Source organism: Macaca fascicularis, chromosome 5 (assembly GCF_037993035.2).
Source record: "Macaca fascicularis isolate 582-1 chromosome 5, T2T-MFA8v1.1".
NCBI classification, from domain to species: Eukaryota; Metazoa; Chordata; class Mammalia; order Primates; family Cercopithecidae; genus Macaca; species Macaca fascicularis.
In genome coordinates, this window is record NC_088379.1 from 79559085 (window position 1) to 79703263 (window position 144179).

Here is a 144179-nt window from a genome sequence, read left to right on the forward strand (position 1 = left end):
TTTCATTTTCTCTAAACCGATCATATGGTCCAGTCAAATGCTAGAGCTGTATCTTAGCTCTACCGTGGGGTAGCAAGGGAAGAATAAAGTAGCCCAGCTTGAACAAGAGTATATGCTGGTTCTTTGCACTTTAAAAATATATCTTCAGCATTTCCTTGTTATTATGTATTTTTCCCAAAGAGTGATTTGTAATGGCTGCATAATGTTCCATTGTATAAAAATACCAGTTTTTTAAATCCCCTACTGGATTTCCTGCCTTCTTTTTTTCTTTTCTATTTTGTAGGTATAACTACAATGGCCATCCTTATCTGGAGTTCAACAACCCTGAACTGGGCTCAAGCAATACATTCACTTCAGCCTTCCGAGTAGCTGGGACTATGGACACATGCCACTGCACCAGGCTAATTTTTATTTTTTGTGGAGACGGTGTTTTCCTACATTTCCCAGGCTGGTCTCAAATGCCTGGCCTCAAGCAGTCCCACCACCCAAGCCTCCCAAAGTTCTGGGATTACATGAATGAGCCACTGCACCTGGCCTCATGCATGATCTTGATTATCTATTTTCCTTGAAGAATTGTGGAATTCTAAGATAAAAAGATTTTTTAGTCTCTTACTACATTTTGGAAAATTGACATTCTGAAATACCAATTTATTCTGCCACTGATATCCCTATTTTATTATAATTTTAGGATTTGGAAGAATTGGACCCATATCAAACCCATATCAGCAAATGGAGGAAGTATATGTGGGCCCTATTGGGCCACTGTTTGCTCAGTGCTTGGTGTACCTGAGAGCCCCCAATAACAGCTTGTTGACATCTCTTGACTTGAACCTGCATTTTTGGTGCAGTAACAATTATGTGGGCTTTGGAACCACTGAGAACTGAAGAAGGAATCCTAACACATACATTTGTGAACTGTGTCACTATGGGCACAGTATTGAACCACTTGCACCTTTGATCTTCTCATCTTTCACATGGGGATGGCCCTACCTACCTACAGGACTATGGTAAGGTTGAGATGAAATCACACGTGTAAAGCACCTGGGATGAAGCTTGTCCTTAACCAGTATTAATATTCCACCCAGCACCCCACCCGAACCCCCTTCTCCATTCCACCAGTTCCTCCATCTCATCCCCGCCCCCACCTCATCAATGACAGCAGTGGCTTCTCTAACATCTTAGGATTCTGAGTTTGAATAAATTACTAATATTTTTATTTGATTTGATGTTCAAAGTCTCTGACCAAAAGTGAACAATTTAATTATTTTGTTTTATTCTATTTTATTTGAGACAATTTCTCCCTCTGTTGCCTGGGCTGAAGCTCAGTGGTGCAATTATGACTCACTGCAGCCTTGAGCAATCCTCAGGCTCAAGCAATCCTCCCACCTCAACCTCCCAATTAGCGGAGACTACAGGCACACACCACCATGCTTGGCTAATTTTTTTAAAAAAATTTTAGAGATGGGGTCTCACTATGTTGCATTATGTTGTCTCACTAGGCTGGTTTTGAACTCCTAGACTCTAACAATCCTCCCACCTCAGCCTTCCGAAGTGCAGGGATTATAGACATGAGCCACCACACTCAGCCTGAAGGTGAACACTTTACAAAGAAAGAAAAGAAATTGTCCTTTCTGTGATGTTGCCAGACTCCCCCTGGCTGGAGGTTACTATATCAGCCCTGTGAGTGATAACCAGGCTATTTGGGCCAAAAGTCTCTCAAATGAAACTTGTCTCTGGTTTGAAAAGAGCCTTTCTGGGAGAAATGCCCACATGAATATGTGGTTTTCTGTACTGAACATCTATCAACAACAGTGAAATTAAGTCAGGAAATTTTTAGCCATTTACAAAGTGATAACTGAAATTTGTGTTACTGTTCCTTTCTATTTGCAGTCATTTAATGCATGATTTCGTGATGAAGTTATGACCAAATACTACTTGAATTCATGATTTGTCTGGACTGCAGGGGGCAGATTTTGCTCAACATTTATTACAGTATTCATTCGGTGAGATTTTATTTAGCACTTGCTGCATGCCAGGTGATGAAACAAGTACTACAGATTAGGGCTGATTAAGGAAGACATGGTTTTAGATTCAGAAGCTTCCAGTCTACAGTAAAGACAAACAAGAAACAAAAGATGATAAACAAAAATGCTACATAGATTACTGTATAGTGTGAAATTATGATAAGAGCCACAAAGGAGGAGAGGAATGCCTTGATTGTATTTGTGTCTGGGGTAACTAACCTAGGGAAATGCATGAAATTTAAACTAGATTCTCAGAAATGACTAGTTTAAAATGGAGTGGCAGATTGTATTTCCAAAACTAGTCACTACCATATGTCTGCCCCACATGCCCTTCTGGAACCTGTCCCTCCTCCATCAAGTGTTAGAGTCCACGTCCTGTCCTTCTGTCCCTGGACAGGTCTTTGTGACTGCTTTAACCAAGAAAGCATATCTGAAATGATGTCATATAACTTTGGAGGTAAGTCATAAAAGGTGATGCAGCTTCCAATCAGCCTCCTCTCTTAGAAGCTCACCCTTGGAACCCAGCCACATGGAGAGGCCTCTGTGGGGATGAACTGAGACCCCAGGCCTCAGCCGTGGCTGAGTTGACAGCAGCAGATTTTCAGCCCATGAGGGAACCACCTTGGGGGGATGCTGCGACCCTTAGTCAAACCACCCTAGGTGATGCTGCATGGAGCAGATGAGCCTTCTCTCCAATGCCTGCAAATTGCAGCTGTGTGAACAAAATAAATGATTACAGTTGTTTTCCAACACTAAGTTTGGGGTGATCATTTACACAGCAATAGATAACCAGAAGACAGAGTATACAATGAGAGTAACAGACTGGAGGCAGGAAGAGCTTCACCTGTCCAAGGACATGAAAAGAAGCCAGTGTGACTGGAGCACAATGAGCAAGGCAGGGTGTGGAGTAAAAGGAGACAGAAGGGGCTGGAGCAGGCAGACCAAGGCATCCTTGGAGGCAGTCTACCAGTCAGCTAATATACAATGGGCTGGATGTATACCATGCAAAAATATCAGTTCCTGTCACTCCCACAACACAGGTCAGCTCCTCCAGCCTTGCGCCACTCTTGTCACACCCATCACCAGCCCCACCATGTCCTTCCTGAGGTGCCAGGACCAGCAGGCAGGAGTCCTTTCTCTGAGTTGCTACTTTCTGGCCCCACCCCTTCCCTTTTAATTGCTTCAGTCCTAGGAATGGTAGCTGCTTCCCGAAGTTATTCATATCTGGGCATCTGTGTGACAAATTTCCTGATTACTCCTGTGTTTGAAATACCTAGGGTGTTTCAACACATTCGGTTTGCTAAACTGAATGCTGACAACAAATAGGATGACACTTCCCCACTCCCTGCTGCTGTGGCCCTTCTCAGAAACCCCCTGGAATCCCTGGGATTAAAGAGGTGACAGCAGCACCACAGGCACCCATCTCCAAATCTTGCTCCAGCGCTGAAATTAACATCAGTTCTAATTTGTTTGTGTTTCTGCTGTATAGAGGAGTAAATATTTTGAATATCATCCCCCTGTAGAATATAGAAATAATTTTAGACTTGATTCTAAATCCAATGAGAGGCCACTAGAAGATTGTAGACAGTGGCCTGACATCATCAAATGTATATTTTATAGGATTACTTTGACTACTGTATGCTGAATATATTGGAAAGAGGGCAAAAATAAATGCTAAGAGGCTAGTTAGGAGGTTATTATACTCGACAAGGTGAAAAATAATAGTGGCCTAGACTAGGCTGATGATGTGGGCATAAGAATACAGGTTCTGTTAATCCAGTTTAGGTCATCAGTAACCTTGCTTTTTTCTCTCTGTCTCTCTCCCCTGCATGAAATATAAGGATTGATCTACAAAGGCTATAAACTGTCAAAGCATAAGAAAAAAATATTTAAACAGAGACATTGGGTGACTATCGCCACACAGGGCAATTAAAATGGAAACAGCTCTCATAGGCTCCCTAGTTTTTGTCGACTAGCTGGCTTCGCACACCAGAAGGCATTCCAAGGAATGTCGAGGTACTTCCTTCCCCGCTCTTCCTCCTAGGAACCTTGTCCAGCATGTCAGTTGCCAGGTCTTGCTCTACAGGGTGACAACCATCGCTGCCCAGGCCAATGTTAGTAATTCTCCATATTTGCAATATCTTCAGAGCCTGATTTTCTCCTTCTTTCATGGAATAACTACTGTCAGAATTGCCTGGATGATTCTCCAGGCTCCATTGTTCACCCACCTCCTGTCCCCTCCTTTTAGAGTTCCTGCACAGCTCTGGCATTTACTTCTAATCCAGAAGCTTCCAGAAACGTCTTTGTGAACTACTAGGACCTTCTTGAGAACCTGGGACCCTGAGTTCTTTATGGAGGGCCTTCAAGGGTAGATATCAAAATGTGCTGAAAAGAACAAGAGGCTTAAAAGAATAGCTATGTGATGCTAGGAGAGTAACAGACCTCTCTGAGCCTCTGTTTTCTCACCTGAAAATAGAGAAAACCATCCATACCTGCTTGGGCTTTTAGGCAGTTCAAATACCTTTACCAAAGGTGTACCTAGCTCACATTAGTTGCCCAGTAAATAAGTCATTGCATTAAAAAAAAAAAAAAAAAAGAATACAGGTTCTGGACAGATTTAGGAGGTAAAGCAGACAGTATCTGGGGACTCACTGAATGTGGGAATGAGAAGGAGGCTGCCATCAAGAAGATCCCTAAGGTTTCCGGTGTGAGAAACTTGGGGCATGAAGTTCATTTGCTGATAGGAAACTCAAAAGAAGCAGGCAGAGGAATGGGTCATAAGTTCCATCTGGGCCATATTTGGGTAAATGACTATGAGTCATCCAAGGGCAAATGTTGAGTAGATGCTTTGATATATAGATTTGAAGTTCGGAAGACAGAGATCTTTGCAAGAAATAAAAATTTCCAAGTTATCAGACTGTAGAGATGGTGTGTAGAGCCTTAGAAATGGGTAAAATAATCTAGGAAGTGATTGTGGAGAAAGATAGGAGAGTCCAGGTCCAGGATTATGCTATGAGGAAGACCCAGGAAAAAGGAAGGAAGGAAGGAAGGAAGGAAGGAAGGAAGGAAGGAAGGAAGGAAGGAAGGAAGGAAGGAAGGAAGGAAGGAAGGAAGGAAGGGACAGGAAGTGTGGTGTGGAAGGAAGGTAGGATTTGTTTTTCCTTTTTTCTTTTTTGTAGAGACAGGGTCTCACTGTTGCCCAGGCTGGTATTGGAACTCCTGACCCCAACTGATCCTTCTGCCTCTGTCTCCCACACTGTCAAGACAACAGGCATGAGCCGCAGCACCTGGAGAGTAGAATTTTCAATTGGAAATTTCAGGCAGGCATTGGGATTGCTGCACTATCCCTGGCCCATATTTTCAGTCTCATTCTTGCCTTAGTCCACAGTATTCTAAAGGTTGAAATGGTAGGGAAAATGGTGACATGGAGAGAACTCTCTGGATCAGACAGCCCTGACCTGGGAACAAGGCTCAGCTGCTCTCCCACTGTGTGACCAAGGTAAGCCTTCTGTTTTCCCACTTTCAGCCTCTATTCTCTTTTCTCTCTCTCTTTAACAAATAAAACGGTTGTAGAGATGGGGGTCTCACCATTTTGCCCAGGCTGGTCTCAAACTCCTGGCTTTAGGTAATCCTCCTGCCTGGGCCTCCCAAAGTGCTGGGATTACAGACATGAGCCACTGTGCCCAGCCCATTTTCTTTTCTGTTTATCAGCGTTAAAAGAGTGTTGTAAAAATAAAACAACTTGATGTGTATAGATATATTGATATACATTCAGATATATATCTGAAATATATATAGCTATATATCTGATATACATAAAACATATATAAATTGCTATCTATCTATAGATATACCTATATCCACAAACATATATATACATCCATATATACATACATATCTATAGATAGATGGCAATTATATACAAGATTTGCATAAAGTTCTCAGCATATGGCAGATACTATACAAATGTTGGCCCATCACACACACACATACGCACACACACTCCTGACCACCCTCCTTCTTTCACACTTAAGAAAATAAGAACCAACTGATTTAAAAGATAATCCTCCACCAACGCTCTCGCCTGAAGAATTAATACTTTCAGAGCCCGGGAAGCCTTCTCAGCCAGCCAGAAGACAGAATCCGCACTGTGAGGCTCCCCAGCACATGGCTTGCATCATGCAGATGCCCACAAACCCTTCATTCAGAGATTGCTGAGGCTGGGGCTGGGCAGCCGCACAGGCAGCAAAGAGCTGGGTCTTGCATGTACTGAGACTCTAGAGAGAATTTCTGTAGGTTTTATTGTTGTTTTGTCCTCTGGGAAGGCTGCTCTTGACTTTCTGGCAATAAATAGAGAAATATAGATAGATAGAAGATGATAGAGAGAGAGAGAGAGAGAGAGAGAGAGAGATAAGCAGATATCAATTGAGAACATATATTGTCCCCAGGTTTCCCCAATGGATATCCAAATTGGCCTCACTGCATCTGTAATTTAGAAATGATGTTACTCCTAAGGCATTGGGCGCAGCAGTTAGGAGGCCAGATACCTCCACTCCAAATACTCTGTCCTGGCAGTCCCCCTATTTCAAATGTCCTGTAAGGCTGTGTATTAGGCTCTGTGTCTTGCCTTGGGGCTTTGAACATATGGTCACCATTTAAAGATACAGGCAAAAGTAAGGCATTCTTTTTTTCCCTCCAACTTAAAAGGAAATCATGTTTTACAAAAACAACATTATAACAAGCAACATGACCAGACATTTTATGGAAAGAAAAATTTAACCCTGAACCCTGACATACCAAGAAATCAAAATGTTTTCTTTTTTGTCATGCCCTTCACCATTCCTAATTTGTGAAATATTTATGATTGTAGCATTAAACACAAACAAAAACAAAACAGGCAGTGCCAAAGCTGTGTGAGCTCCCAGACCTGCACTCTCCCACCGTCTTTTCCGACTCCTCTACCCAGATACATAGAAGCAAACTGTGGGAGGCCTTCTCCTGCTACCCAGCCCACCTGCAGATGGTCCAAATGAAACCCCCCAAACCCTCAATCAATCAAATTTTCCAAACATTACCTACTGCGTGTTCAGCTCTCTTCTAGACACAGAGCAGGGTGGGGAGAAGGGATGCAGGAAAGAAATAGAAGACCTAGTCCTTACTCGCTGGGGCGTTGCCATGGCAACGGGAGGGGGGCTACAGAGGGGGTGGAAAAAGGGCACAATTACCAAGAGAGGCCAGGGCCTAACTGGGGTTCTTGCCCCGTTTCATGTGTGCAGGATGCAGCTGCCTTCTTTGTCCTTTGTGAATGAAGCCACTGATGGTAGCTTCTGAGGCAGTTTCCCAAAAGTGTGTCATGAGAAAGAGGCAAGATGTTAATGTGCTAAGCAGAAAAAAACAATTCCATGGCCAGATGAGTTGGGGATGTGAGGGTTAAAGAAAAACAAACAGGTTTCTTTCTCCAGATCTCAAAGCATTTATTCTACTCACAGGTGGTGTGAATCTCAACGAGGGCGCAGAAGCCTGCTGCATTTCCCAAGCTTGCGTGGGTACAGGGAAAACACCCTGAGGATCCAGCATCTAAGAAACACACTTAGGAAAATGCAGCTCCAGAATATTCTCTTTTTGTGTCTGCTCAAGGACCATATAGGAGGTTCTCCCAGATATTTCTAGGCCAAAGGAAGTCATTCCCTCCCCTTCCTTCTCATGCCTGGAGAGTGGTAGAATTGAAGGGAAACCCATGGTTGGGCTGGAGGGCTCCCTGTACAGAGAGGCAAGGGTGGGGGTGGGGAGCTTGGTGCAGGGAAGGGAGAGAAGGCAAAGGATCCAATGAGAGACACCAATTACAGAGCACTTTTGCTGCTTCCAGCACTGGACTTTTGAGGGAGTTATTGAGTAACAGCTGCTGTTGTAACCAAGATGGAGGTCAGCTCTTAAACAGAAGGCTGCACGATTCAGTTTCGTGGTCACCTTCCTGACATGCAATAGAAATCCCAGGCTTTTCCTGTTTCCTTTTCCTTGTGAATCCCTTCTCCACAGTGTCTATGGGAGTGAGGCGGATGAACTCACAAAGCCTCTGAGGTTCAGCCTTCTAGGATTACTTAGGCTGTTCCAGGCCCCTCCACTTCCTCCCCAAGCTTCCTTCTCTAATTTCCTTAAGCCACTCCATTCTTTCACCCTCTAGTGCAGTGGTTCCCAACCTTGGCTGCACATTAGAATTATCTGGAGGTTTTCTGTGTGTGGTTTTTTAAATCTCCATGGCCAAACCTCATCTCAAATGAATGAAATCAGAAAGTCTAGAAGTGAGACTCAGGCACCAGCATTTTTATGGCTTCCCGGGTTATTCCAATTTGCAACTTTAAAAACCACTGACAGTTCAAGGATAGAATTCTCTCATTTAGCAACATTGATCTCCCAGGAAGCAGGTTCCTTTTAATCTGAAACCCAACTCATTCTTTTTTTAAGCCAAAACTCTTCCCTCCAGAGAACCCAAATTCTAATTTACTGGTATCTCTCAATTATGGTGTCTCTTATTTGCCACCAGATAATTTTCTGGAATCATCATGTTCTGTGCTCTAGGGGATCCAGTCTCACTTCAATTTCTCTGAGTATCTCCACAGTCCAATCGATACATTACTGTGTGTAGTTCAAAGGCAGAACACAGTGCCTACTTCCAACAGGCTAACTGCTAATGAGCATTGGCTCTCAATCATTCTTGCCAATTCCCATGTTCTTCTACTACCCCCAATTTCACCATCTTGGTACCATTAACGCACATTTCTGCTAGGCTAGGAGTAACTCTCCCTGCCCACTCCAGACACTCATCTCCTACCATTTCTCTTCTCAGAGAAGCCTAAGTCCATAACATAACTCTCATGCAAGGTTTCAGTCAGTGCTTAGAAGGCTGCAGAGGGCTTCTCTCTGGAATCTTGGGAGGTAAACAAAAAATGTCACCTCAGCTAAAATTGAGACTAACGGAATCAATATAAAACAGATGAGATAGCCTTTCTGCTCTCTTCTAAATAACCTCCCTTAAAAGATAGGCTTCTAAGGCTGGTACAAATGAAAGTAAACCCAACCAAAAGATCAGATGGTTAAAATATAACTGTGGACCTGAGATGGATTTAATGCAAGAACAACAACAACAACAAAATGCAAAACAGGGATCCTTAAATGGGGAGGACAAGACAATTTGTTTTTTTATTTATTTGTAGAAATATCCATCATTTGTTGACTTTTGGAAAAATATTTAACATATAAATTAATATACAAATAAATTTTAGTGCATGTATATAATTCATAAATAAATATATATGGGATTAGCACTCCCCAAAATGTTTTTGGCTATTACTGTTCTAAATAATTGCATTCTAAAATTTCAGCCTACATAAAAGGCTAGTGTTCAACTTGGAATGAGAAGAAGGAGATGGTGAAAATGGCAAGAGGTGGTCAGTGTTTACCCAGTACTATTGAGAAGCAGTGTCATGACCAGAAGAAAGCTTATCAGGCATATATGGAAGCATGTTCAAATGTTATGGCTTAAATGTCAGTTATTTAAAGTTATCCAGTCCCCTATGCCTGCACTGCGAGGCAACTATCTGATAGTAACCTGACATCTCCTGTACTCTTTCCTACAGGAAGGTCATATGTAAATCAGCCAACTCTGGCCTCCAGGTCTGTTTGGAAATATTGTAAAATCATAAATTAGCGTCCTGGTTTATAAAGTGGTTTGGCTTTAGGTTGGGGTTTCAGCTGAGTTTGATGTGAGTCAGGCCTCCTGAGCCTGATCACCTCTGAGGGAATGTAAGACTCTGAACCACTCAGGTTCTGCCTGGATCACCATCATTACAAACCACTACAAGGTACTCTCTAAGTCTCTCTCTTTGGCATCACCGCAAGTGTCACTCAACACATATATAATTTGATTTGTCTGAATTCCAGAGGGAACAGGGTTTCTTAGTCCACCTACGTTTTCAGAAAAGGGAAGTAGATCGTTGTTAGGAGCTCAGTAGTAAACCCCAGACACTAGGGGACACACAAAATGTAGTATAGGAGGAAACAATCCAAACGTTCATATCTGATAAATGGATAAACAAAATGTGCCATATTTATACAATGGAATATTATTTGTTCATAAAAAGGAATAAAGTTCTGTTGGATGCTACAACATTGAAATATTATGCTAAGTGAAAGAATCCAGTCACAAAAGGGTATACATTGTATGATTCCTAAATATAAATTGTCCAGAACAGAAAAATCTATAGAGACAGAAAGTAGGCCAGGCATAATGGCTCATGCCTATAATCCCAGTGCTTTGAGATGCCAATGTGAAAGGATTGCTTGAGCCAAGGAGCCTGAGGCTAGCCTGGGCAATATAACAAGACCCCATCTCTATAATATTTTTAAAAATTAGCTGGGCATGGACCTGGAGTCCCAGCTGCTCAGGAGACTGAGGCAAGAGAATCACTTGAGTCCAGGAGTTTGAAGCTACAGGGAGCTGTGATTGCACCACTGCACTCCAGCCTGGGCAACAGAGGAAGACCCCATTTCTAAAAAATAAATAAATAAAATAAATAAATAAATAAATAAAATTCAATTTAAATAAATAAAGTAGATTATTAGTTGCCTAGGGTTGGGGGAGGTGGGTCAACGAGGGGAAAAAAATTATAGCTAAAGCATTACAGGGCTCCCTCTGGGTGTTATGAAAACGTTCTGAAGTGATAACTGCACATCTATGAATATACTAAAAAGCATTGAATTGTACCCTTTGGGTGAATTGTATGGTATGTGAATTATATTGCAATAAGACCCTTTTTAAAAATGAAGTATAAGATGAGGCAATGACCAGCAGTTCATATGGGTCTCCCCTTTGGGATTGTCTTCCATTGGTCACTGGTTTTTCTTCCTAGTTACTTTCTCAGCACAAAGAAGGAAACCCAAAGGCTCATGCTGTCAGAGTTCTCACAGAAGTTCACAGAAGTTCACAGAAGTCATCTGCGAAAGCTGACGACCCACCCTCAGCCCACAGTAGAAAAAGGGGTTGTGAGCAGAGGAATACTCATCCCTACCTCACACTTCTCTAAAGTGCTGTAACCATAATCTAACAAACATTTCACAATCAGAAGAAACTCAAAAAAATTTCAGTAAAGCCAGTAATCTGGATTTCCAAAATATGCATCCAATCTGCATAGGAAGATTTATCATCATAGAATTCAGGGCTGAAAGATCACACAAAATTTTAAATGTTAATTTAATTATCTTATTGCATAGGCTCAGGGTGTTTAATGAGCTCCATCCTCATAGAGTTTCAGTCAGGATATGGCATAGACATTTCCTCACTCCTCTCACCCTCAAACCTGCCTAGGGAGTGTCCAATGCTCACCTTCTCCCAGGGTCATTTGCCTTTTCTTGCTCTCTCCTCTCCTCTCCCCACAAGCTCTTCTTTCCACTTCAGAAAGTTTAAAATTGCCTTCCTGTGTGGCAGGAAATTGAATTTGTCATATCCTACATTCTTCTAGCTTTTTGGTTTATAGTAAAAAATTTATGCTTGGTCCTCCAAGCTCTGTTACTAAATATTTAAAGAAAAGCTGTTGAAATTTGAAAAATATGCTATTTTTTCTCTCAAGTATCTGGCTCTTGCAATTCAATGTGTGGCTTTCCCAACTACTATTCCTGAAATGGGCATTGAGAGTGAATTCTGGTTGTCAAAATTTTAACATTAACTTCTTAATTCTCTTTGTATCCCAACTGTAAAAATCCCAGTCCTCCTTGAGGGACTGTACCTCTGGTTGAATATGTGAAAATAATGTACAAATAAAAACATAGTACCATTTACACATCTAAAAACTGACTAACTAAAGCTTTCTAGTTCAAATGTGCTATGATTCTATGACTTTAATCTAACCAGCCTTGGGTCTTTGGTATTCCTACCATGGGAGTAGACCCCTACCACCACCATCTTTTTTCATTCTTCTCATACACCCTGATACTTCTTTCTCCTTTCTCTCTCCCCTATCCATTTTCTACGTGTGGTTAGGTAATGGTCTTCTAATCTCCCAGTGGATTGCCAATGATAGAAGAGAATGGTCACATGGCCCCTGAGTTCTGTGGCACAGGCTAAATCAAGCCTATACATTCTCTGAAAACATTTGTTTTTGTCTTGAAATTTCATACGTGGTTCCATTCACCTCCACAACTGATCACTGTTCCTTTTAAATGTAACAAATAAGCTTTAAATTAGAAATCAAGCCAGGAGTGGTGACTCATACCTGTAATCCCAGCACTTTGGGGGGCAGAGGTGGAGAAACGCATGAGCCCAGGAGTTCGAGACCAGCCTGAGCAACACGGTGAAACTGTTTCTGAAAAAAAAAAAAAAAAAAAAAAAAATTAGTCGGGTGTGGTGGTACACCTGTAATCCCAGCTATTCAAGAGGCTGATGTGAGATGATTGCTTGAGCCTGGGAGGTTGAGGCTGCAGTGAGCCATGATCATGCCACTGTACTGTACTGTACCGTAGCCTGGGCAACAGAGCAAGATCCCATCTCAAAAAAATAATAAAATGAATTACAAATCAAAAGTACTTAACTTTTTCTAACAATCTTCAAATAAAATTGACCCTCCGGTTTAAAGTGTTGCTTTGATTCTGTTGCTTCTAACTGGCCTTAACACATAGCCTAGTGGCCCCTGGTAATGGACACACATTTCACAAATATGAGTAGATGATTTGCCAATACTAAGTCTGTGTTGACAACCAGTAACAGAAAGTCGAGACAATATTTGTGAAGTAAATTAATTTGGAATAGACAATATTAGTGAAATAAATAAATTTGGAATAGTAGGTTTGAACACCTACTCAGAAAATGTCAAGGAGTAAAATTTGTTTTGCTACTTGTTCAGACCACCAGCTTGCAGCATTTGCTGTTATCATAAATAACATTTGCATCTTCATAACGTGTAAGGGGGATAGTATCTGGGGAATGGTAAACCACCATATTAATCCTCAGTTGTCTTCAATTCCAAGTCATGCTAGCGTACTCAGAGCACAGTCATTTTACACCTGGAGGTCTCAAATCATGTACATCCTTGGAATTGTTGAGAAAAGACTCTTCCCACATGGCAGTAAGACGACAGGTCTGGCTGTACTAAGGAAGGAAAAGTCTGCCTGTCCGATTGGAAGGATTGTAGGGAAGGAGAAGAGAGAAAGGAGTTGGGGAGAAAGAAAGATGTAAAGGTGCTTCTTCTTCCCATCTACCCAAAGGAGGGGCAATGTGTTTGTTTTCTATACCATGTAACAAATTATCATAAACTTAGTGGCTTAACACAACACACGTTTATTATCTCACAGTTTCCACGGGTCAGGAGACTGCATGTTCCAGTTGGACCCTCAGCCAAGGGAAGAAGGCAGAAGATGGTGTCAACAGGCTGTATTTCCATCTGGTGGACCAAGCTGAGAAAGGTTCACTTTCAAGTACATTCCAGTTGTTAGCAGAATTCTGGAATTCCTTTCCTGGCCATTGTGGGACCGATGTCTTGCTGGCTTTTGTGCAGGGATGGCTCTCGACTGCTAGAGGATGCCCTCAGCTCCTTGCCATGTGGCCCCTCCCTCTGGCTGTTTCACACTTCCAATCTCTCTGACTTATCTGTTCCTAACCTCTGAACATGTATTTAAAGGGCACATGTGACTGGGTCTGTGCCACCTGGGTAATCTCCTTCTTTTAGGATCAACTGATTTGGGATTTTAATCACATCCACAAAAGCCCTTCACCACACACAGCACCTACATGAGTGTTTGAATACTGGGAGAAGGGGTGTGCACCAAGGGCCTGGAATCCTGGGGGTCATCTTCAAGTTCTGCCCAGCACAAGCCATCACTTGTACCCAGTGATGTGTGGGGAAAGCTGGAGACATGTTTGTAGTGCTCATGGCCCCAGGCATTCTGGGGAGGCCGCAAGCCTTCGGGAAAAGCCTTTGTCTGCCACAGCAGCTTGTAATGGGACAGAGCAGTTATGGGCATTGTTGTGGAGGTGGATAATCAAATGAGCCACAGGCAGCACTTCCAGCTGCCCAAGGCCTCCCCATGGTGAGCAGATGATTCAGAAGTGCACAGGTGGAGGGAGCGGCCCTGGTGGGCATGAGGGCTGCTGGCCTGGCCAGAGGGCAGAGTTAAGGGGATGGAGTTGGTGGAGACTGAGATCAAAGAGCAAAAGCCACAGACTCTAGCAGTGGGTCCCAGCATGGGAGCTCATGAAGTCTGCAAAGCCAGTCCTGCCACCCTCAAGAGAGGCAGAAAGGGTTCAGCGTATTGCACAAGGACCCAAAGTCTGGGCTCTTCTTTCCTGCTGAGAGTCCGGGAGCCACGCCTTTCCGCCATTACACCTAGTCTTTTTAGAGAAGAAATGAACATGGGGAGGGGATCAGAGAGCCTAAGGAGACTTGAGTTGAGTCTTGGTTTGCCTGGGACTGAGGGAGGTTCCAGGGCCCAGGACTTTGGGTATTAAAACTGGAAAAGTCCTGGAAAACAGGAAGGTTGGCACCATAGCCTTAAAAGGCTATTTCAATTATTAAGTTGAGCCAAGATTTAAACTAAGTTATGCCAGGCTGAATCTCACATGTACACACACACATGCACCCCACCTCAGGAAGGTCATGACCGTTTACAGTAATAGTCAGCTGCATTTTTTTTTTTTTTTTTTTTTTTGCTTGCCTGAGTTGTAGGTCTTGTACATTTGCAATACCTCATCACCAGTTTCATATTCTCTTGCTTCATCCTCACAGCAGCACTGTGATAAAGACAGAAAAGTGAATGCTACCATGTGACAGATGAGGCCAAAAGATGACCTGAAAAGTGCACGACCAGTGACTGCATCACAGGGCCCATGTTGGAACCAGACTGTTCAATTCCCAGTTTTCAGCATATGATGAATCTTCAGATCTAAGAATTTTGCCACTTACACTTATCTTTTCCAGTGCTCTGCTTAATTTCATTAATAATTTAAATCCTGAATATTCATCACATGTCGATTACTATTCATCGAGTGTTCATTGGTTTCATGGCTGTATTCAAGACACCAGGTGGGCATGGTCTCAGCTGAACCACAGCCGTCTGCAGTGGCCCCTCCTCACCTGCCTTCCTGGCCCAGATAACAATAGGAAAGTCAGAGCAAACAGCAGATCGGTCAGAACACTCTCTCTGTGTGATGCTTCCCCCTTGTGGCCAACTTGCCGCTTTGGACAGGAAGTAAAGAATTCTCCAGAAGGTCTTCCCCTTTCAGGGATTACCATCTAGGCAGGTAAGATGCCTGGGCTGGGGCTTGAGCCTGGGTGGGCTCTCCCACGCCCCAGGCTCAGAGATTTCACCTGAAGAAATCTAGCTTCTTCATCCACTCTCTACTCCTTCATGGGCAAGGCAGGTGGAGGACAGATTGGCCCACAAGAAATCTGGGTGTTTGAAGATTAGGGCCCCCAAAATAGTCTCTGATCTCCAAATTCCAGCCAGGAAACTTAACATTGTTCACCGGCTGATGCTCTAAGACACATCAGTGCTTGACTGTCAATATATGTTCAGTGCATCTTGAGGGTGTTAATAGACTGAAAGCAATGGCCAATTGTCCAGGATGACTGGACAATATGAGTGGTTAACCATCCTATAATCTTCATCAAAGCTGCCCTCAGGCCTTCCTTGGTGTTCCTATTCTTTCCTTTCGTATGTATAAATACAATTTATGAATTTCATATGTATATTTCAGTATATATATATATACACACTAGAATATATAAATATGTATTTTAGTGTATATATACTGGAATATATAAATACATATTTTATATATATAATATATATACTGAATAGAAATATACTTTTACATTCTAAAACTATATTGACCCAATTTGGGAGTCTGAGCGATGATGAAGCAGGGTAGATTTAGCTTGGCACATGGAGTCCTGTTCTACACTGACTCCAAGATGAACAGAGCCAGCCTATGATGGACACAGTGTCTGAGAGTAGGAAAATGATCAGAAAAATGGTGGTGGGCAAGGTAGAAGAATTAGTGGCAGAACCTTCCTAGATTATTTTTCTGAAGTCAGAAGCTCCAAGGAGGCAGCACTAATGGCAATTAATTGGTTAAAAAAATATTTCAACTAAACTTGTCTCACACTGGGTTTATGTAACTTGGTCTAGTGTAAGGTTCGGGGTGAAAATGGAGATGAAAATTAGAGTTGAGATGGCAGAAAATCTACCCATTCATGTTCTTGATAGAAAATCCACCTTCCACCCTCCTTGCACCTCCTGTGTCCTGTTTACATCTTTCATAATGCCTTCTCTTTCTGCTTGCAGTCCTGATTTTGACTCTAATAAAGAAACTATTTTGGTAATTATTTTACCAAGTCTTTCTCCAGTACCAAACCAGAAATGCGGACAGAGATGACAATAAATGTCTTTGAGTGAATGAGTGATTGAATGAAGGGCTGTATTACTGAATGAATAGGTGTTCAGTGGCTGTATTGGGCACAGGGGATCCAGAGAGGAATAGACAGAGGATGCCTGGCCTCAAGGATCTTACAGTGGGGCAAGTAATTAGAAGGCTGAGGAATGCTTCAAGGCACAAGGGCAGTGACCTATGAGAGTCTCTAGCAACCTGGCATGGTTTTGGGGGTTCATGGACTTAATGCCTCAAAAAATGCTTTGTTTAATGCACTGAACAAAGAGATGGAGATCTGAGGAAAATGAGTGCCAGGCAGACAGAACTGTGTATGCCAAGGCCCGAGGCAGGGAAGGGATTAGCTCATTAGCAAGAGAGAAAGAAAATCACTGTGGCTGGGCCAGAGAAAAGGGGAGAAGGGCATGGAGTGAGGGGGCAGGGGCCAGATCACACAGGGCCTTCAGTCCTTACTGAGCTGGGCTTTTCTCTAAGGGTAGTAAGAAGCCATTGATGCGTAGTAAGCCATGCAGTGACATAATCAAGTTTGTTCTTTTTTAAAAAAATATTAATTTCTCTGACTGCTGTGTGGAGAATGGATTGGCGAGAGGGAAAAATAAAGAAGGCGCGACCGTCAAGAGGCTGTGGTGGCAGTCCAGGTGAAAGGTGATGCAAGCTTGATTTTGGTGGCAGTCCTAGAAATGAGGAGGACAGGGAGGATCCGGGAGTAATTTAGGAAGAACTTGTAAAGTATATGAGTCAGAAGAAGGAGTCAGGGATAACACCCAGGTTTGTGGTTTGGGCAGCTGATGCATGGGCGCTAAGAGAATGAGCCAGTTCCTTGCTCATTTGGGAGCATCTTGAATTTAGTGTCCTGTGAGGTGCCATATGGTCAGTAATTGCTATGTGAGTCTGGAGACTGAAAGAGGGTAGTGCTGGAAATAGAGAGAGCGTGAATGGTAAATGAACAGGACGGGTCCAGGTAAGAGGATCTTGAGGGAGTCCACCGACCGGCCAGTGGCTAGGCCGCCATGACTGTCTAGGGCAATGCAGCAACTCTGTGTGGCAACTCCTCCTGCATTTTGTTTTCTAGTCTGCATTTTCCTGGGCATCAGATAATTAAATTCTCATATGTGGTAGAGGCTATGGTTGCTTACCCCATACCTATTCTCTCCTCTGCCTTAGCAACAGACTCCTCTATTGTCAAAGGTCTCAATGTGCCCAGCTAGAAAACTAGGCCTCCTGGCATCCTTTGCAGATAGGAATGGCTAGTGGGGTATAATGGAAATTGTTGAATGAGACTTTTAAAAAATGTCCTAAGGGGGCTGACTCAGCAAGGAGGCATATAACCTTTGGCTCTTCTATTTTTTTATTTTCTCCCTGGAACTTGGACCTGACAGCTGGGGCTCCACTGGCCGTCTTGGACCATGAAGTAAACTTGAGGATGGAAGCTACACACTAAGGGTGGAAGAATGAGCAGAAAAATAGTTTCTGGGTCTCTGATGACTGTGAAGTTACCTTACCAGTCTGGGTGACTTCCAGGTTTCTGTGACATGAAATTAAAAATAAGTTTCTGCATTGTATAAGCCACTGATATTTGGATTGTGTGATTTATGCAGTCAAACTTAATCTAACTGATAGGTACAATAATCAAACATGACATGAATTCAAGAGACTGTATAGGAATACACAAGAAAAGATAACACAGATTGGGTTGCTGCATGAAAGAAGAAAATGTTCTGTCTTATATCATCAGGGAAATTTTCCACATTTCTTTCAATGTCTTGAACTGGGAGTGCAACAACCAAAGCAGAACGTCCCAAGTACCTCCCCTTGGGAGTCTATTAGTAACTGCATCTTTGAAATCACAAGGGCATGTCAATTCCATATACTGAAAGCAAATACAAAAATTGTGCTCAATGTGATTAAGACCTAACAACTATAATTGAATAATTGCAAAGTTTGTTTCAGACAATTTAGAAAGTGCAGGTATCTCAACTGCTTGGGATGCATACCCATTCTGTACAAAGTTTGCTTGCAATATTTCCAGAAAATTATGTATATATATATATAAATATGTGTGTGTGTATATATATATTTTGTGTATATATGTGTGTATATATATGTGATTCTCAGTTCCTGTTAGTCCACTAATTCTTCTAGAAGTTGGTCTCCAGGTTACCTGACAAAAGAAGTAAGTGAAGGCCAAAATCCAACTGGGTCTTTCTGCCGGAAGACTACCTAGGGGTAGGGCCAGTTTGGCCTGGAGGCAGCAGTACTTTTTACAATTTGTCCCCCTTAAGAGGCATCCTTTGGCAATTGACACTGAGATGCTAATACGCTAGTAAGTCCCCTGGTAGATACATGCACTCATCTTGCTCCTCTAAATGGCATTCAAGGAGCTGAGACATGGGAAGGCATATCCATTCGAGCTGAGGCATGGGAAGGCTTATCAAGAGTCCCTCCAAACAGCCAAGAAGGCAGATGAGCACTTTGAGGGATTGGTATACAGAAATTTATTACAAGTAGACAGGTATGGGTAACCTGTGACAGAGATGTAGCCACTAATATAACTCCAAAAAGAGGAAAGCAATTTACTTCCTACCAAGACTAAGGAAATGAGGATGTGACCAAAAGGGGAAATTTTAAAGAAATTTCTCTGGCGCTTCTGTTGCTCTCTAGCAGCCCCTTGTGGTACTTGAAACAATCTGCAGCCTAGTGCCTCTTCCACGGCCCGCTCTTAGCTGCAAGAGGTTTGAACGCTAAGAAACTGATACCTCAGATGCATTAGAATCCCTCTTCTAGGCACAAGAATCTCATAGAGCTTTCAAGAAAAAGTTCACAGTAGCCAAAAAGAAACTAGCAATGCATCCATTTTCTGCACAGCAGTGAAGCTCATTCTGTAAGAGAACCAACTGAGTTAAGAATCTCTGTCTCCCCGGTTCTCCAAACGTTTCATAAAATCTGTGCTCAGGTAAATCAATGGACACAATACCACAGTTTTGTAAGATAGACAGTCAGGAATTAGGCAAAGGTCAGCTCATGAAGGGCTCTTTGTGTTCTGCTGAGAAATTTCAAGGCAATAGGGAGGTATGTAAGATGTAAGGAAGGAGGTGACACGATCAAACCCATCATTTACAAAAGATCTTCCTGGAAACAGGGTGCAGCTTGGTTGCGCTGGAGGAGAAGGATGGATTAGGACACTGTGATGTCAAGACAGTCTGACCCAAGGCAAGGAGGGAGGCATAAAAAAAGAAAAAGAGAGCTTGAAGAGACAAGTGTGACGAGAACTGAAGGGCTTAGCAAATGGCCAGATTTCCAACTAAAGCAACTCAGTGGCCTTAGTTGGAATTGGATGAGTTTAGATGGTTTCTTGGAAAGAGCTTTGCCTCTGGAGTAAGGCTCCTGCCCTGATGCCATTTTGTTCTGTTTTCTATTTGGCATCCATTAATCAGAGGGCCAAACTAATGACCAAAGTTGTTAACATCTCCCCAGAAATCCAGTTTTCACAGGTGCATGAAAATCATTTACAAACCTTCCAACCAGTCCTCAGTTCCTACCCCAAATCACTTCCCCTATCAAACTCACATACCCAAGGGCCAAGCACCAGATGACTAGGGACGGTCCCAATGCCCCAAAGCCTGCTAGAAGGTTGCAGACTAGCCAGTCCTACACTGTTTACCCTGCCCTGCCTTGCCTTTCCTGCAGAAATCCCAGTCCAGGCTGTGGCCTATGCTTTCCCCTTCTACCTCTTGACCTCTAATACTTCCCCATGTGACCCTGTGTGACATGACATGCCTTCTCCTCTTGGGAAATGTAATAAAAATCTTTCAATGGCATTAACTTCTGTGTGACACCACTCAATTCCTTTTGTTTATCTTGTTTTTATAGACAAGGTCTCAGTCTGTCACCTATGCTGAAATGCAGTCGTGCTATCACAGCTCACTGCAGCCTCAACCTCCCAGACTCAAGCGCTCCTCTTGCCTCAACCTCCTAAGTAGCTGGGACTATAGGTATGCACCAACAACACCAAAACTAGTTAATTTTTTTTTTTTTGTAAAGACGGGGGTCTCACCAGCTCAGGCTGGTCTGGAACGCCTGACCTCAAGCAATCCTCCTGCCTCAGCCTACCAAGTCATTGGGATTACAGGCTTGAGCCACCATGCTTGGCCTCAATTTGCTTTAAAAAGTAAGACCTGAGCACAAATCACACCTTTTCCTTTGTAATTCTAGATGTGTTACTACCTTCGTTGAATTTTCTTTTGCTCACCTAAAATATATGAGTAATAAAAAGAATTTATTTGATTGTCATGAGGCTTATTTAAAATATACAATACAGGACGGTTGTAGTGGCTCATGCCTGTAATCTCAGCACTTTGGAAGGCCAAAATGAAAGGATCACTTAAGACCAGGAGTTTGAGACCAGCCTGGTCAACATAAAGAGACACCCATCTCTTTTTTTTTTTTTTTTTTTTTTTTTGAGACGGAGTCTCGCTCTGTCGCCGGGGCTGGAGCGCAGTGCAAGCTCCGCCTCCCGGGTTTACGCCATTCTCCTGCCTCAGCCTCCTGTGTAGCTGGGACTACAGGCGCCCGCCACCTCGCCCGGCTAGTATTTTGTATTTTTTTAGTAGAGACGGGGTTTCACCGTGTTCGCCAGGATGGTCTCGATCTCCTGACCTCGTGATCCGCCCGTCTCGGCCTCCCAAAGTGCTGGGATTACAGGCTTGAGCCACCACGCCCGGCCCATCTCTTTTTTTTTTTTCCTTTTCTTTTTTTTTTTTTTTTTCTTTTGAGACAGAGTCTTGCTCTGTCACCTAGGCTGGAGTGCAGTAGCATGATCTTGGCTCACTGCAACCTCTGCCTCCCAAGTTCAAGCAATTCTTCTGCCTCAGCCTCCTGAGTAGCTGGGACTACAGGCACGCACCACCATGCCCGACTAACTTTGGTATTTTTAGTAGAGATGGGGTTTCACCACATTGGCCAGGCTGGTCTCAAACTTCTGACCTTGTGATCCACCCACCTTGGCTTCCCAAAGTGCTGGGATTACAGGTGTGAACCATCACACCCAGCCCCCATCTCTTAAAAAAAAAAAAGTGATAACAGTCTTTGCACATTAATCATGAACATAATCATGTTCATTATTATCACTAACTCTCAAGAATGTGATCTGCTAGTGCCTTTTTCCCAGCAAACTCAGCCTCTTACACGCACCATATAGTCAATGAATCCATGTTCATGAAACTTCACCCCTGTCCAGGTGCAGGGTATCCTATAACCCAGGTAAATTCACTGTGATCTGACCAAGCAACAGATATAGAGCTATGAGAAACTGGATTGCATACAAAACTAATGCATACAAAACTAATGCATACAAAACTCTTCACTTAAAAAAGAAAAATTACTAAAAAGGACTCCCCTAGTATACTTTTTAAAAAGGCTATCTTTATGATCATTCTAGCTAGAACTTTTCAGGAGTCCAACTCTTCAGAACTTGACTATTAAGCCTTTGTTTAAACCCAGTTGTTAGTTTATAAAAACTTCCCGCTAGACTCTCAATTATTGTTGTTCTAAACACAATGATTTGAGAACAAAAATGAAACAAAAGATGTTTTACAAAGAAAAGAAAGGCAATACATGAAAAAAAAAGTAAACAGAAGGAAAATGGCCTTTTCCAGCAGCAAAATACTGTTATTGTTATTCCAAAACATAACAGTAATTCCACAGAGAGCCTCCCACAGTTTCAAGTTGCTAACAAAGAAAGGCTTGTCCAAGACCAGTCAGAGAGTATCAGAACCAAGATGGTGACTCTCTTTAAAGGAACTCAGCATGAGAAAATTTCTAGATTTCCCATAGCATTTAATGCTAACTCCATGTGGTTCAGAGTGAGAACAGATTACAGCAGGATCACAACCAGGATGAGGCATGTGAGATGCCCGAGGTGCAAAATGTAAGGAGGCACACGGACTCCCAACTCTGTTGAGTGTCCCTGGTCCCCACCCTGTGTTACAGCTACAAGGATAAAGAATTTCCATTCTAACGCCATTAACATAGAGGAGCTCTATCAAGTGGCTAGCCCTCAGCTGTAGCATAATCTAAATACGGACTATTGTGTGCTGTACTCCACGCTGAAGCAGGCCTCTATGGATGGACTGGGTCCTTTGCCAAGCAGCTTTCATAGAAATCTAACGAGAGTCTTGGATTTGAAGAGGAACTGAAACTAAACAACGTTTGCTTATTCAGACCAGAAGTAGAACAAATTCTCAACCTTAGCAAGTCAGTGTTTCTGAGAAATTCACAAGTTCTACAAAAACACATTTTATGAAAGTAGCCACCACCCAGGATCACACATGTATTTAATTCCAGTAGTGCTTGGAATCAAAAAATTTCCCTATATCTAGTTCTTCTTCCTTTAGCCTCACTCACTCCAGGCTCCGACAGGTTGCCAGTAAAACTCTGGGTTTTGTTTAAAATCTGCAATACAATTATTCCCATAAGTCTGATGGCAAATGAGTGCATTCTATGGAGTGTTTGGTTTTTCTAGATTTAAGAGAAGCTCTAATTAACTGCAAAGGATGCTTTTCAGCTGTGTCCCTACTAAAAGCTTCCCATACAGTCACTCTCATGACTGTTGTTCTTTTTTCACTAGAGAAGGCCACAGTCATTGTGCTGTAAGCATTCTGAGTTGATGCGCATGGGAAGGAACTTTGGGGTCAACATTCAATTTGGCTTCAGGAGTTGCCAGATTTGAGTGTTGGTTTCTCAATTAGTCTGCTGCCCTGAAGCTCCCCCATAAATCCTTCTGTGAATGGGTAATTTATTCAATCCTGCAACAAATATTTACTGAGCACTTACTCTGAACCAGTACTGTTCCAAGCACCAGGGATGTATCAGTGAACAAAACATGCAAATTCTGTCATCACATAGCTTACATTCTAGAAGGGGAGACAGTAAATAACCAAGAGCACATCAATAAACTATACAGTAAGTTAGAAGATTATATGTCATAGGGGAAGAAAGAGAAAGTTGAGCAGGGTAGGTGGGATGGGATGTGCTGGGGACAGGGGGCAGCATAGAGGTGGACATGGTGGGATGGTGCTGATGGCAGGTTAAATAGGACAGTCAAAGTCAGCCTCTTGGAAAAAATAAAATTAAGGAGACACTTTAAGGAAGTGAGAGAATTATCCAAAGACATCTAGGGAAAGAGCATTCCATACAAAGGGAACAGCCAGTTCAAAGGCCATAACAGGGGCGTGTTCTTGTTGTGCTCTAGAAACTGCAATGAGACCAGTGAGGTTGAAAGGAAGTAAACAAAGAGAACAGAAGAGAACTTTGAAGAGGTGATGAAGGCCAGATCGTGACAGACCTTGACAAGTAATTTAAAGACTTTGATCTTACCCTGGGTAAGATGGAAAGACATTGCAAGGTTTTGAGCAGAAGAGTGATCATGACTTCGCTTTAAAAGGATTCCTCTAGCCGCTGCTTTGAAAGTAGTCTGTTATGGGAGGGAAAAGAGCAAAGTGGGGAGACTTTTGAGGAGCCTACTGCAGTCAAACAGGTGAAAGGTGATGGTGGCGTGGCCCAGGATGGTAGCACTAGAGAGAGTGAGAGTGGTCAGATTCTGAATGCATTTCAGGTATGCTTTTAAGGTAGAACCAGAATCTTGGCAGATTAGACGCCGAACATGAGAAAGAGAATTGCCAAGGATGACTCCAAGATTTGGGGCATGAGCAACTGGAAAATTAGAGTCACCATCAACTGAGATGATGGACACTGATAGTGGATCAAGCTTGAGAGAAGGAAGAAGTTAAGTTTCTTGTTTTTTGGGATTTTGTTTTGTTTTGTTTTGTTTTTTGAGATGGGATCTTGTTCTGTCGCCCAGGCTGGAGTGCATGGCACAATCTCAGCTCATTGTAACATCCGCCTCCTGGATTCAAGTGATTCTCCTGCCTCGTCCTCCCGAGTAGCTGGGATTACAGGTGCGCACCATCATGTCCAGCTAATTTTTGTATTTAGTAGAGATGAGGTTTCACCATGTTAATCAGGCTGGTCTCAAACTCCTGACCTCGTGATCAGCCTGCCTCAGCCTCCCAAAGTGCTGGGATTACAGGCGTGAGTCACCACATTTGGCTCGGAAGTTAATTTTTTCGTTTGTTTCATTTTGAGACAGGGTCTCACTCTAATCACCCAGGCTGGAGCACAGTGGCGTGATCACAGCTCACTGCAGCCTTGACTTCCTGGGCTCAGGTGATTCTCCCACCTCAGTCTCCTGAGTAGCTGGAACTGCAGGCATAGACCACTATGCCTGGCTAATTTTTTGCATTTTTAGTAGAGACAGGGTTCTGCCACATTGCCCAGGCTGGTCTCAAACTCCTGGGCTCAAGTGATGGAAATTGTTTTGAAGATAAGTGGTCAACTACTTTATATCCTGGCATACCTGCAGTCCCAGCTACTGGGAAGCTGAAGTAGAATGATCTCTTGAGCACAGGATCTCTTTGAGTCCAGCCTGGGCAATGTAGTGAGACCCCATCTCTAAAACAGATACATAGATGATAGATAGATAGATGATAGATAGATAGATAGATAGATAGATAGATAGATAGATAGATCGATCAACTTTTTGACATCCAAATGAAGACATTGAGTAGGCAATTGGACACACAACTCGAGACACACAGAGAGAGAGAGAGAGGCCTGGGTTACAAATATACATCTAGGATCTGCCAGCATATAGATAGTATTTGAAGCCCTGAAGTTAGATGAGACCAGAAAAACAAACAGACAAAAAGAGTCTCAAAGACTCTTAGAGAGTCTGCGGCACCTAACCTAGCGACCTGGGGCACTCTAACATGAATAGAGGCCAGGAAAAAAAAAGGATCAGCAAAGCAACTGAGTAAAAAGCAACCTGTAATGCAGAAGAAATAACAAGAGTTTGATGTCTTGGAAGCCCAATGAAGAAAGCTTGCATTAAAGATTAAAATGGCAGACATCCCTATACAACTTTTTAGTTTGTTGCAAAAAAGTTGTATCCCTTATGCTTATAAATGTTATTTGTTACAAAGGATGGATAACTGAAAAGAGCCACCTAAAGAAGTATTTTTCTCATGCAAAAAAGAATCTGGAGGTATATAGGTCAGGGCTAATACAACTATGCAAGAATGTCATTTAAAAGCCTGTCTTCTGTCTCCTGGACTGCCACTTTTAGTATGTAATTTTTAACTTCATGGTCAAAAGATGATTGCTGCAACTCCAGGCAGTGATTCTAAGTTCCAGGCAGAAAGAAATGGGAAGAGCAAAATGAGAAAGACAGAACCTTTTCCTCAAGCTTTTACTTTTTCAATGCACTGAGGAAGTCCTCCCAAGAAATTGCACCTACATCTTACTGGCCAGAATAAAATTCCATCTGCAAGGGAATTTGAGTATGTTGCTTTCCAACACTTGTATTAGAAAAAAGTAACAATGGCAATGTTTAGAACATATGTTTAGTGAGCCAATCTACTCGGTCATGTATACAGCATCTGCAGCAAAGGGTAAGAAATGATACAACAAGGATCTTATGGCTGTAGAAATAAATAGAAAGCTGGAGTGTCCAAGGTAATATCTCTCTGATAAATAAATGTATCTAAAAGACTTTGTACCTGTATCTGAGACTTATAACCAGACCACTACCCTATTGCTTCCATTTGAACCTCATTTTGTTTTTATTCTGATCAACATCCAAGAATTTCACATGTGAGAACTTTTGTTTTAACTCTATATTGGACCAATACCATTCTCATTTAAAATGAGATCAGTTCAAGAGGATGACTTCAAGAGTCAAACACCTTGCAGCTCCATCATCACTTTTGGTTTATGGGAATGACTGGCTCTGTCCCTGCCTTTCAAAGAGATGTTCTGTCTGTAGATTATAGTTATTAAATATTCATGAGCCCACTTTATAATAGAAATATCAATTAATGAATTATGGCTTATTGTTCTTTTGGCTTAGAATACTCTTACCTTCTTCTCTGACTAGAAAAAAAAATCCTTCAAAACTCAACTCAGCCAGGCACGGTGGCTCACGCCTGTAATCCCAGCACTTTGGGAGGCCAAGGCGGGCAGATCACGAGGTCAGGAGATCGAGACCATCCTGGCTAACACGGTGAAACCCCATCTCTACTAAAAATACAAAGTATTAGCCAGGCATGGTGGCAGGTGCCTGTAGTCCCAGCTACTTGGGAGGCTGAGGCGGGAGAATGGTGTGAACCCGGGAGGTGGAGCTTGCAATGAGCCCAGATGGCACCATTGCACTCCAGCCTGGGCGACAGAGCGAGACTCTGTCTCAAAAAAAAAAGAAAACAAACAAAAAAACCTCAACTCAAATGCTTCTCTTCAACTTCTAGCCTGACTAAAAGCTCTTTCCTTTGTAGTCTGATTATACTTTGAATTACTTACCATACTTCATTTAATCAAAATTTGTAGAAGGCAACTAAAATAATGCTTAGACGGGAACATAGCATTAAATCCTTATATTAGAAAGAATGGGCCAGGTACGGTGGCTCACACCTCTAATCCCAGTACTTTGGGAGGCTGAGGCGAGTAGATTACATGAGGTCAAGAGTTTGAGACCTGCCTGGCTAACGTGGTGAAATCCCATCTCTATTAAAAATACAAAATTTAGCCAGGCGTGGTAGCACACATCTGTAATCCCAGCTACTTGAGAGGCTCAGGCAGGAGATCTGCTTGAACTTGGCTGGAAGTTGCAGTGAGCCGAGATCGCTCACCACCCTCCAGCCTGGATGACAGAGTGAGACTGTCTCAAAAAAAGAGAAAAAAAGAAAAATTATGATTTCATATAAATCATATAAGCTTCTACCATAGGAAAGTAAAGGAAAAATAACAAATTAAACCTAAGTAGGCAGAAGGAAAGAGGTAATAATGAGTAGAAATCAATGATATAAAATGGGAGGAATAATAGGGAGTAGACAAACAATGAAACCAAAAGCTGATTTGTTGAAATTATTGCTAAAGTTAATAAACCTCTAGGCAAAATCGTCAAAAGGAAAAGAAAGACCACACAAATTATCAGTATCATGAATGAATGAAGGGACACTGCAGATTCTACAATATTAATGAGTAATAATGTTATCAACAACTTCATGCTAGTAAATTCAATAACATATGAAATCAACAAATTCCTTGAAAAACATAAACTATCCCATCTTACTCATGAATAAGTAAATATCCTGGCCGGACATGATGGCTCATGCCTGTAATTCCAGCACTTTGGGAGGCCAAGGTGGGAGGATTGCTTGAGGCCAGGAGTTTCAGACCAGCCCTGGCAACAGAACGAGACCCTGTTTCTCCAAAAAATTAAAAATTAGCTGACCATGGTGGCACATGCCTGTAGTCCCAGCTACTGACGAGAGGCTGAGGCAGGAGGATTGCTTGAACCCAGGAGGTGGAGGCTGTAGGGAGCTATGATTGTGCCACTGCACTCCAGTCTGAGTGAGAGAGGGACAGCTCATCACTAAAAAGTAATTAATTAATTAATTATCCTGAATAGCCTTATGTCTATTAAGGAAATTGGATTAGTAATTTATAAACTTTCAACAAAAAATTACCAGGTCCAGGTGGATCCAATGGTAAATTACATCAAACATTTAAGGAAGAAATACCAATTCTACACAAACCCATTCTGTGATGCCATTATTACTCTGTTATCAAATGAAGGCAAAAACGTGATGAGAATAGAAAACTACTGGTCAATATCAGTCATAAACATAGAGTTAAAACACCTTACCAAAACATTAGCAAGTTGAATCTAGCAATATGTAAACATATCATAATTAAGATGGTATAAACTGGAGAATGCAAAATTGCTTTAGCATTTGGAAACCAGTCAATATAATTTACCATACAGTCATCCCTCAGTATCTGTGAAGGATTGGTTCTGCGACCCCTCTGCAGATATCAAAATCTGAGGATGTTCGAGTCCCTTATATAAAATGGTGTGGTGTTGCATAAAACCTATGCACATCCTCCTATATACTTTAAAAATCTCTACATTATTTATATCACCTAATACAACGTAAATGCCATGCAAATAATTGTTATCCTAGATTTTTTTATTTGTATTATTTGTATTGCTGCATTATTATTTTTCATAGGTTTTTAAAAAATATTTTTCATCCACAGTTTGTTGAATCCAGAGATGTGAAACCTGCAGATTGAAAGGCTGACTGTATTAAGAAATGAAAAAAAGAAAACTATGTGATAATCTCAATAGATGCAGAAAACGCTTCCCACAGATCCCAACATCCATTCTAGTTAAAAACCTCTCACCAAACTAGGAACAGAAAGAAACGTATTTAAACTGATGAGCAATGTCCATGAAAACTCTATAACTAACATCATATTTAATGGTGAAAGACTGACTACTTTCCCCTTAACATCAGGAATCAAGCAAGGATGTGGCTTTTGCCATTTCCATTCCACTTTGTGCTGGAGTTCCTAGCCAGTGCAATACGGTAAGCAGAAGAAATAAAATACATCCACGTTGGGAAGAAAGAAGCAAAATTGTCTTTACTTGCAGTTAACATCATTGTCTACATCTAAAATTCTAAGGAATATACAAGGTTGCAGAAGATAAGGTCAATTGCATTTCTATAAACTGGATAGAAATAGAAATTTTAAAAATACCATTTACAATAGCATCAGCTAAAAACATGAAATACTTATAAATAAGTTAACTCTCTCTCTATATATATGTGTGTGTGTGTGTGTGTGTGTGTGTGTATATATATATATATATATGCACTAAAAACTGCAACATTTAGGAAACCCCAATCTTTTATAATGAGCTGCAAGCAAACCTGACAAACGTTAGTCCCAGAGGGAGACATCGTCTTTATTATATTGCACACCAAGCAAATCTGCCCTCTGCTCTAGAGAGGGACTCTCTCTTTCTTCCATGATAGAGAGGAATCTTGTCTGTTGTATGAATTACCAAACCTCAGGACCTAAAACAGTGCCGAGCTCAATAACATGGAAGAATAGTTGGGGAGGATGGATGTGAAGGTGGCCATGAAAGTGTCTGGAATTAAAGCAAAGACAGAGACTGCAGAAGTAAAGCTACCAGGTCTGGTTACACCAGCCTTACTTAGTTCCCTGTTCTCAAATTCTGCAACCATACTTTGTGTTCTCTGGTTGCAGGAATGCTTCAGTTTTATCAGAAGGCTCCAGTAAGCTTTATTCTTTATCCTACTGCATTGGCTTTCTTGTTTTTCACTCTAAGGAAGGACTGTGGCCTCCACCTACCACAATTTTCTTCTCTATGGTGTAGTGTTTCCCTCAGGTAATTAGCTGGTTGAAATCAACTGTACCAGCTGTCACATTTAGGTATTTCAGAGATCAACTAAACGAAGAGGAGGCTGTTCTCTAATAAATATTTGTTGAAGGAATTAATTAAAAGTGACTTTCTGTGGCTGGATTATGACAGCACGTTCTCATGCATTTTCTCCTTTTAGGAAACCAAATCCTAGTCTTTCTAGGAAGAAAGAAAGGATGTCTAATAATCTCAGGCTAATGAAAGATGCATCTACTCTGGAATTGCCTTCATATACATCTGATATTATATGCAACCCTGTGGAATAGCAAGCTGAACAAAATGAGAAGTCTGATGGAACTCTCAGGAAAGTGACCAAAAATGATTTCTTTATTTCAAAGAGTTACTTAATTCTTAATCAAGTCTAAAACTTTGACCAATCACACAATCTACAGCTCAAACACCACACAGAAAATACTGGATCCGATTCTATTCGAAGCAGTCAGCATGAAATGTAATGAAATTCAAAATAGACAGGATACACATGCTCCAGAGGGAAGTCATTAATACCCATGAATAATGATAAAGCAAAATACCATCTGCCAGCATAATGTGGCAAATCTTTTTAAAATTCCAATTAGCCTATAAACCAGAAACAGGGAGCAAATATGCTCCCTCTGCCATGTGAGACCATGTGTCCTTGATGTCTCCATCACTTATATGTAAACGAAAGTGTGGGTGATGGAAACCTTACTCACAGACGAATAGATTTTGGAGAATATATTCATTATTCTTTAGGACACAGGTGCTATGTATCTAACTGCGTGGAACAGAATGTTATAATCTGTTAATTAAAGCCACATATGTATTTTCACATATATCTTAATGGGAGGGAGTGAAAAATTGTGTCTGTTCTAAATGCAGTATATTAATTTTGCTATAACAATGTAGTTGGATTTAATCCTTACATGTATTTAGAATGAGAGATAATGAAGCATTTCTATCACTGTTATCCCAGGGAAAATTGCCTAGTTTATGATGGATTCAGATATTCTCAGCCATTTTCCTGAACTGCATTTTGTGAAGCACATAGCTATTAAAATCATAATATCCATTATTAGAACTGGTGTATTTCAGAAAAGAAATTGTTCTGATTATAAACATGTAGAATAGTTCCACAGGCTGACTAGCTCATCACTTGTCTTTTGAAATATCTCAAGAAGCAAGCAACCTACTTCTGAGGGCAGATATTTTTCTGTACCTCTTCCTTTTCCCATGGTTTGTTGTAGTGTAAATGACACAGGCATTGGTATATTTGCAGTTTCTAATCCTAGTGCTGTCAGTATTCAGTTATATGATTTTTAAAAAGTCATTTGTCTTGTGCTATCTTGGTTTCCTCGTCTATAAAATGTCTTCCCTTCTTTTGTAAGAATAAAAAAAAAAGCTATTAAGCCATTTTAAGAATCAAAAGAAGTAAATGTGAAAGAATCTTTGAACAAGTTTTAAATATTCTAAGAGTAAAAGTCATTTCTATTTTATTATGACTAAAGTATAAAGTAGATGGAGTTGTCTGCATTGTATTAAGAAGTAGAATTGTACATTTTAAAAGGACAAAACTATCCAAGCAAGTTTGGAGTAACCTGTGTTGCTACCATATTAAGCAGCTATTGTTTAATCAGCATGGTTCTTGCTCCCAATGATCTGTCTTCTTCCTGGAGCTGGAACTGAGATATAGCCAATATCCTACCTACAGCCAGTTCCTTGGAGGTTTTTATTTTATTTTTTATTTTTCTGTAAGTTATTGGGGTACCAGTGGTATTTGATTACATGATTAAGTTCTTTAGTAGTGATTTGTGAGATTTTGGTGTATCCATCACCCGAGAAGTATACACTGCACCGTATTTATAGTCTTTTATCCCTCGGCCCCTCCCACACCTCCCCCAAAGTCCCCAAAGTTCTTACGCCTTTGCATTCTCATAGCTTAGCTCCCACATATCAGTGAGAACACATGATGTTTGGTTTTCCATTCTTGAGTTACATCACTTAGAATGATAGTCTCCAATCTCATCCAGGTCACTGCAGATGCTGTTAATTCATTCCTTTTTATGGCTGTGTAGTATTCCTTCATATATATATACATATATCAGTTTCTTTATCCACTCATTGATTGGTGGGCATTTGGGTTGGTTCCACAATTCTGCAACTGTAAATTTTGCTGCTATAAACATGTATATGCAAGTATCTTTTTTGAATAATGACTTCTTTTCCCCTGAATAGACACCCACTAGTGGGATTGTGGGATCAAATGGTAGTTCTGCTTTTAGTTCTTTAGGGAATCTCAGCTGGGTACAGTGGCTCACACTTGTAATGACAACACTTTGGGAGGCCAAGGTGGGTGGAACACCTGAGGTCAGGAAGTTTGAGACCAGTCTGGCCAACATGATGAAACTCATCTCTACTAAAAATACAAAAATTACTTGGGCATGGCAGCAGGCGCCTGTGGTCCCAGCTACTCAGGAGGCTGAGGCAGGGGAATCACTTGAATCCAGGAGGCAGAGGTTGCAGTGAGCCATGATCACACCACTGCACTCCAGCCTGGGTGACAGAGTGAGACTCTGTCTCAAAAAAAAAAAAAAAATCTCCACACTGTTTTCCATGGTGGCTGTACTAGTTTATATTCCTGCCAGCAGTGTTGAAGTGTTCCCTGTTCATGGGATTCACGCCAACATCTACTATTTTCTGATTTTTTTATTATAGCCATTCTTTCAGCAGTAAAATGGTATCGCATTGTGGTTTTGATTTGCATTTCCCTGATCATTAGTGATTCTGAGCATTTTTTCATATGTTTGTTGGCCATTTGTGTATCTTCTTTCGAGAATTGTCTCTTCATGCCCTCAGCCCACTTTTTGATTTTTTTCTTACTGATTTCTTTGAGTTGGTTGTAGATTCTGGATATTAGTCCTTTGCCAGATGTATAGCTTGTGAAGATTTTCTCCCAGTCTGCGGGTTGTCTGTTTATTCTGCTGACTGTTCTTTTTGCCATGCAAAAGCTCTTTAGTTTAATTAGGTCCCAGCTATTTATCTTTGTTTTTATTGCATTTGCTTTTCGGTTCTTGGCCATGAAATCCTTGCCTAAGCCAATGTCTGGAGGGATTTTCCAATGTTATCTTCTAGAATTTTTATAGTTTCAGCTCTTAGGTTTAAGTCCTTAATCCATCTTGAGTTGATTTTTGTATAAGGTGAGAGATGAGGATCCAGTTTTATTCTTCTACATGTGACTAGCCAATTATCACAGCACCATTTGTTGAAAAGGGTGTCCTTTCCCCACTTTATATTTTTGTTTGCTTTGTCAAAGATCAATTGGCTGTAAGTATTTGGGTTTATTTCTGGGTTCTCTATTCTGTTCCATTGGTCTATGTGCCTATTTTTATAACAGTACCACACCGTTTTGGTGACTATGGCCTTATAGGGTAGTTGGAAATCAAATAGTGTTATGCCTCCAGATTTGTTTTTTGCTTGGTCTTGCTTTGGCTATGTGGGCTCTTTTTTGTTCCATATGATTTTTAGAATTGTTTTTTCTAATTCTGTGAAGAATGATGGTGGTATTATGATGGGGGTTGCTTTGAATTTGTAGATTGCTTTTGGCAGTATGGTCATTTTCACAATATTGATTCTGCCCATCCATGAGCATGGGATGTGTTTCCATTTGTTTGTGTCATCTATGATTTCTTTCCCAGCAGTGTTTTGTAGTTTTCCTTGTGAAGCCTTTTGGCTACTTATTAGGTATATTCCTGAGTACTTTTTTTCAGCTATTATAAAAGGGATTGAGTTCTTGATGTGATTCTCCACTTGGTCACTGTTGGTGTATGGAAGAGTTACTGATTTGTGTACATTAATCTTGTATCCAGAAACTTTGCTGAATTCTTTTATCAGTTCTAGGAGCTTTTTGGAGGAGTCCTTACTTAGGGTTTTCCAGGTAAATGATCATATCATCAGCAAAGAGTAACAGTTTGACTTCCTCTTTACCTGTTTGGATGCCCTTTATTTTTTTCTCTTATCTTACTGCTCTGGCTAGGACTTCTAGAAATATGTTGAAAAGGAGTGGTGAGAGTGGGCATCCTTGTCTTTTTCCAGTACTCAGAGGGAATGCTTTCAACTTTTCCTCATTCAGTATTATGTTGGATATGGGTTTGTCATAGATGGCTTTTATTACATTAAGGTGTGTCCCCTGTATGCCAATTTTGCTGAGAGTTCATCATAAAGCAATACTGGATTTTCTCAAATGCTTTTTCTGCATGTATTGACAGGATGATGTGATTTTTGTTTTTAATTCTGTTTATGTGGTGTATCACATTTATTGACTTGCATATGTTAAACCATCCCTGCATCCCTGGTGTGAAACCCACTTGATCATGGTGGATTATCTTTTTTATGTTGTTGGATTCAGTTAGCTAGTATTTTGTTAAGGATTTTAGCATCTGTGTTCATCAAGGATATCAGTCTGTAGTTCTTTTTTTTTTTTTTTTTTTTTTTTGGTGGTGGTGTTGTTGTTGCGTCCTCCCTGGTTTTGGTATTAGGGTGATGTTGACTTCATAAAATGAATTAGGGAAGGTTCCAGTTCCTTCTTTCTCTATCTTGTGGAATAATGTCAAAAGGATTGATACCAATTCTTCTTTGAATGTCTGGTAGAATTCTGCTGTGAATCCGTCTGGTCCTGGACTTTTTTTGGTTTATAATTTCTTAATTACCATTTCAATCTCGCTACTTGTTATTGGTCTGTTCAGGGTATCTAATTCTTCCTCATTTAAGCCAGAAGGGTTGTATTTTTCCAGGAATTTATCCATCTCTTCTAGGTTTTCTAGTTTACGTGCATAAAGGTGCTCATAGTAGCCTCAAATGATCTTTTGTATTTCAGTGGTGTCAGTTATAATATCTCCTGTTTTGTTTCTTAGTGAGGTTATTTGGATTTTCTCTCTTCTGTTCTTGGTTAATCTTGCTAATGGTGTATTTCATTTATCTTCTCAAAGGATCAGCTTTTTGTTTCATTTATCCTTTTTTGTTATAATTTCATTTAGTTCTGCTCTGATCTTGGTTATTTCCTTCTTATACTGAGTTTAGGTTTGGTTTGTTCCTGCTTCTCTGGTTCCTTGAGGTGTGGCTTTAGATTGTCTATTTGTGCTCTTTCAAACTTTTTGATATAGGCATTTATAGCTATGAACTTTCCTCTTAGCACCACCTTTGCTGTATCCTAGAGGTTTTGATAGGTTGTGTCATTATTGGCGTTCAGTTCAAATAATTTTTAAAATTTCCATCTTGATTTTATTTTTGACCCAATGCTCGTTCAGGAACAGGTTATTTAATTTCCATGTATTTGAATGGTTTTGAAGGTTCCTTTTAGAGTTGATTTCCAGTTTTATTCCACTGTGGTCTGAGAGAGTACTTGATATAATTTCAATTTTCTTAAATATATTGAGGCTTTTTTTATGGCCTATCATATGGTCTATCTTGGAGAAAGTTTCATGCACTGTTGAATAAAATGTGTATTCTGTGGCTGTTGGATGAAATGTTTTCTACATATCTCTTAGATCCATTTGTTCCAAAGTATAGTTTAAATCCATTGTTTCTTTGTTGATTTTCTGTCTTAATGACCTGTCGAGTGCTGTCAGTGGAGTATTGAAGTCCCCCACTATTATTGTGTTGCTGTCTCTCTCATTTCTTAGGTCTGTTAGTAATTGTTTTGTAAGTTTGGGATCTCCAGTGTTAGGTGCATATGTTTAGAATTGTGATATTTTCCTGTTGGACAAGGCCTTTTACCATTATATAACGTCCCTCTTTGTCTCTTTTAACTGCTGTTGCTTTAAAGTGTGTTGTTTATTTTTTTTTTTTTTCTGATATAAGAATAGCTACCCCTCCTTGCTTTTGGTGTCCATTTGCACAAAATGCCTCTTTCCATCCTTTTACTTTAATTCTGCGTAAGTCCTTATGTGTCAGGGGAGTCTTTTGAAGGCAGTAGATAGTTAGTTGGTGAGTTCTTATCCACTCTGTGGTTCTGTATCTTTTAAGTAGAGCATTTAGGCCATTTACATTCAATGTTAGTATTGAAATGTGAGGTACTGTTGCTTTCATCATGCTCTTTGTTGCCTGTGTGCTTTGGTTTTTTGTTTGTTGTTTTTGCTTTTTAAATTGTATTTTTGTTTTACAGGTCCTATGTGATTTATTATTTAAAGACGTTCTGTTTTGATGTGTTTCCAGGATTTGTTTCAAAATTTAGGGCTCCTTTTAGCAGTTCTTGTAGTAGTAGTTTGATAATGGTGAATTCTCTCAGCATTTGTTTGTCTGAAAACAACTGTATCTTCCCTTCATATGTGATGCTTGGTTTTGCTGGATCCAAAATTCTTGGCTGATAAAATGTTTTGTTTGAGGAGGCTGAAGATATGGCCCCAATCCCTTCTAGCTTGTAGGGCTTCTGCTGAGAAATCTGCTGTTAATCTGATGGGTTTTCCTCTGTGCTTCTGTCTCACTGCTATTAAGATTCTTTCCTTGGTCTTAATTTTGGATAACCTGATGATAATGTGCCTAGGTGAAGATCTTTTTGCAGTGAATTTCCCAGGTGTTCTTTGTGCTTCTTGTATATGGCTGTCTAGTATCTCACAAGGCCAGGGATGTTTTCCTCCATTATTCCCCCAAATATGTTTTCTAAGCTTTTAGAATTGTCTTCTTCCTCAGGAACACCAATTATTCTTAGATTTGGTTGTTTAACACAATCCCAGATTTTTTGGAGGCTTTGTTCATATTTTCTTATTCTTTTTTCTTTTTTTTATTATTACACTTTAAGTTCTAGGATACATGTGCACAACATGCAGGTTTGTTACATAGGTATACATGTACCATGTTGGTTTGCTGCACCCATCAACTCATCATTTACATTAGGTGTTTCTCCTAATGCTATCCCTTCCCTGGCCCCTAACACCCTGACAGGCCCCAGTGTGTGATGTTCCCCGCCCTGTGTCCATGTGCTCTTGTTATTCAACTCCCATCTGTGAGTGAGAACATGTAGTGTTTAGTTTTCTGTCCTCATGATATTTGCTTAAAATGATGGTTTCCGGCTTCATCCATGACCCTGCAAAGGACATGAACTCATCCTTTTTTACGGTTGCATCTTATTCTTTTTTCTTTGTGTTTGTTGGATTGGGTTAATCCGAAGACCTTGTCTTTGAGCCCTAAAATTCTTTCTTCTAGTTGTTCAATTCTATTGCTGAGACTTTCCAGAGCATTTCACATTTCTAAAAGTGTGTCCAAAGTTTCCTGAATTTTTTTATTGTTTTTTCCTTAAGCTATCTATTTCCATGAGTATTTCTCTCTTCACTTCTTATATAATTGTTTAGATTTCTTTGCATTGGGCTTCACCTTCTTCTGGTCCCTCCCTGATAAGCTTAATAACTAACTTCTTGAATTCTTTTTCAAGTAAATCAGGGATTTCTTCTTGGTTTGGATCCATTGCTGGTGAACTAGTGTGATTTTCGGAGGGTGTTGAAGAGCCTTGTGTTGTCATATTACCAGGGTTGGTTTTCTGATTTCTTCTCATTTGGGTAGGCTCTGTCAGCAGGAAGGTATAGGGCTGAAGGCTGTTGTTCAGATTCTTTTGTCCCACAGGGTATTCCTTCGATGTAGTACTCTCCCACTTTTCCTATGGATGTGGCTTCCTATGAGCTAAACTGCAGTGATTGTGTGATTGTTTTCTTTCTTCTGGGTCTAGCCACCCAGTTAGTCTACCCAGCTCCGGACTGGTACTGGGGGTTGTCTGCACAGAGTCCTGTGATGTGAACTGTCTGTAGGTCTCTCAGCCATGGATACCAGTTCTTGTTTTGGTGGAGGTCGTGGACAGTGCAATGGACTCATGAGGGTCCTTAGTTTTGGTGGTTCAATGCTTTATCTTTGTGCTGCTTGACCTCCTGCCAGAAGGCAGTACTTTCCAGGAAGCATCAGCTATAGTAGTGTGGAGAGGAACCAGCGGAGGGCGGAGCCCTAGAACTCCCAAGATTATACGCCCTTTGTCTTATGCTACCAGGGTGGATAGGGAAGGACCATCAGATGGGGGCGGGGCTAGGCATGTCTGAGCTCACACTCTCCTTGGGCAGGTCTTGCTGAGGCTGCTGTTGGGGGATGGGGGTAAGATTCCCAGGTCACTGGAGTTGTATACCTAGGAGGATTATGGCTGTTTCCGCTGAGTCATGCAGGTTGTCACAGAAGTGGGGGAAAGCCGGCAGCCACAAGCCTCACCCAGCTCCCCAGCAAACCGAAGGGCTTGTCTCACTCCCACCATGCCCCTCCCCCCACAGCCCTGAGTCTGTTTCCAGGCAGAGGGCAAGATGGGCTTGAAAACTTGCCTGAGGCTATCCTCCACCCAGCTGGGAGAGAAAAGGGCTTTAGCTATTCCCCTGCCTGTGAAGTCTGCACACACCGATTTGCACCCTCCCCTGAATTCCGGCCAGGAGCCTTCTTGCCCCGTTCAAATTGTTGCAAAGTTCAGTTAGAGATTTCCTTCTCCCTGTAGAGTTTTACCCCCTGCTCCTCTGTCCACCCTCCCTATGGATCCCTGTGGTGCCGGGCAGGAATGGGCTGCTTGGGGACCCAGCAAGCTCCCAGGGCCTTTCTGCTGCTTCCTCTACCCCTGTATTTTGCTCGGCTCTCTAACTTGACTCAGCTCCAGGTAAAGTAGGAAACTTCTGCAAGCAAACCTTCAGCTTCTCCAGTGGGACTGTGCATTTGGTAAAGGAGGGTCTCCCTATCCCAGTTCCGCAGTTGGGGCACTCACAGTATTTGGGGTGTCTCCCCGGTCCTGCAGGAGAAGTCCACTTCCATCAGAGGGTCTATGGGTCCTCTCAGGATTGCTGGTTTGTCCTTGCAATCAATCTGGAGCTAAAATTCACAATGTAAGCCTCTGCATGCTGCTCTGTCCTGAGCTGCAATCTAGTCCTGCGTCTCATACGCTATGATCTTCTGAATCCCTCCTTGGAGGTTTAACTCCAAAGAAGTATGCTTCCAGCTGCAGGCTATTTGAATTTGGATAAGGAGTTATGTTGGAATAGGGTGCTATATTCTGATTATTAACAACATAATCAATTTTCGTTGTCCGTGAGCTCAAAATAAGGTGAGTTGTACCATTTTTAAAATTCCTAAAGTCACTTGCTTCAGTATGCTTCAGAACTCAAAACCCACATTCTCTCATAGTTACCACATTGTGTTTCTTCCAATCCTGTTTTGAAGACCATAAGACCATGATTCCTGGGCAGAGGAATGTGGGGCAGAGGAGACTAGAAAACTGCATGTAATGTTCAAAGCCAGTGATTCATGTGCAGACGCTCAAGAACTTACGTAGCAATCCTGTCTGAAGACTTGAGCTCAACATCAATTTATTTCTGCACACCCTTTGGCCTAGCAATTTCATTTGTAGAAATCCATTCTACAAAACACATACTGTGTGCAAATATGTATGTTGCAAAGATGTTCATGAAATCATTTTAATAGCAAAGAACTGGAAACTATAAATCCATTTTATAGGAACATGATTGCATAAATTATGGTACATTTACATAATGGGATCCTATGAAGCTAATAAAAATGAGGGCAGTCTGCCTCTATATACTTTTCACAGAGATCCCTAAAACAGCATTAAAAAAAAAACAGAACTGTGGACTGTGCTATGGGTGATGATGTGGCAATGTAGGTTCATCAGCTGTAGCAAATGTGGAGAATGTTAGTGATGGGGAGGCTTTGTGGGTGTGGGGGCAGGGGACACATGGGAAATCTCTGTACCTTCTACTCAATTTTGCTGCACATATAAAACTGCTTTGATAAATAGTTTTAAAAAGAAAAGGAAAAAAGAACATTACAAAGGATTACATGAAGTGAGATCCCATTTAGGTAGATATGAAGCAAACGTAGAGATGTGTGTATTGGAGGAATATATATACACAGATGCATAGAAAGGGAACTAGAAGGTTAAAAGACACACCAAGTGGTACAGCACTGCCTCTTGGAAACAGGACAGGGAGACGGAAGAAGACACGGTGAAAAAATTAACATTTTACCTCCTACGCGTTTACGAAAGTTGAATGTTGTACAGAGTAAATGCAGTCCTGTATTCCTCATGCAGGGGAAGAAAACACCACAGGATAAAGACAAACAATCAAAAAAATGATGAGACCAAAGATGAGTCAAGTTACAATCATCTTTAAGTCAAATACTGTGTTGTAGAACAATCTAGCTCATATAATGTCTTAAACCTTAGATGTTCTATTGGTTCATCAAAAGCCTAACATAGGCCAGGCATGGTGGTTCACGGCTGTAATCCCAGCACTTTGGGAGGCCGAGGCAGGCAGATCACCTAAGGTCAGGAGTTTGAGACCAGCCTGGCCAACATGATGAAACCTCGTCCCTACTAAAAATACAAAAATAAGCCGGTCATGGTGGCAGGCACCTATAATACCAGCTACTGGGGAGGCTGAGGCAGGAGAACTGCTTAAACTCAGGAGGCAGAAGTTGCAGTGACCTGAGATTGCACCACTGCACTCCAGCCTAGATGAAAAGAGCAAAACTCCATCTCAGAAAAAAAAAAAAAAAAAAAAAGGCCTAATATAGAGTCCTACAAATGTTGCTAAGAAAGTAAATTGAACAGGATTGCTTTAATTCTTATGATTAAACTAAAAACAAAAATGCTGGAACCTTAGCATAACTTTAAATTATATATCATTTATTGAAATATAAAGATCTTCATTTACACGTTTTAAAACAAAAACATGAACAGGGGCATTCATAATACATTTTGTATTGGTAGGCCCTATCAAGTTAGTTCTTCTCACACATTCACCACACTGTTGTTTTGGGAACATGTAAGTATCTTTCTCTTTATTTCTAAAATATAAATTTTGGACATTCAAAAGTGCAACAGTTAATGTGCCTGTGGGGATTATCACAGTTAAAAAAATATAAACAAAGGCAGTGATACAGCTTGTCATAAATGTTTTGGCAGTATTCTCCAAGTCTATATAGAAATACATATATACATATTGATGTATAACATCATTTTATCTTACGTCCCTCTTCACAAAAATAGGACCATTTTGTACAGATTGGCAGACCACATTTTAAGGACATCACTGATCATTTAAAAAGTCACAAATTGTGTTTCTCAGGCCAGCTTTGATTGTCATCATAAAAATAGAAAGTAGGAAAGATTGGCAAATTTTCTTCTGGAGACTTTGCAGGAGGCCAAAAAGGAAACAAATCTGGAATTTGTTGAAAACACACACACACAAAAATGCAGTCATATACAAATTCAGGTGGGAGCATTTGTTAGGACTGGAAACTGCTGGACTGAGAAGTTTCATCCGGTCTCATGATGTCATGCAAGGCTCACGGCAATATCAAAATGCAAAGCACCAACAAAATAAGGCTGTACAAGGGAGAGTGAGCGATAAACAGAATGCTTGAGCTGTGATTCTAGAAACACAAATGTATTTCAAGTCTAATTGGCTCTACAGAACCTAGTCAGGTTTTCGTTTTTAATTGGCCAATCTGGCTCAGTCTTGGCACTTACTATGAAATAGGTGGATAAGAAAGTTGGGACTTGCATTGAGATTACACCAGTAGGTAGTCAAGTACTTTGTTATTGCTTCTACATCTTCCAAAACATCACCTGCCAATAGCACATACAGTGATTGCAGTAATCACAGCCCATGTTTCATTCATATGGTATCAGCAATTAAGCAGTATTGCAAAGAATGCCAATGAACTCACACCAACCTGTTTGACAGTGTGGATAGATGTGACAATTGATCCTCCCATCTAACCTCAAATTATCAGTAAAACTTAAAATGTTTTTTCCACCAAAACACTGAGCTGGTTACACAGAGACTTGGAACACTGAATTGCATAATTGTTGTACATGCCTTTCCTTGGCGGGGAATGGAGTGGGAGGCAGAAGATGGGAGACGGGGCAAGTTCATCTCCCCCATACGGTAGGAAGTAGCGTCTTTACTTTTGGAAAACCTGTCAAAACCAAACTTTAGCTTTCTCAGCCTCAGCTAAGACTGGAAAGTTAAATTAAGATCGCAATTGCTAGCTAGATGGCATTAAATGTCACTAACCTGAAGCCAAGGATTTAAATAGTAGGCTTCCTGCATGGTTGAATTCCAACCCTGTTCCAAAGTTCAAATTATTTGTTTCCCATGGCAACTTCCTGAAACCTAAGTCAGTGTTTCTGAAAACTGGCAGATCAGAACAGCCAGGGAGTTTAGAAAAATACAGATTCTGGTTTCCCTCAGACTTCATACTTCAGAATCTCAGGGATGGAAACCCAGGATCCAGTCATCCCGGCTGCCATGCACATTTGAGAACTGAGGATCCAGGCTAATGCACATCCAGCCTCCACTAAAGAATACCTTTATGGTCTCAAGTTTCAAACTCTTTCTCTTTAGGGTAAGGGGTGAAAGAAGCAGGCTGATGTCTGGGCATCCTTCTGACCCTTTTCAGGTTCATAGATTCAAAAAATGCATATATTGGGGTCATCAAAGCTTTCACCAGGCATGAAGAAAAAACAAAAAACGTCTGCAAATCCAGTCTTTTTGCTGATCATTATATTTTCCATTGGGTAATATACATGAGAAGTTATGTTCAGCACAGGTTTATGCCTCTACATTGAGAACTTTTAAGACTTAAGAGTCTTGTTTCCTGTAATCCCAGCACTTTGGGAGGCCGACATGGGTGGATCACGAGGTCAGGAGATCAAGACCATCCTGGCTAACATGGTGAAACCCCGTCTCTACCAAAAATAGAAAAAAATTAGCCGGGCGTGGTGGCGGACGCCTGTAGTCCCAGCTACTTGGGAGGTTGAGGCAGGAGAATGGCGTGAATCCCGGGAGGCGGAGCTTGCAGTGAGCCAAGATCGCGACACCGCACTCCAGCCTGGGTGACTGAGCAAGACTCTGTCTCAAAAAAAAAAAAAAAAAAAAAAAAAGAGTTTTGTTTGCTTCTAATCCCATTATTTCAGAGGGCAGTTAATTGTTTTTAATACAATGGATTGGGGAACCTATTCAGTACAGTTAAAAATTCTGACTTCCTGGACAATACTACTTTTACTTTGTTCTCTATGCTCAACTAAATTTAATTCACTACAGCTATTACCATACTTTATAGAGAAACATGTTATTTAATATAAATGTCAAAAACTGTCAAACTTGTCACCTACTTAGTAAGGATTGTTTTAAATTGTGCTTTCTCTGGAGGGAAATCATGTTACATATTACACATTTAGCATTACTGATAACAGTAGTATTATTATAAATGTAGATTACAATATGAAAATGAGTTGCCAGGCTTCTAAATGCCCCAAATCTATTAAACATAGTTGGTTAATTGTTATTCTTTATCTCTTTAACACTAAAAAAAATAGCAAAATGTTATAGTACCAGTACCCTTTAAGGTTCAAAAGTGGTTTTTCATGCACTTCTTTAAAAAGTTCAACAGCAGCTGATATCAGGTTTCAAGAGGGAAGTACATGGATGGATTGAGTGGTCTCTTCAGAAGTCCAAAGAAGATAGTTAATACAATCTAAACATAGCCTTGGTTAGAGTTATTTACATAATTACAATGCTGAAGTTTTGTCGCAGTATAAATTGTGTCCATTGGACTCTCACCAATGTTCTTGAAGCACAAAGTTCACCTTCCGTGGCCTATTATTCCCCTGTCCATCTATCTCCAAACTTCACACACCGCTGAGATGCTACTGAAAAAGTTCATTTCAAAATATCCCATTCATTCATATTTAGAAAGCCCCCTGAGGCCCTTGGCTGGGAACTTCTCTTTAGACATCAACCAAGTCCTCCTCTCAACCTCCGCATTGCAATAAAGTGGTTTTCTGAACGGGATCCAGAGGTGGCCCCAGAAGTGGAAGGAACCCCTCGAATCTGCCAGTTACAGGAAGCTGTCTTCTACCAGGTCTGAAGAGTCTATGCCGATGTCGTCCATCATGTCGATGTCTTCAATGGTCTCGTCCTCTCTCTTGATGAAGGTGGAACTGCTGGAACCCGTCTCAATGGCACTCTCTTCAGAGGTCTGCGAGCTGGAGGAGGGAGAGAAGAGCAAAGATTACAACTCCTGCAAAGAACTAGAACTAGACTGTGGCCCCCTAGAGACAAAGGAAAGCCTTTGGCATTCAAATCTGGGCTGTACGGTATGGCAAGATTCTGCCCCCAGGCCTGACATGCTGTGGTAGGCCACATAGAAAACCAAGGTCCACCCATCATTTTTACACTTCAGCTTTCCTGCTTTTCTGCCAGGTCTTTCATCAAAGTTGCTGACAAGCTGCAACAATTTCTACTTGCCCTACTCAATCCTAATGGAAGAGAAAATAAGCAATGCCTGATCCAAAGGCCCGGGAAGGTAGAGCAAGGGGTGAAGTCAGCTGCAAGCTGCAGCCAGGACCATCAGGTGCTCTCCCGGAAGCCTCCTGGGCATCCAAACTGTGTTCTCAGGATCTCATGCCACTTGCCTGGAATGCCCTCTTCCCCTCTCTCTTGACATCCAATGCCCGCAGCCCCCATCCCATCTTGAAGGCCCAGGTGATGGCTCCTTACGTACTGGAGCAGTGGCCGAAAGGGGAGTTCTGGAGTCAGAAAGCCTTAGGTCTGGAATGGTCCCCCCACTTACTAGCTGTGTGATGCTACACAAGTTACTTAACTTGAACTTGAACTTCAACTGGGAAAGTTCAATTCCTGGTGTGTCAAAATCTGCAGCTCAGCCTGGTGTAGCCCTAGAAAATTTCTGGGCACCTTTCTCATGTTATTTATTTCAATGTGACTTTCTAACTTTATATAAAAGCAGAACCCTTTTACAACTCAAATATTATTCGGAGCCCACAAATACAAAGTAACCAAATTGAGAAAAGATCTGAGACAGAGAGCCCTAGATTCCCTGCTCAGCCTTCCCCGACCCCTGTGAAGTTCCACCACGGACCCCTAAAACTTGGAGGAACACCGTTTGCTCAAGGGATATAAACACATTATAAAAACTGGCCTGAGCAAAGCATAATAAAAAACCAAAGACTGATAGGCCACTTTGTCCCATCTTCAAATCACATAACATATTCTAAAACAAAATAGAAAAGCCATACTTTTAAAATTACCCAGTTCATACAAATAAACAAGGGCTGTCTACATATTATACCTAAATTGGTTAACAAAGGTCATAGTCATAAGCCTTCAAAATAATGCTCTTATGGGAAAGAAGAGGGAAAAACACACACACACACAAGCAACTTGGACCTTGAACGAGGGGCCACTATCATCACCTTCTCCTACCTCTGTCCAAGGGCCATGCAAAGAGAGCAGAGAACTGGGGCATAGTCTCCTCCATCCAACCACGTGAACTAGTGATTCTCAGTCCTGCCTGGGCATTAGCTCCACCTTGGTGCTGAGTTAAAGAATCTAGGCCAGGCGAGGTGGTTCATGCCTATAATGCTAGCACTTTGGGAGGCCGAGGCCAATGGATCTCTTGAGGTCAGGAGTTCACAACTAGCCTGGCCAACATGGTGAAACCCCATCTCTACTAAAAATACAAAAAGTAGCTGGGCATGGTGGCATGTGCCTGTAATCCCAGCTACTTAGGAGGCGGAGGTACAAGAATGGCTTGAACCCAGGAGGCAGAAGTTGCAGTCAGCCGAGATTGCACCACTGTACTCCAGCCTGGGTGACAGAGCGAGATTCTCAAAAAAAAAAAAAAAAAGAAAAAGAAAGAAAGAAAATCTAGGTAATGATCATCCAATGACTGCTAATGTTACAAAAGGCAGACAACTGGACAGTGCAAACCTCCTGACAGAAGCACACAGAACCATCTTTGAAGCATGTTTGCCAAAGATCTATCCTGAGTCAGGTTAAGTTCCTAGACTAACTACCAGTTTGCAACACATAGAGAGGACAGAAGCACCTGAGAAGGACATTACAAGGATGTAATCAGGATAATGACCTCCGGCTCCGTACATGTTGCTGCAAAGGACATGATCTTGTTCTTTTTTTTATTTCATTTTTGTATTTTCCACTTCTTAAGTTCAAGAGTACATGTGCAGTTTGTGCAGGTTTGTTACATAGGTAAACATGTGTCATGGTGGTTTGCTGCACAGATCATCCCATCACCCATCCTTTAGCTATTCTTCCTGATGCTCCACCTAACCCCCAACCCCTGAAAGGCCCCAGTGTGTGTTGTTTCCCTCCATGTGTCCATGTGTCCTCATTGTTCAGCTCCCACAGATAAGCGAGAACATGCGGTGTTTGGTTTTCTGTTCCTGTATTAGTTTGCTGAGGATAATGGCTTCCAGCTCCATCTGCAAAGGACATGATCTCATTCCTTTTTATGACTGCATAGTGTTCCATGGTGTATATGTACCATATTTTCTTTACCCAGTCTATCATTGATGGGCATTAGGTTGATTCCACGATTTTGCTATTGTGAACAGTGCAGCAGTGAACATATACGTGCACGTGTCCTTGTAATAGAATGATTTATATACCTCTGTCACCTCTGGGTATATACCCAGTAACGGGATTGATGGGTCAAATAGTATTTCTGCCTCTAGGTCTTTGGGGGAATTGCCACACTGTGTTCCACAGTGGTTGAACTAATTTACACTCCAACTAACATTGTAAAGTGTTTCTTTTTCTCCACAACCTCACCACCATTGGTTGATTTTTGACTTTTAAATAATAGTCATTCTGACTGGTGGGAGATGGTATCTCAGATCTTGTTCTTTTTCATCGATGCACAGTATCCCATGGTGTATATGTGCCAGATGTTCTTTATCTAATCTACTGTCAATGGGCATTTAGGATAATTACATGTCTTTGCTATTGTGAACAGTGTTGCACTGAACATACGTATGCATGTCTTTATGGTAGAATGATTTATATTCCTTTGGTTATACACCCAATAATGGGATTGCTGCGTCGAAAGGTAATTCTGCTAAAAGTTCTTTAAGGCCGGACGCAGTAGCTCAAGCCTGTAATCCCAGCACTTTGGGAGGCCAAGGCGGGTGGATCACAAGGTCAGGAGATCCAGACCATCCTGGCCAACACGGTGAAACCCCGTCTCTACTAAAAATACAAAAAATTAGCCAGGCGTGGTAGCAGGCACCTGTAGTTCCAGCTACTCGGGAGGCTGAGGCAGGAGAATGGTGTGAACCCGGGAGGTGGAGCTTGCAGTGAGCGGAGATCTCACCAATCCACTCCAGCCTGGGTGACAAAGCAAGACTCCATCTCAAAAAAAAAAAAAAAAAAAAAAAAGTTCTTTGACTCTATCTCAAAAAAAAAACAAAAAAAAAAGTTCTTTGAGAAATCTGCACTCCAGAGAGCAGTGTATAAGCATCCCCTTTTCTCCACAACTTCACCAGCATCTGTTATTTTTTGACTTTTTAATAATAACCATTCTGACTGGTGTGAGATGGTATCTCATCATGGTTCTGATTTGCATTTCTCTAGTGATCAGTGATGTTGAGCATTTTTTCGCATACTTGTTGGCTGCATGTATGTCTTCTTTTGAAAAGTGTCTGCTCATGTCCTCTGCCCACTTTTTAATGGAGTACGATAATATTTGTGAGATAATTTGAACTTTAACTGGCTGTCTGATGCCTTAACGATTTATTGTCCCTGTTTTGGGTGAGATAATGGCATTGTAGTTATTTTTAATAACTTTTTAATAACTGTTGCTATTCTTTAAAATAGAGCCCTTATCTTTAAGAGACACACACTAGAATATTTATGGGTGAAATGATATGGTGTCTAGGATTTGCTTCCAAACAATCCAGAGGAGGCTGAGGAGAGACAGACATGGCCATGCATGCATCCAGGCTGGCAGAGTGCACAGTCATTGAAACTGGGTGATGAATACTGAACAGCTCACTATACTATGTGAATTGTGCACATGTTAGAAATCTTCCAGAGTATAAAATTTAAAAGAAAGAAGAATCAAATTAGCCAGGGAGCAGTTGGCCACCACCCCCAGGGATTCTAATTTGTTGTTTTGGGTGAGGCTTGTATATCAATAGTTTTTAAATCTCTGCAGGTGATTCCAATTCACAGGTAGGGTATAGCATCAAAGGACCCAGTCCCGCCTCTCTCCACTTTTTCCCTAGTTCAATGACTATTTAAGACAATGGCAGGAGAGGCTTATATGATCTCAATAATCACAGTTCTGTATCAATTTGATCAAATTACCTGAGAACTTAGCTCAAAGATTCTCCACCAGAGAAGCATGACCCTCTCCCCACAACATGCACACCCCTCTCCCAGCCCCAGGGGGAATATATTAGAATCATCTGGGAAGCATTTTCAAAACCACACCGACCTCCTGAGGATTCTGCAACTTGCCCCCAAGTACAGATTTACTACCCAGGAGTGCACCATTATCAGGTCCTCTCCTTCATGGCCTGTGGGGGAGGGGAAAGGTGAGACACTGACGCTGCCCCCACAGCTACCTGTGTCTGTTCCTCTTGCCCAGGTCCTCCTCCTCAGGGACAGGGTCAATGTCAGGCAGAGGAATGATGTAGCCGCTGTCAGCGCTCAGTCTCTGCTCATCCAGACCACCCTCCCAGTCCTTCAGCTTGTCTTCCTCATTTTTGTAGGTGACACCAATGTACGCATTGTCTGAGTCCACACGCATGCGTGCCACAGCAGGATGGTCACTCTTCAGGAAGTCCAGGTGAATTTTTTCATAACTCTATAAACATTCATTGAACATATTTAATCAAGTTTTAATGACCAAACCTCAAAAATGAATAGAGACACTCAGAACTTACTATTATTTAACTGTACATATTTCCAAACTATCTAGAAGATGTGGGACTTAGTTGAAGGAGAGTCATGTCAACTATCCCCAGAGACGTAGAACATGAAGAAGTGGCCACCAACGGTAAAGAGCTTCTGCCAGTAGGTGCTAAGATACCAGTGGCCCCTTCTCCAAGTCAGTAGCTACAACCGAGAACCCTTCTGGTCCTCATCACATTGCCTTTCCAGGGCTTGGATGGGTCCCACAGAGAGGCAGTGAGGACTTCTATTGGGGGGATAATACCCAAAGCCTTCATGATCCTTAAACATTGGAGAGGTCTAACATTGGATGTGAACAGACCCTATTTTCAACAATAGCTTCAATCTCTTCCCACCAACACATTTCCACCAATCAGTCTCTTTGACCAACTGACGGTTAATTTCCTTCTGCCTCCTGCCTCACTGCCTCACTGCCTCACTGCCTCAACTGTGAAAGTTGTAGTGGGCAGTGAGATAATTAACAGACAGAAGTGTTTAATTTGCAGTTTAGCACACAATCTCCTAATGCTGTTCCTCCTTGAGAAAAATGAAGAACAATGATAAGTATAAAAAGTCTACACAGGGACTAATCTGAATCTAAGAAACTGAGGTTATGTCTGAGTTTTCCTCTCAACACCTCAGCAGAAAGTTGTTTTATTCATTTACATATCGTGCTTGGTTCCATGAAATTACATTTGTTCCTCTGAACAATGCTTCCTATTCCACAAAAACCAGCTGGTGCCACAGATAACAGCTGAGGTTCTTCTTTCCAGTTAGCTGGTAAAAGCCAATTTTGCATGGATTTAAGTGCATTCAAATTAGCGATGTAATGGCCATGGATTCCCTGAGTCTTCTAACTGCACACTAACTTCTGATACTCAAACATCTGGAGAAGAGTAGGTGCTGCGCATTTAAGATGAAAGGAAAGGCCCGCGGGAAGGAGAGGGTTTTCATTCATCATTGCTACTAGGGTCGTGTGGAGCACCGCCATGAAGCCCAGCAACTGGATCACACCATCTTTTGCCTCTCTTGAAAATGCTCCTCTAGAAATGCCAAACAGCACAGCTCACTGGTATAACTTTCAGCTTTATCCAGACCTTTCCACCCACAGATCCAAACACACCTTTTTATATTGTCCAGGCAGCAGATTCTCCACAATCTCACTCAGGTGGTAAAAGGAGGGTCTCTTCTCTGGCTCACTGTTCCAGCATTTCACCATGATCTCGTAGCTGAGGGACAGAACTCAAGAGTGGGCACAAGGGGGAAGTCTCAGGGTCCCTCCCTCCCCCTAGACCCACAGAGTGTGAACACAGGCCCCCGGGATGGGGAAGAAGCTCACACTTCACTGGTAGCATGGTCAGGCTTGGCCATCCGGTACCCACTCTTGATCTTATTGTAGAAAGTAGAATCCACCATCATGCCAGGGTAAGGAGTACCACCTACAAGCCAAACAATAAACACCAGGACTAACAAATGCTCAGTGCATTGTTGAAACACTTGGCATGATAGAACACTGTTAGAATACCTTTCAGATCCTATAGCCTTGAAACACTGTTTTTTTTTTCAAGAAAATTCAGTGTCATCATCTCCTTGACTTCAGAGACCAGCTCAAATCTTAAATTTAATTAGGACTCCAGGTTGGTCAAGTCCAAGTACCATCAAAAAAATTCTATATCTTTAGAAACAAGCATTCAAGTGTTTTTCAATGTGTATGACTATTGGATCAACACAGACAAAATGAACTAGAAAAGCAAGGAGAAATTCTGAATCATTAAAACTCAGAGAGTCTTTTTCACCAGGTATGTTCAAATCGCTAAAGCAAAAATCAAAGTGGGGGCCTCTCTGCTTTTAAGGGAGTACGAGACTCCATTAAACCACTGGGGGATGATCCATTGTGATCATCCATGGAGGGAGAACTAGGATGAAAAGGGAGACGGGGCAGGAAGACACACTTTCCTATTACATCCTGATCACAGATAAATCCATGAAACATTTCACATATTCAAAGCCAAGGCCAGGTCAAGTTAAGTTCCCTCTCTGAAGCCTTCCCACACTATTCCAGGACTCCTTTCTCTTTACTCAAGATTTGAATTGCAATTTTAAATCAGTACCACACTGTTTATCCTAAGTGTGTAAGTCTCATCTCCCCAGATGAACCATCCAGATGTCAGGGTTATGGCTGATCCTTCTCTTAGGGACCTCACCGGGCAGCCCAGGGCACCTGGGTTGTTCACCACCTGGGTTGTCAAGACTGGCCAATGACAACCAGGAATGAGAGCCCTGCCCTTCCCTCCACATATCCCTTTTCACTTAATCATCAATCACCACCAGGTGACAGAGGGCCCACTCTCCAAGGGTGTACCCATGTGACCCAAAGCCCAAAATGAAAAAGCAGCTGGGATGCAAATATCATTGGGACCACTTCCAATGGGAGGAAGTCACTCTGGCATAGCCCAAAGGAGAGGAGGGGCAGAGGTCAGGAGTGAGATGCAACCCCCAACAAAGACCCCATTTCCACCTTCATGGGCCTATCTCAGACACAATAAGGCACAACGTGTGGTATGAGGCAGCTGAAGGGTACTGGCCTCACACCAGGTTATCTTAACACTGTATACATGCTGGGGCTTGAAAGAACACATTTTCCTTCCAGTGGTGTTTCAGAACAGCCCAAACAAGCAGCAATGTCAGGCCCATACCAAGGGAAAAGATCTCCCAGAGCAGAATGCCGTAAGACCAGACATCACTCAGTGTGGTGTAGAGGTTGTCAAAGATGCTCTCAGGAGCCATCCACTTCACGGGCAGAAAGGTCTGCAAGGAAGGAGGGAGAGAGTTAAACCCATGTCTACTCACTGATGATCTACAGCAGTGGAAATGGAAAAGGGTTCCCTTTGGGCTCTTAATAACTTGTGCTAATTATCTTGTCCCATTTGAGTGTCTCTTATATGTGTTTTGTTCATTGCTGAACTCTCAGTGCCTAGCACATAGTAGGTGTTCAACAAATACTAGATGAATGATGAATGATCAATATTGCCTTTTATGTCCTCCAAAGGAATAATATCCAAAAACACTAATCCTGAATTTTCACCCAAAAGGTGTAAGCCCTGAAGGGACCTGTTTCCTCTATTTAGATATTCCTGGGAACAAAATTAAGAACAGATCCAGTGATCTATGAGTCGATTACAGCTATCATGGCCACATGAGTACATGAATCACACACAGCATGGATGCAGGCCATGTCTTTCCCTAGGTGGAAGCAGCAGCTGCCATGAGCTGTCTCACGTCCAGTGCACTGAGGTGATTTGGAATTGTACCTACAGGGAGCAGATGTATCCCTACAGGGAGCTGTGTCATCTGCTGAGAAGTGGAAGGAATGGGGAGAGTGGTCCAAGTAGACAACAAAATGAATATCTTTAAGGAAACTGTGCCTCCAAGATATATAAACCCAAATGGTTTCAATATTTTAGGGGTCACAGATGGCTTTTGAAAATCTGATAAAAGCTTAAAATATAGAGACATCATTCTTGGGAATGCATGCTTGTCCATGCACACACGGAATTGACATATTAATAGCTAACACTTGCCTGGTGCAGTGGCTCACACCTGTCATCCCAACACTTTGGGAAGCTGAGGCAGGCAGATCACTTGAGGCCAGGAGTTCGAGACCAGCCTGGCAAACATGGCAAAACCCTGTCTCTACTAAAAATACAAAAATTAGCTGAGCATGATGGTGCATGCCTGTAATCCCAGCTACTCAGGAGGCTGAGGCAGGAGAATCGCTTCAACCTGGGAGGCAGAAGTTTGCAGTGAGCCAAGATTGCGCCACTGTTCTCCAGCCTGGGTGACAGAGTGAGACTCTGTCTCCAAAAAAAAAAAAAAAATAGAAAATAAATAAATAAAATAGCTAACAGTTATTGAATGTTGTTTCTATATGCCAGGCACTGTCCTAAGCACTTTACATGAATTCATTGATTTAATCCCCATAGCAACTCAGCAAATAGGTACTATTATCACCTCCCACTACAGTCAGGGAGATAGAGGGGCAGAACAGTCAAGTATCTAGCCCCGAATCCAAATCAAGTAAGTGGTGGAGCTGGCACTCACACCTGGGCAATCTGCTGTCGAGGCTGTGTACTGACCCCTTGTAGTGTACTGATGTTTTAAAAAACAGGCACCGAATCTCTAGAAGCAACACCTGACTTCAGAGATTAAAGTGAAGGACGGTGAGCATGCCCACTGAGGGAAGTGAGGACGTACACTGCCTTTCGACACATAGTTCGAATCATGCATGATGTCTCTGGCCAGGCCAAAGTCACAGATCTTCACAATTTTTCCTTGTGCCAGGAGGACGTTGCGAGCAGCCAGATCCCGGTGGACACACTGCACGGAAAAGGAAGAAATGACTCAGGGTCAAGCCATCTGTGGCTGAACCAGCATCACCCCTGCAAGACTGGCCAATCCCCGATCCATGGTGGTACTTGGAGCTGCCTGCCTGGATATAAAGGGCTGGCCTTCTCCCAGGTTCTCACTCCACCCACTCCCAACAGAGAGAAAGCTCTAGAGAAGAGTAGATGTCTGATTTCGGACTCCCTGCCCTGTGTAGGGGATGAAGGAGAAAGACAGGTAAGTAAGAGGCCCCTGTTATTAATGGCCTTTCCAAGATCTATCTCCTAGCATCTCCTTCCACACTCCACTCACTCTGAAATCTGTGGCTGGGTCTGAAAAGGTCTCTGTTCCTTGAACTTACATTTTTTGAAGCCAAAAACTCCATTCCTCGGGCAACTTGATAGGTGAAGCTCAACAAATCCAACAAAGTAAGGCCTTCTGAGTTATCATCTGAAAGGAGGTTTTTGACTTCTGAGTCTGCAGAAAAGAAATTAAATGTATTGGTGCTGGCAGGCAGCAGGAAATCATCAGGTTGCAGAGGCATGCCCAAAGAACACATCCAAAAGTATTTTCTTAATTTTCTTGTAGAATGTTTAGATCTCACAGGTGAATATCACTATGCGAAGGTTCTATCTTAGAAAATAGATATATAGGCCAGGCATGGTGGCTCATGCCTATAATCCCAGCAATTTTGGAGGCCGAGGAGGGTGGATTGCCTGAGGTCAGAAGTTCGAGACCAGTCTGGCCTACGTGGTGAAACTCTGTCTCTGCTAATAATACAAAAAAAGTAGCTAGGCATGGTGGCATGTACCTGTAATCCCAGCTACTAGAGAGGCTGAGGCAGGGGAATTGCTTGAACCAGGGAGGAGGAGGTTGCAGTGAGTTGCAGTCAGCCAAGATCACACCACTGCACTCCAGCCTGGGTGACAGAGTGAGACTCTGTCAAGAAAAAAGAAAGAAAAGAAAGAGAAAGAAAGAGAAAGAAAGGAAAGAAAAAGAAAGGAAAGAAAAAGAAAGAAAGAAAGAAAGAAAGAAAGAAAGAAAGAAAGAAAGAAAGAAAGAAAGAAAGAAAGAAAGAAAGAAAGAAAGAAAGAAAGAAAAGAAAGAAAGAAAGAAAGAAAGAAAGAAAGAAAGAAAGAAAGAAAGAAAGAAAGAAAGAAAGAGAGAGAGAGAGAGAGGTAGGGAGGGAGGGAAGGAAGGAAGGAAGGAAGGAAGGAAGGAAGGAAGGAAGGAAGGAAGGAAGGAAGGAAGGAAGGAAGGAAGGAAGGAAAGAAGGAAGGAAGGAAGGAAGGAAGGAAGGAAGGAAGGAAGGAAGGAAAGAAGGAGATATGCAGAAACACATATCTGGTTTAAAAATTATACACACACACACAAAATGATATAGTTTGGATATGTTTCCCCACCCAAATCTCATGTTGAAGTGTAATCCCCAGTATTGGAGGTGAGGCCTGGTGGGAGGTGACTGGATCACAGGGGTGAATTTCTCATGAATGGTTCCCCTTGGTGATATCCTTGCAAAAGTGAGTGACTTTTTGCACGATCTGCCTGTTTAAAACTGTGTGGCACCTCTCTCTCTCTCTCTCTCTCTCTCTCTCTCTCTCTCTCTCTCTCTGTCTCTCTGTCTCTCTCCCCCTCTCTCTCACTCTCTCTCTCTATTTGCTCCTGCTCTGGCCATGTGATATGCCTGCTCCCCCTTTACCTTCCACCATGATTGGAAGCTTTCTGAGGCCTCCCCAGAAGCAAATGCCTGTATAGCCTGCAGAATCATGTGCCAATGAAACCTCTTTTCTTTATAAATTACTCAGTCTCAGGTATCTCTCTATAGCAATGCAAAAACAGCCTAATAGAGAAAATTGGGATCAAGGAATGGGAAATTGCTGTAAAGATAACTGGGTAACAGGCAGAGATTAGAAGAGTTTAGAGGGCTCAGAAAAAGACAGGAAGATGAAGGAAAGTTTGGAACTTCTTAGAGACTGGTTAAATGCTTGTGACCAAAATGCTGAAAATGATATGGACAATTAAATCCAGGCTGCCAAGGTCTCGGATGAAAATGAAGAATTTATCGGGAACTGGAGTAAAGGTCACCCTTGTTAGGCCTCAGCAAAGAACTTGGCCACATTATGTCCATGCCCTAGGAATATGTGGAATTTTGAACTTGAGAGTGATGACCTAGGATATCTGGTGGAAGAAATTTCTAAGCAGCAGTATTCAAGACATGGCCTGCCTGCTTCCAATAGCCTACACTCAGATGCAAAAGCAAAGAAACGACTTGAAGTTGAAACTTACATTTACAAAGAAGCAGAAGCTAGGCGCAGTGGCTCACACCTGTAATCCCAACACTTTGGGAGACTGAGGTGAGAGAATTGCTTGAGTCCAGGAGTTTGAACTAGCCCAGACAACACAGCCAGACCCCATCTCTTAAAAAAATAAAAAATAAAAAAAATAAAAGGGAAGCAGAGCACAAAAGGTTGGAAACTGTAGCTTGGCCATGTGACAGAGAAAGTAAAAGCTTTTTTGGGAGAGAATTAAAGAGGGATGCTGGGCAACCACTTGCTACAGAAATTTGCATAACTAAAAAGGAGGCAAAGGCTGATTGCCAAAACAATGAAAAAAGGGCCTTGAAGGCATTTCAGAGACCTTCATGGCAGCCCCTCGCATCACAGGCCCAGAGGCCTAGGAGAGAAAAATGGTTTCATAGGCCTGGCCCAGGGTCCACTGCCCTGTGCAGCCTTGACACACTGCTCCCTGCATCCCTGTGATGCCAGCTCCAGCCATGGGTCTAAGGAGTCCAAGTGCAGCTTGGGCTGCTGCTTCAGCTTGTGACAGCCATAAACCTTGGCAGCTCCCATGTGGTGTTAGTCTGTGGGTGCACAGAGTGCAAAAGTTGAGGCTTGGGAGCCTCTGCCTAGATTTCAGAGGATATATTAAAAAAACCAGGGTGCCCAGACAGAAGCATGCTGTAGGAGTGGAGCCCTCATAGAGAACTTCTACTAAGTCAGTGCAGAGGGGAAATGTGGGGTTGAAGACCCCACACAGAGTCTCCACCGGGGCACTGCCTAGTGGAGCTATGAAGAGAGCGCCACCATCCTCCATGAATAATATATCCACCAACAACTTGCACTCTGCACCTGGAAAAACCCCAAGCACTTGACACCAGCCCGAGAGCAGCTGCAGGGGCTGAACCCTGTAAAGCCACAGGGAGTTCCACCCCTCCCAAGAGCTCCACCCTTTGCACCAGTGTGCTCTGGATATGGGATACGGAGTCAATGGAGTTTATTTGGAGCTTTCAGCACTGCTGAGTTTTGAACTTCTGTGGGGCTTGTAGCCCTTTTCTTTTGGCCGATTTCTCCCTTTGGGAATGGGAATGTTGACCCAAGGCCTATAACCCCATTGTATCTTAGAAGTAAATAACTTGTTTTTTATTTTACAGGCTCATAGGTGGAAGGGACTTGCCTTGGTCAGATAAGACTTTGGACTTTGAGTTGATGCTGGAATGAGTTAAGGCTTGAGGGGACTATTGAGGAAGGATGTTGTATTTTGAAATGTGAGAAGGACATGAGATTTGGGAGGGTCCAGGGTCAATATGATATAGTTTGAATATGTGTCCCCGCCCAAATCTTATGTTGAATTGTAATCTCCAGTATTGGAGATAGGGACTGGTGGGAAATGAATGGATCATGGGGACAGATTTCTTATGAACGATTTAGCACCATCCTTTTGGTGCTGTCCTTGCAAATAGTAAGTGACTTCTTGTAAGATCTGACTGTTTAAAAGTGTGTGGCGCCTCTCTCTTTCTCTGTCTCGCTTGCTCTTGCTCTGGCCATGTGATGTGCCTGCACCACTTTGCCTTCTGCCATGACTGGAAGCTTCATGAGGCCTCCCCAGAAACCGAGCAGATCTACCAGCATCATGATTCCTGTAAAGGCCGCAGAATCATGAACTAATTAAACTTATTTCCCTTATAAATTACCCAGTCTCTAGGATTTCTTTATAGCAATAAAAGAACAGCCTAAAACACACACAGACATACACACACACACACACAAAACACACACACAGATAGCCACAAAGACAAATCTCACACAATTATTTTGTTTGCCTCCTAAATTTCTTTTTTTCAACCATAGTTAGCAAATCATCTCAGCTACCTTTAAAACACACATACACATAAACACACACTAAAATCTTCCATGATGAAATACAAGGAGCACATATACAAGCTACATGAAAAAGTAGCTTCTGGGAATTGCTTTATTTTCTTTTTAAAGCCACCTTTGTAGTACTTTGCTTATAGTTTGTTAATAAAATCAAACACCAATCACATGTGATAGCATCTCAGAGATCAGTGCCAATGACTTTGCTTTGAGTTTCTTTGTTTGTAACTTGTCCACTTTCCCCAGTTAGTCCCATCTGGAAGGGTCCCAGGGTTTTCGAGGAAGAAGGCAATTTAATCCAGAAGTTCTCAATTCTTTTTGAAAATGTTCAGGCAAGTGAAGAGTAGCTCTAGCCATTCACATTTTTTTCAGATAGCCACGGAAGGCCAGAAAGCAGTGGTCTGCCTGCCAAAAGGGCTTGGGCCTGAGCGTGACTCAGGTTCCTCTGACATTTTGTGCCAACTCCACCAGCCCAGCCTGGGAAGCAATGTAAACTATTTTTAACAATATGGGAGGGGAGAGGAAGTACTGGTTCCGATAACTCTCACTGGCTAATCTTTTAAAAGCGCTTGGAAGTTCACCCATTTGGCAATGAGAAGTGAATGGAACTTGGAACTGCAGAAATGGAAAATATTGTGTACTGAGCTTTGCAAAACAAACAAATTCCTTTTTTAATGGATTGTACCTTTCACTTAAGAACCCTGAAAACATTCAGAGCACATCAATAATTTCCAAAACAGTGTCCATGGCAGCTCAACACTTTTTTGCATTGACTAATGGGAGGGCTCAGACCCAAAAAGACAAGCTCACAGGACAAGCCAATGTCAGACTTCCAACCTCATGTCTCTGACCAGTCCAGGGCTCTGGAGGAACCACCCTGAGCAGATGTGAAGTGGTCCATCTGGTCTGGGCATCAGCTAGACTCCCTGGAGTTTATAAATCAATTTAACCCTGCCATATATTCGTGTGCTTCAAACACAGATAGACCCACCTTCAAAAAACATTCACCAGAAACACTTGTCCAGAAAATGTAACTGCAAGTTATCTAGAGTCCCTATCACAAATTGAATGTTAGGAAAAGTAAAAGCAAGGGTTACTGAACTCACAGACATCAGACACTTCTAAAACTTAAGGAAAAAAAACGGTGTGAGGAACCAACATAAGACTGCCAACTTGTAGGGGTATTACATTACTGCCAAGTAAGGGCATTAAAAACAATATCAGTCACCATATTTTCATTAAAAAAGAAAGACATGCTAGCAACAAAAAAGGAAGTTCATTATATCAGAATAAGTAATTATTTTTTAAAACATATTTACTGCAGGAACATACCAGGAAAATTCTTTAAAACTATTACATTTAAAGTTTAAAAAATTTGTTACATTGTCGGCTTTTATTCTTTTCAGTTTACAGGCCACAAACCTGGAAATATGTCACAGAACTGGCTGTGCAGACCTGAATTTAGAGACCACGTGGGCTGCCAGGTTCACTTACCATCCCTATACACTACCCCCCTAAATACTTTAAGTATCATAATAAACCACTGGACAGTCCCAATACCCAGAGTGAGTATAGACACTTTTACCTAACATAGATTTCTTCTTATATGAGGCTGGACGATCATACAGTGATCTCTGGATGTCGGAATATTTAGAAACCTCTTTCCTTTCTAGCATAGGGACATACTGTGTAGTATCAGCCTGCTTCATGTCCATGTAGTCACCATTGTTTTCAAAAGATAAAATAACATAGCTGTAAAAACAGAAAGAGAAATCTTACCCAGGGTGCCCTTCTGAAGTGGTCATTCCACTTTCAGTAGATGATGATTTTGGGGGACCTACAACGTGCCAGGTACTGAGGTAGGCATGGGAGCTAACCAGGTAAAAGCAAAACCAATCCACACCCTTCACATGAGGTGATCTAGTCAAGGAGATGAGCATTAATCAAATAGTCACAGAAATACATGCACCACAGCAATTCCACTACTGGATGTCTACCAGAGGAAAGGAAGTCATACGAAAAAGATACTTGCACACACATGTTTATAGCAGCACAATTCACAATTGAAAAAATGTGGAACTAACCCCAAATGCCCATCAATCAAGGAGTGGATAAAGAAACTGCAGTGTATCTATACATATGTATGTATAGGTGTGTATATATATATATATACTACTCAGCTATTAAAAGGAATGAATTAATGGCATTCACAGCAACCTGGATGGGACTGGAGACTATTATTCTAAACAGCAACCTGGATGGGACTGGAGACTATTATTCTAAGTGAAGTAACTCAGAAATGGAAAACCAAACATCGTATGTTCTCACTCATAAGTGGGAGCTAAGCTATGAGGACACAAAGGCGTAAGAAGGACACAATGGGCTTGGGGACTCGGGAAAAGAGAGGTGGGTGAGGGATAAAAGACTACATATTGGGTTCAGTGTATACTGCTCCAGTGATGGGTGCACCAAAATCTCACAAATCACCACCAAAGAATTTACTCATGTAACCAAATACCACTTGTTCCCCCAAAACCTATGGAAATAAAAAATTTTTTTAAACAGGGGAAAAAAGAAACATAACAAACAAAATAAATACACAGATCAACTCAAACTCCGATGTGCTGTGAAGGAAGAATGGTTTCAATAGCCTGTAAGGAAAATGACTTGATCTGGGGGATCACGAAAGCACTTTTCAGAAGACGTAGAATGAATCCCACTGACAAAGATGGGAAAGACTGGAGGAATATTTGTCATGGCACCTGGCACATACAAAGGACTCCACAAATGTCAGTTGCCATGATGATTACTGTCCACTTGGTTTCACAGCCAGTTCCCTGCACATCTTTAGCAGGAGCCCGCACATCCTGTAGAGCCTCATCTAAGACAGTGGGGCTGTGCTCCCATGGATCTGTAAGTCCATTACACTTAAAGTTTGAAGAATTCACTACATTAAGTCTGTCATTATTCTTTCTCAGTTTTTCAACTCACAGGCCTTGGAACCGGAGCCATGTGGCCATGTGGCTTGGGCATATAATTCCTTCTACCCAATCAATTTAGTACCCATTTGGTGTCCACTAAGTAGTGATTGATTGTGATATTACAGAACCTCCTATCTACAGAGCTCTTTACAGCCACTTGTAGGTTTCTGCAGTAGGGATCACTATCATTGGCGTCATTCATAGGTCCAGGTTCAGCTAGGACCTCGAGCTTGGAGATCCACAGACGGTTCTCGCAAGGTTCCAGAACTCAAGCATCCCTGGCCAGAGTTGCATTTTATAGGTCTAAATGGATCACATGTAAATAGCAGAAGAGCTCCCAGAATCATTCTAATTCTCACTCTCATTCAAACCTATCAGCAAAGCCTTCCCATGTCCAAAACACCTGTAGACATCATGAATCTCTCTGCATGATCATGGAATAGTCAACTGGGCAGGATGGTTTGACTCTAAGTCTTGCTACCTTGGGCACTGAACCTGCAGACATGGAATCTGTCAGGACATGGGTCTTTCCATTTGTGATGCCTGTAAGATAATGATAGACAGCAACGTCTCTCTTTGCACCCACCTCCGTGTGCTGTCATCAGCAGGGTTCAACCCAAAGATATCCAGCTCTTTCTTTGGCTTCTCTGGGTGGCGGCTCAGGAAGCTATCCCTATTCTTATGCAAATAGTTGACCAAATCTCCGTAGAAGCAGTACTCTGTGATGATGTAAATGGGGCCTATGGAGACAAAAATCGTTAGGAGATGGGTATGAAAATGAAGAACAGAAAAGTCATGAATTATCCTGCAGACCATATGGGGCAGAAAAAAACAAGATACCAAATAAGTGGGGTTTTTTTGTTTTTTTGTTTTAAAAAAAAGAGCCATGAATGGCTATGACTGGACTGGCAACAGATTTCGCTCAAAAAACAATGAGCTTCCATCAATTCAAGGGACAGGTCAGCTCCATTCAAGGGACTTCTATTCCCCGGCATGTGTGGGGATGGAGAGTGGAGGATTTAAGCCTGAATGAACAGTTTTCAGAACCACATGTGTCCAATGAAAACCCTCACTCCAGGTCAGTGAGCCCACCTGACTTGGTGCAGGCTCCCAGCAAGTTTACAATGTTCAAATGTGGCCCCAGGTGAGTCATTATCTTCAGTTCAGACATGAGAGCTTGTTTTTCACTGGATCTGGCCGTGGCTGTTGAAGGAATAAATCACACATCAGTCCAGCTGAGCTACCAACTTCCCGTGCTCAGAAAAAAACCAAGAACATGGCTAATCCTGTGATTGGATATCATTCTATTTACCAAACGTCTAAATGAAGTAGACGGCTACTTGGCCTCAATGCTAATAACTAATTCCTGGTCTTTCTAGCAAAATGAAGTCTGGAAATAACAAGCTCTTAATTTTCCAACATATGGGCAGCAAGAGCAATCTAAATAAACCTAATTGACAAAATTGTCTAAATACACATAAAACCTGGAGTCAAAAGAATCAGGACCTAGTCCTAAATGTCTTATTTACTAGCTGTATGATTTTGAGAAATTCCTTTAATATCCCCGTGCTCAAAAAATCCCCAGGAAGGAGCACTTACGTTTTAGCATCTTCACTGCAACTTTCATGACAGGTTGGGACCGGCTTAATCCATAGGCTGTTCCTTCAACCACCTTCCCAAACGCTCCAGACCCCAAGACCCGACCTGTGGGCAGGCAGAATCATTAATACCCAAAAACTCCAGCCGCCTCCTCAGCTTTCTGCACGTAGCCAGCTCTCTGTGGGTGGACAGCTGGGCGGGTGTCTTTCCTGTTTGGAATAAGCATAATGACTCCTCCAAGTCATCGTGTCAAAAACGGACTTGAGCCCACAGGGAAGGAAATTAGCATAATTGCTTTTGTCGAATAACATTTGCAGGGGAAAGAAAACACAGACGGGAGAAAGGAGGGTGCATGCCCTGGTGTGAGCATGCTGTCTACCAGCTCCATGCTGGGCCAGCCCCTGGGATCCTCTGCCTTTGGAGGCTCTCACCCATAGCCCCTGGTTCTCTCCCCTTCTGTTTTCCATATGCAAACAGGGGCATCTTTTGTCTTAATAAATTATTAGCCACTGGAAATACTTCAGGATTCAAAATATCACTGATTCCAAGGAGTGACTAAGTAAAAACTTCAGGCTGGGCTCACTGCTCCCTATTTATTAGGAAAGCCACTCCACCAAGAGCTAAGCACAGCAATTAGCTTCATGTTGGGAGGAGATTTACGTAAAGACACTGAAGCTGTTGTCCCACCCTGAAAGGGCTCACAGTCTGAGAGAAACATTTCCCAGGGTGTCAGTCTCACCGCGGATAGCCAAGCCCAGGAAAGACTTGGCTCATGAAAGACACTAACAGCCAACACTGACTCTTACTGCATGTCTGTGTTACTGGAAATTGTACCTGGAAGGGTATTGCTTCACCAGCAATGCCTCTCAGTATAATGGGAATTATGCCCCTTTCCCCGTATTTTACTACTTTTTAACTCCCTAAGCTCCTCATCCCTTTTTGGGAAATAGGCAGGAAAATAAAGAAAGCTCAGATATAAATATATGAAATTGGGAGCAGCTCTTATAACCGCCCCATGAGTTCTCCTTGCCCGCTGCCTAGACAGAGCCAATTTATCAAGGCAGGGGAATTGCAATAGAGAAAGGGTTTAATTCACACAGAGGTGGCTGTACAGGAGACCTATTCCACTATTACTGCTATTACTCAAATCAGTGTCTCTGAAACTGGGGAATTTCTACTATTCTACTATTACTCAAATCAGTGTCTCTGAAACTGGGGAATTTCTACTATTCTACTATTCTGCTATTACTCAAATCAGTGTCTCTGAAACTGGGGAATTTCTACTATTCTACTATTACTCAAATCAGTGTCTCTGAAACTGGGGAATTTCTACTATTCTACTATTCTGCTATTACTCAAATCAGTGTCTCTGAAACTGGGGAATTTCTACTATTCTACTATTACTCAAATCAGTGTCTCTGAAACTGGGGGAATGGGGTTTTTAGGATGATTTGGTGGGTATGGGGTGAAATGGGGAGTGCTGATTGGTTGGGTCAAAGATGAAATCATGAGCTGACGCTGTCCTCTTGCGCTGAGTCAGTTCCTAGGTAGGGGCCACAAGATCAGATGAGCCAGTTTATTGTATTGACCTGGGTGGTGTCAGCTGATGCATCAAAATACAGGATCTCCAAAATATCTCAAGCACTGACCTCAGGTTTCACAACAGTGACCCCTAAACCGTGCTTTCTAATCTTGTAGCTAATTTGTTAGTCCCACAAAGGCAGTCTAGTTCCCAGGCAAGAAGAGGGTTTGGCAAAGGGCTATTATTGTCTTTTTTTCAAAGTCAAACTATAAAATAAGTTCCTCTCAAAGTTAGTTTGGCCTATGCCCAGGAAGGAACAAGGACAACTTGGAGGCTAAAGCAAAATGGAGTTGGTTAGATCATATCTCATTCACTGTCATAATTTCCTCAGTTGCAACTTTTGGAAAGGTGATTTCACTCTGCTGCCTTGCTTGATTTCAGTTTAAGTAACTCTCCAAGCAGACTTCTGTATTTTGGAATGAGACAGGTAAGTAATTAAAACCTGCATTTGGCATTCTTTAACATATATACTGTTAGATCATTCATCATAACACAGCCTCTACCTATACTTTCATTTGCCTTTGTCTTGCTTTCATTCATTAGGAGTGTGATTTAAAAAAAGAAATACTGCCTTGGACTAAAGCTTCATATTCTTGGTCTTAGCCCAGGATTGAAATATTTGAAATGCTTGTGGTAAGTTGGCTTGCTTATTTTTACATATTTTGCCTTAAAATGTACCTATATTTTTATATTCCATATTCCAAATATATAAAAAGGAGTATCTAATGCATCTTTAAAACGTACTGAATCAAAACACATTTTGTGGTTGTCCTCATTCATTTCTCATCTGCTCATTTTTAGTCACAGAAATTCATCTCATTTTCAATTCGTGTCATTTCTAAAGCAAAGCAATTTTGGTGGGTATCCTTGCCAGCCCTCTTCATATTCTCTTCTCCCTTTGTAAAATTTTCCTTAACTATAATTTGTTATGGAACGAGATTTTAAAAAATCATTGCAGTGATCCAATTAACTCATTGTCAAGACAGAAATGTATTTCTGAAAGCAAATTTCTATTGCCTAGTTCTTACTAAGCACAAGCTCAGGTCTCTATTCTGCCAAGGCCTATAAATTGTAAAGCTGTGTGCAAGGGAAAAGGGAGTCTTGGGAGGTCACCCCATGGAACTTACCAAGCACTAGTCCATCTCTTGGAAACTCCCATCTCGAGTCATAAGGCAGCTGCATTGGGTCCACATAAATATATTCATGTCCATCTGGGCTGATTGATTCAATGACCCTCCAGCGAATTTCATACCTCGGTTTCTATAAATGACCAGGACAGGTAACTGGTGAATTACCAAAGTCCCAGTGCACCAGAGCTTCAATGAAGCTGCACAGTGACTGGACACAGTAGAGTCCAACAACGTTCACTCCACATATAATTACTAAGCTCCTTCTCTGTGCCAAGCACTGAGCCAGGTTGCTGTTCTTGTTCTCATTGGCTTCAAAGATCTTTAGTTTTATGAGAAAATATCTACCTGTTTCCAAATGACAACCAGGACAATGAGTGAGATGATCACAATCACCAGCAGCACCAGGACTGCGGCAGCCACCGTGAGTTCAGAACGCAGGGCTACGTGACAAGAGAGAGAGGTACAATGAAAAGTTTCCTGGCAGACATGCATGGGGGCAGCAAGGTAGTGTGGCTGTGTCTGAGCCAGGAATCTCTCACTGCTGGTGGGGAAATGTGAGGGCTGTCTGGTTCATTTTAGGGATAGGAAGTACCATCTCTCAAACTATCTACACCCAGGAAACTACATCAACTCTTTCCTTATACAAGAAGGGGACAAAATTCAATCAGGAGAACTCAGTATTTTCTCCAAAGTTGCTCCAACAGTAACCTTGTGGACAGAATTTGAATAGGAAAAATAAAGATGGATAAATGCAATTGACAGCTACTATATGGGCAGACACTTCTACTTCATATGCTTTATTATAAAGCTTATTTTGTAAATTGCATTTTGCTTATATTGCTTTTGGCTTCATCCATCTTTTAAGGAGCAATGAGACAGAAGATCCTTCTTCCCCACACTGCATCCACATACACAGACATTCAAAGTAGAAACTGTAGCTATATTATTAGACAAGCAAAATGTTGAGGAGCCTCTGCAAAATGCTGTTTCGGATCTGAATCTAAAACAAAGTCGTAGGTAGAGGTTGCAGTGAGCCAATATTGTGCCACTGCACTCCAGCCTGGGCAACAGAGCAAGACTCTGTCTCAAAACACAAAACAAAATAAAGCAAAGTCCACATGCCTGCCTTTAAGAGCATTCATAACTGAATTTCTGCCTTGGGACCTTCATTTCTATATGACTCCTATTTGGGATTCAAAGTTCCGCCTGGGGGAAATGGGGCTCAGCTGATGAGTTGTCCTGACTGTTGAGGAACTCACTGGGAGCCACCAGCTTCAGCTCTCGGTTCTCAGCTCCAAGGAGATTCTTAGCCAGGCATCTCACCGCAATGGTCTCTTCCACTTTGGCAAAAGTCACAAGGCCCTCCACGGTACTCCTGTCTCGGGGGTGGATCTCCGTGATGATGTTTGAGACATTGTTGGCCAAAATCATCCAGGAAGTTTCATTATTACATCTAGAGAGAAAAAGGGCCTAAGTATAGGGCCAATTCCTGAGAGTCATGGCAATGAGTGGAGCCAAGGGAACACTCTAAGATGGCAAGGTGTTGGGATCTTGTCTACATTTTGGGGCACTACACACTGATTGATTTTACATGCAGATGAACATTAAAACTTGTCTGCATGTGCTAAAGAGGGCATAATTCACACATGAACTGAAAGTGTTTACATAGCAGGCAGAGATAAACAAGTTTAATAAAATATGACTACCATTCCCCAATCTTGAACCATGAGCAAAGTGAACAGTTCAATTTCAACCATATTTAATGATCTCAATCTCCCACACCTTCAAAAAGGCCTGGAACCCTTCCTTCTCAACACCCACTCTGGGAAGAGCCCCTAAGGTGTCACTAGGGTTGCGATGATCCTCTGATTGAGTTATAAGAGCTAGATTCCTGCTCCACACTGGAATCTACTAGAAACTCCAGTCAACATCCAAGTCCATCCTTAGCCCTAGGAGAAGTTAAGATGAGGAGTCTCTGTCTAGAGGAAGAAACAACTGAGGCTTCTGAACACAACCAGTTACCAGGGATGAAGTGTAAACACACCGCTCACGTGCCCATTTAAGAAGGCTGAGAACTGGGAGGAAGGAGGAGGCACTGGCGAATTAACCCACCAAACAGCAGGTGGGCAGATAAGGGACTAAGCAGTCACATTTATGTTTACATGCAGTCCGACCACCAAACAAAGTTCACCAAATAAGGTATGTGAGCCAGGGTAGTAAAAATCTTCTTAGGACAGTGGTTCTTAAAATTCACTCTTCTTTTTAGATTGGAGACACTTTGAAGGTCTAATGAAAGCCATGGACCTTCTCCTTACAGCTATTTGTGACAAAAGATACACACCCTGAAACTATCACACCCCCAACCCTATCTTATAGTCAATAAGTAAAATGTATTTGACATCATTTGTGTCAAGGGAGAAAGCTTCTGACCACAAAGGAAGAAGATACATCTGTTTTCCATACTTCTTAATATCCTTGCATATCATCCACTCAATATCAGGAAGTGGCATGCCTTCAGCTGTGCACCTCACCGTCTGTCCCCCAGTTGAGCCATGGTGATCATCGACCAAGTCCAGAATGGATGAAGGAACTGCAAGAGGCAGAAAGAAGTCAGAATGGAAGAGTTCGTGTCCCAGAACATATGGGACTACAAAGTGGAATATGAGTTCACAACTCATCCATGTGGCATTCAAACCACTCCAGAGGGGCTGAAACCAGTTGTACAAGTAACACTCCAATTTAGACAGACCCACATGATTAGCAGCATTTTCACAGTTTTGGCGTTTTGAGATTTATCCCTGTGATGTTTTTAACCTGGAGTGAAGAAAGTGAAGAGTCCATGGTTGTGATGTCTTACACATGTAACCCCAGCTACTTGGTAGGCTGAGGTAGAAGAGAGTCACTTGAGCCCAGGAGTTTGAGGCAAGCCTGGGCAACATGGTGAGAAGAAAGATGAGAAGGGAAAGGAAGGGGAGGGGAGGGGAGGGAAAGGGAGAGGAGAAGGAAGGAAGGAAGGAAGGAAGGAAGGAAGGAAGGAAGGAAGGAAGGAAGGAAGGAAGGAAGGAAGGAAGGAAGGAAAAAGAAAGGAAAAGAGAGAACAAGGGAGGGAGGAAAGAAGGAAGGAAGGAGAGAAAGGAAAAGAAAAGAGAGAGTGAGGGAGGAAGGAAGGAAAGAAAGAAGGAAGGAAGGAAGGAAGGAAGGAAGGAAAGAAGGAAGGGAAAAGAAAAGAGAGAGTCAGGGAAGAGGGAAGGAAGGAGAGAAAGGAAAGGAAAAGAGAGAACAAGGGAGGGAGGGAAGAAGGAAGGAAGGAAGGAAGGGAAAAGAAAAGAGAGAGTCAGGGAAGAGGGAAGGAAGGAGAGAAAGGAAAGGAAAAGAGAGAACAAGGGAGGGAGGGAAGAAGGAAGGAAGGAAGGAAGGAAGGAAGGAAGGAAGGAAGGAAGGAAGGAAGGAAGGGAGGGAGGGAGGGAGGGAGGGAGAAAGTCCCTTGGTTATTTGGCTTGAAAGGCAAGGAAGTTCTTAAAATTATATTATAGCTTAGGATTCAACTAATGGATTCGGCTGAAGTATAATCTAAAGCAGCATTTACCAAAATGCATCTGTGGTATGTTATTAGGTTTTAAAGATTCGTTCCTAAATCTGTGGTCAAATAAATTAGGTATACGGTGATGCTTGTATCACAGGTTTTACTGTGAGGATCACATGAATGCACCTCAGACGGCACCTGGCACATGGCTGGGACTGGGGATAGGTGCTGAGCCTGAATGTAAACAGACTTGGGCACTCCATTCTGGTAGGGACTGGTGTACAATGTCTATAAGGAAAACTTGTAGCAAAACTCTCCAGAACAATCTAAGATCATCTGGACCAAAAAGTATCACTTCTGTCTTCTCAGATTGAGAAGCAGGTGCTAAGCAAGCTGGTGGAGGCCAGGTGCAGTGGCTCACACCTGTAATCCCAGTACTTTAAGAGGCCAAGGTGGGAAGACAGCTTGAACTCAGGAGACCAGCCTGGGCAACATGGCAAGAGCCCATCTCTACAAAAATAAAGAAAGCTAGTGGAGCCTAGGGATTCCCCGCCAACTCTAGAGTAACCCAGAACCTCCAAGAAATACCTGAATTCCTAAGTCAGCAGAGGTATCCCTAATATGTGACATCTGCAGACACTGCTTCTCCCCTAAGTGTTGCTTTTCTTCCATGACCCAGGAGGAAGGTGCTAGGCTTTCCTTGGAAGACACTCATCTACAGAGCTAGCATTATCTTTATACTCCCTTTACATACCTTGAGTTAACAGTTCAAAAGTATAGCTCTTCACATCATCTTCATTTTGAGCTACAATAGTATAATGGCCACTGTCTTCTTCCTTAGCACGGATAAGCTTTAATTTGCTTCGATACCTTTTAAAAAAAGGATTTTGTTTCAACAAGCAGTAGCTAAGTAAGTTCCAATTGTTTAAGCAATTGTACTATTCAATTTAAGTTTTATTTTTACTGTAAAAACTAAAGTCATCTTTTTTTCCTTGTCCATATCATCTCTTCTGGAATTCTCAATATTCAGTGCACGTACTGAAGGTCTGGATCATACACACAATTCTTACAAGAGAAAATCAGACATTCAGAGATGAGCAGTGGTCATCTCCAAGAGCTATCAGTTCAGCCAGGGTCTGACTTCTGAAAGAATAAACACAGCCTACCAGCTTTTCTTTAAAAAAACAAAACAAAACAAAACAAACCCTTTGATTTTTACCTTTTTAAAAAAATATTTGCTTCCCCTAAATATCCATCATTTAGGTGGTTCAGTAAAACAATGGAATACCATTGGAGGACAGAATAAGGACACTTTCTACATATTGGTATGGAGAGGTCCACAGGATATGACACTCCTACTTGCTTGTATTTTGCTTAAAGAAACTCTGGAAGGTTTCCTAAGAACCTAATTAAACTAATAAAGGTGTTTCCCTGTGGGAAGGAGGGGAGAATTGGGCAGTTGGGGACAGGAGTACAGTAAGGCTTCTTACAATGCACTCTCTTTATGTTTGATTATTTTTCAAGCATGGGATTCTATCACCCATTAAAAAAAAAAGTTATAGGCTGGGTGTGATGACTCACATTGTAATCCCAGCACTTTGGGAGGCCAAGGCGGGTGGATCACTTGAGGTCAGGAGTTCAAGACCAGCCTGACCAACATGGTGAAACCCCTATCTCTACTAAAAATACAAAAAAAAAAAAATTAGCCAGGCATGGTGGCACACACCTGTAATCCCAGCTACTCAGGAGGCTGAGGCTAAAGAATTGCTTGAACCCAGGAGGCAGAGGTTGCAGTGAGCTATGATCGTACCACTGCACTCTCCAGCCTGGGTGACAGAGCTTGCAAGACTCCATCTCAAAAAAAAAAAAAAAAAGTTAGAAAAAATATGCCTCTTCAAATTTTATTAAAGAGAAGCTTCCCCAAAAATATTTTACATGGATTATAAATGACATCTGGTTTTGTGTGTGTGTGTGTGTGTGTGCTCGTGCATGCGTGTGCATAAACATAGTATGTGCCCATTGGATTGTCCTTTATAAATCATCACAGTGTGAAAAAGCAACTGGAATGGAAAAGAAAAGCACTGGTCACGGAGTGAGAAGATCTCAGGCATTATTACAATTCTCCATGCCTCAGTTTCCTTGTGTGTAAAACGTGATAATTGTACACATAGCACAGAGTCGTTGTGAGAGTTAATTAAAGGAGATTGTATGTGTGAAAGGATTTCATAGGCTGCAAAACACTTTGCAAATGCTGGGGCACTCAGACCTATGAAGAGAGCAGGCTGAACCATACTGGGCGTGCTCCAGGACTGGATTTCCTTAGAGAGTCCCCTAGGGCACACTGGGATGCTGATTACCAAATTATCCTCTGCTGTTTGTTGTCTACACTTCTTCAGCCAAGAAAACCAGTGGGTCCACTAGTTTTAAGCTCCAGGAAGCCAGATCCCCCACCTACCATGTTCATCTTTATATTCACTGGTTCATAATAGGAACTAAAAAATACACACCGAAGGATCCTTGAATCACTGAAAGGAAAACACAGCTTTCCAGAACCACTCAGTTGGCAAGCCTGTCCTGCCATTGCTGTGGATTATGGCTTGCAGACAATGCTCACACATGTGTTGGAGGTGTTAGCTGTACCAGTGTTACCCTACTCCTCTCTGGCTGCACAGCCTCATGGAAGTTCCTTATGGAAAGCTGCCCTCCTTGTTGTGCACCTTCATTTTGTGTCAACAGAAAGCCTACCAGATTCAGTACCCCACTTCATTTTTCCTTTACTATTCTATAGAGATTGTAAAATTCCATTTTCTCAGACTGCTTCTCAATTACACGTGGAATTTAGTTCAGAAAGAAGAAAGCAAATCATGAGGTGAACTGAACTGATGAGAAAGGCTCTGTTCTTCCTCCTCCTGAAGGCTTGAAATAGAGGACTGACTTTGTCTTTCTGAGATGATTTCTGACAAAAGTATAGGGCTGGTTAGCTGGGTGCTGCAGGATGTACCTTCTGACTCTTGGATTCTAATCACAGCTTAAAACCTCAAGAAGCCCCATGATATCATCTGATCCAATTCCTTGCCTCGAAGGACATAAGGTATTGTTTACCCTACATTGTAGATCAGGAAACTGTGGCTGAGGGTGACTCACTCAAAACACCACCACCAGTTAAGAGATGAGAGCAATCGACCATTCTGATTAAAAGGCAGGGATCCAAGTGATTCACTGCACATCTCTTTCCTTACTAAAGTCAGCCAGGCTCTACTCTTCTTTCCTGTGGAGTCCTCAGTTAGGGCAAATGGGTTCCAGATTAAGCCTACGATGTTAACTTTCACGTAAGGTGATGTGATAACTACCTCATGGGTGTAATCACCATACATGTCTACTTGCAATATGGATGATGAACATCAGGGAATGTATTCAATCTATTCAATCCTGGTGAGTCCGATTTTACTTCCTTTCTTCCACCCTAGCTGAATACAGTGACCTGTCTTTCCCCAGGAGCCAGAGCTTTTAGTTCTTTCTTCTCATCTTCTCATTAAATACTTACCAGCATACGAATACCATATTGCAATGTTATCATTAAAGGGATGTGATTTCAAGCATCTCTGAACTCAGATTGCTACATTTTCTAGAATGACTTTGGGTCTGGGTTGTAAGACACACACAAACCTCAGTCCACCTCTGATGCACACTAAAAAAAGGCATACTTGGGCAGAGTGTTTCTTTACCTTATTTCCTGAATCTTTTCCACATCAGTGGTGATCTCCGTGAGGTTTTCAATCAGAGTCAGATTGTTTTTCAGCCAGGATATCCTGGGAGGTGGGTAGGCCTGCACCTCTACGACAAAATGTTTGACTTCATGCAGGTTGACAGCTTCCAACTGGCTAAAGGTGGGTTTGATTTCAATGAACCCTTTCTCTGTACAGGGAAGAGTTTCCATTAAATAAAGATTACCACATATGGATCCCGAGCAGCATGGACGACTGACATTTTAGAAAGCGGAATGTACCATGGACAGAAATAGTGACTCTCTTCATTTCTTTGACCTCCCTGGTAGCCTGGCGGGCAGCACATTCGTAATCTCCACTGTCTTTCACCGTGGCCTCGGGGACCGTCAAAGTATACACCAATTTGATGGATGGGACTTTGATTTCTTCCAGCATTGTGATGCCTTTGCCTTTCTACAGCAAAAGGGGAAGAAAACCGACTTTTAAAAAGCTCGCTCCTAGGAGTGAACTCTAAGGTAGACTATGGACTCTGGGTGATATGATGTGTCAATGGAGGTTTATCAGTTGTAGCAAATGGATGGCAGGGATGTTGACAAGCGGGGAGGCTATGCATGTGTGGGAGCAGGAAACACGTGGGAAATCTCTGTACCTCTCACTCAATTTTGCTGTAAACCTAAAACTGCTCTAAAAGATAAAACCTAAAGAAAAAAAGCTAGCTGCTTAGAAAATCATGAGATTTTTTATTTTGTTTTTAATTTTTCTAGAGACAGAATCTCGCTCTGCTGCCCAGGCTGGAGTGCAGTGGCACAATCATGGCTCACTGAAGCCTCAACCTCCTGAGCTCAAGCGATCCTCCTACCTTGGTCTCCAGAGTAGCTGAGGCTACAGGCTCATGCCACCACGCCTGGCTAATTTTTAAAACATTTTTGTAAAGACAGAGTCTCGATACATTGCCCAGGCTGATCTCAAACTCCTGGCCTCAAGTGACCCTCCTGCCTCGGCCTCCCAAAGTATTGGGATTACAGGCATGAGCTACCACACCCAGCCAATTTTTTAAAAGGATAGTTAATGACACATATAAGGTGTTTGTGCTATACTGCTGAAGGATAAAGAATGTAACAAACTACTGTTTAAAGAATAACACCTATTAATTATTCAATGTTTATCTATGGATAAGAAATATTTAAAAACTTTATCTCAGTCAATCTCAGAGGCTCACATGTGTAATCCCAACACTTTGAAAGGCCAAGGTAGGAGGATCACTTAAGTCCAGGAATTCGAGACCAGCCTGGGCAATGTAGTGAGACCTTCATCTCTACAAAAAAAAAAAAGAAGAAGAAGAAGAAAAAAAAAAACCGAAAGAAAGACAAATAAAAAATAAAAGTTTTATCTCCCTAAAATATAAACAGCGATGCTCTGGGAAGTAGCCTTTCCTTTGTCTCTCTGTATTTTACAAAGTATCTGCATTAAACCTGCATTACTTTTACAATCAGAAAAAAACATATTGTATGAAACAATACTTTGATTATATATTTGTAAGCCAAATAGCATGTACTTTGGTTTGGGAAAAAAATACTGTATCCTATAAATAAAAAGCAGTGTTTATGTGTTAGGGATTAATGGCAATCAAGTGTGAACAGAAGAACCAAATCACTCCATATTTCAGGGAAGATGTACATTTGTTGGACTGTAAATGTCCCTTTACCATGTGAAGTTTATGAGGCAATAGTGAAAATGCCCACCTTCCAATCAGATGCTCCAGGACGAATGAAAAGCAGTGGCAAATGCATGGGAGAGAGAAATGTATATAAGGAGGGAGATCAATGGATAGAAGGACAGAAAGCTGTCAAATGCCTAAAAGAACAGGGAGCAGAAATTTACAAGTCAGGAGAAGAGGGAAGAAATATATATATCTGGTTTTTGTTCTCCATAAGAATGTTAGTCATTCCTGCATTTGGGCATTCATAGCCTCTTACACATGCCTCTCTTACTTAGTGACAATGCATTCGAATGACTGAGACTCTGTGTAAATCTCCAGTGACCAAGAGGCAGCATGGTGGCTCCCTTTCCCCACTTCCATCTCCCCTCCTCCCTTCATCCGGCAATATTGGACCAGCTTCTGGTACGGTGCTTGAGATTGAGTAAAACATCATTAAACCTTTGTTGAATGATTACATAGTGACTGTTCACTGAACGTGAGCCATGCAAAGGTCAGGCACATAGGAGGTGGAACAGGAAGACACACTGTCCTCAGTGTCAACAAGGCAGAACAGGAAGGAGTGCAGGCAATAAACACTATCAAATGAATCAACCGTCAGAAGCACAGAAGCCAAGACAATGACAATTAATGACTCTCCGCAATAGTAAAATCCAGCGGTTTTTTTGCTCTTCTAATTTTTTGGTTGATATTTTGTAGCCAGAGAACCTTCCTATTTCTGTCTGACTTCTGAGAAAGAAGGCTTAGTGCACACTCTTTATGTATTCTGAAGGCCCTGGTCCAGCAACTGTCGTTTCAAACTCGCCCATTGATCAAGGAGCCCTAAAGGCTTTTTAATCAAATGTGTTCATCATAGAGGTGGGAAGCTAAGGTCTAGAGAAACTCAGTGATGTGCCCATCAGTGACAGACCCAGCACAAATGCAGGTCTTCTGAGCCCTGCTGCTCTGCTCCAAGCCATTGCACATTTTGAGGGTACCTACCACTTCTCCAGGGTAAGTCCACTGAAGGTCAACCACCTCATTGTTAAAAACAGCACAGGTGACCACAATCGTTTCCCCTGACTTATACACGGTTTTAAGAGCTTCCATTTCTAGATCCAGCTCTGATGTTGCTATAAAAAAGAACAAATACAAGGGCCTAAAAATCCATAGGATAGTAAGGATCTTATAAAGTTTGGGTGGTGGTGTTGTTTTTTGTTTTTTTAAGAAAACCCTGAAAAATAATTTGTGAACCAATTATGAATAAAAGCCCTGATCAAGATAAAATTTAGAAAATCTCACAAGGCTTGATTTTGAGATGGTGTACAACAATTAGGTGTATAGTTATAATACAGAATTATAAAATAATAACAATAAAAATAAATTCCAATCACTGCATTCCTCAGCAGTGCGTTAGTTATGGTTATACTCGTCTACCATCACCTTGACTGACATACTTATTCATTTAATCAACCAACCTTTGATGATCCACACTGCTCTAGACACTTTGTTTCTATCCAATTTTTTCTTCTCTTCTTCTCTTCCACTCTGCTCCTCAGTTATTCTCAGTACTTTCCCAGAACCCAGCACAGTGCCTGGCACAAAATTAGCTGTGCTCTGATTTTCAAACAGTGTACTCTTGCTGCTACCCATTCCTCCACATAGAATAGTGGTCAGGAAATATCTGTTGACCTCAGCATGTATTATACTTCCCCAAGCGTACTAACTGTGGACATCAAAGGGTTGAAGTCTACAACTACTTTCTTCAGAATTGAAATCATTTTCCTTAAGTTACTAAATTAATCTAGGAATCTAACCCCCGAGGTGTATGCTTGTTTTAGGGCCTCCGTAGTCAGGAATGTGAATGAAAGTAAGAGGCTTATATAAGAAAAGAATTCCTTACAGTATTTTGAAGTCAACTGATGAAACATGAAATCTTGCATGAGTAATCAAGCTTTAGCCTTTAGTAATTTTAAGCTTATTATTATAGCCATAGAGGTCACCTTGACACTGTATTAGCTGGGGTCCTAAATCCCCAAATCAGAATTTAGGATCACCAGTGGTGATGATTTTAAAAAAAAATCATACATGCACCTGATGATTATGCCTGTTACTCTTATTTAAAGAAGGAAGGAGATGATATGAGTACCTTTTAAAGCATAAACGTTAAATGGGATGGTCTGGAACTTCTTTCCTTTGACGGTGGCCTCACAGATATAGGGCCCTACAGTGAAGGTCCCATTAAAGCCCTGTCTGCTGTTGTAGGAGGCAGGTACCACCCCCTCACTGTTGTGTAAAGTTACAGGAGTCTCAGGATCAGTTGTGCGACAAGGTATGATGGCAGAATCATCGTCCTCCACGATGACTAAATAATCCGTCATTCCTAGAGGTACAAAGGCTACATCTGGGTCTGTGGTTTAAAAAAGAATGAAGACTCCATTAGACATTAATTTCACCTTTACACATAAATCCAGAAACACTATCCCACTGGCAGTATTGATATTAGGTATGAAGTTCACCTTTACACATATATCCAGAAGAATTGCCCCACTGGCATTAGTTATCATGACAGCTACAAAGTGATTTTTAAGTGTGAATAATGTCAAATTGCTTGTCTCCTGATGGATAATACTGATGATAAATATTAATAATGGATAAGAGTTGTGGCTCATGCCTTTAATCCCAGCACTTTGGGAAGCCAAGGTGGGAGGGTTGCTTGTGTTCAGGAGTTTGAGACCAGGCTGGGCAACATAGAGAGACCCTGTCTCTACAAATAAATAAATAAATACTAACCAGGAATCTAAATCAAAATTTAAACAACTAAAAACAAAAATGAACAATAAAATATTTAATAGAGTCCAACTCTGTTCAAAACAGGAAAAAATATTTCTAGTTTTATTATGAAATACTTTCAAAAAACTCTTATCACCTGTAGTCAGTACGATTGAAAAGTAGCACAGAAATGTGTTTGTTAAAAAGTAATCCTTTGAGAAATACATAAAATTTAAAGAAGGAGAAGGAGAAGGAGCCTGAGAATTTCCTTTCCAAAAGAAAAACAGCTACTTAAGCTACGGTGGTAAGAAGTTCTAAGAGTCTCAAACATCAGCTGCAGAAAAGGCCCCTAAATCTCCATTATTGTGAAATCAAAAGATCTCTGTCAGACAGCGATGCAGGGGCTACTTGGATGGCGTCTGTGCTGGAAAAAGATAGGGAACAAGAAGAATTTTTGGACAATCTTACACGGATTAAAACCAGGGACTTGTGTGCCTTTAACATATTCACGATCCTACCATTCTCTTCACAGCAGGGGAAAATCCCTCCACACCTAGAGGATTTTCCTGAAGGAATCTAAGTGTGAATGAAGTTGGGGTGACATTCTAAATGTCTTACCTTTTCAAAACAAAGTTGTTTATTTTTTCCTTAATTGTTAAGAAGGAAGGCTCATATGAATAAGAGTATCATGAAAGAAGTAAAGAGGGTCTAGGTCCCTGGGGACACCCATAGTTACAGAGGGTAGGAAGAGGAGCCCATTAAAAACTGAAAAAGAAAAGGCAGAAAGGTAGGAAGACACACTTCTGTGAGAACCCCCTTCCTCGACCTATGCCAAAACGGCAAGGATGGCAAGAATCCTAAGCGGTTTCTGTTTTGTTCTAAAACCAAGGATTCTAGCCACAGTCCTTTTTAATTTACCCAACTGCATACTGAAATTGCCACCACTTGTGTTCAATCCTTTGTCCTTTTAATTAAAATGTAGGAGTAGGCCGGGCCCAGTGGCTCACGCCCGTAACCCCAGAACTTTGGAAGGCTGAGGTGGGTGGGGCTCACTTGAGCCCAGGAGTTCGAGACCAGCCTGGGCCACACAGTGAAACCCTATCTCTACAAAAAAAATACAAAAATTTCGGCATAGTGGCTCACGCCTGTAATCCCAGCATTTTGGGAGGCCGAAGCAGATAGATTACTTAAGGTCAGGAGTTCAAGACCAGCCTGGTCAATATGGTGAAACCCCTGTCTCAAATGAAAATACACACACACAAAAATTTTTTAAATATAAAAATTAGCCAGGCGTGGTGGTGCATGCCTGTAATCCCAGCTACTTGGGAGGCTGAAGTGGGAGGATCGCTTGAACCAGGGGAGTTGAGGTTGCAGTAAGCCATGATCATGCCACTGCATTCCAGCCTGGGCAACAGAGTGAGACCCTGTTTCAAAATATATATATATATATATATATAACTTTTTAAAAGGAAAAAGAAAATACCTTCCAACTCTCAGAATAAATGTATATTGATAGTGAATCTGAAAAATCGAGTGTTTATTTGGAAGATATTATAATGAACTATCAGCAACTCCAAGACCGGGCTTACCTATTAATTTTTGTATACTCAACACGTAGCCCAGTGCTGGACACACTGTGAGTATGTGTGCAACTTGAATGAACTGAATAGAGATGAGTATATTTCAGATTGTTTATACAGTACCAATACAGGACATGTCATAACAAAGATGACTTTCCAAACTTAATACAGCTCTGAAATGCTAACAATGAATATTTCTTGATAATATTACAAATGATTTTTATTTCTGTGTGTTCGCTTACATCTTTCAAACTTCCTGCAATAAATATTAATTATTTATATATATGTTTAAAACCTTAGTACATTTAACAGGAAAGACAGGAAGAGAAGAAGCTCGGTCCTGGGGACCCATCCCACTCACCTGGCACATAGATGTAAATGTGCCTGCCTTCAAGCTCATTCTCTTCTGTCTGAGTGTGGTTGTAATAGCAAGTGTACAGCCCTGTGTGGGCCGCCGAGGCACTGCTCACTTCCAAGACTGTCACAAAAAGGCCACTGTTGTTTTCTTCATTTCTGATTTCCACATCAGAGTTCTCTTCTTCAGACATGGGGTACTGCCAGCTCACTTCACTCTCCCCAAAGCATCTCAGAGAAAAGGATGAATTCAGCTGCACAACCTTTTCATTTTCATTTGGAAGGATAGAGGGTAACGAAAGCTGGCAGAGGATTAGGCTCAGCCCTGCAAAAGGAAACACGCTCTGAATAGGATGCAACCAGAAAGGACGGTCTCATCCCGAGAACTGAGAGAAGCAACAGTAGCAGCTTAGATGAACAATGACCATTTCTACACAAAAATCCGTTAGCCTGGATGCCCATGAAAGGTCCCCCATTATAACAGCTACTGCATCTGCTGAGAGCAGCAAATGTTCCAGATAGCTCTACCAAGCCCCACTAGATTCACTCCTCCAAACACTCAAATGGACAGAGGATGTCTGATTCCAATTCCATATTTCAGACTCTTATGTGTAACCATAAAATATCCCAAGATGGCACAGGCTCAGGCACATATGGGTTCTTTATGGTTCACAGTCACTGCGGAGGTTTCCCTTAGTTAAAATGAGATGAGGCTGGGGCGCAGCAGCTCATGTCTGTAATCCCTGCACTTTGGGAGGTGGAAGTGGGAGGATCGCTTGAGTTCAGGAGTTTGAGACCAGCCTGGGCAACATAGTGAGACCTGGTCTCCACAAAAAATAAAAAATAAAAAAATTAGCCAGGTGTGCTGGTGAACACCTGTAGTCCCAGCTACTCCAGAGGCTGAGGTAAGAGGATCACTGGAGCCCAGGAGATTGAGGCTGCAATGAGCCTCTGCACTCCAGCCTGGGCAATAGAGCGAGAGACCTTGTCTCAAAAAAACAAAACAAAACAAAACAAAATACATGGAATGAGAACAGAGGCAAGGATATGGACTGAACAAAACACAAAGCACATCTGTGCTCAAGAATTCCACATTTTCCATTTCTTATAGCCCTTGGGCATGCTGTCTCTCCCTCATGACTTCCAGGGCCAAAGCAGGATGATGTGGATTTATTTATTTGTTTATATATTTATTTGTTTTTATGAGATGGAGTCTTGCTCTGTCACCCAGGCTGGAGTGCAGTGGTGCCAGATGATATGGATTTTAATTCACAATTAGTAAGTAAAACCCGAGTGAAAACTCTCAGTTCATCTTTGAACCTCAAATTTCAGTCTCGCTTATTTAGACTGAAACTGAACTTACTCCTTTTGAAATAGAGTAAATGTGATATAGCAAAGGAATTGAAGGTTTGCGGTCATTCTGGATAACGTCCTGCAGTTTTCTACTTCTTTTCACTCTTTTGGACTGTGTATGCAGAGTACAGATAATAAACCCATGGAGCACAGAACTTAGAAAACAAGAAACCCAAGACAGATAGAAGAGATATTTTGACTTAATTATTAATTAATGATTTGTAATCTCCCTTGGAGCCTGATGTGAGACTCCCACCCAACTTCAATATATGACCACCATAATTCCTGAAACTTGTTAAGGTAGGATTTGTAAGCACATCTGGATCACCTGTTACTCTGTAGATGGGGTATACTTAGTGGAGCTTACATCTGTTAAATCTCTGGTCTTGCTCAATTCTACCATATCCAAATGAGTAAGACAAAGACACTAACGGGCTGAGCTAACTCCTCAGAATAGAAGAGCACTGGTTCCATGGCAAACATCTGCAGTGCATAAATATCTGGAGGAAAACTAAGAAAGTCCAGTACATCAACAAATTACCCCAATGGCATCCTTTTGGTGGGAAAGTTTTTAAGATTTTCCAAGAACCAAACATTTATCTATCAATTTGATTCCTAGAGAAGATAAAGGTGACTCTGAGATTTGGAAGCAATGTAAGCATCTTTCATCAGGAGAGTTATGATTTAAGACAGGTATGATTTCTTGGGCAAGAATTTTCTATTATTTATTTTCTTTAAACATTTTTTTAAATGAGGTCTTGCTATGGTGCCCAGGCTGGAGTGTGGTAGCTAGTCACAGGCATAATCACAGTGCACTGCAACCTGGAACTCCTTGCCTTAAGGGATCCTCCCACCTCGGCTGCTCAAGGAGCTGGGACAACAGATGTGCTACCTCCCACAGTTGACCATTCCTGAATTTATCTAATCTAGCTCTAATAGAAGACTTGTCCTAGGAAAAGGAAGAGTAAGTAAATTTAGACATTATTACTAACAACATTTCAATGCCAACATTATATATATTACTAAAACTGCCACTAGAGAGCATTCCTTTTGAAATGGAGTAAGTGCAATACAGCAAAGGGAACTGAAGGTTTGTGGTCATTCTGGATAACGTCCTGTAGTTTTCTATTTCATTTCATTCTTTTGGACTGTGCATGTGGAGTACTGGTAATAAACCCATGGAGCACAAAGCTTAGAAAACAAGACACCCAAACAAGGAACTCAGAGAGGACTGGGCTCCGTACCTGTGAGAAGACAGCCTAAGACCAGGAACGCCGGATGGGAAGTCCCCATAGCTCTGGGAAACTGGAAAAGTCAAAAGTCAACAGAAACAGCATTAGCAAATAGAAATAATCCTGGAGCCTAGTTCTCTTTGTGTTTTGCACAATAGAAAATATTAACAGCATCATTTTAGTCAAACATGTCCCAGGTTAAAATTCAAGGTTCAAACAGTAAGACACCTGAAAGATGAAAGAATCAATGGAGCCCCAAGATCATGGCGGGAGCTGCCTAAAGCCAAAACCTTCTGTGATTGCATGCAGCTTTCAAGGGTCCTTTAAACCTTTATATCAAGAATTAGAACAACAAAGAAATAAATACATATATATATATATTTTCTCAGTTTCCAAACTAGAGCTGATTTTCACGTTTCGATTAATAAAGAGGTAACACCCTCTACAACTTTTAGAAAAGTTACTTGGGTTGGAGTAAATACCTTAATATTTAAGTGCCATTTTGACCTAGAATTTCCGAAACTTTCAACAATGGAGGTCATTTACAAGAGGCCTTTGTGATACTGAGGCACATACCAGGCTCAGACCTGAGCACCCAGCCCGGGTTCTCGCAGGAACCCTCGGAGAACCTGCTGGATCCCAAGCCAGGCTAAACAGGGCATGGAAAACCAGGTACAGGCATGAAAGGAGGAGGAATACAGAAAGTGAAGAAGGGAGAGAAAGTGGGAGAGATAAGTGTGACTAAATTCCTGTGCAGGGGGTAGGAGGGATGCAGTAGACTCTAGGATAAAATTAACAGGAGGCTGATCATTCATTTTCATGTTAAGGTAAAAGCACCTGTGCAAACCAAGTTCAAGAACTTTCTAATTTTCTACAGCCAAATCTGGGAATGAAGAAGTAGAGAAAGGATGGAAATTGACCGTCCGTAAGACACAAATAAGGCAAAAAGTGGGAAAGAAGAAAGGAGGGAAGGGAAAAGAAAATTAAAAGAGAGAAAGAAATTAAAAGGGGGCCCCCGCTGCCCTACGGTAAAACCACTGTGAGGGACTATTCTGGCACACCGTGAAAAGACCTCTCTTCTTTATTTCTTCCCCATTCACTTTATTTTATCTCCCCCGTCATTTCTCCTTTGAAGTCACTGGTAGTGGTCACTGGTGAAGTCAGTGAGAAGGAACTGTGAATGAACTTGTAGGGGCTGGGGCCAGTAAGTTCTTGACTGAAGAAGCCACAGTAAGGGTCCTGGGCAGAGCCCCTAGTTTTAACATAGCCCCCCGAAAATCACCACGTTAGTCTTGGCCTGGGATGTACTGGATCCCTAAGTTGCTCCTAAAGTCACAGGGTGAATCCCAAAATTGAAGATCCCCGTGGGAGGCCACATGGGTTCTTGGCTTTACCCAGGAAGGAATTCAAGCAAATTTATTACGAAAGTAAAGGAATCAAAAAGGGTGGCTACTCCATAGGCAGAGCAGCCACACGAGCTGCTTAACTGAGTATACTTATGGTTATTTCTTGATTTTATGCTAAACAAAGGGTGCATTATTCATGAGTTTTCCCAGAAACAGGGAGGAAATTCCCAGAACTGAAGGTTCCTTCCTTTTTCCACCATATATGGTAACTTCCTGTCATTGATATGACATTTGCAAACTGTCATGGTGCTGATGGTATCTTTTAACATGCTAATGCATTATAATTAGCATATAATGGGTAGTGAGGATGACCAGAGGTCACCTTCATCGCCATCTTGGTTTTGGTGGGTTTGGGCTTCCTTCTTCATTGCATCCTGGGTTTTGGGGGTTTTTTAATTTATTTATGAAACAGGGTCTTGCACTGTTGTCCAGGCTGGAGTGTACTGGCACAATCATAGCTCATTTGTATCCTTGAACTCTTGGGCTCAAGCAATCCTCCCACCTGAGTTGACCCCTACGCCCAGCCCAAGAGCTGGGACTACAGGCCTGCACCACCACACTCAGCTCATTTTTAAAAAATTATTTGTAGAGATGAGGTCTCACTATGTTGTCCAGGCTGGTCTTGAACTCCTAGGCTTAAGCAATCCTCCTGCCTTGGCCTCCCAAAGTACTGGGATTACAGGCATAAGCCACCACACCTGGCCCACATCCTGGGGTCTTTATGACTTGTATCTTGTGAAACCACCACACCCAGCTCATTTTTAAAAAATTACTTGTAAGGAAAAGCGCTTGAACCAGGGAGGCAGAGGCTGCAGTGAGCGGAGATTGTGCCATTGCACTCCAGTCTGGGCGACAGACTGAGACTCCATCTCACAAAAAAAAAAATTATTTGTAGAGGCTGGGCATGGTGGCTCATGCCTGTAATCCCAGCACTTTGGGAGGCCAAGGCAGGCAGATCACCTGAGGTGAGTTCAAGACCAGCCTGGCCAACATGGTGAAACCCCATCTCTACTAAAAATACAAAAAAATTAGCCGGGTGTGGTGGTGTGCGCCTGTAATTCCAGCTACTCAGGAGGCTGAGACAGGAGAATTGCTTGAACCCACGAAGTGGAGGTTGCAGTGAGCCAACATGCACTCCAGCCTGGGTGACAGAGCAAGACTCCATTTCAAAAAATAAAAATTATTTGTAGAGATAAGGTCTCACTATGTTGCCCAGGCTGCTCTTGAACTCCTAGGATTAAGCAATCCTCCTGCTTTGGCCTCCCAAAGTACTGGCATTATAGGCATAAGGCACCACACCCAGCCTGCATCCTGGTCTTTATGACCTGTATCTTGTGAAACCATTCCTACCCACCTCCTATCTCATCTTGTGACTACGAATGCCTAACCTCCTGGGAATGCAGCCCAGAAGGCCTCATCCTCTTCTCACCTAGCCCATATTCAAGATGATGTCACTCTGGTTTGACCTCCTCTGATGCTAACTCATGCAATGGAGTGGGCCTAATGGGACTCAGTTTGTTCCATCACTGACTTTGGAAGCTAAAATACGTATACGTAATTACTGAATAAACTGTTTATTGTTGTTGTTGTTGTTTTGGTTTTTTTTTTTTAAGACGGAGTATCACTCTGTCGCCCAGGTTGGAGTGCAGTGACAGGATCTCGACTCACTGCAAGCTCTGCCTCCCAGGTTCACGCCATCCTCCTGCCTCAACCTCCTGTTTTTTTTTTGTTTTTAATGTTTTTTAAAAAAAAAGGAGGGCCAGGAGTGGTGGCTCATGCCTATAATCCCAGCACTTAGGAGGCCGAGGCGGGCAGATCACGAGGTCAAGAGCTCGAGACCATCCTGGCTAACACGGTGAAACCCTGTCTCTACTAAAAATACAAAAAATTAGCTGGGCGTGGTGGCGGGAGGCTGAGGCAGGAGAATGGCATGAACCCGGGAGGCATAGCTTGCAGTGAGCCGAGATGGCGCCACTGCACTCCAGTCTGGGCCACACAGCGAGACTCCGTCTCAAAAAAAAAAAAAGTAAAGGGGAGAAATTCAATGTTTTCATGTATTCCTGTATTTAGCCTGAGGTGGGTTTGGTTTGGTTAGACAGGATCCAGTACATAATAGCCTAATTTGGTGGTGCCTGATTGTGTATTTTGCTCTAAGGTGGCCTACATTGCAGGAATCAGAATCCCGCTTTATTGAATGCCACCAGGAAAATACAAGAGGAAGAAAACAGTGAAAGGTAGCAAGCTTCTAATGGGAAGGGGGGTGGAGTAGATAGAACAAAAAGAAACCATTATTTAATAAGCCAAAGTTTGCATGTGCATGCTGTGTTTGTGAAGAATAACCCCGTGGTTACTTAGAGTTGATTTTAAGAAGTGGCAGTTGAGGCTCAGAGAGGTTTTGCAAATGACCCAAGGTCACACAGCTGGTGTCAGAGCCAAAATTCTAATACAAGACCTGTCTGATGCAAAAGCTGCATCCTCTCCACTTCACCATATGGTCTCTCTCAAGGGAAGGTCGGTGTTTTAGCCATGTCCCGCCCCCGTGCGTGTCCCTCCCCCACAACTTCCTAGGGCAAATTAGACATCCCTCCCTCCCATTTTCCTTCTCTGCACCTCATAGCAGGAGAAGCACAATTATAGTACTGTGAACCCAAATGCAATTCACACAATGCTGGCTGGCTGATCACTTCTGAGGAGCCTGGCTTGTGCCTGGGATGCAGGGCTTTCACACTGCTGCGGTGGCAGCCCCAGAGCCAGGCTGGCCAGCCTGATTTACCACAATTAGCAGTAACGCTTGTGTGCTTGTACATGAAAATATCAGCCTCCCACTGACAATCCACTCAGCAAACTTCAAAGGAGACCTCCAGAGCCAGCTTGATGTCGTGGGTTTTATCACATTTAGATCCCGTATTTCTTTGGCAAGTCTTGCCAATGATGCATCTTTAAAGCATTCTCAAGCTTAAAAGAAGGGATCACTGCTTTTCCTGCAAAACTTCTGAGGAGTGTTTTTCCCCAGCCAGACCCCACCAGATTTCCTTGTGTGCATCCAGACACGGTGGACCCACTGCCAGGGAAGATTATTTACTGACATATAAAGTGGGCAATGAAAACAGGCCCTCTGAGCAAGCCATCGGGAGGCAAATACTTAGAATCAACATGTGTTTGCTGCTTAAGATCCCAAACTCCCTTCTCTGATAACGGTGGTTCCCTGGGTAGAAATCTAGACCTGTTTGTGAAGTTTCATGTCATTACTTATCTATAACTCAGACAGTTGACTCACGAATAATGGCAGTGCTTGCCCCACAAGGAGGTAATGAAGAAAAATGGGAAAGATGGGGACTTTCCTCACCTATCAGACCTGTGTGAGGCTCTCTGGGAGTGAGTCTTGCTGTTCCTGCCACTTTTTCTACTCTAAATGCTCATTCTTAATTAGTAACTGCTATTCCGGAGCTCACCTAAAAGTCAGGTGCACAAATATAAGTAATTGAAGCTACAAATTCTGCGAAACATGGCACTATAACAATCAGTGAGAATAGGCCAGGTGCAATGGCTCACTCCTGTAATTCCAGCACTTTGGGAGGCCAAGGTAGGTGAATCACTTGAGATCAGGAGTTCAAGACCAGCCTGGCCAACATGGTGAAACCCCGTCTCTACTAAAAATACAAACATTAGCCAGGCGTGGTGGCACACTCCTGTAGTCCCAGCTACTGGAAAGGCTGCGGCATGAGAATCACTTGAACCCAGGAGGCAGAGGTTGCAGTGAGCCAAGATCACACCACTGCACTCCAGCCTGGGCGACAGAGCAAGACTCCATCGAAAAAAGAGAGAGAGGAAAAAAAAAAGAATCAGAGATAACAACCCCTTTACAGGAAAGAACAATGGATTTCATCTAAATCTTTTCTTCAATCATAATTACTTCTCCCACGCCAACTACGTGTTGAACTTCGGCCCCCATCTTCAATAATCACAGCTCAAAAAGCATTTGCCATAACTTAGAGAAGCAAACTGAGAAAGAGATCCCTGCCCTGTTGACTCTCAGGCAGGTGACTTGTGCTTTTCCCCCATGCTCTTGGCCTTCTTATGCTTTCTCTCAGAAGAAAGGATGGAAATCACATTGGACTAGCCACTGATCCCAAATCTGACACTCTGTCCAACTCTCTGAACCTCAGTCTCTTCTTCTAGGAAGCACAACTAGTAAGGCCTGACTGGTTGCTTGCGCTGTGGCATTACTGTAAGGACTAAAGTACGGAGTTTAATGTAAAGTGCTTTGGTTTTCACTACTTCTTCTGCAGACTCCCAAGATATTTTAGATCAGCTCCTTCAACTTCTCCTTAACTAAGAAAGTGACGGATGCCCCAGAAGCCATATGACCTACCCTGCACTTCCTACCTCCTGGAGACATGGATCTGAACTGTGATTCAGCCCACATCAGCAGTCCACTCCCATGACCCTGTTACCTCCAGCCTGGTGTGGCTATAAAGACCATTCAAAGATAAGCCAATATAAACAGTCACAGAAACAGAGAAACAAATGCTTTGGCAGCTACTATCCTTTCTCTTTAACAGGGTGCCATCTCCTGCCCTTAAAACAGAAGTAAAGAGCCATTGGGCATGACTCTATAACCAAAGGCAATGTGCAAAGGTAGTATAAACAGACAGCAGGCGATGCAAGGCTCCATTTCCAGAAGGACTAAGAGCAAGACATTCTTCTCCTAAAGCCAGAGAGCTTGCTTCTCAATCACCAATTGCACAGTGCATCCCATTGCAGAACCACTGAATATTTAATTTCACCCCACCCTCACATGATTAAAGATCACAGGAGACTCTCTTACAGTCCCAAAAGTCACTGGTGACTTCAAGATTCAGATTTCCAAGACTCAGTTAATTTCAGCTCTCCTAAGTTAATTCTAACTGTGAAAATTACACATCTTCTTTTTTCTCTGCAGCAAATGTTCTACTCAGTCTCCTAACTGCAGCCCAGGCAACCCAAGTGCAGGTTTACACTGATGGAAACTTCTCCCTGTTTTCCAGCAGAGGGTGTGTTTACCAAGATCTCTGCACCCTACCAGAGCCTGTTGTCAGTATAGTGAGGGCAAATCATAACTCTGAGTTCTGACAAAAGTGAAATCTGGAAGATTAATAAGTGTTCAATTTAAGAAAATGTTAAGTAAGTTTATCCTGCATTCCCACACAAAGAGGACAACAGCAATATATTCCACAACAGTAAAGCAAAATCAGCACAATTATCCCAAGTAAACTAAATAAGAAGGCTTTCCATGAACTGGGTAATTGTTAAAAGCAAGCTGATATGTGGTCACTAGCCAATTCCAATACATGCCTAGAATTAGAATACTGATCCAGATCTTTACATTAGCCATCCCTCTTATTTCTTCTGAGCAACAGCCATACATCACTGGTTGATTCTCAGGAATAAGCAGGGTCTGTCTAAATTGCAGAAGAAACTCAAAAACAACAGATGAGACTAGAATCTAATAACTGGTGTATCACAGTTTTTGAAACAACTTCTCTCTCTAGCTTCCATTTTTACCAAAGGCAAATCACAGTGGGACCAATTTGTTTGCCATAAAGTTTTAATCTTATTATATTTGGCCTGATTATTTATATAAAGTGCAGCAAAAATAATTATTTGCCACATAGGCTCTTTTTAAAATTGGTTTTGATGGAACTTTAATTTATAAAGAATCTCAAATTAGGCTTCTTAAAGCCTTGAGTCAGCCACAGATTTATCTGTGCCTGAAAATGTCTGTATAAGTTGGGTGCATTCCTTTCTTCTTGATGTCCCAAGATAACTTGGGGCTCCTGGGCCTGTCAGAAAGTGACATTTTCACTTACCACAGGTCAGGAACCCCATACAGAGACTGCATAGACAAGGAATGAGGTCAGTTTTCCCAAGTAGCTTTCATTGGCTCTGTAAGTCAACTTTGATCCTTTAAAGCAGTCTGTTTGTATCTGAAAGCACACCATTCTAGTCAAAGCCTTCAAAAAATAAGCAGTTTCTTTAATTGTGTCCTGTTACAAAAGAAAAGATTCTTACTGCACTTATGTAAATAACTGTATTGATATTAGTTAAGAATACTCCCAAATAGTTTTCAAATTCTGGAGAAATCAGGTAAAAAGAAAGACATGCTCCAAATTTTGTCTACAGTAATATACTTTATTCAATTGTTAAAAGCAGTTAATACTTTCCAAAGGAAAAGTGTTCTTGACTCTGAAAACCAAAACAGAAAGGATCAGCAATGTTTTAAGCAAAAAGTCATAAAAAGATTGTTTTGATCTTTTATTAATTTAGTCCATGCTATTAACTCTTGTTTTGCCTGATATTGGGCCACATTCCTTATGAATATGTTAAGTTTCTATGAGAATCCTGGAAGTTTTTTGTGTTTTCTTTTCTATTTCAATGGCACAATTTTCTTTTTCTTTTTCTTTTTTTTTTTTTCCCGCTGAGATGGAGTTTCCCTCTTGTTGCCCAGGCTGGAATGCAATAGTGCGATCTCAGCTCACTGCAACCTCTGCCTCCCAGGTTCAAGCGATTCTCCTGCCTCAGCCTCCCAAGTAACTGGGATTGCAGGTGCATGACACCATGCCTGGCTGACTTTTGTATTTTCAGTAGAGATGGCAGTTCACCATGCTGGCCAGGCTGGTCTCGAACTCCTGACCTCAAGTGATCTACCTGCCTTGGCCTCCCAAAGTTCTGGGATTACAGGTGTGAGCCACCATGCCCAGCCAATGGCACAATTTTCAAAGTTATCAGAGGCTTGCATTTTAGAGTACCCATCAGAGTCCTATAGCTGATTATAAACCACCTTTTGAAAAGGATTAAAAACAAGACAACAATTGTCTGTGGGTGACAAAAGTCTTAGGACAGCCAATTAAATATGCAATTGACAAAGAAATTTGGTTACCTCTGTAGCACACAATAATGTAACATAAGAACTATAATTATAACTGATAATGTACACTAAGTCATATCAGAATTATAGGAGTTTTGCATAATTTTGGAACACATACCAATAACACATTTATATAAGTATAGCCCAAAGAAAGCCAAATAGTATTTTATATTTGACAGTGCTTCTTGTATGATTTTAATACACCAAATAAGCCAAATATGTCACTTTTGGATTTTAGGGGACCTGATATCTAAAAAGACTAATCAGATCAGAAAAAGACTTACCTTAGAATTTCATTTTGGAACGTTCATCAAATATAAAAGGTTTAAACAGTTGATATTACAAAATAGAATCCCAGGTTACCATAAAGCATTTATTTAACCAAAATGATAACTCAAAGAGTTCAAAAAGGTAAAAACGTTTACTCATTGATATAGGGCAGACTTGGGTTTCCAAATGATCTGTCACATTTTTTCACCCTTAGTTTTCCTATAGTTTATTTAAAAATCAAACAAAAATCTTTCATTATCTTGTAATATTACATGAAAATCTTATTCAAGAGAGAAAGCCAAATTTCACCTTAGTGTACTGTTAATATTAAACCCAATTCTTAATAAAACTTTATAGACAAATCTTCCCAATCTTAATCAGTTTGACCATAAGGTAAGATTCTCATAAACCTTTTATAACCCTTTACAATTTTCTGTTACAGAGCAGATCAGTGCTGTAGAAAACTCTGCCGTGCTTTTTAATCCTAATGTTTAACTTACAAAAATAATAATAATAATATCCCTTTAACTTTAGCCAATGTTTACACACAGAATTTCTTTTACAATGTTAATCTTTCATATACCTTTCACAACTTGCTCATACTTCAGCTTTTTCCTATTCAACTTAAAACAATCCTTTAATCCACTAAAGTAAGCAAAACAAAAACAAAAACAAAACAAAAACAAAACTGTACTCCCATGCCTTCCTATAATCTTTTACCAAAAACACATTTTACTTTCCTTACATATCTTGTATATAAAACTGTTTCTCCGGTAATCTCAGGTACATATGTTACAGTGCTAACTCTTAGTAACTTTTAGTTTTGATTAAAAACCTGACATGGTTAACTCCACATGTCCCCAGGCCTTACCTAGCATCTAATGTTCCAAAGCAGGTAAACTGAACAATTACCAAAACTCCGAGAAGCAGTTTATGTTGTTTAGTAGAAAACAGTATCAAACCTGCCTAATTTAGACCACATGTCGAAATTTTGAAGACATTTTTTATTTTATCAATGATCTTTAACACTATCTTTATTTCCCAAAGATTACTAAAGTCACTTGAACTCAAAGGCTTTAAAGTTGCCATTTTTCTGACAATATATTTGATTTAAGCACTTATTTTTCTTTAAACCAATGAATTAGAGCTCTTTTATATAAATATCACACACAGAACACATTTAAATACACAGAACACATATAAATATCCAGTAGTTGTAGGATTTTTTTTTCATTTGTCAGTTTTTAAGTTTTTCCTTCAAGCATGCAGCTTCTAGGTCCAAATAAGGAGGCACAGCTGGAAGGCCAAACAGATCTCCAAAAATCAAGAATCCCATATTTATACCAAATACTGGATCCCCCAAAATGGAACACTATGCGACCAGACAGTGCAATGCTTTCACCAAGCATTTCACTGCAAGGATGTTCCCCAAAGGCTGGTGGCCAACCTAAAGCAAATCAGCCCATCCTCCATTCACAGGTGGATGCCCAAGAGCATGCTTTTATTCATTTAAATGTGAAAAGAAGTAAGTATTGGCCTGTAGTAATAACCACTCATGTAAGTAACTGCCATCCCTAAAAGTATACATCCTACCTAGGTAATACACACCAATGCTAAAGGTTCTCTCACAATGCAAAGTAATTTCTGATGCCCCCAAAAGTCACAAAGGTCAGGTAATGTGAGGTAAAACAGAGCAGAGCCTTGGATTCTGAGGGGTCTTGTCTGCTTACAGTTCTGGGGGTTCCATGAAGAAAACAGAGGTTTCTCCCAAAATGAGGTCTGTGACACCTTCTGTTTCCTCCCAAGGAGTCCCAGGCTGTCAGAAATTATCTTAGGTCCTCTAATATGGGCATTAAAGGGGGCAAAAAGACAGAATGGAGAAATAATTCAGACCACTGAGAAGAAAAACAAATAACAAACATACAAAAAAAAACTTTCTCTTAAAAAAATAAGATCCAAGAAGAAAAAAATCATAAAGCTCTTTTAAATATATATATACACACACATATATGTGTGTATATATATATGAATATGGAATATCCATTTTTAATTAAGCTGACTTTTAATTATAGAGGTCCTTTTAAAAAATCCTTTTAAATCCCTTAATACCACACTCTAGCCAGGACAAATAGCCAACATCTCTGGCTTTTCAGCCTTTTTTTAAAGGTATTTTCCCCAGTGAAACCAACAGGCCTTAACCAAGGTTATAACTTAACCATGGACACAAGAGGTGTCTCCAAAAAGATGACAAGCAATTTTTACAAGACCCAGCATTACCCCTAAGGTAGCTCACAGAAAAAAAAAATTCAAATGAAAAAATCAGAAGCTGTCAGTGCAGACAAAAAGAATAAATGACAAAAGTCCCAGAAGTAGCAAACTGGAAACCTCTCATTCCCTAAGCCAGGAACTGAACCCAGGCCACCACCATGAAAGAACAAAGGCTTAGCTATTGAGCCACAGCCTGAAACAAGCACTGTATTGCTTTTCGTAAAAGGAGTCTAGGGAAGTCAGTTTTGAGCTTACAAAGGATATACTTTTTGAAGGGAAAAGGAACAGATATAAATCTGAGAGGCCTTCAAAGGAAACAGATTCTAGAATTAAAAGTCAGTATTTCTTGCAATCTTACTGAAAGCCAACCAATACTTTAAGACAAACTTGTTTTAACATAGGGCACCAAAATTTAGATAGACTATTATAAATAAATTTCCTGGCTGGGCATATGAGTTGGCTCACGCCTGTAATCCCAGCACTTTGGGAGGCCGAGGTGGGTGGATCACTTGAGGTCAGGAGTTCAAGACCAGCCTGACCAACATGATGAAACCCCATCTCTACTGAAAATACACAATTAGCCAAGCATGGTGGTGCATGCCTGTAATCCTGGCTACTCAGGAGGCTGAGACAGGAGAATCACTTGAATCCAGAAGACGGAGGTTGCAGTGAACCAAGATCATGCCATTGCATCCAGCATGGGCAACAAGAGCAAAACTTCTTCTCAAAATTAATTAATTAATTAATTAATTAATTTCCTTTCAGTTATGGCTAATTATGTCTAAATTTTAATTAATTCTCTTTTATAAACTTTACCATGACTTACACAGGTCATCTACAACATGCTTGGACTTTCTGATTTGTCCTATATTTCCTTCTTCTCTAAACAATCAGTCATTCTACCTTAGGACAAGAATTTATCATATAAGATCCTTTCTCATAAAATTTATTTATAACCTTCCTGACCAAAATACATCTTCATATTCATAACTCTCCTCACATCTCTCTCCACTACTTATTGTTTTTTATTTCTTTCTACTTGTTTTTATTTTCTTTCTAAACTCGTATTTTAAACCCCACATATAAATGACATCTGAATTGGCCAAAAAGAATTTATTTTCACTAAGAGCATATCTTCTTTGGCACGTTTATACAGAGTTATATATGAATTTTTAGTAACTCTAAATTTTAGCAAACTTAAGTTACATGAGCTTGAGAAATGCTTGGACTTATTTACTTTTTTTATGAGCACTCTTTAATTTATAAGCCAATTTGGTACCCTGTAGACACAATATATAACAAAATAAATGTACATACACATAAACACATCTAGACATTTATATACACACATAAACATAGATCCAATAGCTTTTATCTTTCAGCTCTAGCCATAATGTAGAAACGCAAATGCACTATTTTATAAAAGATAGCTGGACCCAAATTATTTCCCTGACAAAACTGGGACTTATCCAAATAGCTAAACTTTGTTTGCTAATTTGAATTTGCTCCAATTGCCTAAAAGGCACCCTAGTGATGAGTCCTTTGGGACTCACCACTGTCCCTTTGTCTAACAAGGATCTCTACTAGACACAGAAGTTTTTCTAAGTGTAGGGAGAGTCCAATTATTTTCCCCTGCAAATTCCCACCTCCTGGAGCAAAAAATTAAATGAAGTGACAATAAGAAAATGCTTTTACAGAAAATGATAATTTTAGAGTAGAAAACAAGAAAAGGCAAGACTAAGATTTCCCTTGGGTGGGACTCTAACCCACAATGCTAGAGGGGTCCACTGCCAAACACCCTGGAGCATCCAAATGCCACAAAACCTGGAGAATCAGCTAACAAGGGTCCCCACACCAAATGCCAAAAACCCCAGAGCATCTGGGGGATGGCCAGTAGTGAACCCCAAAAGCATGAGACCTAACATAACTGGAGCTACAGAACGATGACTCTGGTGTCCCAGGGTCAACACAACAGGAGAACTCTCACAAACAAGTGTCCTGCCTTAAACAATTGCCAAATAGCCAAGGCAAAGACAACAAACATGAAATAAGCATATCAGCCCGAAGAGCAGAGAAGTCAAACAGCCAGTCATTAGAAACTAAAGACAGGCCAGGTGTAGTGGCTCATGCCTATAATCCCAGTACTTTGAGAAGCTGAGGCAGGCAGATCGTTTGAGCCCAGGAGTTCAAGACCAGTCTGGGCAGCATGGCAAAACCCTGTCTCTACAAACAAAACCCACAAAATTTAGCCAGGTGTGGTGGTGCATGCCTTATAGTCCCAGCTACTCAGGAGCTGAGGTGGAAGGATCACTTGAGCCTGTGAGGTCCAGGCTGCAGTGAGCCATGATTATGCCACTGCACTCCAGCCTAGGCAATAGAGCAAGATGCTATCTCTAAAAATTAATTAATTAATTAATTAATTAAAATTTTTAAAAAGAAACTAAAAAGAAAAGGTCTCAGAGAAGGGATGACAAGGTGGGTTGCAAAAGATGTGACCAGCCAGGCATGCTCCCATCTGGGGCAACCAGACAACAGGAGGCCGCTATCAGGCTGCTAAGCCAGAGGCCTCACAGCCACTTTCTCATCTGTCCAAAATAAAGAACATTAGAAAAGACAAAGGAGCCAATTTGAAGGGAAACAAATGTTAGCAAGCTGAATCTGGGCAAGGAGAGACTCACCCACTAGTGAAGCCCACACAATGCCAATCAGTCTTAATTTAAAGTCAATGGGAGGTCACCATTGTCCTGTCATTGGTCACCAGAAAAGATGTCATAGGGTGAACCTCAAAATTGGGGTTCGAGCTGGGAGGTCACAAAGGTTCTTGGCTTCATGCAGGAAGGAATTCAAGAGCAAGCCAAAGAGTAAAATAACAGCAAATATATTAAGAAAGTAAAGGAATAAAAAAGTGGCTACTCCATGGGCACAGCAACTGCATGGCTGCTTGAGTGAGTATACCTATAGTTATTTCTTGATTGTATGCTCAACAAGCAGTAGAAGACTCACGAGTTTTCCCTGAAAGGGGCAGGTAATTCCCAGGACTGAGGGTTCCTCCCCTTTTTAGACCGTACAGAGTATCTTTGGTCATTGCTATGGCATTTGTAAACGGCCATGGCACCGGTGGGAGTGTCTTTTAACATGGCAATGCATTATAATTAGTGTATAATAAGCAGTAGGGATGACCAGAGGTCACTTTCATCACCATCTTCATTTTGGCGGGTTTTGGCCAGCTTCTTCACTGCATCCTGGTTTTGCTGGCTTATTTATTTATTTTTGAGACAGGGTATCATTCTATCACCCAGGCTGGAGTGCAGTGGCCTGATCTCAGCTCTCTGCAGCCTCCATCCTCCCACCTCAGTCTGCACCCCCAACCACCCCTCAGACCAGTAGCTGGGACTATAGGCCTGCACCATCATGCCCAGCTCATGTTTTTAAAATTATTGTTTGTAGAGACAAGATCTCACTACGTTGTCCAGGCTCGTCTTGAAATCCTGGGCTTAAGCAATCTTCCTGCCTTGGCCTCCCAAAGTACTGGGATTACTGGAATGAGCCATCAGACCTGGCCTGCAACCTGTTTTATTACTGGGGTCTTTATGACCTGTATCTATCAACTCCTGTTCCAACTCCTATCTCTCCTGTGACTACAAATGCCTAACCTCCTGGGAATGCAGCCCAGCAGGTCTCATCCTCTTCTTACCTAGGCCCTATTCAAGATGAAGACACTCTGGTAAGAACTCCTCTGATGCTAACTCATACAATGGAGTGAGCCTAATGGGACTCAATGTGTTCCATCATTGACTTTGGAAGCTAAAATATATGTGCATGTGATTCCTGAGTAAACTAGTTTAAAAAAAGAGAGAGTAAGAGAGAAATTCAATGTATTCCTGTATTGCTGTGTTTATCTCTAGTTGAGTTTAGTTTGGTTGGAGAGGATCCAGAAGATAATAGCCTAAACAAAGTTTTTGGTGGTGCCTAATCATGCATTTCTCCTGTAAGGTGGCCTGCTTTGCAGAAATCAGATTTCTGCTTTATTGAATGCCACCAGGAAAACAAGAGAGGAAGAAAACACAGAGTAAAAGGTGGAAGGCTCCTAACAGGAAGGGGAGTGGGGTACGTAGAAAACAAAATAAGAGAATGAGAAACCATTATTTACTAAGCCAAAGTTTGCATGTACATGCTGTGTTTGTGAAGAATAACCCTTAGAGATTACTTAGAGTTGATTTTAAGAAGTGGCAGTTGAGGCTCAGAGAGGCTTTGCAAATGACCCAAAGTCACACAGCCAGTGACAGAGCCAGGATTCAAACACAAGGTCTGTGTGATACAAAGGCTATGCCCTCTCCACTTCACCATATGGTCTCTCTCAAGGGAAGGTCAGTGTTTTAGCCATATCCCACCCCTGTGTGCCGCCTGCCTGACTATTTCCTAGGGCAAATTACACTTCCTCCTTCCATTTTCCTCCTTTGCTCACCATAGCAGGAGAAACACAATTACAGTGCTGTGAACCCAAATGCAATTCACACAATGCTGACTGGCTGATGGCCTCTGAGGATGCTGACATGTGTCTGGGATGCAGGGCTTCCATACTGCTGCGGTGGCAGGCACAGTGGGCCCCAGAGCCAGGCTGACCAGCCTGATTTACCACAATTAGCAGTAACGCACGCTTGTGTGTTTGTACATGTAAATACCAGCCTCCCACTGACAATCCACTCAGCAAACTTCAAAGAAGGCCTCCAGAGCCAGCTTGATGTCTTTGGTTTTATCACATTTAGATCCCATATTTCTTTGGCAAGACTTGCCAAAGATGCATCTTTAAAGCATTCTTGAGCTTAAAAGAAGGGCTCACTGCTTTTCCTGTGCAAGCTCTAAGCAGTGCTTTGCTCTCGCCAGACACTCCCAGATTTCCTTCAGTGCCTCCAGATACAGTGAACCCTCTGCCAGGAAAGACTATTTACTGACATATAAAGTGGCCAATGAGGCCAGGCGTATTGGCTCACGCCTGTAATCCCAACACTTTGGAAGGCTGAGGCGGGCAGATCCCTTGAGGCCAGGAGTTCGAGACCATCCTGGCCAACAAGGTGAAATCCCATCTCTACTAAAAATTTAAAAAAAGGAGCCAGGCATGGAGGCAGGTACCTATAATGCCAGCTACTCAGGAGGCTGAGGCAGGAGAATGGCTTCAACCCAGTAGGCAGAGGTTGCAGTGAGCCAAGATCTTGCCACTGCACTCTAGCCTAGGTGACAGAGCAAGATTCCGTCTCAAAAAAAGTAGGCAATGGAAACAGGCCCTCTGAGCAAGCCATCAGGAAGCAAGAGAATAAACACGTTTGTTGCTTAAGATTCCAAACTCCCGTCTCCAATAACAGTGGTTCCCTGGGTAGAAATCTAGGCCTGTTTGTGAAGTTTCTTTTTTTTCTTTTTTTTAGATAGAGTCTCGCACTGTCGCCTGGGCTGGAGTGCAGTGGCGTGATCTCAGCTCATTGCAACCTCTGCCTCCCAAGTTCAAGCGATTCTCCTGTCTCAGCCTCCCGAGTAGCTGGTACTACAGGTGCCCACCACCATGGCCAGCTAATTTATTGTATTTTTAGTACAGACAGGGTTTCACCATGTTGGCCAGGCTGGTCTCGATGGCACCCTGTTAAAGAGAAAGGATACTAGCTGCAAAAGCATTTGTTTCTCTGTTTCTGTGACTGTATATGTTGGTCTCCTTTCACCAGATGTCTGCTCTCCTTTCACCAGATATTTAACCACGGGAGAATAAAATGACATATCCTTTTGAATGTCAGCATACGAGTGTGACTCCTAATGGCACAACCTTAGGAGTAGCAGTAGCAGTTTGAGCTTTCGGCTTGAGGTCACCAAGACCCTGACATAGGTGTCCTCACTCAGAAACGAGAACACCAATACCCCCCACTACCTTCCTCACAGGCCTGCTCTGATAATATGTTCACTATGTAAATGCAAATCATTAACAATTCACCCACCTCGGCTTCCCAAAGTGCGGGGATTACAGGCGTGAGCCACTGTGCTCAGCGTGTTTGTGAAGTTTCATGTCATTACTTATCTATAACTCAGACAGGTGACTCACGAATAATGGCAGTGCTTGCCCCACAGGGAGGTAATGAAGAAAAATGGGAAAAATGGGGACTTTCCTCACCTATCAGACCTGTAGTGAGGCTCTCTGGGAGTGAATCTGGCTGTTCCTGCCACTTTTTCTACTCTAAATGCTCGTCCTTAATTAGTAACTGCTATTCCAGTGCTCATCTAAAGTCAGGTGTGCAAATATAAGTAATTGAAGCCACAAATTCTGAGAAACATGGCACTACTAAGAATCCATGAGAACAGCCTCCTTTGCAGAGAAGAACAATAGATTTCAACCAAATCTTTTTGTCAATCATGATTACTTCCCTCATGCCAACTACATGTTGAACTTCGGCCCCCATCTTCAATAATCACAGCTCAAAAAGCATTTGCCATAACTTAGAGAAACAAACTGAGAAAGAGATCCCTGCTCTGTTGACTCCAAGGCAGGTGACTTGTGCTTTTCCCCCATCCTCTTGGCCTTCTTATGCTTTCTCTCAGAAGAAAGGATGGAAATCACATTGGACTAGCCACTGATCCCAAATCTGACACTCTTTCAAATTCTCTGAGCCTCAGTCTCTTCTTCTAGGAAGCACTAGTAAGGCCTGACTGGTTGCTTGCCTTGTGGCATTATTTTAAGGACTAAATTATAGAGTTTTAATTGAAAGTGCTTTAATTTTCAAAACTTTTTCTGCAGACTCCCAAGATATTTTAGATCAGCTCCTTCAACTTCTCCTTAACTAAGAAAGTGACGGATGCCCCAGAAGCGACATGACTTGCCCTGCACCTCCTGCCTCCTGGAGACATGGATCTGAACTGTGATTCAGCCCACACCAGCAGTCCACTCCCATGACCCTGTTACCTACAGTCTGGTGTAGCTATAAAGACCATTCAAAGATGAGCCAACATATACAGTCACAGAAACAGAGAAACAAATGCTTTTGCAGCTACTATCCTTTCTCTTTAACAGGGTGCCATCTCCTGCCCTTAAAACAGCACTAAAGAGCCATTGAACACGACTGTATAACCCAAGGCAGTGTAAAGAGACAGCAGGCAATGCAAGGCTCTATTTCCAGAAGGACTAAGAGCAAGACATTCTTCTCCTAAAGCCAGAGAGCTTGCTTCTCAATCACCAATTGCACAGTGCATCCCATTGCAGAACCACTGAATATTTAATTTCACCCCACCCTCACATGATTAAAGACCACAGGAGACTCTCTCGTAATCCCAAAGCCACTGGTGACTTCAAGATTCAGATTTCCGAGGTTCAGCTAATTTCAGCTCTCCTAAGTTAATTCTAACTGTGAAAATTACACATCTTCCTTTTTCTACGCAGTCTCCTAACTTCAGCCCAGGCAACCCAAGTGCAGGTCTACACTGATGGAAACTTCTCCCTGTTTTCCAGCAGAGGGTGTGTTTACCAGGACCTCTGCACCCTACCAGAGCCTGTTTTGCTGTTTTGATCTCCCGGGGCTCCATCAGACATTCCAGTAAGGGGAGGAGGCTGGAGTGTTTTTACACAGGAGCGTTTTATGGGACAATCTGGGCTCATAAACATGGGTGCTCTCCTTTCACCAGATATTTAACCACGGGAGAATAAAATGACATATCCTTTTGAATGTCACCAAACGGGTGTGACTCCTAATGGCACAACCTTATCTTGAGGTCACCAAGGCCCCGACATAGGTCTCCTCACTCAGAAACGGGAACACCAATACCCCCCACTACCTTCCTCACAGGCCTGCTCTGATAATATGTTCACTATGTAAATGCAAAGCATTAATAACCAAGGCGAAACACAACACAAATTTCCACGAAATAAAAATGCTGTCTTCCAGCAATTCTTGTAGCCTCACAGGAAAAGAAAATCAGTCACGTATTACGGTCCTACAGAGCAAAAAATCAATCAATCAATCAATCAAAAAAAAGCACCTCCTAATGCCAGTACTAGCTTGGAGTCTCCGCAAAGCCCATTCTCACAGCGGATCGCGGTAGTTCTTGCCAGTGGCCAGCAGATGGCAGTGTTGGTCGAAGGACGTGCGTCCAGGGGTTGCGACACAGACGCGTCTGCCAGGAATTCTGAGCTCCACTATCCCAAATCTTAACTTCCAGTCTCCCCCTTCCTTAGGCTGTACTTTTAGCTTTCGTGGCGACCTCGGTTGAAAGCCCGCGGGGTTTGAGCAGAAATACGAAAACTGCTGTTGAAAATGGCTAAATCTCCTCGGGACCCCAGAAGAATTCGGGGTAGGCGGACATCTCCCCATCGTCCCCATCACCATCCCCATCACTGGGAGCGGGTGCGCTGGGACAGCGGGGCTTCAGGAGCCAGGAAGACGACGCTGCCGGGCCAGGCCGCAGAGACTCAGCCGGACTCGCTACTCGGGTTCTGTAAAACCCACGCTCTCGACACCTCAGCATTTCCGCCCCCTCGGGGCGGGGGACCGCCTTGGCCGCGACGCCGTTCCCGGGCTGCGCTGCCCTATCTGTCCGCGCGACACCACTGCCCCTCATAAACCAGCCTGGCGAAGGCCGCGACGGCCGCGCAGCCCGGGAACCGCGGGCGCATTAGAAACGACTGTTCCCGTTGCACAATAACGCAGGGTCGTATAACAAACAAACAGCAACAGGCCGCCCGAGGGGAAAGGGAGCTGGCGAGGGGCTGGAACGCAGAAGACGGCGCCTGTCCCCCGAGAACGCACGGGACCCATCCTCCTCCATCCTCCCCTGCTTCTCCCACATTGAACTAAAAGGACGCTCCATTCTCAATCCAAACCCAGCGACCTCGGCCCCCTCTCGTCCACCCGGCGCTTTCTGGGCCCACACAGAGCCTGCGAGGCGTCCACTGGCGGCCCGGAGGAAAGGAAAGGTGACCCAGGTTAGCCTCCGCTCCGGGCCCCCGGGGTTCCAGCGCCGCGCTCCACTGAGATCCGGGCGCCGACCGCCCGGGGCTGGGGAAAGCGGGATGCGCCCCCAGAGCCCACTAGAGGGCGCGACAGCCCCGCGAATCTTACCCGGCTCGCCGGCCCGCTAGCCCACAGCACAGGCTCCTGGTCCCCGACAGCGCTGCCGGGAGTGCTGCGCGCAGACTTCACCCGGGAGGCTCTGCGCTCGGACAGTCCAGCCCCAGCCACCGTCCGGTTTCTGACCCCGGGATCCAGAGGAACACTGCGCGGTCGGCTCGCCCTCCCGCCTCCACCACGCCCTCGGCGGCTCGGTTGTCCTGGGGTTGGTGGCGATGCCCAGCCGCTCCCGGGACCTGCGTCCGTGCGCGCCGCACTCTGTACCTCAGAGCTGCAAAGGCCGCCGCGCCCCAGGCACAAAGCTCGGCGTTTGCATTGTTTTCAACTGAGACCCGAGAGGGGGCCGGGCAGGGTGTGGGGAGAGGGGGGAGAGCGGGAAGAGAGGCCGGGCGGGTGGGGGAAAAGGGGCCGAGGGGTTTAGGGTTACAGGCGCTCGCCAGCGCCTCCTATGGGCACGAGAGCAGCCCGGCAGTGGGTAGCGGCTCACATGGAATGCTGGAGAGAGCTAGCCTGCGCCCTCTCGGCATTTAAGAACTGTTCCTGGCCCGGCGCGGTGGCTCACGCCTGTAATCCCAACACTTTGGGAGGCTGAGGTGGGCGGATCACCTGAGGTCAGGAGTTCGACACCAGCCTGGCCAACATGGTGATACCGTCTCTACTAAAAATACAAAAATTAGCCTGGCGTGGTGGCGGGCACCTGTAATCCCAGTTACTTGGGAGGCTGAGGCAGGAGAATCGCTTGAACCCGGGAGGCGGAGGTTGCAGTGAGCCGAGATCGCACCACTGCACTCCAGCCTGGGCGACAGAGTGAGACTCTGTCCAAAAAAAAAAAAGTGCCCTCTGGTGCCAGCTTGCCCGACACGCGCCTTAGCCGCCTCTGCCCCCTGACAAGTCCGCGCCCACCCGCGCTTGTAGCTACCCTTTCGCGGGGGCCGAGAAACTGCAGCAGGAGGCAGGGAAGGAGGCGCCCCAAGTCGGGGTTCCCATTATTCCCTCCTACAATCTACTTTTTCAGCCCATCCCGGGTTCGCTCACTGATCAGTTTAAAACAAAAGGAAATGCCGCCGAGCCACTTCAGCAAACGACAACCATCTGGCAGAAACTGAACTAGGGCGAAGTTGGGAGATGCCATTTGCCCCGATCCTGTATCTTGCGCCCCAGGCGAGACCGAAAGATTATCTGCCGCCCCAAGGCTGATGCTGCGGTGGACCCGGCGAGTTAGACCAGGGGGACCCTGAGACCCACACCTTTCGGTCACTGATCAGGCTTTTAGCTCTTTTCCTAGAATTGCCACTTTTCCACCAGCAACGTATAACCTGGTCGCAGCTCCCCGGAGGTCAGAGGGAGTCCTTCCCTGCGGGGTCTGCAGGAAGGCGCTGGCCACCACGTCCCCAAAATGCGTCCCGCCGCTGCGCGCCGCCCACGGTCTGTCCCCAGGAGGCACAAAATGGGCCCGCCTCGGCGCCAGACGTGTTTGCAGCTGGAAAGCCCAGCCCAATGCCCCTCCCCCTGCATCCCTCCTCAGTCCGCGTCCCGAGAGGAAACTGGCCCAGGGGCGGAGAGCTGGGAGCCTGGGCTCTCCTTCAAGTCCCTCTCGATCTAAGGATTTAAACAAGAGCCAGGGCACCGGGGGCTAACGACGGGTTCATTCTTGGCGTCCCCCCACTCTCGTTCCTCCTCACTCTTGTGAACGAGGTCCAGCTGCACTTGGCTCAACCCAAAACTGTGCAAGCTCCGAAGTAGGGCCTGACCTGTGCGTCAAAGCGAGGCTGCTCGGCCTCGCGCCTGTCGGGAAGGCGAGGCAGGGCCTCCTCATAGTGAGGATTGTGGAAAAGAGGAGGCCGAGGAGAGAGGGAGAAGAGGGAGGGGATGCAATTCGGCAGTGCGGGGGTCCAGATTGACCAGATTAGGGGTCGGGGGTGGGACAGCGCGGCCGCTGGTGAGGTGCGCACGCCCGGGACCCCTTCCTCCCCTTCTGTGGCTGCGGGATGTTTGTTGGGTGAGATGCACTGCGGAGGATTGTCGTGCCTCGTTTGCCCTGGATGCCTCTCCCTGCTCCAAAAATCTGTCTAGTTCTGGTCAGGAGCGACCGCGGCGAGGCGAGTCGGTCCAAAACATTGAGCAATTCGGCCTCGGAGCCAAAAAGCCATTTCCCACACCGCCCAGCCCGGGGCTTTTCGGACGTGGGGCGGTCGGGACCTGATAGGGGTCCCATCCATGCTTGCCTCCCACCCAGGGAGATGGAGTGAGTGGCAAGTTCTTCCAGGCACTCTTTGCGCACATCCTGAGGTCTTAGCAGAACTGGGGGAGCGAAGTGCGGGACCGGCCCTCTGGCTGCAGGAGGGATGCACAACGGACAGCCGGCCTGGGCAGCAAGTCCCTCCCGACCAAGACTCGAGGCCAGGTCACCGACAGTTCCCGCACACCTGGCCCGGCCCCGGCTCCTGGCTTCCTCCGGCAACCGGACTCGGGTCGGGCCACACTCCTTGTCGCTCCGACCTGGCCGTCACCCTCTCGGAATAGAACAGCTGATCCCACATATTCAGAGTCAAACGGACGCAGCCCGCTCCCCGGACGCAGCCGGGCGGAGTTAATCGTGTATAAACCTTGTTTCCATGGGGGTAGACAGCAGAGGAAGGAGAAGTACGCACAGACGGCTCTGAACCCGGCAGGGAGAAGAATGGAGAAAAAGGGCGACTAGAGAGGACCGAGCAGCGCTGGGCGAGCGCAGACGGCAAGTGCCGTGCACCCCCGCGCGGAGAGGGGCGCCGGGTAGGGGGTGCCCAGGGCTCAGTTGCCCGGAGGGAGAATGTGGTTTACCTCCCACCTTTCTCTTACCTGCAAACAAATTTCCCCAGTTCCAAGTGGTCCCTAACTTACAAGAAGTTCGACACTTTCCTGGAGACCTTTCCTCTCTTCCTGCCTGAGGCCAGAACTGAGCGGCAGCAGAGCCCCGGGCAATGCAGAAACGGTTCCACCGAGGAGGGGGCGCAGGGAGACGGGCGGGGGCGGGGGCCACGGCGCACAATGAGGACCCCTTGGTGTGCGGTTCGAAATTCCTCAAATCCCAGTTGCTGGAATGCGAGGCGACATCGACTTCTTCACTCAGGGCCAAATGTGTTTGTCATTATTCCAGACCGCCCGCCCGCGCCGCCGCTGTCGCCCCCGCGCTAGGGCGTGCAACCCGAGCGTACAGCCGAGCAGGCACCCGCTCTCCCTAGCACCTCACTGACCCGACAAACCCCTCCAGAGCGCCCCAAACCCTTGCCCACACCCGCGCCCCTCTGCTTGTCCCGCAGCCGCGTCACCGCTGCGCCAAATCTGGCCCGGACTCTCACCCAGAGCAGCGCCGTCCAGTAATTACGCGCATTCGACCGGCTCCATGTGCTGCAGGCCAGCACGGAGGTCCGGTCTCCAGCCGAGCCCTGCCCGCCTCCTGCGACCAGCAACCCCTTCCCGCGCCCCCCTTCGCGCTCCCCTCTCCCCACCTCCCCTGGTCCCCCAGCCGCGCTCCACACCACGGGCTGCAGCGCTGTCCCGCCAAACCGCAGGCGAGGAATGAAAACACTCATTTAAAACCTGTCGCCTTCCAGGACCCACTGCCAAGAAGAGGGCAAACACCTCTGCCTCCACCCCCAGTTCCTTGGTGTTCGGCCCAGTATTCATGAACACCACCCCCACCCCCAAAAGAAACCTCAAAAATGTAAGCCTAAACAATTTCTTTGGGAGGCCATAGGGTTGTTAGAAAAACATTGTTTTTTAAAAATAGGTCTGGAAAATGTGTGTTTAAAAAAAAAATCCCTAGACTTTCTAATTCTATGGTTTTCTCCCACCCATCCCCAAGTGAAGTTTATTCCGAAAAAAAAAAAAAAAAATTCCTCTCTGGACACACATTTGGAATCCAGCTCCATTTTTTTTTCTTGTCGCCCAAAGTTTGAAGTTACTTCCCTTTCTCCAGTCCCAGAGTCTGATCAGGGACTTCTCTTATAAACAAAAAATCATTTTTTCTTCTTCCTTACCTTCTCCTATGTTATTCCGCAATGAATGTCCCACACATGGAGTAAAGAGCGTGTCCACGGCCTCCAATGATCTGTTGTAGTCTCCTCCTCTGTTTCTCTCCCTGTAGCTCCAACAGTAACGGGCTCAAAAACCGCGTTTTGTAATTGATTCAATGTTATAGTCCATCCTTCTAAAACTAATCATTTGCTCTAAGTAAATAGCTGTCAGGAAATAAGCCCCCCCCCCCCCCCGAACCTTGGTCTCTTCAAAATAAAAGTTTCGCTCAAACTCCCCTGCGCTCCGAAGCTCCCAGTCTCCAGATTGCGCCTTCGCTTTTTGCTCTTACGCAATCAGGGGGTCCAGTCCCAACCCCCAGACTTCGACAACAACTGGGGGGCGGGGAGAAGCCGACCAGATGGGATGGGGGGGTGGAAGGGGGAGGTGTTGGTGCTCTGCCGGGAAAGCGGTTTTGTGAAACTACAAACAGCCCATCATTTCCAGAATGAGTTTGCCTCCCCATTTTGGGGTTATTTTCTTAGACTGCTATAGTTTTGTGTTCTCTTTGAAAACAAGAAAAGGAACATACAAAATTGCATTTAATACCCAGAGAGAATATAAATCTAGAATCAAGAAACGTCCCTTCTACAAACTCGGCCCAACTAGAAATAGGGCCCTCGGGAGAAATCTCCAAGCGGTTGCGCGGTTTTGAACTAAGGGTCTTTTAGGGGAAGGGCTAAGGGCTATATAGTTGCTAGTTCTTTAACGGGATTAGGCAAACTGTTGAGTCCAATATGACAACGATGAGTTTTTGTTTTGTGTGTGGGGTGGGTGTGTGTGTGTGTGTGTGTGTGCAAGACTGGGTGGAGTCTGAAATAGGGTACAAAGAAAGGGTCTGTGTAGGTTTGGAACATTCTCCGATAGAACGACCTTTACTCCCTTTAAGTCACTTATCTGGTCGTGCCTTTGTTTTGGGGGTTATCTGGGCGAGGTTGCCCTGGCTTCTAACTCGCATACAAAAAAGTTCAAGCTTGGGCGTTTGGGGAATCGTCCCGCCGCCTCCGCGTCGTGGGAGAGGGTGCCTTTTGATTCTCCCTCCGTTCCCTCCCGCCGAGTGGGTCGAACCCTACGAATGCTTCGGAGTTGACAGCTGAGCCCCAAACCCTGCGCCCAAGGCGCGAGGCCAGTGTCGGGAGGAAACGATCCTGCCGGCGAGGGAAAGGGGGCGCTGATGCTCCAGAAACCAGACCTGGGCAGAGTGGGGCTTCCCAGCGACAGCGGGGGATGGGAGCGCGTTCACCTTTCTCGCTCTCTGATTTTTGAATTCTCTTGTTGGGGTTGGGGGTCATCCTTCATCCTTCTCCCTCAACCCCACCCCCACACAAGCACTCTGAAAATGGCCAAGGTGGCCAGGTTGGGACTGGCACGTCCAACAGCCGTCTCCTCCTTCACCAGGAGTGGACACAGTGCAGTGGACAGAGGAGAGTCACAGAGAAGTACTCCAACGGGCGCGGTGCTGTGTCTAATTAGGACAGGATCTTGGGGTATCAGCCTCGGAAATAGGGCGCCTGGGGCTGCGCTGGGGGCCCCATTGCCCCAGCTCTTCTACGCGACCTGCTCTCGTGCATCTTCAGCTCGGGTGACTGCACAGCTCGCTATTACTTCCACATGTTCCTTCAGGAAATCATTGAAGGCAAATATATGAACAGCCCCTTGTTCGGAATGCTAACAGGATACCGTAATGTTTGTAGAAAATGAGCGGGACAAACGATTCCCCCCAAAAATCAGAGTGCGGAATAAAAGGCAAACGCGGCTGCTGGGCTTCTTGCTGTTAAGTTGAGAACTGGGTTTTTAGGCGAGTTGCCCCAGAGGGTAGGAGGCGAGACAGAGAGCCTACCCAGAAGGACTGCTTTGTTTCGGCGACACTGCTAGCCCGGTCAAGCCAGGGTCTTCCGTCCGCAGGGCCCCAGCGCTCTCCGCCCACAAATGGTAACTTCACAGTTCATTTCAGAGCAGTTTAATGGGGCCCGAAAAGCAGCCCGGGCGGGAGTGGCTCCAGGCAGCGACTCCTCAGGAGTTTAAAGCAGAAAGCAATGGATGAGCAAGCGAGCACCCAGTTGTCCTTCTGGTAGTAATTACCTGCCTAATTTGAATGATGCCTTTGTTATGACCATTAACAAACATTTGTTAAAGGTTTCCATGTGTGACATTCTGGAAGGTTTAAAGGCCTGAGGAGCTGACTCCGGGGATAGTGCCCCGGTGGGGGGTGGCGCAAGAAAGCAAATGGTTGGGGGAAGATTTCGCGGAGAGACTGTGCAAAGAAGAGAGGTCAACATCTGCCTCCTCTGCAAAACAAAATAAACCCAGTGGTCAGGAGCAACCTCCGGACAGGAGACCCTCGAACCGAGGCGGTTGGTTCCTTAAACCGAGTCCTGCCCCTACAGCCCCCGCCCCTACCACTGCTCATAGGCGGGTTTGAATCCTGTTTTCCGCCTTCTAAGGCTGGTACGAGGCTGGTTCAGGAGAAGTCGGGTCTGCGCCCGGCAGTCAGTCCGGAGCGTCGGGTAAAGGCGGGGCGAGTTCTTGCCGCGTTCTCCCAGTGTTTGTTCTAAGATCCTTCCAGATTTGTCCCTCGACGCCCTGGGTCCGGGATGGCCCCGGAACCGCAGGGGGCCAGAAAGCTTGCCCTCCTGAGGCGGGCTGCGGGTCTTTTCTCCCCTTCCTGTGCTTCTGACTGGGCGCCGTGCGGGAGGTGGGAGGAGGGTACCAGGCCATCACGTGTACCCGGAGGGGAGCGACCTGCACCGGCCTGGGCAGCTCTGCGCAGATCTCAACCCGCGCCCGGATTCTAATTTTCAGTCTCTTGGGGTTTTTTGTTTTGTTTTTTCCTTAAGGGATTATCAAGGGGTTAAGAATGTGGGTTTTCTCCCCAAACGGGGAGTCGGGGAGGCTGCGTGCGGAGAGGAAGGAGGCTCAACTCCCGAATTGAGCCGGGCCGGGAAGTTAGGAGAAAAGGGTAGGGACTGTGACAGTTCTGTCCTCGGCCTTGCGCATCTACGCCAGCAGGCGACATGAAATTGGGAGCAAGGGCATAAAAAGGTGCAGTCGATGAGCTCACCTTCAAAAAGAGGGCCTCGTAAACTTTTTACAACCAGATCAAAACGGTCACTATAAACAAAAGCAAAATCTCGCCGTGCCTTGCCCTGCCTCCAGGGCCCGTTCTCCCGGCCCCAACTCCCGGGCGAGGGCGGCCGCAGCTCCGAGGGCCACACCTTCGGCTTTGAGGGCGCTTCCCGCTGAGTTGGCTTTTTGTGTCTTCTCCTCCACTGCTCTCCAGCCCCACCCCCAATTGTACTTTCCTCGAAGAATTCAAGTCCGTTTGCTCTAGAAGCCTTACGAATGTAACAGTTATCAAAGCCGTTAGTTGTGAAAATCACGTTTAAACTTGTGAATTATTTTTTTCAAATGGTGATGGGCGGGGCAAGGGAACAGAGGATGTTTCTGGCTTCACAGTTTGAAAACGAAGGGCCCGTTTGGTGGTTTGCAAAAGAAAATGGTGCGAACTGCTCCTTCCCTCACCCCCTTTAACCCTTGGCTGCATCTGGAATAGCCCCCTCCCTGGGTCCAGCGCGGAAGGGTCCTTTGCCCGGAGGTAGTGGAGGCGACGCACAGATGTGAGGGATCCTCGCAGAGAGAGGGACGCCCTGGCCTCGGGTCTGCCCCAGCTGAGGCTTGTAAGCTAGCTCTAAGGAGTCTCTTTGCACGCTCAGAATTCAGAACGGCACAAGTCTTGAAAAAGGAGGAATTCTACAAAAAGATCGAGATGGGTCTGTGCAGCTTGAGGTGAAAGTTACCCTCCCCAGGACTCCGCACCCACCTCCTCTTCTCTGTGGTTGTTGGCTGGATCTCAAGGTGCAGCCTCTCTTCTGGGTTTGAGGGGCTCGCTCTCCAAGGAGAAGTAGAAGCAGAGGGTTCCTAACACCACAGCTTGTTTACGGACCTGAGGACAAGAACTTGTTTCCTGGTCCAGTCCAGCCCGGTGGGCCATACACTCCTTAGAGGCTGGGACAGACTGGTAGGACTGGAACCCTCTGGATCTGGGTTTTGGATACCCCTTCCCTCGCGAGAGAGCCCCCTTCCTCGGTTTAAACATGTTGTTGTGCCTCCGCCCTCTCCTGCTCCTTAGGTCTTTCCTTTTAGTTGCTTTTAATTTGAAAAACCATGTGAGGGGAGGGGGAGGGAACGAGGAGATTGGGAGGTCTGCTCTTTATTAGGGGCCCAGGCCTCCAGCTTTCCAACACACAGCTGTGGCTGGGAGGGGAAGGAGGGCTGGCTCTGTGGAGATCAGCCTCACTGAAGAGAGGGCCTTGTCCTCTGGAAGTCCCAGCAGTCCAGCACAGCCCTGTGATTTTTTTTTTTTTATTATTATTATTTTTTATTTTTAAGTCTTCAGTAGAGACACTGCAGTGGAAAACCAGTGGAACCTCGACTCTTTGCGCATCCATTAAAAGGGGGATAATTGACCAGGCAAGGTGGCTCACGACTGTAACCCTAACACTTTAGGAGGCCAAGGTGGGAGGATCACCTGAGCCCAGGAGTTTAAGACCAGCCTGGGCAACACAGTGAGCCCCCATCTTTATTTAAAATAACAGCAATGACAACAATTGGAATAATCATGCACAACCTATAGGGTTGTCCTAGTGGTTCATATGCATACTTAAGATGTACAAGGCCGTGTGTCAAGGGCTGAGGATACAGCCCTTTCCTCCTAGATTTTATGGACTAGTGGAGCAATCAATTAGACATAAAGTTGCAACTTAGCGTTCTAAGCAATGTTGGAGGGAGACAATGAAGTCAGCCACAGGAGGAGCCTAACCCAATCTGGGAGGTGGGAGAGGGCTTCTTTCAGGGAAGGCTTCTCTGCAAATCTAAGAGGAGTAAGAATGTAGTTGGGGAGCAACCTCATTGCATGGGCCGGGAGGTGAGAGAGAACATGAGATAATCAGAAGTGAAAGGAGTTTGGAATGGCTGCACCTTGTAAAGGTCCGCGGGGAAGGAGCAAAAAAGAGGTGAGATAGAGCTCATGGAGGCCTTCTAGACCATGTTAAAAGTCAGAGATGGAAGGCTCCATCGATCCTCCCATCTCTGCAGGTCAGGAGTTCAAAACCAGCCTGGACAACATAGTGAGACTCCATCTCTACAAAAAAATTAAAAATTGACCAGGTGTGGTGGTACACACCTGTATTCCCAGCTGGTCCAGAGGCTGAGGCAGGAGGATTGCATGAGCCCAAGAGTTCGAGGCTGAGGTAAGCTATGATCACACCACTGCGCTCCAGCCTGGGAGACAGAGCAAGACACCATCTCTAAAAAATAAATTAATAAGGCTGGATGGTGGCTCACACCTGTAATCCCAGCACTTTGGGCGTCTGAGGTGGGGAGATCACGAGGTCAAGAGTTCAAGACCAGCCTGGCCAACAGTGAAACCCTGTCTTTACTAAAAATACAAAAATTCGTCGGGCATGGTGGCGTGTGCCCGTAGTCCCAGCTACTCAGGAGGCTGAGGCAGGAGAATCACTTGAATCCAGGAGGCAGAGGCTGCGGTGAGCCGAGATCGCACCACTGCACTCCAGCCTGGGCAGCAGAGTGAGACTCAATCTCAAAAATAATAATAATAATAATTATTATTATTAATAAAAAGGAAAACAATTGACAAAAGAACCTGGGCTTAATTCTATGGAAGAATCTGGTTTAAAGAGGGGCAAGACAGGAGCAGAGTTGAACTTTTAGCGAGATCAGCCTGGATGATCTGAGGAGATAGGGAGGCTCATGCTGTAATCAAACAAGAGAGGATGCTTCCCTGTTCCTGGCGGATGGCAGGAGCTTGGAGAAAGTGAAAAGTGAATTAGAGAGAAAGAAGTAGAAAGCCTAGCACTCACTGGCTAAATGTGAACTGTGAGGGAGAGTGGGGTACCTGGCTGAGGCCATGGCTGGTGCTGTCTACTCAGTAGGTGGACAACCAGGAACAAGGTTAGAAAGGAAAGGATTGGCCGGGCATGGTGGCTCACGCCTGTAATCCCAGCACTTTGGGAGACCAAGGCAAGGCGGATGACCTGAGGTCGGGAGTTGGACCAGCCTGACCAACATGGAGGAACCCCGTCTCTACTAAAAATACAAAATCAGCCAGTAGCCTGTAATCCCAGTTACTTGGGAGGCTGAGGCAGGAGAATATCTTGAACCCTGGAGGCAGAGGTTGCGGTGAGCCAAAATCGCGCCTTTGCACTCCAGCCTGGGCAATAAAAGCGAAACTTTGTCTCCAAAAAAAAAAAAAAAGAAAAGAAAAGAAAAGATGAGTCCACTTTTAAACATGACAAATTGGAAAAAACTCAAGAAGGATTAAAATGAGAGAAAAAAAAACAGGACAGAATTTGGGGTAACTCCAGCATTTTCCAATAAGCAAAGAAGATAGTGAAAAGGAACAGCCAGGAATCTTTATCTCCTGGATAGTCAGCTGTTGTCTCTGAATCCACAGGATGAGAGTTGTTGAATTTAAAGACTTGTGTAAACTTATCGTCTAAATTCAACATTATTTGGGAAGCTGAAGTGGGAGGAGGCTTAAGCCCAGGAGTTCAAGGCTGCAGTAAGCTATGATCATACCACTGCACTCCAGCTCTGGGTGACAGAGTAAGACCCTGTCTCTAAAGAGAGAGTGGGGGGGGGGGAGAGAGAGAGAGAGAGAGAGAGAGAGAGACAGAGAGAAGGAAGGAGGGAAGGAAGGAGGGAGGAAAGAAAAAAAGAAAGGAAAGAAGAAAGAAAAAGGAAGGAAGGAAGAAGTGACATTATACAACATGTCTGGTGACTTTTTACAACAACGTAAGAGCTTTAGTGATAATATAATTGGCAAAGCTAGATTATTTTTCCCTCATTTGTGCTCTTAAATAGACTTTTGGCCGGGTGCGGTGGTTCATGCCTGTAATCTCAGCACTCTGGGAGGCTGAGGCGAGTGGATTGCTTGAGTCCAGGCGTTCGAGACCAGCCTGGGTGACATAGTGAAACCACATCTCTACTAAAAATACAAAAAATTAGCTGGGCATGGTGACGGGCGCCTGTAGTCCTAGCTACCTGGGTGGCTGAGGTGGGAGAATCACCCAAGCCCAGAAGGTCAAGGCTGCAGTGAGCCAAGATCGCGCCACTGCACTCCAGCCTGGGTGACAGAGTGAGACCCTGTCTCAAAGACAAACACAAAAATAGACATTTGTGTCCACATTTGGATTTCAGATCACCCAAAAACCCAAAGCAGGATTAAAGCCAATCCTTGTCTTAAGGACACTAGCTTTCTACCAGCTACCACTCCCGCCCCTCACCATGCCCTGGAGAGAGGCAGGACTCATTTTCAGGAACAAAAAAATATATGTTCGATTCCAGTGATGAAGACTGCATATTGCATATTGTCCTCCAATAATCATTCTCCTTTCCTTCTCAGTAATAGAGTCCTTGATTTTTAATTTCAGTTTATCCCCCACCCCACCCCCGCCCCGGCCCTGGAACAGAAGTTTTCCTTTCACCAACTTTTTTGCAGGTCAATGTGTCATGAAGAAAAGTTCCAGCCAACAGGACGTAAGCACGAGTTGTGAGTACAACTGCTAAAAAGCGCTTTTAAAATAAAGGATGCATCCTTCTCAGTCTGGTCTTTTGTGCTGAATAGAAAGCAGGTGTGTGAGTGGGGCCTCAGCAGCCAACTTAGACTACGAGGCCACCTGGAAAAGGGAAACTGTGCACTGTGGTACTATCAAGTAGAAGATCCCTCACCCTTAAGCACCAAACAAAGCCTGATAATCTTCCTCCTGCTTTCTTGAAAATGTAGCAGAAAGAAAATTGTCTCTTTTTTTTAAAGAGTGCAATTTTTTTCTTATTCAGTGATAAACTAAAAGCCAATTTCTTGGTATTTCTCACATATACTTCATTTATTTTGTTAATAAGCGAAGCCCTACAAGGGAAGCCTTTGCCTAGTCCTCCAACTCTGATTCATCTTCTTGACTAATCTGGAAGTAATGAAGTTCGTAAGTCTTCTGTCAGATGCAACCACTCGAAGCCAATCATGAAGATTGCTCTTCTTAAGGTATTTCTTGGTAAGGTATTTCAAATACCTTTTAGAGAACTGTTTCTGAGAAAGAATGTGATTTTATTCTTGAAGCATTCAGTGTGAACAACATTCCCGAGATACCCAGTTTTGTCATTGACTTTAACCTTCTCCCATAGAAATTGTTCAAAATTTCCAGAATCAAAAATTCCATCTTCTACTGGATGAGTAAGGTCCAAATGAAACTTCCAGGTTGACTTCTTGGGCTTCTTGTCTTTCTGCGGCGCCCTTGCGAGTCAGCCACGCGAGCAGAGAGAAAATTGTCTCTCTTTTTTTTTTGAGATGGAGTTTTGCTCTTGTCGCCCAGGCTGAAGTACAATGGCGCAATCTCGGCTCACTGCAACCTCCGCCTTCTGGGTTCAAGCGAGTCTCCTGCCTCAGCCTCCCGAGTAGCTGAGATTACAGGCATGCGTCACCATGCCTGGCTAATTTTTTTTTTTTTTTTTTTTTTTGTATTTTTAGTAGAGATGGGGTTTCTCCACGTTGGTCAGGCTGGTCTCAAACACCTGACCTCAGGTGATCCACCCACCTTGGCCTCCCAAAGTGCTGGGATTACAGGTGTGAGCAACTGCACCCAGCCTCTTTTTTTTTTTTTTTTTTTTTTTTTTTTTTTTTTGAGACCAGGTTTCACTCTGTTGCCCAGGCTGAAGTGCCTTGGTGAAATCATGGTTCACTGCAGCCTCGACCTCCTGGTCTCCTGCACTGGCCTCCCAAAGTGCTTGGATAACAGGCATGAGCCACAAATGTAGGCCAGTGCCTGGCCTAAAATTCTACCTTCTCTCTCTCTCTTGTTAAGCCACTTATTTTGATTTTTTTTTCTATTATTTACAGCCAACCTTAACAATCCTACCTAATAAAGTCAAAAAGGGTTTACTCATTCTAACTCCAGATACAATCACCCTCACTCAAAAATGAAACCTGGGATATAGCGGGGCTGAAAACACACACTCAGCTACATGACATCCCAGGAGGCCTACCAAGGCTGGGTGCCTCCCTGCTGACCTGCTCACATTTATAATTTTCCTGTGGGATTTTAAATTTACGTGTTTCTTTCCCAGCATTCAATTCATACATGCTGCCTGTTTAACTAAATTTCTCTTCGGATAGTCAGTGATACTGAAGGACATAAGAAGGAACACATTCATTCTCTTTTCCCTATCTTTTCACCTGGCCTCATATTTTCATTCCTCTTTATAGTCTTACCCTTACTCTTTATTCTATTCTTACAGTCTGCACACTTTTGGCCTCTGTCTTTGCTGCCTCCAGAGCTTCCAGGTATTTATGTTATTGTTTAATTTTCAGTGCTTTAAAAATATGCCTTTAGAGGCCAGGCACGGTGGCTCACACCTGTAATCCCAGTACTTTAGGAGGCCAAGGAGGGTGGCTCACTTGAGGTCAAGAGTTCAAGACCAGCCTGGCCAACATGATGAAACCCCATTTCACCTACAAGTAAAGAAATTAGCTGGGTGTGGTGCCATGTACCTGCCATCTCTGCTACCCAGGAGGCTGAGGCAGGAGGATCTCTTGAGCCCGGGAGGCTGAGGCTGCAGTGAGCTGAGATCATGTCACTGCACTCCAGTCTGTTTTTTTTTTTTTTTTTAATGCCTTTGGAAAGGTAAACATCCCACACATGTTAAGATAATAGGACAGTCCTGCTGGTAAACCATCCCCCAGAGCTTAGGACAGTTTCCGTCAGGCCCTTGGCAAAGAAATGCAGCTCCACGAGCCAGGGGATGGTGATTCCTGCTTGACTTGGGAGTTGAGTGGGAGAATTCTGGGTTTCTCTCGCTGCACTGTGGTTGCAGATGTGCACTGGCCACCTGGGTGCTAATGTCAGCCCTGCACCTCACTATCCTGAGTCTTTAATAAGGTATTTCTTTTTGCTGATAATTTGAATGAAGGGTTCCCTCACAGCCCTAAGATAAGAATCAGGCCAGGCACAGTGGCTCACACCTGTAATCCTAGTACTTTGGGAGGCTGAGGCAGGTGGATTACCTGAGGTCAGGAGTTCGAGACCAGCCTGGTCAACATAGGGAAACCCCATCTCTACTAAAAATACAAAAATTAGCCAGGTGTGGTGGCCCCCTGCAATCCCAGCGATTTGGGAGCCTGAGGCAGGAGAATCACTTGAGCCTGGGAAGCGGAGGTTGCAGTGAGCTGAGATGGCACCACTGCACTCCAGCCTGGGTGACAGAGTGAGACTCTGTCTCAAAAAAAAAAAAAAAAAAAAAAAAAAAAATCAGCACCAGCTCACCTCTGCAGTCTGTCTCCTCAGCATTTACCCCCGCTAGATTGTATCAGTTGACAAATATTTATTCAGCACCGCCTATACCAGGCACCGTGCTACACTCTGGGATGCTGTCATGGACAAACAACCATGGAGCTCAGCTTTGGACAGAGGAGGCAGACAGAAAACAAACCAGGCCCTGATTAAATGGCAGGCACGACCAGTGCTCTGTGGTCAGCCAGTGCTGTGGGAGGCCATCGTCACTGTGGGAAGCCCAGGCTGGTCTGGTGCCTCAGGAAATCTTCCCTGAGGAGGTGATTTATTTATTTATAATTGAGACAGTGTCTCCCTATGTCGCCCAGGCTGGTTTCAAACTCTGAAAATCAAGCCTAATTCTCCCACCACAACCTCCCCAGTGCTGGGATTACAGGCATGCGCCGCTGCACCCCACAGTAGGTGATATTTAAAGCTTCGTGCAATTCTGAAGAAAGATGCCACATTCAGCTATTATTTTTAAGTCATTCAGAAAATATATGTCGCATAAGAAGTGTATGTATAGGACAGGAACATACATAGCAAAGTACACTCCTCTGTCTCTAGAAACGATAGTTTTTATGTCCCAAAGGAACTGTAATGATCTGATATTGAATCACAAAATGACTGAACTCACCCAACTAGGAAATTGTCTTTGTTCAAAAGAGACAATTCAGTTCCCCAAGGATAGGCTATCATGAAATTTGAATGTAACTGAGACTCCAGACTAGTGACATCTCCAAATCTGATGCTTCTCTGTCATCCTGGTGGAGTTATCTTGGAGCGATAAGAGAACTGCGTGCTGTCATCCCGCTCCATGAGCTAATGTTTCACAGGCTGACAATGACAGGGTGATTGGCTTTGATTAAAGCATATTTTCAATTATTCCTTGGGTACTTAACAGCATGTTAGGTTTGCATTACAAAATGAATCCAAGGTCCTCCAAGGATCCCACAAGACGGTCCAAAGTCCTTATTGTGTGTGCATTTGGTTAATTATTGGATTGCTCAGAAACGTATTCATGAATTGACTTCACTGTGCAGTAGATGTCTAAATGGTTAATGAGGATTCCTCCTCGGAGAAAAACCGGACCCGTTTTTGACCCTCCTGCAGGGCTGTGATTTCTAAACCACTAGAGGGAGCAAGAGGCCACCTCAGAACTAAGTCCACCGTGGGCGAGTCCTCATTTTGGTGCCTGAAACCAAGCCAAGTGTTCCCAAATGTTCTGGAAAGGAACCAAGTCAGGGCGTCTCCCATCTCTAAGCCTCCCCAGGCACCCCTGAAATCTGGTGCAGTTCCAGGCCACTCCTCAACAAGCCTGAGGTTCCACTTGAAGGCCCGACGCTGTTTGGAGTCATCCTCAGGACACTGGGGCTCGTGTGTCAGTGCTGGGGGAGGGGAGGAGGAAGTGATGCGATTCCAGCTGCAGCCGCGACCATTCCACCGCGGGCCAGGCCCTATATAGGCGCACAAGTTATTTCAGCTGGAAGAGGGACAAATATAAAGCCATGACCACACGGAATCAAGGCGCTTTACGCAAACTAAGGTTTGGGGGGGCGGGGCGGGGGGCTTCTTGGGCTGCTGTCTGGGCTGCCTTTAAGAGTAAGAAGAACCGGGCCTGGCGCGGTGGCTCGTGCCTGTTACCCCAGCACTTTGCGAGGCCGAGGCGGGAGGAGATCAGAAGTTCGAGACCATCCTGGCCAACATGGTGAAACCTCGTCTCTATTAAAAATACAAAAATTAACTGGACGTGCTGGCGCGTGCCTGTAAATCCCAGCTACTCGGGAAGCTGAGGCAGGAGAATCGCTTGAACCAGAGAATCAGAGGTTGCCGTGAGCCGAGATCGAGCCACAGCATTCCAGCCTGGCGACAGACAGAGACTCTGTCTCAAAAAAAAAAAAAAAAGAAGAAGAAGAAGAAGAACGGGCCGGGCGCGGTGGCTCACGTCTGTATTCCCACCACTTTGGGAGGCCGAGGCAGGCGAATCACTTGAGGCTAGGAGTTCGAGACCACCCTGGGCAACATGGAAAAACCCTGTCTCTACTAAATATATAAAAATTAGCCGGGCGTGGTGTCGCATGCCTGTAGTCCCAGCTACTCGGGAGGTTGAGGCACAAGAATCGCTTGAACCTGAGAGATGGAAGTTGCAGTGAGCCGAGATCGTTTTTCACTGCACTCCAGACTGGGCGACAGAGTGAGACTGTCTCAAAAAAAAAAAAAAAAAAAAAAAAAAAAGAAAGAGAAAGAAAAAGAGAGAAAGAGAGAGAGAAAAACGACCAGAGGTGTGTTTCTTCTAGAGGGAACTGCATGAACAAATGCATAGGGACAGGAGTGGGGAGAGGGTTGGCCGTGAACTCCATCAGTGGCTGCGACCAGCGGGTCTTGCTCCTATAGGCACTTTTGAGTAGATTTAAAATGCAACAGGGCTCCAGCAACTTCAAAGAGATAAGGGAGGAGCTAAACTTAAATTCCACTCAAATTAAATGTCTAAAATTGACTCCTGTAACATAGATCCGTGGCTCATAATGTCCACTTTGCATCAACTGCTGAAATTCTCAAACATTTAAAAAAAAAAAACTTGGCTGCTGGTAAGAAATGGCATAGTAGGTTTTGCATTTATTATCACAAAAACAGTATTTTGACAGACTAGTCTTCATCGTGGAATTAAAAGATTTAACTTTCTGAGGTTTTTCCATAAAAACAACATTCTAAAACAAGCATTCATTATAGAAAATATTTATTATCAAATACTATCCTATGGCAGCCCTGTGAAAAACCTGATATTATTGTTATTGTGGAAAGCCGCATTTTGTTCACTTGAGAAAATAAAGGTTGGCTGAATCAAAATGATTTATCCAACTACAAGATTCATGTATTTGTGGTTATGTTGCTACAGCCACCAGTAGCACCACACATACACACATACACACACACAGACACACACACACACACACACACACATATACACACAAGATATTGCTAATTCAGATTTAATGCCTGCCTCTATTCTGGTCAAATTCAGGCATGATCATGATGATTTCCAAGATTTGTGTTTATTCTCTAACATTAACACACATTGTACTAAATAAGAGTGCAATGACATATTTTTATTTATAAAGATACATGAAAGTAAACTTGATTTAAGGTATACTTCAATACTCTTTGAGACAATTAGAGACATACCAGACTATCACACACACAAAAAGTAAGGAATGACTAATATAAATTCTGTCAAAGATTCCTGTGGGTGATTCGAATTTGCCAGTGACAGAATCTGGATTAGATTAGGCAGTTCTGGCCTATGTAACTGTTGCAGCCAAAGATCCCTTGAATGTCAGCAATTCGTTTGGTTTAACCTAATACCCACCCATGAACCGAGTTTATTGCCATAGAAGTTTGCATCAGATCTTTATTCTGCACATTTAATAAACAAGTTGTCTAGGGCTATGTGTCATAGATTTAAGTTTTGCCCTAAGCATCCAAATGAGACTGAAAGTATTTCCAAATAATAGGCAATTTAAAACTGCAGGCTCACACTTCAGATAGTGGTTATCTTATCTGCCTGTCTGAGTCCTGTTTGCTTTCACTAAAGCCACTAATAGAACCTGAGAAAGTGGGATTGGAGATTCAAGAGTTCCCTTTTCACCCCACCCGGAGGATGAAGGAAGAGCTTTTCTGATAGGTGCTGCTTAGTACTCCATCTTGGAGCACAGGTTAAAATTCACAGCCCTCTCTGTAACCTTTTCAAGTTTCATTCTAAAGCTGTGTGACAAGTACCTCATCCTTGTGTCACACGTGCAATCACACACACCACCTAGAGGATAAACACCCGCTGGGTCTACATTTTACTTGAAAGTTGAATGAAAAATAAACATTTCAATTACCCTGATACTTCCAAAATCCCGATGGACCAATAGAAGTATACAGGTCATTTCCTTTCAGTTTAGTTTTGCTATTCCATTTTATATGGCCCGGTATTTCCAATGCCATTTTACTCCTTCCAAAGCATATCTGAATATATGAGCTTATTTGATGATCCTCACAGCCACGGAAAGAAAGGGCAGTGATTTATCACCATTTGCACACAGAAACTGAGTAGAAGGCCAGGCATACTGGCTCATGCCTGTGGTCCCAGTACTTTGGGAGGCTGAGGTGGGCAGATCACTTGAAGCCAGGAGTTCAAGACTAGCCTGGCCAACATGGTGAAACTCTATCTCTACTAAAAAATAAAAAAATAAAAAAAAAATTAGCCAGGCATGGTGGTGCACACCTGTAATCCTAGCTACTCAAGAGACTGAGGCATGAGAATCGCTTGAACCTGAGTGGCAGAGGTTGCAGTGAGCCCAGAGGGCACTACAGCCTGGTGATGGAGCAAGACTCTGTCTCCAAAAAAAAAAAAAAAAAAAGAAAGAAAAGAAAAAGAAAAAAAGAAACTAAGTAGGAGAGGTCACTGATTTACTCAAGCTACTGTCATACTCAGATAAGGAAAGAACAAGGACCCTCCTGGCTCCCAGCAATGATATCTCAAACATCATTGTGCTCTTTGCCATTTGAAATAATTTATGTGCACATAATGGGGACAGAGTTGCTAACCAAAGAACTCAAAGGAAAACATTCTTTTTCTCCTTTCATCTAAATGGGGTGGGCTTTAGTGTTCCTTTGTCTTTTTAGTGTTCCTTTGTCTTTTTATTTTTTTTTCTTTTTGAGACAGGTCTCGCTCTGTCACCCAGGCTGGAGTGCAGTGGCACAATCACAGTTTACTGCAGCCTCAACCCCCGGGCTCAAGCAATCCTCCAACCTCAGCCTCTTGGGTAGTTGGACCACAGGCGTGTGCCACTACACCTGGTTAATTTTTGTGTTTTTTGAAAACATGGGGTCTGGCCATGTTGCCCAGGCTGGTCTCTAGCTCCTGAGCTCAAGCAGTCTGCCAGCCTCCACTTCCCAAAGTGCTGGGATTATAGGCGTGAGCCACCACAACTGGTCTCCTGTGTCTTTTTCCTAGCATCATGGTTCACACTGTATAAATGCCACTAAATTCAAAAGGTAATTTGGATACAGTACCTTCTACATGCAAGGCTGAGTACTTGGTGACCAGGAAGAAACAGCGAGGAGATAAGAAATAGAAAGTAATTTCCCAGAAGTTCATGAACAAATTAGCATATGAACAAATGCATGGAACCAGTGACTCAGTGCCTGGGTGGGGCATCGATTGACCAGAACAATGACAACTTTTGCGAGACAGGATTTAGATTCTCACCAGATCACAGGAGTCAACAAATCCTATTCAAGCTCCTGTAAATCTCCTTCTTGTCCTGTATTATCTCAGTTGTTGATGTCACAGTTCCAAGGGTCCCTTCAGCCTGGACATTGTCCTTGACTAACCCATCCCCCTCCCCATGAGAATCTGCCCAGTTCCCTAAACTGGGAAATCTCCAGACTGACCTCCCAAATCATTCTTGGCACCAGGTCTTTCTTTCATTCCTTCTTGCCTCCAGGGCCTTAGTTCAAGTCCTTGCCTTCGCTTGTCCAGACTATGGTCACAGCCTCTTAACTACATCTCCCAATCCAATCTTTTACCTCTTCTCCTCACCCCCCACAGTCCTACCATAAGGATCCTTCTGAAATGCGAACCACACTGTGCTATTCAAAGGTGTTCAATGACTATAAGCTTGAGTGCCAGAATCCTCTGCAGAGCCTACCATGCCTACCATATAATACAGGATCCCCGATGCCCTCTCCTGCCTTGCCCCAGACACCCCCACCAGCACCCTGCAGCTCCAGCATCGCAGCTCTTTCAACATTGTGTTGTTTGGGTCAGAACCTGGGCAGCTCAGAAAACACTCTTCGTTTTCCGTCCACTTTGTGTTCTCGGGCTGGTACTTTTGTTTCCTTTCCTTCTTATCCTAGGAAAAGTCTTTTCTTTAATTGCAACACTCCCTGACCTAAAAAGAAGACATGGGAATGTTCCACTTTCTGGCCAAGAGAGAGGAATGCAAGGATATCCTCATCACTTTTCTGGTGGCAGGAGTTTGCTTGTCAGATCCAGAGCTAAAGGAGTGGAGAAGAGTTGGAGGAGAGACTGTGAAATCCTAGGAAGAAAATTCTTTTGAATGTGAATGTTCCCTCTTTTTGTCCAGAGAGTCCTTGTCAAAGCTGGCAAAGCTATAGGTGTCCTGAGTCATTTTGATTTTCTCCATTTCCTCTAAAATCAGCCTTGCACCAATAGACGTGATGGGAAGCCTTCACCCAAGCTTGATTCTCCCCTAGACTTTCCTGTCTCAAATAATAACACCACCACTCAGTAGCCCAGGCCCCAGATCTAGTAGTCTACTTTGTTCTTCCTTTTCTCTTAACTCCCATTCAGGCCAATAGCAAGCTTTAATTTTTTTTAATTTTTAATTTTTTGTGTGAGGTGGATTATCACTCTGTGGCACAGGCTAGAGTACAACGGCATGATCTTGGCTCATTGCAACTGCCACCTCCTGGCTTCAAGCAATTCTCCTGCCTCAGCCTCCCAAGTAGCTGGGATTACAGGTGTGCACCACCATGCCTGGCTAAGTTTTGTATTTTTAGTAGAGACCGGGCTTCACCATGTTGGTCAGGCTGGTCTCGAACTCCTGACCTCAAACAATCCACCTGCTTTGACCTCCCAAAGTGCTGGGACTACAGGCGTGAGCCACCGTGCCTGGTCAATGGCAAGTTTTATTGATTTTTACCTTCCAAGAGCCTCTCAAGTCTGTCCACTCCTCTGTTGCTCCACAGCGTCAATCTAATCTCAAGAGGTTCCTCTCTCCAGGAATCACCTTCCAATTGCTTACCTACATCAACTCCTGCCTTTGTCCATTCATTCTCCACACAGCAATCAGGGTACCCTTATTAAAACATAAAGTCTTATTTTTGGCCTGGTGTGGTGGCTCATGCCTGTAATCCCAGCACTTTGGAAGGCCGAGGAGGATGGATCACCTGAGAGCAGGAGTTCAAGGCCAGCCTGACCAACATGTTGAAACCCTGTATCTACTAAAAATACAAAAATTATCTGGTTGTGGTGGTGCATGCCTGTAATACCAGCTACTCGGGAGGCTGAGGCAGGAGAATCGCTTGACCCCAGTAGGTGGAGGTTGCAGTGAGCCGAGATTGCGCCATTGCACTCCAGCCTGGGCAACAAGAGTGAAACTCCATCTCAAAAAAAAAAAAAAAAAAAGTCTTATTTTTTATGCAAGTTATATGTAGGTTATTGAAATATAACGTATATTGTATAACTCAGTGGTTTTACGTAAAAGAGGATACTCATGTCACCAATGCCAGATCAATACATAAGACATGACCAGCATCCCAGACATCCACTCATGCCCCTTCCATGCTACCTCCTTCCAAGGGAACCACTCTCTTTTTATTGTTATTATACTTTAAGTTCTGGAATACATGTGCAGAACGTGCGGGTTTGTTACATAGGTATATTCGTGCCATGGTGGTTTGCTGCACCCATCAACCCGTCATCTACATTGGGTATTTCTCCTAATGCTATCCCTCCCCTAGCTCCCCCAACAGGCCCTGGTGTGTGATGTTCCCCTCCCTGTGTCCATGTGTTCAGAACATGTGGTGTTTGGTTTTCTGTTCCTGTGGTAGTTTGCTGAGAATGATGATTTCCAGCTTCATCCATGTCCCTGCAAAGGACATGAACTCACCCTTTTTTATAGCTGCATAGTATTTCATGGTGTATATGTACCACATTTTCTTTATTCAGTCTGTCATTGATGAGCATTTGGGTTGGGGAACCACTATCTTTACTTCTAACACCATAAGATTGCTTTTTCCTGCTTTAAAACGTTATGTAGTAGAATCATCCCATGCATCCTCTTCTGTACCTGGCATCTTTTATTCAACATTTTGTTGATGAAATTCATCCATGTTGTGGCTTATAGTTGCAGATTGTTGAGTCTTATTCCTGGGAAGTATTTCATTGTATGAATTTACCACAATTTATTTACCCATTCTACTCTTGATGGATACTTGAGTAATTTTCAGCTTTTGACTATTATGAGTAATATTGCGATGAGCATTCTCATGCCTTTCTTCTGGTGAGTGTATGTATGCATTTCTGTTGAAATATACCTAGGAATGAAATTGTTGGGCATGGGGTATGCATACTTAAGTAGATATTGCCAATTTCCCAAGTACTTATACCAATGTATACTCTTACTGGAAAGATATGAATGTTCCATTTGCTCTGTATTTTGCCAAGATTTGATGTTTTTTTAATCTTAGCCATTCTCATGGGCAGCATGCTCTTTCGTAAATCTGATTAATGTCACCTCCTACTTAGTGGCCATCAGTGGCTTCCCATTGAATTTAAAACAAAACCCAGACATCTAAATGTGGCTCTGCCTACCTTCTCCAATGTCATCTCATACCACTCTTTTTCCTTTCTACAATGGTCTTTTCCTTCTTAAGATCTATCAAGCTCTTTCCCACATCTGGATCTGCAGACTGCTTTCCTCTGCCTGGAAAACTTTCCTCCATCCACCTTCTTTCCCACCTCTTCGCTAGCCTTCCTCCCTACCCCTCCTATCTCAGATTTAATATCTGTCCTTAGGAGGGAAGTCCTTGACCCCTCCTTCCTGTTCTTATTCTCATCATAGGACTACCACATGGCACTGACCCACAGTTTATAGGTACATATTGATCTCTTGGTTTATTTGTTTGTTCCTCTTTTTAGAGTATAAAGTTCATGAAAACAAGGAGCCTCATTACTTCATAAGCCACTCTAGTGCCTGTGCCTGCCAGACAGTGCTTGGCATATACTGGGCATTCAACAAATGTTTTTTGAAAGAAAGAATGAATGAATCCAGTGTATTTCAGACAATGTGTACATTGACCCTTTTTGAGATAGGGTCTTGCTCTGTCACCCAAGCTGGAGTGCAATGGTGTGATCATGGCTTGCTACAGCCTTGACCTCCTGGGCTCAGGCAATCCTCTTGCCTTAGCTTCTCTAGTAGTTGGAACTATGGGCATGAATGATCATGCCCATTTAATTTTAATTTTAATTTTTTGTAGAAACAGGAGTCTCACTATGTCATCCAGGCTGGTCTCAAACTCCTGACCTCAGGCGATCCTTCCTCCTCACCTTCCTAAAGTGCTGGGATTACATGAGCCACCATGCCCAGCCAAAATAATGTCAAATATCACCTTTGGGTATGGAATTTTGACACTCACTGAAGATACATGGAAAACATGACCGAAAGTGGACTTGGCGAAGGGCTGAGTGGCAGACCAAGCAATGAATAGACAGGCAGCTCAGAGCTTGTCTGTGAGCCAGGAGCCTCGAGAAAAAAGCGTCAGAGGGGAACCCAAAGAGGGTTCTTGAAGAAGGAGAGTGTGGCTTAAGTCCTGGGGGAGGGTTTGGGTCTTCTAGGAAATACATTTTTTGTTTGTTTGTTTGTTTGTTTGTTTTTGACAGAGTCTTAACCCTGTTGCTGGGGCTGGAGTGCAGTGGTGGGCTCAAGGCTCACTGCAACCTCCACCTCTCAAATTCAAGGGATTCTCCCACTTCAGACTGGCTGGTGTCGAACTCCTGACGTCAGATGATCCACTCACGTCAGCCTCCCGAAGTGCTGCAATTCCAGGTGCGAGCCATCACACGTGGCCTAGGAAATGAATTTTTAAAAATAAACAAATAGCCCTCCATGTCTCCAAAAAGCACCCTAATGTTTTCCAGAAGACAGAGCCCTTAGAAACCAGCTGGCTCATATCCTGAAGCCAGTAACTTTGGTGTGAGAAAGAATATGCTTCTAATATTCTAACATTTCAATAACAATGGAGACAGAATTTGATAATGTGAAAAACAGTATTCCTGGGAAGGAATTTGAGAATACATTAATTATCATAAATTGTTAATTTTGTTCATTTCTGAAGTATGGTCATCCTGTCTTGTGTGAACCTGGTTTCCCTCTATTGTCTGCTCAATTAAATAGCACCCATCTGACAACTACGGCTATGTATTTCCTACTGGACTGGAAAGGCTGAACATCCTCTATGTGTGAATAGAATAGCAAAGCACAGAGCGTTCAAATGACAGCAGGAGCAGGATTTATTGTTATTTTCATTTAAAATGCCATATTAACTTTCCAGATAATTGGGAAACATTCATCCTCCATGAAGTATGCATTTAAAAGGTTTACTTTTTGCTCCAATAATCCTACTGATTTTTAGCCACAAAACTGTTTCAAATCCTGAGTTACATGCTCAGCACATCTTAGCGCTATATAAATGAGCATTTCTGCAAGGCATCTGGTCTTTTAAATTAAATGTATTCATTTTATTGTATAAAATATCTAATTTCAGGGGAAAAAAAGGTGACAGGTCATATCAGTAATTTTTTTTCTTAAGAGACAAGGTTTCATTATGTCATCCAGGCTGGAGTGCAGTGGCATGATCATTTCTCACTGTAGCCTCAAACTTCTGGGCTTGAGGTCCTCCCACCTGGGCCTCCCAAAGTGCTGGGATTAAAGGTGCAAGGCCCTCTGCCCAGCCCTCAGTGAACTCTTGAGGGTCTCCTGGATGCTCAGGATACAAATATGTACAAGCAGGTCAAAGAGCTTATATATTTAATGGCCAAAGAGACAGATAAACAGGCAATTGCAGTAAAATGTACTTAGGGCTCCAATAGGGGTAATTATAGTTGATGTGGGACCCCATAGGAGTAGTCTACCCCAGACTTGGTGGAAATGGGGATTGTCAGTTAAAACCTCTAAGCAGCTATTCTTTCTTACTCAATGCCACTCCTCGGAGAAGTAGTCCCAATATCTTGGCTGTAATGTTCCCACGGTAGTTCTCTAACCCCTCTCTGCAAATTATATTCATATCACTGCTATTTGCACACTAAAGGTGTGAGGTGTAAAGGGGAAACCATAATGTAGCAGTCAAGAGTGTAGACTCTGATCAGACAGCCTGAGTTGGAATCTCACCTGCTTCTTATCTGTAACACCCTATTTAACTCTCTATGCCTCAGTTTCCTCATCTGTATGAAGATTAAACGATTTTTTCCTGAGTAAAATCATAGAGCACTGCCTGGCATGTACTAAGTGCTCAGTGAGAGTTCTATTATTCCATGACTGTCTTGTCTCTTTCACTACATTGTCAGTTTCATAGCAGCAGTTATTATCATATTTATCTTTGTATCCTACCCATGGACCCCATGGGCCTAAACCATTCTTCAACCCCTCCAGTGTCTAGCATGGTCCCCTATGCACTACAAGTGGGATAAAAAAAAAAGTTCACTGAATTGATGAGGGTCTACAGGTGACATGTGGACCAAATCCGAGTTCCCTGGGATCATTTTTAAAATGCAGAGACACCATCATTTATATCGAACGCTTACTTAGATACACTATGGCCAAATTATACCTATTTTTTTTTATCCTTGTTGTCAGTTAAGTTCAGTTACCTAATACTTATTGAGCACTTATTACATGCTGGGCACTTAGTTAAGCATGTTACACAAATTATGTTGCTTAAGTCTCACTTAAAATTTATAAGTCACTTTCGTACTCTTATAGGAAGCCTGAAAAATGGCCATACACCCATTTTTTCCTGGCACCAAAAATAAAACATTGTTAAGCAAATTAAACTTTATACTACATATGTACAATACAGTTAGATTATATATTATTTCAAAGCCATTTTGTTCTAAAAACTTGCTATAATTACAGTGGTATTGTACTTCTCCATGTTATAATTGTAAAATTACCATGTGCATAGAGGGGAGATTCCTTTGTACCCTCATAATAGGAGTCTTCTCCAGGACTCTCAGAGGAGCACATACACAAATGCACAGTCAGCTACATTGCTAGAATATGTTGTACAGGTCAAACCATAATTAAAATAATTATTATTTATGTAGCACCGTAAATGTATCCACTGTTTGAGTCATAATCACAGTAGAGACAGAAAACAGCAATTATATAATCCAGTCAACTCCAGCAAATGCATGTCAGCCAAGATCCCAGCAGAGATCTGAGAATTAACTTCAAGCAAAAATAACAGGCATATGGAATCACACTCTATTCCTGGGTTTCCATTCGCTTTATTTTTGTGTGGTTTCCGTCCATTCATTTACTCCTTCATTCATTCATTCACTCCTTCAACCTAGTTTCTATGTTGCTTATCATGTGCCTGCCATTTGCTAAGAACAATGTCTACAAGAATAAGAAATGGGCTGGGTGCAGTGGTTTATGCCTGTAATCCCAGCACTTTGGGAGGCTGAAGCGGGCAGATCACTTGAGGTCAGGTGTTCAAGACAAGCCTGGCCAACATGGTGAAACCCCGTTTCTACTAAAAATACAAAAATTAGCCGGGCATGTCAGCAAATGCCTGTTATCCCAGCTACTAGGGAGGCTGAGGCAGGAGAATCACTTGAACTCGGGAGGTGGAGGTTGCAGTGAGCTGAGATGGTGCCACTATACTCCAGCCTGGGTGACAGAGCAAGACTCCTTCTCAAAAAAAAAAAAAAAAAAAGGAAAAGAAATGGTCTCTGCCTTCAGGGAGTTCTCAGTTCCAGAAGAAGAAAGACAAAGATGAGCACACTCAGAGCCTGCCCCCAGGGGACTTATAACCAAATAGGACTGACTGGCATACATGCAAATAACCCTAACACGGCTGTCATGTGAAACAACAGCAACCAGCGAACTCTTACTACATGCGAGACACTGGGCTAGATGTTTTATATATGTTATTTAATTTAATTAATTAATTAATTTATTTTTTGTGACAAGTCTTCCTCTTCACCCATGCTGGAGTGCAGTGGTGCAATCACGGCTCACTGCAGCCTTGACCTCCTGGACTCAAGCGATCCTCCCACCTCAGCTTCCCAAGTAGCTGAGACCACAGATGTGTGCTATGAAGCCCAGCTAATTTTTCTTTTCATTTTTTGTAGAGATGGGGGTCTCCTTATGTTGCCCAGGCTGGTCTCAAACTCCTGGCCTCAAGCAATCCTCCCATCTCTGCCTCCCGAAGTGCTGGGATTACAGGCATGAGCCACCATGTCCAGCAGAGGGAAATTTATTTAGAGAGAAAAGAGGACATTCACTTGGTGTTCTTCAACAGCTAACCCAGATGACCAAAACCCTCTTCCAGAAGCTCTTAACATATCCTACAACACCAAAAAAATGATTTATGCCAATGCCCCATTTCAAACAATAAGCTTCTAATGCAGAATTAGTGTCAAATGAAGTACAAAATATTTAATCACTATCCTTTACTATCATGTTCTCTCTCAATTTACATAACATCCTGATCTTTTACTTACCAAAATCTCAGTTGACACAAAAAGCCTGTGAAGTAGGAAGGGCAAGTAAAATTATCTTCATGTTGGCCGGGTGCAGTGGCTCACACCTGTAATCCCAACACTGGGAAGCCAAGGTGGGTGGATCACCTGAGGTCAGGAGTTCAAGACCAGCCTGCCCAACATGGTGAAACCCCATCTCTACACAAATACAAAAACTAGCCAGGTATGATGACTTGTGCCTGTAATCCCAGCTACTCGGGAGGCTGAGGCAGGAGAATCGCTTGAACCAGGGAGGCAGAGGTTGCAGTGAGCTGAGATCACGCCACTGCACTCCATCCTGAGCGACAGAGCGAGACTCTGTCCACCCCCACCAGAAAAGTGACCTTTCATGTCATGGTTGGGAAAACAGGCTTAGAGAAGTTAAATGACCTACCCCAGACACAGTGCCAGTAACAATATTAGGCTAAAACATAGCTCTCCAACTCCCCGAAGATTGACCCCTTCTACTAAGTCTGGTGATTCCTGACCCCTTAACTCTGGGATCCAGTCGGGACCCCTCTCTGCTTTTGTATGAATGGTTTACACAAGCATTTGCCCCCTAATGGGCTATCAAAGGTATGGCTAACATCAAACACTATGATTTCACAGTTAACCAAAAGTAAATAAAGCGGAAATCTGCTACCAAACATCCTAAGAAACAAACCCAATAACTTTTGAATTCTGTTTTTATTCAAAACTGGACTTGAATTTGTTCTCTTACTCAGTGTCATTCCAACAGTGAATCAATCCAAAAGTATTTATTAACCACTACTAGGGTCTGAATATGTCCCTCAAAATTCATATGTCAAAACTTATTTGCCAATGTGATAGTATTAAGAGCTAAAGACTTTAGGAGGTGAGGAGGCCATGAGGATGGAGCCCTCATGAATATGATTAATACCCTTATAGAAAAGGTTTCAGAAAGCTGCCTGGGTCTTTTGTCCTTCCACCATGTAAGGACAGAGCAACAAGTGCCATCTTGGAAGCAGACAGCAGCCCTCACCAGACAAGGATCCTGCCAGTGCCTTGATCTTGGACTTCTCAGCCTCTAGAACTGTGAAAAATAAATTTCTGTTGTTTATAAATTACCCTGTCTAAGGTATTTTATTATAGCAACCTGAACTGACTAAGACAACCATTCACCATGCAGGAAGAGAGCCAATTATAAGAAGTCATCCCTGACCTGAAGGGGTTTGAGTCTAATTGGGGGAAATGATAAACACAGAAGAAACAATCAGTAAGTAATGTCAACTGTGATAGTGTCTGAAGGAAAAACTAGGCTCAGGATGTAGATAAACAAGCCACCCCGCTGAGGTGTATCCATTAGAGCTGTGCTGAGTGAGCCCTTCAGAGGACAGAGATCAGCCCTCTGCACAGTAGTCTAGTCTTCATGCCTCACTATCCTATACTGAAATCTCCTTAAGTGAGGAGGTACACATCTTTATTCTCACAGCTTTATTGTAGTGAGTTGTCAAAGAGTGTGGCCTCTGGAGCTAGACTCTGTGGGTTTGAATCCTGTCTCTGTAACTCACAGATTCTGTAACCTTGAACAAGTTATTTAAACTCTTTGTTTTTTTTTTTTTTTTTTTTTGGAGACGGAGTCTTGCTCTGTCAACCAGGCTAGAGTGGTAGTGGCGTGACCTCGGCTCATGGCAACCTCTGCCTCCCAGGCTCAAGCGAGTCTCGTGCCTTAGCTTGCCAAGTAGCTGGGATTACAGGCGCGCACTACCACACTTGGCTAATTTTTGTTGTGTATGTGTGTCTGTGTGTTTTTAAGTAGAGATGGGGTTTCACCATGTTAGCCAGGTTGGTCTCGAACTCCGGATCTCAAGTGATCAACCTGCTTCAGACTCCCAAAGTGTTGGGATTACAAGTATGAGCCACTGCACCCGGCCTATTTAAACTCTTTATGGCCAAGTTTCCTTATCTGGAAAACAAGTACCATTTCATGGGGTTCTTATGAGGAGTAAATGAATTATTAAGTACTTCATGTCAAGGTTCTAGAAAAATGGCTGTTACACATTAAATGTTCCATACATAATAACTATTAATACAGTGGTTTGTGCTTGGTCAAGCTCTGTCTGTTCAAACAGAGTATAAAATGATGAGAACAAAAGTGTTGTTGTTATTTGAGATAGGATCTCACTTTGTCACCCAGGCTGATCATGGTGTTATCACAGCTCACTGCAGCCTCAACCTCTCAGGTACAAGCGATCCTCCCACCTCAGCCTCCCAAATAGCTGGGACCACAGGTTACTGCCACCACTAATTTCTGCCACCAGAAATTAGACTGCTGGCTAATTTCTGTATTTTTTTTGTAGAGATGGTGTTTCACCATGTTGGCCAGGCTGGTCTTAAACGCCTGACCTCAAGCGATCCACCCACCTCAGCCTCCCAAAGTGTTAGGATTACAGGCATGAGCCACCGCTCCCAGCCAAGAGCAGGTTTTAATGGCTAAGCCTTTTGAATATACTGATTAAGCAGTCTTTATTGAGCATCTATGTGTCATTGCGGATATAATGGTGAACAAGCTAGACCAGGGCCCTTGAGGAACCAGCAAAGATATGAGATATAGTAGAAGATAGAGTTTCCTTTCATCATGAAAGCTGATCATTTTAAGTCTCTTTTTAAAAAAATTATTACACTTTACTTTTTAGAGCAGTTTTAGGTTTACATAAAAAGTGAGCAGATAGTACAAAGAGTTTCCATATACTCCCATCTCCCCTAGTTTTCCTTATTATTAATGTCTTGAATTAATGTGGTACATTTGTTACAATTGATGAACCAATATGAACATATTGTTATTAACAAAGGCCATAGTTTTTTGTTGTTGTTGTTGTTTGTTTTTTTTAAATGGAGTCTCACTCTGTCACCCAGCCTGGAGTGTAGTGGTGCGATCTTGGCTCACTGTAACCTCTGCCTCCGGGCTCAAGCAATTCTCCTGCCTCAGTCTCCCGAGTAGCTGGGATTACAGGTGTGTGCCACCATGCCTGACTAATTTTTGTATTTTTAGTAGAGACAGGGTTTCACCGTGTTGGCTAGGCTGGTCTCAAACTCCTGACCTCAAGTAATCCTCCTGCCTCAGCCTCCCAAAATGCTGAAATTACAGGTGTGAGCCACAACACTCGGCAAAGGCCATAGTTTATATTAGGATTCACTCTTTGTGTTGTACAGTTCTATGGGTTTTGACAAATGCATACCATCACATATCCACCATTGTAACAGTGATGCTTCACCCATCCACTCCTCCCTCCCTCCTCCCCAACCCCTGGCAACCACTGATCTTTGTACTGCCTCAAAGATTTTCCTTCTCCAGAATGTTGTATATGTGGAATCATAAAGTAACCTTTATAGACTAGCTACTTTTAGAAATATGCATTTGAGTTTCCTTCATGTCTTTTCATGAGTTGATAGCTCATTTTTTATCACCGCATAACATTCCATTTTAAGGATGTACTACAATTTACTCATTGATCTCTAAAAGGACATCTTGATTGTTTCCAGTTTGGGGCAATTATGAATAAAGCTGCTATGAATATCAATGTGCAACTTTTTGAGTAGACATAAGTTTTTAATTCATTTGGGTAAAAACCCAGGAGCACAATTGCTAGATCATGTAGTGAGAACGTTTAACTTTGTAAGAAACTGCCAGACTGTCCTCCAAAATGGTTGTACTATTGTGCATTTACAACCAGGAATGAATGAGAGTTCCTGGTGCTCCACATCCTCACCCAGCATTTGGTGGTGTCAGTGTTTTTTTAAATATATTTTTACCATTCTAAGTATATGTATATGTATATGTATATGTATATGTATATGTTTTGAGACAGAGTCTTGCTCATTCTAAGTATATGTATCTACATTCTATGTATATGTATATGTGTATGTGTATGTGTATGTGTATGTATATGTATATGTTTTGAGACGGAGTCTTGCTCTGTCACCAAGACTGGAGTGCAGTGGCACCATCTGGGCTCACTGCAACCTCCACCTCCCGGGTTCAAACAATTCTCCTGCCTCAGCTTCCTGAGTAGCTGGGATTACAGACACCCATCAATATGCCTGGCTAATTTTTGTATTTTTAGTAGAGATGGGGTTTCAGCATCTTGGCCAGGCTGGTCTTGAACTCCTGACTTCATGATCCACCCACCTTGGCCTCCCAAAGTGCTGGGATTACAGGCATGAGCCACTGAGCCTGGCCTAAATTCTTTATCAGATACATGTTTTACAAATAATTTCTTCCAGTCTTGTCTTTTCATTCCCTTAAGAGTCATACTGTGGCCAGACACGCCTGTAATCCCAGCAATTTGGGAGGCCGAGGTGGTGGATTGCTTAGGCCTAAGTGTTTAAGACCCGTTTGGCAACATGGCAAAACCCTGTCTCTACCAAAAAAATTAAAAAAGACAAAAACAAAAAACAAAAATTGGCTGGGCATGGTGGCATACGCCTGTAATCCCAACTACTCGGGAGGCTGAGGTGGGAGAATTGTTTGAGCCCTGGAGGTCTAGGCTGCAGTGAGTCATGATCATGCCACTGCACTCCAAACTGGGCAACAGAGTGAGACCCTGTTTCAATTTATTTATTTATTTATTTTAAAGAAGAGTGATATTGTTTTGAATGCAGGTTAACATTCCTTAATCCCCTGAGGTCGGTGTTGCCCAGTGCCATAGCTTTAAGACTACCTTCTTTCACAAAATAGATGAGAAAGGAAAAAACAGAGTGTCTCATGCCTGTAATCCCAGCATTTTGGGAGGCTGAGGCGGGTGGATCACTTGAGGTCAGGAGTTCAAGACCAGCCTGGCCAAGATGGTGAAACCCTGTCTCTACTAAAAATACAAAAATCAGCCAGGCATGGCAGCAGGTATCTGTAGTCCCAGCTACTTGGCAGGCTGAAGCAAGAGAATCACTCAGACCTGGGAGACGGAGGTTGCAGTGAGCCGAGATTGCACCATTGCACTCTAGCCTGGGCAACAGAGTGAGACTCCATCAGGGAGGGAGAGAGGGAGGGAAGGAAGGAAGGAAGGAAGGAAAGAAAAAAAATCCTGAAGATCTCAGAACAGTCTCAAAGTGCATACTTATGTATGTTCATAGCCATACTGATGACATCAAACATTTTTTTGTAATTAAAAATTATAATAAATAACATAATGTAATGATATGCTAATTAGCTTGATTTAGACACTCCAAATTTCAAAACATTATGTTGTATACCATAAATACATACAATTTTTGTCAATTAAAAAATAGAAGATAAAAAATAATTAGGATAAATAAGCTCAAAACATTTAAGAAATTACATGTGAATGGGGCTTCATAAAAAAAAAATTCCATCCTAGCCAGGCGCGATGGCTCACGCCTATAATCCCAACACTTTGGGAGGCCAAGGCGAGCGGATCACCTGAGGTGAGGAGTTCGAGACCAGCCTGGCTAAGATGGTGAAACCCCATCTCTACTGAAAATATAAAACTTAGCCAGGCGTGGTGGCAGGTGCCTGTAATCCCAGATACTCGGGAGGCTGAGGCAGAGAATTGCCTGAACCCGGGAGGCGGAGGTTGCAGTGAGCTGAGATCATGCCACTGCACTCCAGCCTGGGTGGAAAAGCGAGACATCATCTCAAAAAAAAAAAGAAAAAGAAAAAGAAAATCCATCCTAAGTAAATGTTTGGGAATAAAGGCTAGGTTTTTTCCCCCTCTGCTTTTTTACGTCCATTGAGTTTCTTCGCTTCAGAATGAGCCTCTGTATTAATAAGATCCTCTGGGATCATATTCACAAAAGGGTATTAAATCCTTGAAGGGTTGTTATAAATCTTGTGTCTTGGCCATATTAATAGAAATCCAGCCTAGGAACACCTCCCTCATCCCCGAGCCCCTTCCCCAATGTCAGTTAATCATCCACATCAATGACTTTACCCATTACCTACAGGCAGCCAGTCTGACTGGCTGACCCGTGGCAGTCATTCTGCCTCAGAAATAACTCCGAAGGACAACCCAGGCAGGGAGGAATATGGGAAATTATAAGAAGGACCTAGGCATGGATGTGGACCAGCTGAAAGTTTTCCAGGAACATTTGAAACACTCTTTTTACGCTTGTGACAAGTGACATGGGTTTTCTTAATGAGCACATGCAGCCCAAATCCCAATTCATGCACTGGAAGGAGAAGTCTCATAGAACAAGCAGCAGAGCTCTGAGGAATGGATTCAGAAATGATTCCAGACCCAGAATGTGAAAAGTTAGCTTTAAATACCCTGCTCTCAGACCACCCAGGAATGGTATCCAGACCTCATCCTGGCCTCTAGAGAATTCCCAGGGCCACCTGTCAAAGTGACTTGTCAAGCATGAATAAAAATGCCATCGGGGGAAGGAAAATGCAACCTAAAGCCTTCCAGCAGAGGAAATATAAAGAATAATATTTTCCACCCGACTGAGCTAAAGGGTTCATTTAAAGAAAAAACCACTTGTAAGTATTAGGGAAAATTCCAGGTTAACTGTACTTAAAAAAAAAAAAAAAAAAAAAAAAAAAGCCCAAAAATCTAAATATTTTGCTGGGAAATTCACATTTAGAGAAATGGCCTTTTAGGCCCCTGGGGAGAGGGCATTAAGCTGACACATTTTTCAAATCAAAATGGCTGCTCTAAAAACATAAACCTTCAAAATGAACACCACAGAGAGCCCGTTTCTTCCTGTGCTGAGCACGCTCACTACCCACTCAGAGCACCCTGTGCCAAAGCAAAGTCAAACCCCATAGAAACCTGATCCCCACTGTGGAAAAAACTGTGCAGCACCCTTGTTTTCTGTTGTGCTTTGTTTTGTATTTCAGATGTGCTGGTCACATCTGTTCCTTATCTCCCCTCTTCCACTGTGATTTTGTTTACAGGATCCCAGAACAACGGGGACTGCAGAATCTCCACATGGATGACAGGAGACAAGGCTCTCAGGGGGTAGTCACTGTCTGCAAAAAGTGGAGCCAAAGGCTTTCAGAGTAGCTGCCAACACTCCAAGTTACTCAGGCTCATGGACCGGGAATGACTGGAAAGGAGACTGCCTTGTCTGGGGAAGATCCAGAAACACAGACACAGTTTTTTAAAAGTAATCTCTTTACAACGGCCTGCTCATCTCCTCTCTCTGCTTAGAAGTTTTTGTATTCTGTAAGGAGCCTTCTAATGGGCTTCTGTCTGCCTGGGCTTCTGTCCCTTTGGTTCTCCCAGTCTACTCTGTCTCTCCTTTCTTTCATCCCTAGATTCCAGGAAGTCAAGGTCGGGGCAACTTACCAGTCCCTAAACACCATTATTTTGGCAGGATGCTTTGGCAATGGAATGAATGCCTGCAGAAGGCCTCATCTAGTCACCCACAAATTCATGAACATAGGTGTGACTTTTCAAAGTAGAATCCAGGCTCTTAGTCTTTGTTTTTTATCTTTTTTTGTTGTTGTTGTTGAGACAGAGTCTCACTCTATGGCCCAGGCTGGAATGCGGTGATACCATCTTGGCTCACTGCAAACTCCGCCTCTGGGGTTCAAGCAGTTCTCCTGCCTCAGCCTCCTGAGTAGGTGGGATTACAGGCACCCACCACCACCCCTGGCTAATTTTTGTATTTTTAGTAGAGATGGGATTTCAGCATCTTGGCCAGGCTGGTCTTGAACTCCTGACCTCGTGATCTGTTCACCTCGGCCTCCCAAAGTGCTGGGACTACAGGTGTGAGCCACCACACCTGACCTGTTTTTTATCTTATTTTTAAAGGTCATATGTTGAGCATGAAAAAATCTAGACTACAGTGTTACTCAAACTGTGGGTTGCTAGCAGACAGTGCTTCTCATGACTCTTACTATTGGTCAATGGAGAAATGAAGAAATTGAGAGAATGCATTTAGAAAATTTCAGAGCACTTTCACAGAATAATCTTATGTCTGTTGAATCTAATAATAAAAATTGGAGAGCCTATGTTTTACATGTCTTTGGTTTGCTATTTCACTTTTCTAGTTATTCATTTTTAGTATATTTACAAGGATATCAGTCCATAATGGAATGGAAATAATTCAAGAAGAAGGAAACTTTATCACACACGGTTTGAAAAGCAAACCACAGACAATACAAAAAAGAAAGAAAGAAAGAAAGAAAAAAAGAAAAAAAAAAAAAAAAAAACACCAAACACTCATTTAGCCATTACTGAGGCTTTGTCAAAACTTAACATTTTGGCCAGGCACGGTGGCTCACACCTGTAATCCCAACACTGTGGGAGGCCGAGGCGGGCGGATCACGAGGTCAGGAGATCAAGACCATCCTGGCTAACTTGGTGAAACCCCGTCTCTACTAAAAATACAAAAAATTAGCCGGGCATGGTGGTGTGTGCCTGTAATCCCAGCTACTCAGGAGGCTGAGGCAGGAAAATTGCTTGAACCCAGGGGGTACATGTTGCAGTGAGCCGAGATCGCACCACTGCACTCCAGCCTGGGCGACAGAGCAAGAAACAGTCTCAAAAAAAAAAAAACTTTAACATTTTACCATATTTGCCCTTGCCTTAATTTTTATTGATTGGTTGATTGATTGAGACAGACTCTCACTTTATCACCCAGGCTAGAGTACAGTGGCCCACATGGCTCACTGCAGCCTCAACATCCCGAGCTCAAGGGATCCTCACACCTCAGCTTCCCAATTAGCTGGGACTAAAGCCCATGCCACCATGTTTGTCTAATTAAACATTTTTTTTTTTTTTTAGAGACAGGATCTCACTATGTTGCCCAAGCTGGTCTCAAACTCATATGATCTTCCCACCTTGACCTCCCAATGTGCTGGGATTATAGGCATGAGCCACTGCACTTGGACATTGCCTTTTTTTTTTTTTTTTTTTTTGAGACAGAGTCTAGCTCTGTCACCCCCAGGCTGGAGTGCGGTGGCCCAGTCTCGGCTCACTGAAACCTCCACCTTCCTAGTTCAAGTGACACTCCTCCCTCAGCCTTTCGAGTAGCTGGGACTACAGGCATGCGCCACCACGCCCAGCTAATTTTTGTATTTTTAGTAGAGACAGTGTTTCACCATGTTGAACTCGAACTCTTAACTTCATGTGATCCACCTGTCTTGGCCTCCCAAAGTACTGGGATTACAGGCATGAGCCACCACGCCAAGCCTAGCCATTGCCTTTTTTAAAGAGATAAAAAATTACACATTTTTCCTCACCTTTCCTCTCTTCCACCCTTCTCTTGACCCTTCCCTCCCTCTTCATTCTCTTTCTTTTCCCTCCTCTTCCTCCTTTCTTCCTTTCTCCTTCTACGCACCCCACTTCTATTCCCTCCCCTCCCTCCTTCATCTGCCTTCCACTTCTCACTTTCCTTACACTGCTTCCTCCCTTCTCTCTTCTCCCTTTCCCTCTATTTTTTAGGTAAATTGAGCATGGTAGACCTCCATAGTTGGGAGAGAGAGGAATCCACAGTGGTCCAGCATGAGGAAGCAGAGCCTGGGCAGGACGCATAAGTGGGATGCCAGGTGAAGAGATGTGGAATGTCAGTGCCCAGGAGAGGTGAGCAGGGCAGTCTCTGGCATGGGGAGTCAGGGCTCAAACAGGAGAGAAAGCCTGTCACATGGGAGAATGAGATGGGAGATTAGCTGTACTCCAGAAGATTGATCAAATAAATGAATGTGATAAGGATAATGATAGTCAAGTCTCTATGGAAAGGGAGAAAACTAGGATAAATTCTAAACTGTTGAACTGGAATTAGATGCTTTGGTGAAAACTTAAAGTTTTTCATACATAGAGATCAATGAATAATATAGTTTTAAATGTGTATATATGCATATATATTTCTATTCCCTAGCTCCGTGTGCTGAGAGCAGCAATACCCGAAGAGCAGTGAACACACCTAGTGCTCAGATCTGGTTTCTAAATATTGTTTTTCACTAAAAGGAATGAGGACTTCTTGGAGAGCTGGCTGATTCTAGAGTTAGGACTGAGAATGCACACGATGAGCTTGGAACATCTTGTACTAGAAATCAAGACGGTATCCCAACAGTGATGAGGGTCTGTCAAAGGACACGGAAGTGAACTTGAATGGGCTTCCCCCGGCCAGTGTGGTCAGGATTTGAACATTAAATAAATAATGGTAGTAACAAATTATAATCTATTTGCTAAAATAAAGATCATGAGCCCATGCAGATGTACATTAAAACATGAGTAAATTAAGAGTTTGAAGGGATGGGAGATTTACACAGTTATTCATTATAAAGGAAAAGAGAGTATCTTTACAGTGAAGAAGCTGGCAGACACCACAGTAATCATGTGATCCAGCTGAACACCATCGTTGCTTGAGCCCAAGAGTTTGAGCCTGCAGTGAACTGCGATCATGTCACTAGACTCTAGACTGAGTGACAGAGCAAGACCTTATCTCTAAAACAACAACATTATTCTGGTTTCTTAGAGTGTGTTTAAAAAAAATTACACAAAATGAACATCATCAGTGTTAATTAAATAAAACTTAATAGGAGGGCATTGTTTAGACCGGGCTCCTACCCTAGGCCCAACAGACCAAAATGGAGTTAAACCAAGCCAAAACTAAGTTGTTTATCTGACCTTCCAAGAAATCAGGAGGAAAAATAGCCAAATCCCTAAACAGGCCAGTTTCATCCAGCACGATAAGGAAGTTCCCTCTGCTTTAACCCTTGCAAAAAGGTAACCTGGACCGGGTGTGGTGGCTCACACCTGTAATTTCAGCACTTTGGGAAGCTGAGGTGGGTATATTGTTTGAGACCAGGAGTTTGAGACCAGCCTGGCCAACATGGCGAAACCCCATCTCTACTAAAAATGCAAAAATTACCCAGGTGTGGTGGCACACACCTGTAGTCCCAGCTACTGGGGAGGCTGAGGCACAAGAATCGCTGGAACCCAGGAGGAGGAGGTTGCAGTGAGCCAAGATCATGCCACTGCACTCCAGCCTGGGCTATAGAGTGAGATTTTGTCTCAAAAAAAAAAAAAAAAAAAAAAAAGAAAAGAAAAGAAAAGAAAAGAAAAAAGAAAAAAAGTAACCTGAAGTAACTTAACATTGGCCAATCAGCTTCGTTTCTATTGTTCTGTTTCCTTGTTCTCACCTTACAAAATCCACTTCTCTATTGCCCCCTGCCAATCTATTCTTCCATTTTGTAGAATAGAGGCTATCTCAACTCATAAATTCCAAATAAAAGCCAATTAGGTCTATAACTAAACTAATGATTTTGTGTTTTGACATCAGTAATGGGACAAATTGAAATTGTGCACCATCTGATACCATTCAATGAGAAGTACATGACATTGCTTCTGTGATCATCCTGCTACATGAATCTAATCACAAGGAAATATCAGAAAAACCGAAATTTGAAGGACATTTTACAAAATAAGCTAACTACAAGCTTCAAAACTATCAGGGTCATAAAAGTCAATAGAAGACCAAGGAACCTATATATATATATATTCTATAAATATATATATATTCTATAAATATATATATATTTTTTCTACAATTTAAAACTTTTAATTAAAAAGTAAACTTTAATGTCGAAAATGCAAACTTGGGGAAGAGAGAAATGCTCACACGCAAGGCTGTCACTTCACACTTGGAAGGTTGCACAGCGGCCAGGCAGAGGCGCTCCTTACTTCCCAGACCGGTGGGGCGGCCAGGCAGAGGTGCTCCTCACTTCCCATATGGGGTGGCCTGGCAGAGGCGCTCCTCACTTCCCAGATGAGGCGGCGGCCAGGCAGAGGTGCTCCTCACTTCTCAGACAGTTGGCCGCCTGGCAGAGGCACTGACCAAGGAAACTTTCTATAATGGGGTAGATTAAAGGACCATGATAAACTAAACATAATGCCGATTTGGAATTGAATCCTTTTGACCTAAGTGGCAAAACTTGAATGGGGTGTGAAGATGAGAAACTAACAATGTTAATATTAATTTCATCTTTTTTTATTAGTATTCTGATGATGGAGTCTTGCTGTGTCACTTAGGCTGGAGTGCTGTGGTGTGATTTTGGCTCACTGCAATCTCTGCCTCCTGGGTCCAACTGATTCTCCTGCCTCAGTCTTCCGAGTAGCTATGACTACAGGTGCCTGCTACCATGCCTGGCTAATTTTTGCATTTTTAGTAGACATGGGGTTTCTCCATGTTAGCAAGGCTGGTCTCGAACTCTTGACCTCAGGTGATCCACCAGCTCAGCCTCCCAAAGTGTTGGGGTTACAGACATGAGCCACACAGCCAGTCTATTTATTTATTTGAGATGGAGTCTTGCTGTGTCACCCAGGCTGGTGTGCAGCAGGGCAATCTCAGCTCACTGCACACCTCTGGGCTCAAGTGATCCTCCTGCCTCAGCCTCCCAAGTAGCTGGGACCACAGGTGCATGCCACCATGCCCAACTAATTTTTGTATTTTTTGGTAGAGAGAGAGTTTCACCATGTTGGCCAGGCTGGTCTCAAACTCCTAACCTTGACTGCTGGGATTACAGGTGTGAGCCACTGGACCCAGCCTCCAGCCTCATTTTTTCTTTTCTTTTCTTTTCTTTCTTTCTTTTTTTTTTTTTTTTTTTTTTAGAGGTGGAAGCTTGGTTATGTTGTCCAGACTGGCCTCACACTCCTGGGTTTGAACCCCTGGGTTCAAGGGATCCTCCTACCTCAGCCCCTGGAGTAGCTGGGACCGCAAGGATGTACTACCACACGCGGCTCATTTTCTTAATCTCCTCACCTTTAATATTTTGTCTCTACCCTATCTTAACCATACACTCCCATGGCCTTCTCTAGATTTTGTCTTTCTTAACATTTTCTTAAGCCTTTTTCTATAGCCTCAATCAAGCATCCCATTTTTATATTTCCAGCTCATTCCTTCCCATATTCGGACCTCCATTCTTCTGGTTGCTCAGACCAAATACTTTGGAACCATTCTTGATCCATTCCTTGTGGCAGAGGAGAGGAAATGTGTAAAGGAGGGTGAGGCCCTACAGCCAAGAGTTGGGATAGCATGAATGCAAAGAAGAGTAGCACTGGGGCTGGCTGCAGTGGCTCATGCCTGTAATCCCAGCACTTTGAGAGGCCAAGGCATGCGGATCATCTGACCAGTCTGGCCAACATGTTGAAACCCCATCTGTACTAAAAATACAAAAATTAGCCAGGCATGGTGGCTCCAACCTGCAATCCCAGCTACTTAGGAGGCTGAGGCAGGAGAATCTCTTGAACCTGGGAAGCGGAGGTTGCAGTGAGCTGAGATCACACCACTGTACTCCAGCCTGGGTGACAGAGCGAGGCTCCATCTTAAAAAAAAAAAAAAAAAAAAAAAAAAAAAAAAAAAGAGTAGCATTGGATTTGGGAGTGAAAGGTTACAGGTGAACTTGCAAACAGGAATGTTGTTGGAGGGTGGGGACAAAATCCTGATTTTTTTAATGTTTTGGAGACAGTCTGCCACTAAGGCTGGAGTGCAGTGGTGCAATCATGGCTCACTGTAGCCTCAAAATTTTGGGCTCAAGCTATCCTCCTGCCTCAGCCTCCAGAGTAACAGGGTCTATAGGTACACCACCACACCTGACTAATTTTTATTGTTTATGGAGATGGGGGTCTCACTGTGTTGTCAAGACTGGTCTTGAACTCCTGGCCTTAAACAGTCCTCCCTGTCTTGGCCTCCCAAAGTATTGGGATTACAGGCATGATCAGCCGATCATGATTTGAACTGAGGAAATAATCATAGTATTTCTCAAGGAATTGCTTGAATCTGAACACTCAAGAAGCACTTATTAAGCAATCAAATGATGTGGGCTAAGTCATTTTCAAAATTCTTGAACCTTTAGCTTTGAAAGTCGGACTAATGAGTTTGTGCCTTATTTGTTTCTGAAGGTCTTTTTGAGTCTTGCCTTAGGAAATTAATCTGGCAGAAGCAGGCACAAAAGATCTTGTGGGTTGAGGAGTCAATAAAAAGACTACTGGAATAGCCCAAGTACGAGCTTATGGGACACTGAGATGGGAGCCGGGGGTTAGGGGGTGGGCAGAAGCGGGGAGAACAGTGGCACTGAGAATCACAATAAAAGGAAGGAAAATCCACAAACATGCCATAGAAAATAAGTCAGATTTGGAACTGATTAGATGTGGATGGGGAGAGAGGAGAATCAGAGAATGAGTCAAAGCTAGCCAGGAGTGTTTCAACCTGATTCCTGAGAATCTTGTTACCTAGCAGGAGACACTGTTTCTTAGATTTGGTTTCAGGGGAAGATGATGGCTTTGGTCTTAAATTGTTGGGGTTTTTTTTGTTTTTTGTTTTTTTCTCGAGACGGAGTCTTGCTCTGTCTCCTGGGCTGGAGTTCAATGGCGTGATCTCAGCTCACTGCAACCTCCACTTCCTGGGTTCAAGCAATTCTCCTGCCTCAGCCTCCTGAGTAGCTGGGATTACAGGCGTATACCACCATGCCTGGCTAACTTTTTGTATTTTTAGTAGAGATGAGATTTCACCATGTTGACCAGGCTGATCTCGAACTCCTGACCTCGTGATCCACCCACCTTGGCCTCCCAGAATACTGGGATTACGGGCGTGAGCCACCGCACCTGGCCTTAAATTATTTTTTTGTTTGTTTGTTTTTGAGACAGAGTTTTGCTCTGTTGCCCAGGCTAGAAGTTCAGTGGCGCCATCTTGGCTCATTGTAACCTCCACCTCCTGGGTTCAAGCAATTCTCCTGCCTCAGCCTCCCAAGTAGCTGAGATTACAGGTGCACACCACCACACCCAGCTAATTTTTTGCATTTTTAGTAGAGACGAGGTTTCGCCATGTTGGCCAGACTAGTCTGGAACTCCTGACCTCAAGTGATTCACCCGCCTCGGCCTCCCAAAATACAGGGATCACAGGTGTGAACCACTGCGCTTGGCCTTAAATATTTTTAATTTTAATTTTTTAAATTGGTTTTTGAGATGGGAACTCACTCTGTCACCCATACTGGAGTGCAGTGGCATGATCACAGCCCACTGCAGCCTCAACTTACTGGTCTCATGCGATCCTCCTATCCACCTGAGTACATGGAATAACAGGTGTATGCCACCATGCCTGGCTAATTTTTTAATTTTTTGTAGAGATGAGGTCTCATTATGTTGCCCAGGCTAATCTCAAACTCCTGAGCTCAAGCGATCCTTCCACCTTGGCCTCCCAAAGTGCTGGGATTAGAGACGCCAGCCACCTCGTCCCCTAATATTTTTCACTGATAGACCTGGAAGACAACCTGGGAAAGGCAGTAGTTAGAAATTAGGCCATAGAAGTAGAAAGGGCACTTGAGGCGGCAGTCTGTCAAGTTGCATGGAAATGAAAGTTGAAACCCTAAGATATGATGAACCACAGTTGTAACTATAACTTCCTTTTAATGAGACTTGCTTTCTTCCAACAGCTGCCTTAAATATTCTAAATATTTCTCTCCCAGTCGTTATGGTACAGTGTAAGTAAGTGTTGTTATCTCAGTATTGCAGACCAGAAAGCTAAGGTTCAGGGGAATTAAATAACTTGTCGTGTTCACAGAACTCACAAGTAAAGAACCAGAACTTGAACCCAGATCCGCCTGATCCCATGTAGTTTGATGTCAGAATTTGGTAGTCAAAGGAGTCAATGAAAGAGACAGAGAAGCAATTGTTAGGAGAAAGAAAATTATATATTTATTTTTATTTTATTTCATTTTTATTTTTATTTTTTTGAGACGGAGTCTTGCTCTGTTGCCCAGGCTGGAATGCAGTGGCGCAATCTTGGCTCACTGCAACCTCCCTCTCCTGGGTTCAAGCGATTCTCCTGTCTCAGCCTCCTGAGTAGGTGGGACTACAGGCGTGTGCCACCATGCTTGTCTAATTTTTTTTTGTATTTTTAGTAGAGACCGGGTTTCACCATATTGGTCAGGCTGCCCTC

The 144179-nt window shown here is 43.3% G+C and overlaps 1 protein-coding gene across 9 annotated transcripts; it reads right to left on the reverse strand.

The window, feature by feature from the left end:
- Nucleotides 1-40472: 40472 nt before the first annotated feature.
- PDGFRA (platelet derived growth factor receptor alpha) lies at nucleotides 40473-104791 on the reverse strand. Of its 9 annotated transcripts, none has more exons than XM_045393282.2 (24): nucleotides 104621-104791; nucleotides 103482-103675; nucleotides 80668-80728; nucleotides 78078-78395; nucleotides 75514-75774; nucleotides 74367-74497; nucleotides 71950-72121; nucleotides 71669-71858; nucleotides 68698-68813; nucleotides 66884-67010; nucleotides 65680-65873; nucleotides 64766-64860; nucleotides 64418-64550; nucleotides 61709-61813; nucleotides 61202-61312; nucleotides 60696-60849; nucleotides 58714-58880; nucleotides 53336-53451; nucleotides 52846-52968; nucleotides 51288-51399; nucleotides 49931-50030; nucleotides 49715-49820; nucleotides 48264-48505; nucleotides 40473-43862 (listed from the first exon to the last, which is right to left on the reverse strand). In XM_045393282.2, exons 3-24 carry the CDS (start codon nucleotides 80714-80716, stop codon nucleotides 43715-43717), a joined length of 3270 nt encoding a protein of 1089 aa, XP_045249217.2. In that variant the 5' UTR covers nucleotides 80717-80728; nucleotides 103482-103675; nucleotides 104621-104791; the 3' UTR covers nucleotides 40473-43714. The 9 variants fall into 9 exon arrangements, with proteins under 9 accessions (XP_045249217.2, XP_073896115.1, XP_005555333.3 ...); XM_074040014.1 differs by having other exon boundaries at nucleotides 103440-103675; XM_005555276.4 differs by lacking the exon at nucleotides 103482-103675.
- Nucleotides 104792-144179: the final 39388 nt, after the last annotated feature.

Excerpts from the sequence above, each read along its gene's own strand:
- PDGFRA (XM_005555276.4), bottom strand. The coding sequence starts at position 80,716 with ATGGGGACTTCCCATCCGGCGTTCCTGGTCTTAGGCTGTCTTCTCACA. Across the intron at positions 67,011-68,697 it reads TTTTGAACTGTTAACTCAAG|TTCCTTCATCCATTCTGGAC; the intron begins GTATGTAAAGGG and ends TGCCTCTTGCAG. Across the intron at positions 58,881-60,695 it reads GCTGATGACAGCACACGGAG|CTATGTTATTTTATCTTTTG; the intron begins GTGGGTGCAAAG and ends CTGTTTTTACAG.